General features: G+C 34.1%; 7 protein-coding genes, 1 long non-coding RNA gene and 3 pseudogenes across 17 annotated transcripts; 5 read left to right on the top strand and 6 right to left on the bottom strand.

The window, feature by feature from the left end:
* Window positions 1–621: 621 nt before the first annotated feature.
* On the bottom strand, window positions 622–5,727 carry LOC108451474 (uncharacterized). Its single transcript, XM_017749160.1, has 4 exons — window positions 5,632–5,727; window positions 4,589–4,868; window positions 871–944; window positions 622–753 (listed from the first exon to the last, which is right to left on the bottom strand). Exons 1-4 carry the CDS (start codon window positions 5,725–5,727, stop codon window positions 622–624), a joined length of 582 nt encoding a protein of 193 aa, XP_017604649.1.
* Window positions 5,728–37,427: 31,700 nt separating this feature from the next.
* On the bottom strand, window positions 37,428–38,760 carry LOC108452836 (probable glutathione S-transferase). Its single transcript, XM_017750618.2, has 2 exons — window positions 38,443–38,760; window positions 37,428–38,035 (listed from the first exon to the last, which is right to left on the bottom strand). The coding sequence occupies exons 1-2, from the start codon at window positions 38,758–38,760 to the stop codon at window positions 37,691–37,693; spliced, it is 663 nt and encodes a 220-aa protein (XP_017606107.1). The 3' UTR covers window positions 37,428–37,690.
* LOC108453280 (ubiquitin carboxyl-terminal hydrolase 25-like) lies at window positions 38,653–90,336 on the bottom strand. 3 transcript variants are annotated; one of them, XM_017751291.2, is made up of 8 exons: window positions 89,370–90,336; window positions 88,422–88,497; window positions 88,244–88,336; window positions 87,411–87,497; window positions 86,272–87,314; window positions 85,749–85,877; window positions 84,543–84,678; window positions 83,941–84,439 (listed from the first exon to the last, which is right to left on the bottom strand). In XM_017751291.2, exons 1-7 carry the CDS (start codon window positions 90,023–90,025, stop codon window positions 84,555–84,557), a joined length of 2,208 nt encoding a protein of 735 aa, XP_017606780.1. In that variant the 5' UTR covers window positions 90,026–90,336; the 3' UTR covers window positions 83,941–84,439; window positions 84,543–84,554. The 3 variants fall into 3 exon arrangements, with proteins under 3 accessions (XP_052883973.1, XP_017606780.1, XP_017606783.1); XM_017751294.2 differs by having other exon boundaries at window positions 86,272–87,254; window positions 89,370–90,335; XM_053028013.1 differs by lacking the exons at window positions 83,941–84,439; window positions 84,543–84,678; window positions 85,749–85,877 and adding an exon at window positions 38,653–38,821 and having other exon boundaries at window positions 86,419–87,314; window positions 89,370–90,325.
* LOC108452838 (uncharacterized) lies at window positions 39,442–43,094 on the top strand. 2 transcript variants are annotated; one of them, XR_001866458.2, is made up of 4 exons: window positions 39,442–39,629; window positions 39,811–40,254; window positions 40,337–40,922; window positions 42,924–43,094. It is a non-coding gene; the product is annotated as an uncharacterized LOC108452838 (long non-coding RNA). The 2 variants fall into 2 exon arrangements; XR_001866459.2 differs by having other exon boundaries at window positions 39,444–39,629; window positions 39,910–40,254.
* LOC108452837 (probable glutathione S-transferase parC) lies at window positions 45,948–47,412 on the bottom strand (annotated as a pseudogene).
* On the bottom strand, window positions 54,966–70,523 carry LOC108451475 (uncharacterized; annotated as a pseudogene).
* Window positions 68,526–68,625, top strand: LOC128293598 (small nucleolar RNA R71; annotated as a pseudogene).
* A 362-nt stretch (window positions 90,337–90,698) lies between the features above and the next one.
* LOC108453865 (probable sugar phosphate/phosphate translocator At3g14410) lies at window positions 90,699–98,922 on the bottom strand. 3 transcript variants are annotated; one of them, XR_001866652.2, is made up of 8 exons: window positions 98,612–98,919; window positions 97,509–97,616; window positions 97,367–97,401; window positions 94,770–94,882; window positions 92,876–93,137; window positions 92,495–92,763; window positions 91,118–91,320; window positions 90,699–91,018 (listed from the first exon to the last, which is right to left on the bottom strand). XR_001866652.2 is itself a non-coding variant. In XM_017752215.2 (8 exons), coding segments are annotated over exons 1-8 (1,017 nt in total). In that variant the 5' UTR covers window positions 98,717–98,922; the 3' UTR covers window positions 90,699–91,017. The 3 variants fall into 3 exon arrangements, 2 of the variants coding, with proteins under 2 accessions (XP_017607704.1, XP_017607703.1); XM_017752215.2 differs by having other exon boundaries at window positions 91,197–91,320; window positions 98,612–98,922; XM_017752214.2 differs by lacking the exon at window positions 90,699–91,018 and having other exon boundaries at window positions 91,113–91,320.
* Window positions 98,923–120,430: 21,508 nt separating this feature from the next.
* LOC108453401 (ethylene receptor-like) lies at window positions 120,431–125,995 on the top strand. Of its 4 annotated transcripts, none has more exons than XM_053028011.1 (8): window positions 120,431–120,749; window positions 121,582–121,785; window positions 121,941–122,883; window positions 123,881–124,249; window positions 124,342–124,608; window positions 124,693–124,820; window positions 124,915–125,112; window positions 125,339–125,995. In XM_053028011.1, exons 3-8 carry the CDS (start codon window positions 121,981–121,983, stop codon window positions 125,694–125,696), a joined length of 2,223 nt encoding a protein of 740 aa, XP_052883971.1. In that variant the 5' UTR covers window positions 120,431–120,749; window positions 121,582–121,785; window positions 121,941–121,980; the 3' UTR covers window positions 125,697–125,995. The 4 variants fall into 4 exon arrangements, with proteins under 4 accessions (XP_052883971.1, XP_052883972.1, XP_017606967.1 ...); XM_053028012.1 differs by having other exon boundaries at window positions 121,705–121,785; window positions 124,915–125,117; XM_017751478.2 differs by having other exon boundaries at window positions 121,705–121,785.
* Window positions 125,996–130,156: 4,161 nt separating this feature from the next.
* Window positions 130,157–134,564, top strand: LOC108450553 (polyadenylate-binding protein-interacting protein 9-like). Of its 2 annotated transcripts, XR_001866243.2 has the most exons (11): window positions 130,157–130,834; window positions 131,386–131,496; window positions 131,594–131,638; window positions 131,973–132,045; window positions 132,137–132,249; window positions 132,409–132,468; window positions 132,614–132,661; window positions 132,774–132,842; window positions 133,960–134,021; window positions 134,107–134,218; window positions 134,289–134,564. XR_001866243.2 is itself a non-coding variant. In XM_017748229.2 (10 exons), the coding sequence occupies exons 1-10, from the start codon at window positions 130,580–130,582 to the stop codon at window positions 134,162–134,164; spliced, it is 894 nt and encodes a 297-aa protein (XP_017603718.1). In that variant the 5' UTR covers window positions 130,157–130,579; the 3' UTR covers window positions 134,165–134,564. The 2 variants fall into 2 exon arrangements, 1 of the variants encoding a protein (XP_017603718.1); XM_017748229.2 differs by having other exon boundaries at window positions 134,107–134,564.
* Window positions 134,565–141,514: 6,950 nt separating this feature from the next.
* LOC108451656 (VQ motif-containing protein 10-like) lies at window positions 141,515–141,847 on the top strand. The gene has a single exon (XM_017749320.1). It carries the CDS (start codon window positions 141,515–141,517, stop codon window positions 141,845–141,847), a length of 333 nt encoding a protein of 110 aa, XP_017604809.1.
* Window positions 141,848–144,179: the final 2,332 nt, after the last annotated feature.

Raw genomic sequence — 144,179 nt, forward strand, 5'->3', positions numbered from 1 at the left:
TAAAGACACTTCCTCCTAAACAGAATCCCAACCCCAAGCAGAATGTCATGTCATAAATCATATGTGTACACAGAATGTCATACTCAGTATAGTCATATACATCCTAGACATATTAGTCATTATATCACTAGGGGTTTAACAGCCATAACAGTGTAGTTAGGCTCGAGGCCCATTATTCGGCCCCAGTGGGCCCACACGCTCAACTAGCCCTTTTAGCCCAAGTTTAGTCATGGCTATGCGAACTACACAGCCCAGCCCAGTATTTTCCACGTATCGTAGATTTTATCCGTCTGGAGCCCATGAGCCCATTGGGCCCACACAGCCCATTTTGGCTCAACATGACCCAAAACAGCCTAAGCCTATGAGAACGCCCATGGTGGGCTCTACAGTCTTATGCCCATGATTCGTGGGCTTGGTTTACCACACGAGCGATCGCATGCTCGTGTGGCCTCAAACATCGTATCTTCGGCTTTTCAACTTTTCGGCTTTTGTCATTTTACAGTTGAATGGTGGTGTGATTACACACCTGGTTGCGAATACTTGCAAAAAGCCTTCGAACACGAACCTACATTAATCAAGACATTCAATTAAATGTTTGGCATTAGGGTCAACACCCTCTTACTAATACTTAGTCCCAAAAAGAACAGCAACAACACTTTGCCTTAATCCACGAATGAAGTTTAACTCATCAATAATGTTAATCGAAGGCTGGCCACACCCTCTTTTGCTAAAAAGCTGCATTATCCAGGGAACCTATTAACAATAATTGCATAATCCAAATATTTGAATCGAAACCTATTACCTAAATAACACTCAAAACCAAAGATAGGGTATTCGGCTAACACCTCGCATGTCAGCCCACATACTTACCTTAAATCGAGTGATAAGAAAACGATTTTGACAGCTAAATATCACCAAAACTCCTTCACTTCTCGAGGAAACTTCTGAGAATCAAAAGAATAGCAGACCTAAAAGAAGATAATAAGAATCAGCTATATGAAAACGAAGAGAAGGGAGGAGCATTCAGTTTAAAGCAGAGGTAACCAGAAAAATATTAAAGAAAAACAAGCAAGAGTCGAATGTACCTACCATAGTCGTCAAACCGCAACAAGATGAAGAGATGAGGAGGAGAGAATTGGTTATGAACCAATGAAATCGAAATGGACGAAAAAGAGGAGAAAAAAGGACAGTGAGCAACCGGTTCACCAACAAAAAAAGAGCGAAGATGGAAGAAGGAAAAGAAACTTAGAGAAGATAGAAAAGAGAGGTTAGACTAGGAGAGAAAACTAAAGGACAGAAACCACATACCCGAAAGGTACAAAGAAGCCAAAGCGCAATTTACGTTTTTATGAACCAAAAATATTCGGCCAGAGAGAATAATGCAAAACAAAAGTGCCAAAATGAGAAACCAAAACTCCCTCAAAAGAGTTACAGCCAAAATTTTGAGTAGCTAGAAACCCAATTCGGCACTACCACAACTACACACTCAAACTCCTTAATTTTCTCTTAATATGTCTCCTTGATTCTCTCCACAAAATACTCCAACATCCCATTCAAACTCTCATGACCAATTCAACCTTAGAGTCTCAGTCCAACTCCAATATCTACCCAGCTCAACAGCAAAATAATTACTCTATTGCGCAACTCAGGACTCAAACTCAAGTCCCCCAGCAGAAGCAACATGCCACCTTGCCACTAGACCATATGCTCTCTTTGTGTCATAAAACAAGCACTATTATTTGTAAGGCCTATATGACAGTGTCTAGATTCATTTAAAAGCAATACTGAAAATTAACAACAGCCAAGACTTAAACCCAGGCTTCTCAAACACTCTCAAACCCACTCAAATCATTAAGCCAGTAAATCAAACATGTAATTTGTGTCAATAATACAAAATTAAAAACTTTAAATTTGTGGGGCATTACAACTCTACGCCTTAAAGAAATTTCGACCTCGAAATTTATCTGATCAAAATAGATGAGGATATAGTTGTCACATAGCCTCCTCCGGTTCCCACGTGGCTTCCTCTGAGGTGTGATTACGCCAAAGTACTTTGACTAGCGGAATAGATTTCCTCTTCAGTACTTTAACCTCACAATCCAAAATCTGCACTAGCTCCTCCTCGAACGTTAGATTTGGCCTAACCTCGATTTCCTTAACTAGAGCTATATGTATGGGATCAGAGCGATAACGTCTTAGCATGGAAATGTGGAATACATCATGAATTCGGTCCAAATCTAAAGGAAATTCAAGTTGATAGGCGACTGTTCCCACATGCTTCAGTATATGATAAGGCCCAATGAACCTTGGGCTTAGCTTGCCCTTCCGTCCAAACCTCAGATTCTTCTCCCATAGTGAGACCTTAAGGAAGACATAATCCCGTACAAAGTACTCAATCTCCTTACGTTTCAAGTCTGCATATGACTTCTATCTGTCTGACGCTGTCTTTAAACAGTCTCGAATTAGCCTTACCTTGTCTTTAGTATCAGAAGTTATTTCAGGCCCCAGAGCTCGTCGTTCACCCAACTCAGTCCAACACATAAGAGTACGACACCTACAACCATATAATGCTTCGTACGGTGCCATGTGGTTGCTGGACTGGTAGCTATTATTATATGCGAACTTTTCTATCGGCAAGTAGTCTTCTCAACTACCTCGAAAATCAATCACACAACTTTTTAGCATGTCCTCTAGTATTTGAATCACCCTCTTTGACTGACCGTCTGAATGAGGATGGAACGCAGTACTGAAGTCCAACCTTGTACCCAATACCTCGTGTAACTTCTTCCAAAATCGAGATGTGAATCGAGGATCTCTATCAGATATAATAGAAACTGGTACCCCATGCAGTCTCACAATCTCAGCCACATATAACTTAGCCAAATTCTGCAGCGAATAATCAGTACGGATTGGTATAAAATGGGCAGATTTAGTCAATCGGTCTACAATAACCCATACCGAATCCTTCTTAGTAGGTGTTAAGGGCAGCCCACTCACAAAATCCATGGTTACCCTCTCTCACTTCCAGAGTGGAATTTTAACTTGCTGCAGTAAGCCTGAAGGCAGTTAATGCTCAGCTTTAACTTGCTGGCATGTCAGACACTTACTTACAAAATTGGTAACTTCGCGCTTAAGTCCTGGCCATCAGTACAGCTCACGAAAATCTTGGTATAACTTGTTTCCGCCAGGATGCATAGCATATGGACTACTATGTGCCTCTTGTAGTATTGACTGCCTCAGATCAAAATCCCTATGTACACAGACTCTCCCACGAAAACACAGTACCCCTTCACTATTCAGTCCACAATCTGAAATCTCCTCATTCTCAACTTGTCAAAAACGAGGAACCAATGACCCATCCGTCAACTGCTTACCCCTAATCTGTTCAGTCCACGTCAGTTTAACTTGTACCTTAGCCATCAAGCTATGACAAGACGAGAAAACATCGCTCTTAAATTAGCTACAGCCCTACGGCTCAGTGCATTAACTACCACGTTAGCCTTACCAGGATGGTATTCAATTGAGCAGTCATAATCCTTGAGCAACTCTATCCACCTTCGCTGTCTAATATTCATCTCCTTCTGAGTGGGGAGGTACTTAAGGCTTTTATGATCGGTATAAATGATACACTTCTCATCGTACAAGTAATGCCTCTAGATTTTTAGGGCAAATACTACTGCGGCTAACTCCAAGTCATGTGTAGGGTAATTTGCCTCATGGGTTTTAAGCTGAAGAGACGAGTAAGCAACCACTTTACCTTTTTGTAACACATAGCCCAAACCAACGTGCGATGTATCACTAAAAATAGTGAATTTCTTCCCAGATTCTTACTGTATCAAAACAGAGGCCTTAGTCAGAACCTTCTTTAGTTTCTCGAAACTTTATTACTGCCTAACAGTCCAATCAAACAGTACTCCTTTTCCACAATAACTTAGTCAGAAGTGCAGCAATCAGTGAAAACCCCCCCACAAAACGTCTATAATATCTAGCCAGACCCAGAAAACTTCGAATCTCAGATACGGTCTTAGGTGGTTTCTAATCCAGAATAGCTTTGATTTTTCGCAGACCAACCCTAACCCTTTCGACCGATACCACGTGACCTAAAAATGTCACTTCGCTCAACCAGAACTCACATTTGCTGAATTTAGCATATAACTGCTTCACCCTCAAAATCTGTAGAACAACAAGGACATGCGCATCATGTTCTTCCTCAGTTCTCGAATACACTAAGATATCATCTATAAATACTATAATGAACTGATCCAGATAGGGCTGGAACATTCGATTCATCAGATCCATAAAGGCAGTTGGTGCATTCGTCAGCCCAAACGGCATCACTAGGAACTCATAATGACCATAACGAGTCCTAAACACTGTCTTGTACACATCAGTCTATTTAACTCTCAGCTGTAATACCCAGAACGAAGATATATTTTGGAGAAAATCGAAGCTCCACGCAGCTGATCAAATAAATCATCTATCCTCAACAAAGGGTACTTATTCTTGATAGTTAACTTGTTCAACTGTCGATAGTCGATGCACATACACATAGATCCATCCTTCTTCTTCACGAACAACATTGGTGCACCCCATGGAGACACACTGGGTCGAATGAACCCTTGGTCCAATAGTTCTTGAATTTGAGCTTTTAACTCCACCATCTCTTTCGGTGCCATCCTATAAGGGGAGATGGACACTGGAGCTATTCCTGGTAGGAGCTCAATACCAAACTCGACCTCACGGCTAGGAGGCAACCCAGGGAGTTCATCAGGAAATACATCAGGAAAATCCTTAACAGTTCTAATACCTTTGACCGAATAACCCTCAGAATCAGATACACCAATGTAAGCTAGAAACGCCTCACAACCCTTACAAACATATTTCTCAGCCCTTAGTACAGATATTACATTTGATAGATAGTCCCTCGCTCCCGAATCACAACCACCTCCTCATCTTCAGTAGTCTTCAACACAATATGCTTAGCAGTACAATCCAAACTTACACGGTATTTAACTAGCCAATCCATATCTAAGATAAGGTCGAATTCACCAAACGGTAGCTCTATCAAATCCACTAGAAAGATTACTCCTTGAACCTCTAGGGGCATATTTCTGAACAACTTATCTACCCTTACTGACTGTCCTAGTGGACTTATCAAGTCATTTCACTAGTAGTACTCACAGCCAAGACACCCAAGGTTCTAGACGCAGTGCATGCAATGTATGAGTGCATAGATCCAATATCGATCAAAGCAGTATAAGGTACATTATGGATTAGGAACGTACCAGTTATAACATCTAGGGCATCTACATCCCCTCCGTGACATGCAGCGCATGCTAGAGCTGGCTATATCGCCTCAGTATTACCAGCACCTCTGTCAGGTGCTCCATGACCTCGCCCCAAACCATTTCCACCTTTGACCTGACCACGGCCTCTCGGTGGCTACTGAACACCCCTCGCTAGCTATACATAACCCTGTCCTGTAGCTTGCATCTGAATAGGTCTCTGTGGACAATTCTTAACTTGAAGCTCCATAGACCCACATCTGAAACACGCCCCAATCTTCTTCCAGCACTCACCCAAATGATGTCTCCCACAATCTGCACAAGGCTGCTATCTCGTAACAAGAACCTTAGCTCGGACTGAACCATCAAACTTGACCTTCTTTTCAGACCCACCAAATGAACCTGAGGGACCCTGAATCCCTCTTATTTTTTCCTCTATCATTTTTCTCGATTCTCGCGCTCAGAGCGCTTCACATCCTCGACAATCTTCGACTTTTCTATAAGGACAGCAAAATCTCACTCCCTCTGCAGAGCTATCAGGACTCGTAACTCATCTCAGAGGCCATCTGTGACATCCCTAAATCGACCCTAGTCGGAAAGTGGTTTCGGGACCACCAAACCGAGTCATAATAATAATTAACCATCATAATTGATGCTCATTATATGTATATATGCATGTGTGAAAATTTCGTGTTTGGATTTTGTTAATAGTAAGTGAATTTTTATCAAATAGGACTTATGTGAGAAAATTTAGAAATGTGCTAGGCAATTGTAAGGTGGCCTATTAATACATGTGGGAAAATAGTTGTCCTTGCATGTCAAATAACCCACTTCCTAAGGTGAGTGGCCAGCCATGACAAGAATATGGGCAAGGGAACATGTTTCCAACATGTTTAGTTAGTGGATTATGTAGAAAAATAAAGAAATGAAAAAAAAATGAGCATGGATGCCCCCCTTTGTTGCCGTGAGTAGAGGAAAAGAAAGGAAAAAAATTGTTCATCCATTCTCAAAATCTTGGCTGAAAATACTAAGGGAAAAAGGAAGGATTTTTGCTTCATGCTTGGTTTAGAAGAGAACTAGAAGGAGATTTGGTCATACTTGTGTCAAGATTAAGGTATGTTTGAGGTTGTGTCATGAGATTCATGCATGTTTTAGTTGCTAACTTGATGTTCATGTTAGCCCATGGTTCAAATCCTTGTTATGCCATGGAAATGGTATTTGGCCAAGGTTGATATTGTGTTAAAGCCATTGCATGCTAAATGTGAAGCTTGTTGATGATACATGTAATGATGGATTGACTACTCTTGAAATTTCTTTTAGCATTCTTGAGTAAGACATGGAGTTTTCTTTGTTTAACCATGACCAAAAATTGAAAGGGGATGGTGTGGGATGTATTCGCCATGGCATGCTCATAAGTGCGATTTATGCTTGTTGCATGATAGGTAAAAATTTGTGTTTTGATATATGTGTATATGTGTTTGTACATGATGTTACAAATGGATGTGAAAATATGCTAGATTGGGAAAATTTGATTAAATGTTCATGAGATGAAATTAGGTGATTAAAAGATGTTAGTTGACATTGTACATATATATATATATTCGCCATTAAAGTGAGTATGTAGGTAATGTTGAATCAAGTTTTGGTGCATATTCGGTTAGGTGTATAATCGACCAAATGGACGATTAGTAAGAATGGTTGCCGAATATACAAGCATACATATGCATGTGTAGTTGAATTATGAATGTTTAGCAAGATGGTTAAACTAGTGATTTATTGATTAAGCTCAAGGAGTTAAAGAAGGAGAATCAAGCAAGGGAAAGACGAAGGTCATCGAGTAGCCGACTTGGAACTATTTTACCCAACACGAGGTAAGTCATTAAGCACGTATTTGATATTGCTTAAATGATTGTAAAATTTATGCAATTGTGTTTAATGGGATGATATATATATATAAATGAAAATGTATGTGTATGGAGTGATGACAATTGTTGAATGTAAAAGAAATAGTGAAATGTGTAGAAAGTTTGCTTTCGGCACTAAGTGTCTTGGGCAATACGTGTGTACGGTGATTTAGATTGGCACTAAGTGTGCGTGCTGGAAATATATGGCACTAAGTGTGCATGCTGGAAATATATGGCACTAAGTGTGCGAGCTCGAAGGGCATGGCACTTTGTGTGGGGCCTAAATCGCATGGCACTAAGTGTGCGAAATCGAGTATTAAGCACTTGTGTGTGCGTACATCTATATATATATAAATATCTCCAATCGAACAATTATATGGAGGGTGTGTCTCCATCGAGTGAGTATGGACAGCGGATCGGGTAAGTACCTTGAGCTCATGACGAATAGGTAATACGTTCATGCTTGGGGTTGAATTTGGTAAGCCTTAAATCTATGTGATGATTGAAATTGTATGGTTGTGCTGGAAAATGAGTTAATGTGTAAAAATGCTTGATTATCTTGTTGTGTAGAATATGAAATGTGGATGTATGAATTAGTATGAGATTGGACCAAAAGGTCCGAGGTATTATGGTATAGATTCGATATGGACGAGTACCTAGCCTCATTTGTTGTACATGTAGTAGTAACTTTATCGATGGATTGACGAATGCTTATGACTTACTGAGTTGTAAACTCACTCGGTGTTTTCTTGTCACCCATTTTAGGTCTCTTGGACTCGTATTGTTGCGTGCTCGGAACCGTCGTTGAAGTCATCACACCGCTGAAATCTTGTGGTATTGTTTTTTGTTGTTGAAGAACATTTGGCATGTATAGGCTATTATATTTTGTCGAATTGTGGGTTGTAAACTTTAAGCCATGTGAAAATGGCCTATGTGGTCGTCGAGTGGGATGCTAGAACCTATAGCCACGAGTCTTAGAAACTCAAATTTTGTTAAGGTGGCCATAATTTGTGTCATGTATGATGGATGATTAAGGCCAAGGAAAAATTCATGAAATTGGCATAGTCTACTGCAGTAACTGTTGCGGACAGCAGCAGTGAGATGAGATTGAAAAATCACTAAAAATAGTATAAGTAGAATTAAATAGTGAGTAAATTATGGAACTGATCCTTGATGAATCTATTTTATATGGACAAAACGAAACGACCATATGAGCAGTATACTGGGAGATATTAAAGTTCTCGTGAGACAGGGCCAGAACGATTTCTGGGTCCCCTGTCGTGACTTTGAAAATTTACCATAAATTATCCAGAAAGAATTAGGAGTCATGCCTTATATGTACAGATTCCATTTCGAGTCTAGTTTCATTAGAAACAAACGGCACCAGTATTAAAGCCCTGTACAGAAAGATATTCAAGTTGTAACGTGCGGAGGTCAGAGCAGTCGATCCCTGTAACATGGGTGACTTTAACTAATAAACTGTACCAATTGGCCCAACCAAAATTCTAAAAATAAATCCATGGATGGATATATGAGTCTAAATTCAGGAAAATTTACGAAACCAGTTTCCGAGTTTTGGAACTCGAGATATGATTTTTAGGCGACGGTGACGCAGTTTTCCAGCCTGTCCAGAAATGCCAAATTGGTCGGTACTTTAAGAGGATTTGTCTCGTTAACCCCTCGTGTCCGACACCGGCGTCGGTCACGAGTTAGGGGTGTTACAATTTTATTGGTATCAGAGCTATGGTTTAGTCGGTTCTAGGACTACCATAGCGCGTGTGAGTCTAGCTATACATGCCAAATTGATAGTGCTTAATAATGTGATGACTTGACGGTTGAAATTTTTGTTTTGATTAGCGATGGAACCGGGTAGAGAGACCCTTGGCGGATGACGTTGAAAGTGTAGCAGCTGCTCTGCGCAAGGGACACCGCTGTTGAGCCTCGATCATCCGCGAATAATCAAAATGAAGGGCGAAACATGCCTTCTTCACTATGATGAATGAGTGGGTCGCATAATATGCCCGAACCAACCCGGCTGTCCAACCATTCCCGAATTTAAATACTCCACCCCAAGACTCCGCAATGCCTCCAGTTCCTGATCCTGTGAGGCTGAGTAAACCACCTGTGGACTTGATTAGGAAGCGTGGGGCCGAGGAGTTCAAGGCCATAGTTACCGATGATGCCGAAAAGGCCGAAGTTCGCTCGATAACACCATTAGAGTGTTAGATGAATCGTCATGCACACCCGACGAATGTCTTAAGTGTGCTATATCCTTGTTATGAGACTCACTTACTATTGGTGGAGGACTTTAATTTCCATAGTCCCAAATGAACGAGTTACTTGGGATTTCTTCCAATCCAATTTCGAAAGAAATACATTAGTCAACTGTTCATCGATCGAAGCGTAAGGAATTCTTGGAACTCAAGCAAGGCCGGATGATCAGATCTCGAATCTGAACATGAGTTCGTAAGACTTAGTCGGTATGCTCGGGAGTGTGTGGCTGATGAGGTTGCGATGTGCAAAAGATTTGAAGAAGGATTGAATGAAGAGTTAAAGTTACTAGTGGGAATTTTGGAGATAAAGGAGTTCGTGACACTAGTCGAACGAGCTCGCAAGGCGGAAGAACTTGGGAGGAGAAGAAGAAGGCTGAATTTGAAGCAAGAGATTACCGTAAAAGATCGACGAGTAAAGCTCCGTTCTCGGCTGTAAAGAGGTTCGTGGAGGACACCATGAAGTCGAGGACGATCATGGAATTTCCATTAGAGCCCGACCATTGACGGACTCGAGCTACTTCATAGCTAGTGTGGGCAATAATCGTCAAGAGAGACTGAATGCCCCCAATGTGGAAGACGACACCTAGGTGAATGTTGGGGTAAGTCATTAATAGGGCTGTTATGGATGCGGTTCAAGGACCACTTCATTAGAGATTGCACGGAGCTAGATGAGAGGAATAAGACGCAAGGTGCAAGACCTAGTGGAACGACGGTGGAGGTAGGCCCCGAGAATCTCTGGAGGTAGGGGTGGTAATCGAGAGGAGCCTCTAATACTGGCCGTCCGATCCGAGACCCGTGCTCTGCTAGAGCATATGCCATCCGCGCACGAGAGGAGGCATCCTCCCCGACGTTATCACTTGGTACTTTTACTCTCTTTGATACTATTGTGATTGCATTGATTGACCCCGCTCTACTCACTCATATGTATGTGAAACCTTAGCATCCAAGAAGACTCTACTGTTGAGTCTCTCGAGTTCGTAATCAGTGTCAAACCCTTTGGGTCAATACGTGCTTGTTGATAAAGTGTGCAAGAGATGCCCCTAATAATTCGAGAATCTGCTTTCCGGCCGATCCGATGCTTCTACCATTTCATGAATTCGATGTTATTCTTGGTATGGATTGGTGACCGTACATGATGCAAAGGTGGATCGCAAAAGGAAAACCATTAATTTGAGGAGTGCAAATAATGAGGTAGTCCGAGTCGAGTCTCTGATTTAAAGGAGTGCCGACAATAATATCTTCTATGACCGTCAAGATATGTGAAAAGGGTGTGAAACATACCTTGCGTATGTGTTTGGGAGTAAAGAGACGGAAAGGAAACTCGAATCGGTACCAGTGGTTTGTGAGTATTCGGATGTTTTTCACGAGGAGTTACCGGATTGCCACCGGTTCGAGAAGTGGAATTCGACATCGGTTGTACCGGTACTACGCCGATTTCAATAGCCCGTGTCGTATGGCATTAACGGAATTAAAGGAATTGAAGGTTCAATTGCAAGAATTGACGGATAGAGGTTTCGCCGACCGAGTTTTTCTCCATGGGGCGCTTTTGTATTGTTTGTGAAGAAGAAGGACGGAACCATGAGGTTGTGCATCGACTATCGTCAACTCAATAAAGTGACGATAAAGAATAAATATCCATTGCCACGAATTGACGATTTGTTTGATCAATTAAAGGGAGCCTCGGTGTTTTCAAAGATAGATTTGAGGTCGGGTACTATCGGTTGAGGTCCGAGAATCGGACATACCCAAAACCGCTTTTAGAGCGAGGTACGGTCACTACTGAATTCTTGGTGATGCCGTTTGGGCTCACTAATGCCCTACGGTGTTTATGGATTTAATGAATAGAATTTTCAGGCCATACTTGGATCGGTTCGTAGTTGTATTTATCGATGACATTTTGGTCTATTCGAGAGATGAAATCAACATCTTTGAACACTGAGGCTAGTGTTGCAAATCTTACGAGATAAGCGATTATACGCAAAGTTCAAGAAATGTGAATTTTGGTTGAAAGAGGTTAGCTTTTGGGGCACGTGATGTCCGCGACGGTGTCGGTGGACCGAACAAAATTTGACCATAGTCGATTGAAACCACCAAGGAATGTTACCGTTAGGAGCTTTTGGGGCTTGCGGTTATTACCGACGATTTGTAAAAGGTTTCTCGACGATAGCCACGCCAATGACGGCTTCTCCAAAAGGATGTTAAGTTCGAATGGACGGAGAAATGTCGAAAAGTTTCGATCAACTGAAAGCTTATTTGATGAAGCCCCAATTCTAGTGCAACCCGAATCGGGCAAAGAGTTTGTCATTTATAGTGACGCATCCCTACTTGGGTTGGGTTGCGTATTGATGCAAGAAGGGCGAGTTGTGGCCTGCGTCGAGACAATTAAAGCCACATGAGAAAAATTATCCGACCCATGATCTCGAATTGGTCGCCATCGATTCGCCTTAAAGATATGGCGACATTACTTATTTGGTGAGAAGTGCCATGTGTATTCGGATCACAAAAGTCTCAAATATTTGATGACTCAAAGAGACTTAAATCTGCGACAAAGACGATGGCTCGAGTTGTTAAAAGATTATGAACTCGTTATTGATTATCACCCGAAAGGCCAATGTGGTTGCGGATGCCTTAAGTCGAAATCACTGCTTGCTTTACTGACGATGAATGTACACTTGTCTATTCTACCCGACAATGTGTTAGTAGCGAATTGAAGGCCAAACCATTGTTGGCTCATCAAATTCGGGAAGCTCGAAAGTTGATGAGGAGTTGCTTGCAAAAGCGAAATGAGTGTGTTCGAGCAAGGAATCGAGTTTCAAATTGATGATGACGATTGTTTAAGGTTTAGAAGTCGTCGTGTGTTCCAAAGAATTGAACTTATTTCGATAATTCTAAATGAAGCCCATTGTAGTCGAATGTCAATCCACCCGGTAGTACTAAAATGTACAATGACCAAACGCCAATTTTGGTGGCCCGTATGAAACGAGACATTTCAATTTGTTTCAAGGTGTCCGATATGTCAACAAGTGAAAGCGGAACATCAAGTGCCATCGGGATTACTTGATAGATCATGATACCCGAATGGAAATGGGATCGAGTCACAATGGACTTTGTATCCGGACCGCCATTGTCGGTGAGTAAGAAGGATGCGATTTGGGTCGTTGTCGATAGACTAACTAAGTCGGCTCACTTTATCCCCGACGTCTGGATTTTCAATGGACAAATTAGCGGAATTGTACGTTTCTCGATTGTGAGATTACACGGGTGCCTATTTCTATCGTGTCGGATAGAGACCCAAGATTTACGTCGCGATTTTGGAAGAAATTGCAAGATGCTTTGGGTACCAAGTGCATTTTAGCACCGCTTTTCATCCCCAAACCGATGGTCAATCCGAACGGATAATTCAAATACTCGAGGATATGTTGAGATGTTGCATCCTTGAGTTTAGTGGTTCATGGAACAGTATTTACCTTTGATTGAATTCGCCTACAACAATAGCTTTCAATCAAGTATTAAGATGGCGCCTTACGAGGCTTTATACGGTCGTAAATGCCGTACCCATTATTCGGGTGAACTTAGTGAAGGTAAATTCTTGAGGTTGATTTGGTTAAGGATGCCGAGCAAAAGTTCGAGTAATTCGTGAAAGTTTGAAAGTCGCTTCGATCGCCAAAAGTCGTATGCGGATTTGAAAAGAAAAGATATTGAATATCGGGTTGGAGACAAGGTCTTTCTCAAAGTTTCACCTTGGAAGAAGGTGCTTAGATTTGGTCGTAAGGGCAAATTGAGTCCGAGGTTTATCGGGCCATATGAAGTATCCGAACGAGTTGGGCGATCGCATATCGATTAATTTTGCCCTTGAGCTCGAAAGGATTCTAACGTTTTCATGTCTCGATGCTTGACGATATAGGTCTGATCCATCGCACGTAATTGCTCCATCCGAGATTGAGATTCACCTAATTTGAGCTATGAAGAGGAACCGGTTCGCATTATGAGGCGTGAAGTAAAAGAGTTGCGCAATAGGAAAATCCCGTTAGTGAAGGTGTTGTGGCATAAACACGGAATGGAAGAAGCCACTTGGGAACTTGAGGACTCTATGAAAGAGCGATACCGAGCCTATTTACGGTAAGATTTTCTGGGACGAAAATTTCTAAGTGGGGAGAGTTGTGACATCCCTAAATCGACCCTAGTCGGAAAGTGGTTTCGGACCACCAAACCGAGTCATAATAATAATTAACCATCATAATTGATGCTCATTATATGTATATATGCATGTGTGAAAATTTCGTGTTTGGATTTTGTTAATAGTAAGTGAATTTTTATCAAATAGGACTTATGTGAGAAAATTTAGAAATGTGCTAGGCAATTGTAAGGTGGCCTATTAATACATGTGGGAAAATAGTTGTCCTTGCATGTCAAATAACCCACTTCCTAAGGTGAGTGGCCAGCCATGACAAGAATATGGGCAAGGGAACATGTTTCCAACATGTTTAGTTAGTGGATTATGTAGAAAAATAAAGAAATGAAAAAAAATGAGCATGGATGCCCCCCTTTGTTGCCGTGAGTAGAGGAAAAGAAAGGAAAAAAATTGTTCATCCATTCTCAAAATCTTGGCTGAAAATACTAAGGGAAAAGGAAGGATTTTTGCTTCATGCTTGGTTTAGAAGAGAACTAGAAGGAGATTTGGTCATACTTGTGTCAAGATTAAGGTATGTTTGAGGTTGTGTCATGAGATTCATGCATGTTTTAGTTGCTAACTTGATGTTCATGTTAGCCCATGGTTCAAATCCTTGTTATGCCATGGAAATGGTATTTGGCCAAGGTTGATATTGTGTTAAAGCCATTGCATGCTAAATGTGAAGCTTGTTGATGATACATGTAATGATGGATTGACTACTCTTGAAATTTCTTTTAGCATTCTTGAGTAAGACATGGAGTTTTCTTTGTTTAACCATGACCAAAAATTGAAAGGGGATGGTGTGGGATGTATTCGGCCATGGCATGCTCATAAGTGCGATTTATGCTTGTTGCATGATAGGTAAAATTTGTGTTTTGATATATGTGTATATGTGTTTGTACATGATGTTACAAATGGATGTGAAAATATGCTAGATTGGGAAAATTTGATTAAATGTTCATGAGATGAAATTAGGTGATTAAAAGATGTTAGTTGACATTGTACATATATATATATATTCGCCATTAAAGTGAGTATGTAGGTAATGTTGAATCAAGTTTTTGGTGCATATTCGGTTAGGTGTATAATCGACCAAATGGACGATTAGTAAGAATGGTTGCCGAATATACAAGCATACATATGCATGTGTAGTTGAATTATGAATGTTTAGCAAGATGGTTAAACTAGTGATTTATTGATTAAGCTCAAGGAGTTAAAGAAGGAGAATCAAGCAAGGGAAAGACGAAGGTCATCGAGTAGCCGACTTGGAACTATTTTACCCAACACGAGGTAAGTCATTAAGCACGTATTTGATATTGCTTAAATGATTGTAAAATTTATGCAATTGTGTTTAATGGGATGATATATATATATAAATGAAAATGTATGTGTATGGAGTGATGACAATTGTTGAATGTAAAAGAAATAGTGAAATGTGTAGAAAGTTTGCTTTCGGCACTAAGTGTGCGGGCAATACGTGTGTGTGCGGTGACGAGATTGGCACTAAGTGTGCGTGCTGGAAATATATGGCACTAAGTGTGCATGCTGGAAATATATGGCACTAAGTGTGCGAGCTCGAAGGGCATGGCACTGTGTGCGGGCCTAAATCGCATGGCACTAAGTGTGCGAAATCAGTATTAAGCACTTGTGTGTGCGTACTCTATATATATAAATATCTCCAATCGAACAATTATATGGAGGGTGTGTCTCCATCGAGTGAGTATGGACAGCGGATCGGTAAGTACCTTGAGCTCATGACGAATAGGTAATACGTTCATGCTTGGGGTTGAATTTGGTAAGCCTTAAATCTATGTGATGATTGAAATTGTATGGTTGTGCTGGAAAATGAGTTAATGTGTAAAAATGCTTGATTATCTTGTTGTGTAGAATATGAAATGTGGATGTATGAATTGGTGCGAGATTGGACCAAAAGGTCCGAGGTATTATGGTATAGATTCGATATGGACGAGTACCTAGCCTCATTTGTTGTACATGTAGTAGTAACTTTATCGGTGGATTGACGAATGCTTATGACTTACTGAGTTGTAAACTCACTCGGTGTTTTCTTGTCACCCATTTTAGGTCTCTTGGACTCGTATTGTTATAAGTGCTCGAACCGTCGTTGAAGTCATCACACCGGCTGAAATCTTGTGGTATTGTTTTTTGTTGTTGAAGAACATTTGGCATGTATAGGCTATTATATTTTGTCGAATTGTGGGTTGTAAACTTTAAGCCATGTGAAAATGGCCTATGTGGTCGTCGAGTGGGATGCTAGAACCTATAGCCACGAGTCTTAGAAACTCAAATTTTGTTAAGGTGGCCATAATTTGTGTCATGTATGATGGATGATTAAGGCCAAGGAAAATTCATGAAATTGGCATAGTCTACTGCAGTAACTGTTGCGGACAGCAGCAGTGAGATGAGATTGAAAAATCACTAAAAATAGTATAAGTAGAATTAAATAGTGAGTAAATTATGGAACTGATCCTTGATGAATCTATTTTTATATGGACGAAACGAAACGACCATATGAGCAGTATACTGGGAGATATTAAAGTTCTCGTGAGACAGGGCCAGAACGATTTCTGGGTCCCCTGTCGTGACTTTGAAAATTTACCATAAATTATCCAGAAAGAATTAGGAGTCATGCCTTATATGTACAGATTCCATTTCGAGTCTAGTTTCATTAGAAACAAACGGCACCAGTATTAAAGCCCTGTACAGAAAGATATTCAAGTTGTAACGTGCGGAGGTCAGAGCAGTCGATCCCTGTAACATGGGTGACTTTAACTAATAAACTGTACCAATTGGCCCAACCAAAAATTCTAAAAATAAATCCATGGATGGATATATGAGTCTAAATTCAGGGAAAATTTACGAAACCAGTTTCCGAGTTTTGGAACTCGAGATATGATTTTTTAGGCGACGGTGACGCAGTTTTCCAGCCTGTCCAGAAATGCCAAATTGGTCGGTACTTTAAGAGGATTTGTCTCGTTAACCCCTCGTGTCCGACACCGGCGTCGGTCACGAGTTAGGGGTGTTACACCATCCTCGAAATGCACACAGCGTTCATATTCATCGCCAGTATCCCATGAGCATAGTGGCTAAGTCGTAAGAACTCTGCATCATATTCTGCCATAGATTTATTCCCCTGGGTTAAGCTAAAAAATTCCCTTCTTTGGGTGTCCACATAACTTACACCCACATATTTCCCTTGGAAAGCCGTCTTAAAGAAACCCCATATTAGCCGGTCAGCCTGAGTACCCTCTCTCACGGTAAGCCACCAATGATAGGCTTCGTCTCACAGTAAAGATACTGCACCCTTTAGTTTTTGCTTAGAAGTGCAGTCGAGATTGTCCATTATTCTCTTCGTGGCTTCCAACCAGTATTCAGCCACATTAAGGGCTACTCCAGAAACACCTCTAAAAATTTCCGCTCCATTAGACTGGAGTCATTCTGAAATTGACCCACGGCCCATAGCACCCGTATTAGTTCCAGCAACTCTCTCCAGAATTCAGTGCATAGCCTGGGATAGTGCATCATCCCCAGATGTTCGATCGTATGATCCCATCTCAGTTATCGGAGAAGCTGGTGCCTCCCTAGCCTCAACATTAGGCATGTGGCCCGATGCTGAAGACCCAGCCTTAGCACTTCTACAGCCCCTACCGCGGCCTCTTGTACCCCTTCCGTGAGTACCCCTTGTACTCATATTTATTCGCGTATTATCCGGTTTAGAAGTTTTATGTATCAGTTAGTAATTTCAGTAATTATTAATAGTTGTCTTATGAACAACAATAATTAGAGTTGGTTTTCACAGATCGAGGTCTCACTACAGATTTCAATTTCCTACAATTTTAGTTTACTCTAACTAGAGTATCACAGTACAGTCTCATTTCTAAAGCAATCTCAATATTGTATTTAAGCCTGATCAATCATCAATTATCAAGAAACTTACGGATTTGGCACTGAACACTTAGTATGCCACACCTGGGAATCCTCCAAAATATTTCAAGAACAGTTTTCTAAAAATTTCAAACATTTTCAAAATCCATTACACAGCCGAGTTTTGTAACCTGGCTCTGATACCACTAAATATAACACCCCAAACCCAGCCCAGACGTTATGCCTGAATCCGATGTGTCACACCGTAGTGTCTTTGCGATAACTTTAGTTAGTCAAGTTCTTTGCTATTACCAAATCATCTTGTCAAAACATTTTACCAGATTAATTGCTTTTGATATGCTAGTTTGTTTAAGATTTGTGGAAGCTTTTAAAACCTTGAAGTTGAAACATGTATTTTTGAAAACAGTTATTATTTTGGAAACACGACTTCTTAAAACCAGCAATATTAAGTAAATAAATAAAAGCCCAATTAAAAATTATATCCCATAAATGGCCTTATTACAAAAACATAAACCCAAAATGAAACTTTAAGTATAAATAAAACCAAATGTAAATTAGTTGCAGTCATGTGGCCACATCCGGGTCCCTTGTAACACCAAATTGCTATAGCTGAGGATTACCTGTACAGTCGAAAAGAAAGAGTGAGCTTACGAAAACTCAGTATGTAACCCCCTATCAGTCAATCAGTATACAACATATAGTAACAGACTGGGCCTGAGCCCTATTCAGAAGTAGTATAGAGTGGGCCTTAGTCCAATACAGTAACAAAATAGTACAGTAATCCAACCTAACCCAATCTAGCCAACGCACCATTCTATACCACCAACACACTATGTGGGGACAAAGTCGACCCACCCAGCCAACACACTAATATCGCAGACAAAGTCGCCATAATAATATCACAAAGAAAGTCGCCAAGATGTGATACGCAGCAGAGCTGCCAATATCAGTATATGTGGCAAAGCCACCAGCAACAGTACACTTCTTCCTTAACAGAATCCCAACCCCATACAGAATGTCATGTCATAAATCATACGTGTACGTAGAATGTCATACTCAGTACAGTCATATACATCCTAGACACATTAGTCATTATATCACTAGGGGTTTAGCGGCCATAACAGTGTAGATGGGCCCGAGGCCCATTATTCGGCCTAAGTGGGCCCATACGCTCAAGTGGCCATTTTAGCCCAGGTTTAGCCATGGCTATACGAACTACACAGCCCAGCTCAGTATTTGCCACATATCGTGGATTTTATCTGTATGGAGCCCACGAGCTCATTGGGCCCACACGGCCCATTTCGGCCCAACATGGCCAAAAATAGCTTAAGCCCACGAGAATGCCCATGGTGGCCTCTACAGTCTTATACCCATGATTTGTAGGCTTGGTTTTACCACACGAGCAATCACACGCTCGTGTGGCATCAAACGTCGTATCTTTGGCTTTTTGGCTTTTGCCGTTTTATAGTTGAAAGGGGGTGTGATTACACACCTGGTTGCGAATACTTGTAAAAAGCCTTCGAACACGAACCTACATTAATCAAGACATTCGGTTTAAACATTTGGCATTAGGGTCAACACACTCTTACTAATACTTAGTCCCAAAAAGAACAGCAACAACACTTGCCATAATCCACGAATGAAGTTTAACCCGTCAATAATGTTAATCGAAGGTTGGCCACACCCTCTTTTGTTGAAAAGTTGTATTATCCAAGGAACCCATTAACAACAATTGCATAATCCAGAGATTTGAATTGAAACCTATTGCCTAAATAACACTTAAAACCAAAGATAGGACATTCGGCCAACACTCCACATGTTAGCCCACATACTTACTTAAATCGGGTGATAAGAAAATGGTTTCAACGGCTAAATATCACTAAAACTCCTTCACTTCTTGAAGAAACTTTTGAGAATTAAAATAATAACACACCTAAAAGAATAGAACAAGAATCGGCTATAAGAGAATAAGAGAATGGAAGAGCATTCTGCTTAAAGCAGAGGTAACCAGAAAAAAATTAAAAAAAAAATAAGCAAGAGTCGAATGTACCTACCACAGTCATCAATCCACAACAAGATGAAGAAATAAGGATGAGAGAATCGGTCATGAACCAGTGAAACCAACCAAAATAGACGAAAAAGAGGAGAAGAAAGGACAGTGAGCAACCAGTTCACTAACAAAAAAAGAGCAAAAAGGGAAGAAGGAAAAAAAACTTAGAGAAGAGAGAAAAGAGATGTTTGGCTAGGAGAGAAAATCGAAGAACAGAAACCACAAACCCTAAAGGTACAAAGAAGCACTCAACTTACTACCAATTGACCAAAGTGAGATTTACGTTTTTACGAACCAAAAATATTCAGCTAGAGAGAATAATACAAAAGAAAAGTGCCAAAATGAGAAACCGAAACGAGGAATACTCCCCCAAAGGAATTACAGCAGAAATTCTGAGTAGCTAGAAACCCAATTCGGTACTACCACAACCACACCCTCAAAATCCTTGATTTTCTCCTAATATCTCTACCTGATTCTTTCCAAAAAACACTCCAACATCCCATTGAAACTCTATTCAAACTCTCATGACCAATTCAACCTAAAAGTCTTAGTCCAACTCCACTACCTACCTAGCTCAACAGCAATATAATTACTCCATTGCGCGACCCAAGACTCGAACTCAAGTACCCCAGCAGAAGCAACACGCCACCTTGCTACTAGACCACACGCTCTCTTTGTGTCATAAAACAAGCACTATTATTTGTAAGGCCTATATGACAGTGTCCAGATTCATTTAAGAGCAATACTGAAAATTAACAACAGCCAAGACTTAAACCTAGGCTTCTCAAACACTCTCAAACCCACTCAAATCATTAAGCCAGTAAAGCAAACATGTAATTTGTGTCAAATAATACAAAATTAAGAACTCTAAACTTTTGGGGCGTTACATCTGATCTGTTTGAAAATACTGCATCTGCATAAACATACATGCTCTATTCTACTCTGTTTTGTTCTGTTTTGTTCTGTTCTGTTTTGTTCAATTTTGCTCTTCTTTGTACCATTCAATTTTGTTCTACTTTATTTGATTTTGTACTGTATGATTTATTTTTTTCTACTCTATTTTGTTTTTTATTTGTATTGTTGTACCACCTTTGATCAAATCTTTGTGATACTTTAGATTTGTCCGTATTGGTTATACAGCTACTCTTAAGTTCTTTGCATTACTACGAATTATAAGTATGCTCTACTTACTTGTATTGAGTTTGGTTATACGCGGTGATTGGTAACTCACCCTTTGTCTTACCTTCTTCTTTTTAGAAAAACATCGGATTTAGGATTGGACAGCATACGAGAGCTTAAATTGTCTTGCACTTTAATAATTGTGAAATGATCTTTTGGGTTTGTAAATTGTCTTTGGATTTGCCTTGCTTTCCTTTTGATAATCTTGTCCGTATCAGTCAATTTCTAACACAAAACTATAAAATCACCTAAACCAACAAAAATGAATTTTTGGTCATTAAAGTTAAAATTCTGAAAAGGAATCGATTTTTAATGCGTTGGTTTAACTCGTCTAAGTTCAACTTAAACTTCTAGGTCGGGTTTGGGGTGTTACACATTTTGTTTATTTAGCCCATTTTTCAAAACCTTTTTTCAAAACATCCAACTTACTAAGCAATCCAATCGAAGAGACCTTCAAAATACTCTCCACTTCCTCAATAAAAGAACTTTCCAAAACCCTCCATGCCTTAAATCAGAATTTCTATCTTTTACGAAGTAGAGGAACTCTTCCTGTTGGACGAAATGATAAAAGAATACCCGGAAACACATCTACAAAAGCTTCATATAGGAATCCAAAAAGAAACGATCCAATTTATCAAGCTGCACAATGAGGATCATATCCATACGATTTTGTACTTCTCGACCAATCTAATCTGTTTCGTTATTCTAAGTGGTTATTCTATTTTGGGGAATGAAGAACTTCTTATTCTTAACTCTTGGGTTCAAGAATTCCTATATAATTTAAGCGACACAATAAAAGCTTTTTCTATTCTTTTATTAACCGATTTATGTATAGGATTTCATTCGCCCCACGGTTGGGAACTAATGATTGGCTCTATATACAAAGATTTTGGATTTGCTCATAATGATCAAATTATATTACAAATAGTTTATCTTTATACCACTTTTGATCGAAAGAGTTTTACCAATTCCAACAACTTTTCTTTTTGATTTGAAAATAGTTTGAATCGAATCCTTTCGATTTCTATATCACAAATAGACTTACGAAGTTGTTCCAACTTATTGATTTCCATTAACTAACCCTAGATCCTTGCCCCTGAAAAATGGATGTTTCTCTTCGAGCTCCATCATGTACTATTTACATTACAACCCAACAAAAAGATGGATTATAATAGAACAAAGGATGTCGAGCAAAAGCACCTTCATTTCTACATAACGGAAAGTGGTGGGTTTTGACATCCACAATGATCATGTCCTTCAAGTCGCACGTTGCTTTCTACCACATCGTTTCAAACGAAGTTTTACCATAACATTCCTCTAGTTTGGAGCATTGATTCAATTATGGAATCATGAATAGTCATTGGTTCAATCGATACATAGTAATCTATCTATACTTTCTATATGAAATCAATTTCCTTCTCTATGCTATATGAAATAAATAAATAATTTAGGAAGAAAAAGCCTCAATAAGAATTCAAACTACCCCATATTGTATGATTCTCTGAATGCAATATTTTTTATTTTTAAACTTTTATTATACTTTTCTATTCTAATTAAACTTTTCGATTCTAATAAAAAAATAAAAATAAAGAATATCATTAATAATAATATTACGAAAATACTAATAATATCACGAATATTCTAAATAACACAAATAAACTAATCTTTTTGAATCTACTGCATCTTCAAATAACCCGATAGATCAAATAACTCGGTAGAATAGATCCAAAGAATCTCACGAGTTGTTCGAGTGCCAATCTTAAGAAATCATTAAAAATCAAAAGCAAGAATCACATTTTCTCCAATACTTGATGTTAGAAAGAAGGTTATTAAAAACAAAAAAGAGCAATTTAGATTCGGATATGGTTATTCTGATATATAAATAGAGTATGCTCTGGGACGGAAGGACTCGAACCTCCGCATAGCGGGACCAAAACCCGTTGCCTTACCACTTGGCCACGCCCCATTTAGATTTCTATTTGGAACTACTAAACACAAATATGGGTATTCCTTGTTCGTTAATTCCAGTTCCAAATAGCTATGGAATAGATTCATTCCCAACGATATCTTTAGCTTTTTTTTTTTTTCATTTCTCTCTTTTGTTGGGGTTTATTTGGAAACTATTTGTAAACGGTGAAAGTGGAAAAGCAGTCATTTGTATCCCCTTTGACAGAAAACGGAGGGATTAATTGATGTATTTTAAAAATTATATCCGTCGAGACTGACGGGGCTCGAACCCGCAACTTCCGCCTTGACAGTATGCGGTGCTCGACCAATTGAACTACAATCCCAGGGAAATAAAGAAAAGTGTACAACAGAGATAGTCTTATGATTTCATTCAAGCCATTTTCTATTTAGATTTTAGATTCGAAGTCGAGTTGTAACAAACAAAGGCGCGAGTGATATATTGATATCCATACGGATATGCACTTTGAGTGAGAGCGACGCGGATTACTAGTTACTAGGAATCCTTTCGTTATTGCCAAATAAATCGATCAATAATCAATTTGAAAATGAAAACAAAAAAGAGTCTTCTTTTTTGTTTACTTTACTCTTTTTCTTTTCATTAAACTTTCTATTTAATGATCCTGATATGAATCTAGAGCGTTATCAAGGTCATAATTTATGGGAACAACTAAATAAATAGAACAAAATAAAAAACAAGGTATTTATTGATATCATCTTTCAATTTCTTATTTTACTATGTTCAACTCTATGTATTCCTCTATCCGTAGAGTACATTGAATGTACTGAAATGGCTATAACAGAGTTTACATTATTCAGATATGACTACTCTAGGAGGAATATTTTTATCCGGTGCTAACGATTTAATAACTATCTTTGTAGCTCCGAATGTTTCAGTTTATGCTCCTACCTATTATCTGGATACACCAAGAAAGATGTACGGTCTAATGAGGCTACTACGAAATATTTACTCATGGGTGGGGCAAGCTCTTCTATTCGGTTCATGGTTTCTCTTGGCTATATGGTTCATCCGGAGAGAGATCGAGCTTTAAGAAATAGTGAATAGTCTTATCAATACACAAATGTATAACTCCCGTGAATTTCAATTGCGCTTATATTCATCATTTGTTGGAATTGGGTTCAAGCTTTCCCACCCTTCTCATCAATGGACTCTTGGCGTATCTGAAGGAGTGCGGTTCGTTCGATAAATTCCTACATCTCTATCTATCTCTCGAGATGTTTGGATTTTCAAAACTCCATGGACATGCGAAGAGAAATGCTATCCCCACTCAGACCAAGACATAACTTTGACTTTGACTTGTTCAAATAACAATTAAGGTGAAGCAGGGTCAGGAACAACGATTCTCTTTATGATAAACAGATCCATTTTGTAAGTTCGTTATTACGGGTAGTTCCTATAAAGGATCGGACTAATGACGTATACAATACTTGAATTCTTGATGTAGATGCTACATTGACAAAAGGATCACCCTAAGATGATCATCTCATGGCTATTGAGAATGAATCAAGCACACTTGGAGAGCAAGTACAACGGAGAGTTGTATGCTGCGTTCGGGAAGGATTAATCGCTCCCGAAAAAGAATCTATTGATTCTCTTCCAATTGGTTGGACCGTAGGTGTGATGATTTACTTCACGGGCGAGGTCTCTGGTTCAAGTCCAAGATGGCCCAATTGCGCCAAGGAAAAGAATAAAAGAAGCATCGACTCCTTCATGCATGCTCCACTTGGCTCGGGGATATAGCTCGGTTGGTAGAGCTCCGCTCTTGCAATTGGGTCGTTGTGATTACTGGGTTGGGTGTCTAATTGTCCAAAGTGGTAATGATAGTATCTTGTACCGAATCGGTGGCCCACTTTTTCTAAGTAATGGGGAAGAGGACCAAACATGCCACCGAAAGACTCTCTTGAGACAAAGATGGGTCATCAAGAACGTAGAAGAGGTAGGATGGGCGGTTGGTCGGATCTAGTATGGATCGTACATGGACGGTAGTTGAGTCGGTGGCTCCCTAGGTTCCCCATCTGGGATCCACGGGAAGAGGATCAAGTTGGCCCTTGCGAACGACTTGATGCACTATCTCCCTTCAACCCTTTAAACGAAATGCGGCAAAAGGAAGGAAAATCCATGGACCAACCCTATCGTCTCCACCCCGTAGGAACTACGAGATCACCCTAAGGACGCCTTCGGTATCCAGGGGTCACGGACCGAGTCAATTCTGTTCCACTTAATCCCTATTTCATGACCACATATCTTTCTGGCTAAGTAATGGGAAACCTTTCTCCTCTTACATGAATCCAATTTTCATTTCATCCGGGAAAAGCCATCTTTTTCTCAACAATGTCTTTGTCATTTGATCCAATAGTCTTCCGTTAGATAGGAACAGATTTGATAAATACTGATAACTCTCGGATGGAGTATTAGAACAGAAAAATCCATTAGATAATGAACTATTGGTTCTAAGCATCTCTGGCGATGAATCAATAATTCGAAGTGATTTTCTTGCATATTCTTGATAAACCAGCGTTTATATATAGATGTAGGAGGATCTGTTTGGGAAGTAAGAAGCCCCTTTGACATCTCTTCATCTGCAAAGAATTCTCGGTGTGAAAACACGAGACAAAGGGCTGATCTTTGAATAGGAAAAGAGTGGATCCGAGGATCAAAAAAAAATGATAAATCTAGATCGACCCTAGATGTATATTTTCTATTTTCTATTTGATATTGGTTGACACGGGTATATAAGTCATGTTATCTTGTTGAATAACAAGCCTTCAATTATCTAGTTCTAGATAATTTGTTAAACTTAGGAGTCATGATTAAATAAACCAAGATTTTACCATGACGCAATTTTAGAGAGCATAAGCGAAAGCCTATGGGGTCGCTTCTGTAACTGGATAACTAGCACTAAAAACCGTCTTTACATCGGATGGTTTGGTAAAATCTTGGTTTATTTAATCATCAGGGACTCCCAAGCGCACAAATTATCTAGAACTAGATAATTGAAGGCTTGTTATTCAACAGTATAACATGACTTATATACCCATGTCAACCAATATCAAATAGAAAATAGAAAATATACATCTAGGGTCGTATCTAGATTTATCATTTTTTTTTCTTAAGTTAAAAATAGAAGATAGCACTGAAAACCAGTAATGAGGATTCGGAATATCACACATTGATCAATCAAAGAGAGATTCAACAACTAAAAGAAAGATCGATTCTTTGGGATCCTTCCTTTCTTCAAACGGAACGAACGGAGATAGAATCAGACCGATTCCCTAAGTGCCTTTTTGGATATTCCTCAATGTCCTGGCTATTCACGGAACATGAGAAGCGGATGAATAATCATCTACTTCTGGAAGAAATCGAAGAATTTCTTGGGAATCCTACAAGATCCATTCGTTCTTCGCCCCGAAATGCCTATGCTTTATTTTTCTGAAGGTGGGAGAAAAGATAAAACTTATTATTAATTTAATCCAAATTAGAGTTTGAAACTCATGTAATTAACCCCTTTTGGTTAACCCGAGACAAATCGATATTAAATCATTGACAGATCACCCAGGTTCGGGTCCATAAGCAGTGACAATTGCCCTATGAAGACTCACTTTCGCTACGGCTCCGGTGGGTTCCCTTAACCAAGCCACTGCCTATGAGTCGCCGGCTCATTCTTCAACAGGTACACTAATCAGTAAGATTGACGAAGTAGCAATTAATGCAAAAACAGCCAATTGGAAAGCAATAGTCATGTTTCTAATCCTCCAAGCTACCAACAAAAGAACTATACCATTTGATCCTCTATGATATTGACCAAAAAAATTAATAAAATGCAAGGTAGAGGATTTTACCATGAATCGATTGATTCTATATGACTTATTTCCAACCCTTTAACCGCTTTTATTCGGACATGGGGTCGAGGGTGATTTTTTTATTTCACGTTCACAAATAGGCATGCTAGATTATGCATTTCATCTATCTATATATACAGATAAATAGATTGACCTATAGGTTCACACACGATATCTTTCTATACATAGTGATGGTATCAACTCATATGGCCATGTTCGATTCGGTGGAATAAAAATAAAATAGAAATTAGCTTTGGAGAGATGGTGAGTGGTTGATAGCTCCGGTCTTGAAAACCGGTATAGTTCGAAACAAAGAACTATCGAGGTTCGAATCCTCTCTCTCCTTTTGCTCGATGAATAGATTTCTTTCTTTATTTCTTTTCCCGCTTCTTAATTAAGAATCTTAATATTAATAAAAAGGAATGGCTCGGCTGGGTGGAATAGCCAAGCCAGATAATGAACTATTGGTTCTAAGCCATCTCTGGTGATGAATCAATAATTCGAAATGCTTTTCTTGCGTATTCTTGATAAACCAGCGTTTATATATAGATGTAGGAGGATCTGTTTGGGAAGTAAGAAGCCCCTTTGACATCTCTTCATCTGCAAAGAATTCTCGGTGTGAAAACACAGAGACAAAAGGCTGATCTTTGAATAGGAAAAAGAGTGGATCCGCAGGATCCCAAATGAATTGGCTTATTAGAAAAAAGCCTTGTTCTTTGGAAGATCTATCTCGTGCCTGGTACTGCATGGTTCCACTCTGTCTTCCTTTACTTAACCTTAACTCAGGTGAAAAGGGGGGCAGAACCCTTGTTTTGTTATTTTAGTTAGGTTTAAGTCTGACGAGAATAATATTCTACGACAAGCAATTCATTTATTTTCAAACCAACCCATTTCCTATCTATTATTTGATTGACTAATCCTTTATATTGTAATGTGTGAAAGGTCAAATGTTGTGGTAATTCCTCATTGGTGGATGAATCAAGATAATTTTGAATCGAGTTCTAGATTTTTGTTCATCCTCATTGAAATAATATCTCGGGGTTTGTAGAGATAACTTGGTATATCTACTGTGACGCCCATTAACTAAAATATGTCTATGGTTAACAAATTGGCGGGCTTGAGGAATAGTCAAGCCATACCCAATTGAAAAGGATGTTATCCAACCGCATTTCAAGTAATTGTAGTAAACGACTGTTGACCCTTTGGCTTTTACGGCAATACTGAACGTATTTAAGTAATTGTCATTCTGTAAGGCCATAATGAAAATGCAATTTTATTTTTCTTCTAAACGAATACGGTATTGAGATTTTTTACCGGGGCGCGATTGGTTTCTAAGATCGCTTCCGGCTCTAGGCCTTTTACTAGTTAGTCCTAAATTGTGCTTTTATAATAACCCATAAGAAGTGATCCCATTTTTTTCATCAGGTCCGGGTAGAGACCAAAGGTCTTGAGCGACCGATCCGGCAGAACAACTCAAAAGATAAAGAAGTATCGTTAATTTCTTCATGCTCGTTCCAAGCTCGAAGTACCATTTGTACAAATAAGAATCCCCTTTGTTACATGATTTCTTCTTCATATAGATAGATATAGGATCTAAGAGGCAATTACTTAGAAGTACATTTTGTACAATGACCCTTCCTATCGATAGAAAAGGATCCCATGATCCTGAACCGATCTTACAGGATCGCAAATCCCAAGTTTGTCTATGAAGAGCGAGATCTAATTGTATTAGTGTCTATAATTGATTTCTTCTGTGTAATACTAATCGATAGGGCCTCATTGGTAAGTGCTACAAGATCTCGTGTATTGGAACCCACGGTTATGGACCCGAATCCATTAGTATGGAACATTTTCTTTTCCAAGTGAAATCCCCTAGTATATGAAAGAGTGAAAAAGTGCTTTCGTTGTTGTGCAATAAGAAGCCTTCGTATCTTAATACATGTATTTAATTTATTTGAGGCTATTAGAGTGGGATCCACTTTTTGGGGAATATGAGTCGAAGCAATAACAAGAATATTTCTAGTGGAACATCTTTCACAATCCTTGGAGAGATAGTTCACTAATAGACCGAGGGATAAGTAATTCACCTCATTCACATCCAGATCATGAATGTTTGGAATCCATATTATGCAAGGAGACATTGCTTTTGCTAGTTCGAATTGAAGGGTGATATAAAATCGGTCTATTTCCGACATCATATCCATAGTTAACGCATTCATCATAGTTAGAAGCTCCAGCTCCGTATCAAGGTCACGATCAATAGCGTCACTATCATCAATAGCGTCACTAGCATCAATATCATCACTAGCATCAATATCGTCACTATCATCAATATCGATATCATCAATAAGAAAACCTTTAAGCTTGTTATCCAGAACTTGTTCGAAATACGTAATGAAAGGAACATAGGAGTTTGTCGCTAGGTATTTGAACAAATAGGATCGTCCGGTTCTTATAGAACCTATCACTAAAATACCCTAGAGGAGATAGGGCTAAGCGGAGCGAAAAGGGTTTTCCACGAGACGGAAATGAAAACTATTAGCCCCACACAAAGTTTGTGAATAAGTGATTGTCGATAATAAGCAAGGAATATCCGCCTTTCTCGCTAAACAGATGTATTGAACTCATAATTCATTAGATACTTTTTATGAATGTCAACTAAGTATCGTTATTTATCTCCTTGCATAATATGGATTCCAAACATTCATGATCTGGATGTGAATGAGGCGAATTACTTATCCCTCGGTCTATTAGTGAACTATCTCTCCAAGGATTGTGAAAGATGTTCCACTAGAAATATTCTTGTTATTGCTTCAACTCATATTCCCCAAAAAGTGGATCTCACTCTAATAGCCCCGAATAAATTAAATACATGTATTAAGATACGAAGGCTTCTTATTCCACAACAACGAAAGCACTTTTTCACTCTTTCATATACTAGGGGATTTCACTTGGAAAAGAAAATGTTCCATACTAATGGATTCGGGTCCATAACCGTGGGTTCCAATGTACGAGATCTTGTAGCACTTACCAATGAGGCCGTTTACCAATGTCAGTAATTGACGATTATACAGTTCGAACAATTTTGAATTCAATTCAAAGAAAAACTCAGTAAGTAAACCTCCTGTTCTATTAAAGTAAAGAGAAATTTCCCATTCATTCTTTTAAGGTTCCGTTTTGGTTTAAGTTAAAAGACTGTTTGGTTTGAATTAAAAAAAGAATGAGGCCTTTGGTCAATAAATAAAAATTCAATTACAAATTAACAGGTTGATAAGAATTTCAGATTCCTTTTTATTGAAAATTAAAATATATTAATATGTTCGTAATTATTTCGAAATATATAGTTTCAAAAAACAAAATACCCTTTTCTAGGTATCCGTTTGTATCCATTTGATTCGATTGACTTTTGCTTGAGCCGGATGATGAAAAATTATCATGTCCGGTTCCTTTGGGGGATGGATCTAGAAAAATTCACCTATCCTAATAACAAAAAAACCTGACTTGAACAATCCTGTATTAAAAGCTAAGTTAGCTAAAGGTATGGGTCATAATTATTATGGGGAACCCGCATGGCCCAATGATCTTTTATATATTTTTCCAGTAGTAATTCTCGGTACTATTGCTTGTAATGTGGGTTTAGCGGTTCTAGAACCTTCAATGATTGGTGAACCCGCGGATCCATTTGCAACTCCTTTGGAAATATTACCTGAATGGTATTTCTTTCCTGTATTTCAAATACTTTATATGGATTATTTATACCAAAATTAGTTTATCGATTCAGCATTGGAAAAAGGGGCTCAAATCGTTTTATCGACATGAGTGTTTTATATCGAAAAACATTTTGTTTTGAAAATATTTACGTATTTAGTAACATAGTAGTAGAAAGAGTACCTCACTGAATCGAACTTCAAACGGGTTTGGCCTTAACCATGTTAATGGTCCCAGATTATTGGTTAATAGAGAATCAAAGTCGATGTACCAATGAATCATGAAATGCTATGGTTCTATAATATGATTTTAAAATTGATTCGAAGTAATTCATGGGATCATGCACTCTTTTCTTTCCTAGTTATAATGAAAAAAGTACAACTGGGTGAATCCACCTATTCTTCAAATAAACAACTCGCATACACTCCTTTCCAAAAAGATCAATACACCAAGGACTACACTTAGATTTATTGGATTTGTTGCTAAAATATCGGTATTAACCCAAACTCCTCAAGGATGGCCAAGGACCCAAGGAAGCGAAAGAATCGGTTATATTTTCATATGATCTCCTATTTTATTTTAGATAGACTAAAAAAAGAACTCGGTTCTTTTTTTTGTATTATATCGCTTTAACTCCTTTTCAATTTATTCTATTCTATCATATTTATATTATTCTAATTATTCTAATTCTATGTATTTCTTTTTTGTTTTAATAAATTATTAAATTTTTATAAAATTATTCATAATCATAATAATGAATTTTCATTTACCTATGTCTAAACGGAGTCAAAAATATATTCTATTTATCTAGTTAGCTAGAAATGTATTTTTTTTTCAATTGAAAATTCCCAATTAATTCTTATTAGAATTAGGGGGCAGGTTTCATGTCAATGGCAAAATACCTCATTCGTTGCAACACTCCTTTAAACAATAAATGAGAAATGAAATAAGGGGTTCTCTTGAACTAAGAAGGGGAAGGAAGAAAGCGAGTCGGTGTGATAATTCCTCATCCTCAAATTAATCCTTCCCATGGATTATTGTCCCAACGAATAATTAATTGTAGGGGTGAAATCTTGATAGAATTCGAAAAGCGAGGAGTAAGTCCCAAGCCATAAAATAAGAAAAAAAAATACAAAATTCTCATGTTTATAGGATTAAACAAAGGGATTCGCAAATAAGAGTGCCAATGCTACAACCAGCCCATAAATTGTTAAAGCTTCCATAAAAGCCAAACTAAGCAATAAAGTACCTTGTATTATCTATTTTTTTTCAAGACTTAGATGTCATGGATACCTATTTAGTAGAATATTGTATAACATCCGGCTTACCCGAACCGAACATAAATGAAAAAGCCCCTCTTATGCATACGTAAACATGGTATAGGGTTAAATGAATTATAGCAAGTGGATCGGCACCGAACGGATGTATGAAATTAAAGTCTATATATCTAGTAGATCCGTATAGGCAATCATATAAAGGGATGATTTTAGATCGAAGCAATTTGATGAATTCCTTCTAAAAGTTCATATCAAAATAGTACTAGTTGATGAGAGTTACTTGAAACAAAAAAAGTAAAGTCGAATTTTTTGGTTATTCTCTCAATTCAATAAAATGCAACTGGATTTAGTATGTATGAGTTGGCGATCGAATCTATATGGATAGAATTTATAGTGGGATCTCGAAAAACAAGTAATTTTTTTTGGGCCTTTATCCTTTTTTGGTTCATTAGGGTTTTATTAGTTGGAACTTCTAGTTATCTTGGTAGGAATTTGATATCTTTATTTCGTCTCAAAGAAATAGTTTTTTTCCACAAGGAATCGTGATGTCTTTCTATGGGATTGCGTGCCTCTTTATTAATTCCTATTTGTGGTGCACAATTTTTTGGAATGTAGCGGTGGTTATGATCGACTCGATAGAAAGGAGGAATAGTCCAGTATTTTTCGTTGGGGTTTTCTGGAAAAATCGTCGCATCTTTCTCGATTCCTTATGAAAGATATTCATCCATCGAATAGAAGTTAAAGAGGGTATTTATGCTCGTCGTGTCCTTTACTTCCACACCGAGATATCGTATAACCCGTTGAGTGCGTTTGATATACCATTCATATTGCCCTCCCATGTAAATAGAACTTTACTTAAAAAAGGAATTATTTTGATTCAATCTTCTCTTGCCTACTCAAATTCTATATTTTTGACACCGATTTAAACTAATCACACAATATTCATAGTTTTTTTATCTCTTTTGTGCGATTCAGGATATAGTAACCGATTCCATAGATCTATGTAGTTCCAAAAAAGAATTTATTTATCTTATTATTAATCAAGGATTTCGTATATAGCTAGAACGACCCTCACAAATTGCGACTACTAATTTGTTAAGAATTAATCGAATTGAAGCTATAGCTTCATCATTTGTCGGAATCGAAATATCTGCGAGATCGGGATCGCTATTTGTATCGATTAAACAAATTGTTGGAATTCCCAAAGTGATACATTCTCGCAGAGTCAGATATTCTTCTTGCTGATCAACGATGATTACAATATAAGGCAATCTCGTCATATATTTAATCCCGCCAGATATGTTTGCAAGCGAGATAATTGTCTCTTCAACATAATCGCATCTCTTTTCTAAGACGGTTGAGTCCCCCGCCTTTTGTTCTGTTCTCAAGTCCCCGAACTTATGAAGCCTCGTTTACAGAGTGGGCCAATTTGTTAACATACCACCGAGCCATTTTTATTAACATAATGACACCGAGCCCTTATTGCAGCCAGCGCCACCGAATCAATGGCTTTATTTTTGGTACCAACAATTAAGAATTGTTTTCCTTACTTGTCGCATCAAAACTAAATCACAAGCTTCGATAAAAACGAGCGCTTCTAGTCGATTTGTAATATGAATACCCTTACGCTTTTGCGAGAGATATATGCGCCATTCTAGGATTCCATTTCCTAGTACCATGACCAAAATGAACTCCTGCTTCCAACATCTCTTCCAAATTTATGTTCTAATATCTTCTTGCCATTTCTGTTTGCACTTCCTCTCTCTCTCTCTCTCTCTCTTTTTTAAGTAAAAAAAAAGAGGACAAGACACCCTGAAATAAATAATAGTTTCAATGGAACCTTCTCTTCTACCGGGGATTGGTCGTTTATCCACGAGCATTGGAAAAAGGGGCTCAAATCGTTTTATCGACATGAGTGTTTTATATCGAAAAAACATTTTGTTTTGAAAATATTTCGTATTTAGTAACATAGTAGTAGAAAGAGTACCTCACGATCTCGAACTTCAAACGGGTTTGGCCTTAACCATGTTAATGGTCCCAGATTATTGGTTAATAGAGAATCAAAGTCGATGTACCAATGAATCACGAAATGCTATGGTTCTATAATATGATTTTAAAATTGATTCGAAGTAATTCATGGATCATGCACTCTTTTCTTTCCTAGTTATAATGAAAAAAGTACAACCGGGTGAATCCAACCTATTCTTGAAATAAACAACTCGCATACACTCCCTTTCCAAAAAGCATTTCAAATTGATTTATCAAAATTTTGAATCCAATGGATTTTGAACCTTCAAACAATCCATAGATTCGGACCGAATTGAAGAAATGTATCTAGGGAGAATTCACTTTGCCTTTGAAGTGACTACTCCCTAGATACGCACATCATGATATTTTTTTTTAATTGATTCAATTTAAAAAAGACCTAAAGTTAGGGATTTATCAATCGGTAATGTTGCTCCAATACCCAACAAAAGCCGTTTTCAAGTAATGTTCGATCGATTACGTATTAATCAATATTCGATTGATTGGTCTGAGGTTATCGACAAAAAAGATTTGTCTAAGTCACTTCGTTTCTTTTTGTCCAAGTTACTTCTCTTTTTGTCCAAGTTGCTTCTCTTTTTGTCTAACTCACTTCCTTTTTTCTTTGTGAGTTTCGGGAATATCCCCATTCATAGGTCTGAGATTTATGGGTAACGTAGGAGACATATCTATTTTTCCTCCGGGGAATCTTTAGAATTACCACTGCTTAGCTTTCAATTCGCCTCTGACCATCAAATGAAATATGAATAACCCGTCCTCCTCTCTTTGAAACAAGGGGCGCTTCTGGTTCTGTCGGTGCTTGAAACAATTTTGTCTTCTCCATTTGAAAAAGAATGTGGAAGGTGCTGAATTGACATGTTAGGAAATAGGTTCATCCATTCAACGTTCGCCACCCCTATATCCAATAGATTCCCTCTCTCCCATGTAAACCAAGAGCCATAATACCCAACATCCAACAACTGACACTCCTCCAGAACCCCTCTAAAAGCCTTCATTCTCCTCTCATCTCTAGGCAAACCACCCATTTTTTCATTAGCAAACATTATTTTGTTAAATTTTCCACAAACAAACCAAGAACTTTCCGAATCACCTTTAAGATTTCTCAATAACTCCAAAAAAATCCTCATTGTTCCGTGCATAAGGAGATCCATAAGACCCTGTAAACCTCTACTAACATTCCACATAAGAATAAGAAATTTCAACGTCAATATGCCAATTTCAATAAGTTCTAAGATTTATCGAAACATCATCCTCCCATACCAAGCAGAGACCACCCTTCGAACCTTCAATCGCCACTTCAATGCCATTTAAAAAACCATAAATTCTTCTCACTCGTTCTATTCATACCTTACACAAATTAGTCTACATAAAGAAGAACGCATGGAGACTATACATCTTCAGCCCATGTCGAAGTCTTCTTACCGCCCATAAACTCCCCAATCCACGGACGTTCTAGCTAAGATTTTCATTGCGACTGGTCAACTTGCCCCTTGTAGCTGCAGATCTAAAAAGATTGCTTCCCAAATATCTCCTACTTCTAACTATCAGAGAACCCAAATCTTCTCAATCAGTAGATTTATCTCCCTCCCTTCTTGGTCTTTTTTTCCTATCACTCCTTCAATCGTACGCTCTTTAGAATCATGATCCATGGCCTCTTGTCCCTAAACTAAAGGTGAATCCCCACCCAAACGAGAAGCTAGATTGAATTCCCTTTCTAAATTAACTCCCAGTATAGAATCAATATTAGAACCACCCTCCCTACTCTTTACATCATTCCAATTACGCCATGCCCCATTGCCCCTTAGTATCTCTATCAGTTGTCACCCCTTCCCCTTCTTCACGAAGCCATACACTACTCATTGCAAGAGCTCTTCTAGATTAGGCTCTTAAAGACAGATCCCACCCGATCTCGGCCACTTCAAATCCTAGCGCCATCTTTGCTTTTCAAAAAGAATCATTATGTCCTAATCGTCTACAGAAGAAACAAAGTAGGGTCAACTGTTCATACTTCAAACTAACATATGAACAAATCCTGAAAATAAACAACACATTTTTCTTCCTTTTCAATAGACGTTGCATAACTGCTCACTAATAAGTCCGCAACCCCTTCCCTAAATTTGTCCCATCATACTCTAAAAATTTCCCAAGAAAATCACCTAACTACCTCCCCAAAGACTCAGTAAAGAAACCAGTCGGTATCTCATGAATTTATACCAAAAAATTTGCATTAATCAGTGGTACTTTCAACGAATCTTCACCCTTCGTTAAGTAGTGCAACATTAAGAGGTGATTATTAAAAGTTCACGGAGACCCCTTAGCCACTCTATCCATATCTATTTTGTGAAAAAACTTAAACGAAAAGTCGTTTTTCCCTAATATCCGATATATGAATCCCTTTAACCAGATGCCAAAGATTAGTCTTCATATTTCATCGTTGAAAAATATATAATGCTTGTCGTCAAAAAATAGCCTACTACACAAAATTCCAACCTCTCAGGCACAAAGTCAAGATCTCTCTCTATCTGCAATATTTTGTCTTCCTAATCATCCAACGACAAGCTTGCCATATCTTTCTCCATAAATCCAACCTCCCCAAACCAATTCGCAAAAAAAAAAAAAAGAAAAATGAGAGAATAAAAAAACCAATTGTATCAACAAAAAAAACCAAGAAACCATTCAAAACACCCACAACCTTAAAATTTTATAGAATAATTTCGTGTGGTCCCCGCTATTATATGAAAAATAATATTAAATTACTTGAGTGGGACATCTATTATAAATATAATCTTTTCAATAATTTAGTTAAAGGATAAAACTATAATGATAATAATTTTGAATATAATAAAATTCAAAATAAAGTGAGATAAAAATTGAGAAGTTATTCCTTATTATGTTTTGAAAACTGTTAAAAGTTGATTTTATTTTTATATCATCGTAACATACTATTGATATTATTTAAACTTATTTACTTCAAATAAAGGAAAAAATTAAATTACTATTTTTATGTAAGAAAAATTAATTTATTTTGCAATTGAGTAGTTTAACCATAATTCATGTTTTTTTAAGGTAAAACGAAAACTCTCTCTTTTAATAGAAATCAATAAAGTTGTTATTCTGTAAAAATATATTTAAAATCTGATAATAATTTCTCTCTATTTTTCGTTAGAATAATAATATCTTAAAAGATATGTAAATAATTCTACTGGTACTATTTATTTATAAGAAGAGAAGTTAGAACCATTTTAGAGTTGTAAAAGTTTATTTTAAATAGAAAAATAACATCCTACCTTAGAGTAGGAGAGGAGTGAATATCCCACCCTTGGAATTCTACTAGGGTTGTCGCTCCATTCAGGTTATATGAGGAATTTTGAGCCTCTTTCACATCAGGTTCAATTACAAATACTTCTTAAATTATTTTTAACCTATTACTCTGTAATGCGATCCAACCTAATTTAATTTTACTATTTCCTAAAATAGAATTTAATATTTATATATAAAAATAATTTTTTATCCCTCTTTTATCCTCAGCAAAAAATAAGAGGGAGTGACATGGATAAAACTTAAGAAACTAAGGAATAATGAAATGATGCTTACCGACTGGGTTGTTGCCCATACTTAGTTATTTTCTACGACATTTAATATATATTTTAGGTGGCCTTAGTTCTTTGGTTGCTGAAATAAAACAGAAAAGAAATGAAAAAGGTGGGGCCTGAACATAACATCTTTTACAAATTACTCTAGTTAAGTAATCTTCAAGTCTAAGTCATTAAAATTAAATTTCTAATCCTATGAATTTTGGGGGCTACACTTTCTTAAAAAAAAGGAAAAAAAAATCTCCATTGAGTGCAGTATTAGCCACAACTTTTTGGTAATCCAAAATTGGACAACCAAGTTTGACAATGACATTAGAGGAAAAAAACAACACAAAAAAAAAACATAAAAATTATAATTAATTCCACTCCTTAAAACAAAACAAAATTCAAATCAACATTCAAGGCACAACGAAGTGCCCATTTATTTAAGAAACATAGATATTAGGCGAGTCTTGAAATGTATTGTAAGCACAATATTTTACTCAATTCCGAACACTTTCTTCAAATGCAAAACAAAGTCATAGATTTTGTCTTGATCAGGCAGGGACTTGGAAACAGTGTCTTTCTCCATGCACCTTTTAGCCCATGCAATCAACTTGGGGCACTCTGTTTCAATGCTAAAATTCCCACACTTTTCATAGGCATAAAACCAACTGTAAAATGGAACCAACACAACATCAACGTAACCAAGATTCTCCCCACCAAAATAAGCCTTATTTCCAAGCTCTCCTTCCAACAATTTCAGGCACTCAATGAACTCTTTCTTTGCTGCTTCTTGTTCTTCTCCCTTTGTGGTCCATAATTTCCTTCCTAGATCATATATCTGCATTTCATTGACCATTAATTTATCCATACAAGATAAATTTAAATGATTTCAATCATATAATACTAAATTATGAAAAATAAGAATTTAAAAAAAAAAACTAATTCGCAAAAGATATTGAAGCTAAACCTAGATTAGTAGCCTAGGTAAACCATTTAGTTTAGTCTCTTAAGAGACACCTACTAGAGTTCAAAAGCTTGGTCTCCAAGCCTACTTGGGGTTCGAATATAAAATATCAGAACAACATATCTTCTTATTATCAAAATTACCCAAAAAGGAAAGCAAGTAAAACACAAGAAAATTCTAACCGAACCAAATCAACCTATGCAAGCAGTGCTTAAGCTCAAAAGTTCAAAGGCAGTAAGGCAAACCAAAAACTCATAAAAATGAAATGGATAAGAGAGAACCTTGTTGTCAACAAAATCACCCCAAAACCTAGCGATGGCTCTTTGGTAAGGATCAGTAGGGAGTAGGGGAGATTTATGCGGCCAAATCTCATCAATGTATTGAACCTGAATGAGGGACTCACAAACAGGTTTTCCATTATAGATTAGAACAGGGATTTTCTTATGAACAGGGTTCATCTTCAGAAGCAAATCACTCTTGTTCCTCAAATCTTCTTCCTTGTACTCGTATTTTATCTCTTTCTCCGCCAGAGCAATCCTCACTCTCATCCCAAAAGGACTTGGCCAGAAATCCAACAATACTACATCTTCATCACCCATTTTTTCAATCTCAAAACAAATTCAAAATGATTTGAACTCTTTTTTCTTAGGTTCTAATGTCAGAAACTGAAGGGTTTTGCCATAGTATTTATAGATGAAAAGTTTAATGTTAGTGGGGTCGTCTCCTGTGACTTTCCTCACTACAAATAAATTATTCTTAAAAATAAAAGATATATATCTCAAAAAGTCTGAAGCATTTTTAAATACACAATAATTTACACAATAAAATCCATGCGGTCCCTGTTATTATATGAAAAATAATATTAAATTACTTGAGAGGGACATCTATTATAAATATAATTTTGCAATAATTTAGTGAAAGGATAAAATTATAAATGAGAATAATGTTAAATATAAGAAAATTCAAAATAAAGTGAGATAAAATTTGAGAGATTATTTCTTTAAAATTTTATTTTATTTTTATATCATTGTAACATACTATTTATATTATTTAATTTTTTTATAAATAGACTGGATTTATAAAAATTTGAACTAAAAAAAGCCTGCCTCTCACTTGGACTTGGGTTCAAGGAACAGGCCTCAAAAAACATAGAAAGTAATAGAAGTAAAACAGGCATAGAAAACCATACTCCTAACTAGCCTCCAACAAAGATGACCCAAAAATAAAATTGAAAAAGGAAACCTACCTTAGATATTTCTAATCGATAAGAAAACAGCTGGATCCCATTAATGGCTTGTCTTTTCATTGAAACGTCATAGTTCTTGAACGTAGAACCCTTCAAATCTCATAAAATCTTCTAGGCTTTTGCTACACGTTTCCAAATGACCATTTTTTTTCATCAGTCTGGAGCCCCTGGCTGTATCCTTTCCATCGCTCGTCGAACATGCTCTAGAACACCTCCCTCCAGGTAATGACCTTCATTTACTTTCAGCGCTTCCTTTGCAATCACATGAGCAAAGATGTTTCCTGTCTTTGGGATGTGGTGAAAGTTTAGTTTTTGAAAGAAATGCTTCATATCTTGAATATCTCTTATTATTGCTCCAATAATCGATTTATCTTTGTCTGTACTCTGAATTTTTTTATAACAGTTCTTGAATCTCCAGTTATTTCGCATACACTAAGACCCATTAATATCCCTAACCTTATTGCTTGTACTCCCGCATGCGCTTCCACTGCAAACGATGAAGCAACATTAGAGTAGATGACCGATTTCGATGCCAAAATATCCCCTCGCATGTCTCGAACTATCAGCCCCGAGGCAGATCAGGAAAATTGTTGGTCAAAAGCCACATTGAAAGAAATGACTACGCTCGTCCTTCGATCTTCATGACTAAAAACCATTTCTGTATCAGAGATAAGTAGTTTCTCTTCTAATCCTTGCAACTTTGATATATAACTGATTATTGTCTTGAGATCTCTCACTTGTTCTGTTTTTACTTTCATATAACAACTGGTTCCTGTTTGACCAGATAGGCCAAAGCCTACGGCAAAATAATCTACACTGTTCATTTGTTCCCCGATTGAAAACCCAGGTAAACCATTCCCAAACACTCTGAATATTATTATTAAGCACCCAGGAGAAATTTAAATATCTCCAAACTTCTTCCATTGTAGGACACATTTGGAAAAAATGATTACTATCCTCCTCAAGCTGCCGACATCTGGTACACCAACTTCATTCATAACTCTCTTCAGTTTAAGATTAGCAAACGTAAGATTATAATTCCAGGAAATTTTCCAGATTGTAACTTTAATTTTCAAAAGGATGTGTAAATTTCATAATTTTCTGTAGAAAGCTTCATTTTCAGCCTGTATAATATTATTATTAGGAATCAGAGTAGTCTTTGTAATAGTTTATAGGCGCTTCTAACAGAAAAATTCCCTGATGGTTCTCCACCCCAAACTTGGAAATCATCATGTACAGACTTCACCAATTGGATCAGTAGAATTTTTTTTGCAATATCCGCATTAAATGAATTAAAAATTAGATCTACTTTCCATGTTCTACTTTCTTCTTCAATCAAATCTGAAACTAACTCAATATCTGCGTTTCCTCTGTGATGCTGCAACTTTTCCTCTTCGTAACCCAGTATCCAAAAATCGGCCCAGATGGAAATACGATCCCCCTTGCCAATATTCCAACACAAGCATTTTTCTAGAACTCATCTAGCTGACTAGATACTCTTCCAAGTAAATGAAGGTAGGTTCCCTAATCGCACATTTAAGAAATCTTCAATAGATAATACTTAGCTTTCAAAACTCTTGCTAACAACGAATTTTCATAAGTAATTAAACGCTAACCCTGTTTAGCTGGTAATGAGATATTAAATTTGTCAAGTTTTTGGAATCCAATACCACCTTCCTCTTTGAAAGAACACATATCATTTCAGGCACACCAATGAATACCCTTCTTACCCCTATTTTTTTGCCACCAGAACTTTGCTATTAATCTCTCCAATTCTGTACAAAGGGACTTAGGAAGTAGAAAACACGTTATAGAATAAGTTGGAATGGATTGAAGAATCGTCTTAATGAAAACCTCTTTACCTCCTTGAGAAAGATGTTTAATACTCCAATTATCAATTTGCTGTTACAATCTATCTTTCAAATTTTCAAAAGACGTTTTCTTCCTCCTCCCCACTAAATTAGGCAAACCCAAGTACTGTTCTGGATCAGTTGAACAACGTACTCCAAGCATTCTAGTTATTATTCTTTTATCACTTTCTTGTATATTAGAGCTGAAGAAAATAGTAGATTTGGAGTAATTAACCTTCTGCCCCGAGCAACCTTCGTATTCGTGCAAAATTTACTTCAATAAAGTCGCTCCTCATTCTGTAGCCTCTCCAAACAAAATGCAATCGTCTGCAAATAATAAATGTGAAACCTGATGGCCACTTCTGCTTGCCTTAACTCCATGAAGTATTTTTTTCTTTCATTACTGATCTCATAAGACTGGATAGGCCTTCTCTACAAAATAGAAATAAAAATAGACTCAAAGGATCTCCTTGTCTAAAGCCTCTAGAAGGATTGAAAGTATATCTGGTATACCGAATAACATATTGTAGTTACACATTCATTAGCGAATCTACCCAATCTGAATCAAATCCCATTTTCTTCATTATCCCTTCCACGAAACTTCATTCAAGCTTGTCATATGCCTTACTCGTATCCAACTTCACCGCCATAAACCCTTTCTTCCCTACTCTTTTGTGCTTTAGAGTACGAAGAAGTTCACAGGCCAGTATCACATTATCAAAAATCAATCTCCCTGGCACAAAAGCACTTTGTGCTGAATCAATACATTTATCCATCACAATTCAGAGACGATTAGCAAAAACTTTATCTATCAATTTGTATAACATATTACACAAACTAATAGGTCGAAATTGAGTTATATTCAAGGGATTCGCAATTTTCAGGATTAACACAATATTTGTCTTATTGATTAAACTTAGATCTATACCTTCATTCAGTAAGTTTATGTAATAAGACGTGACATATTCTCCAATAATTGACCTACACTTCTGATAGAATAATGTTGGAAAACCATCCTCTCCTGGTGCTTTTGTAGGGCCCATTTCTTTCAATGCCTCGTGGATCTCCTCCTTCGTATATCTAGCCTTAAGTTTTGAATTGTCTTCCTCAAAAATGCAACGATCAATACTCGCTAAAATATGGTTATAGTTCCCTCTCCTTTTGGCTAGGAACAAGTGCTGAAAATACGATCTTGATATCTCCTCCATTTCTTCAATAACTTCAGTTTCCCTTCCATCGTCATATTGTAACTTGCGGATACAATTCTTCCCTTTTGAAAAAAGGCAGTATTTTTGTCTTCTAATTTCATCCAATTAGTTCTCGCCCTTTGTTCCCAATACCGCTCATCTTTTTCATTCTCAAAATTAAGTTCCACTTTTGTATCAATAAGTTCTACCAGATTTTCATCACTTCTTTCTTCTTCTAGCAATTTTGTCAGCTTTAAATTTAACATCTCCTTCTTCACTTTTCTACTATATCGAATTCCAACGGCCCATTTATGCAACCCTCTTTTAACACACTCTAGTTTGTTTAATAAGTCACCTGAAGAATTTTCCCAAATACTCTTGACTTGACCAATAAATGAATCCTCTATCACCCACCATGCTTCAAATTTGAACCTCCTCTCCATTCGCCTCTTACCTTCGCATTTTGTATTGATGAACAGTGGACAGTGGTCAGAGAAGGAATGGGACAGATGCCGAATTTGATAATTTGGGAATAAAGATAACCAGTCATCAGTAGCTACACCTCTATCTAAACGTTCTTGGATATTAGTCTCTGGCTCGTGTGTATGTACTATTTTTTTTATGAAAGAAGAATTAATTTATTTTTGCAATTCATAATACATACACACGATGAGTAGTTTAACCATAATTCATGTCTTAATAAAAGTAGTATATGTGAAACATAAATTGAGATCATATATTTTAATAAATGCAATTTTTCTGAGTGTTTTTATAAAATATTATATATAATATAGTTTTTCATTTTTAATGGAAAGAATTACATAATTAAGTTATCAATTTTGTTTTTTATAGGGTTTTTGTGAACTTTATGCGTTTCAGAGTGGGACCATTTCTCAAACTGTATGCAATTGCTTAGGTCAATTTGTCAAAAAATTGAATTATCTTCTATAAATTTCTTTTTTTTAAGAATTGAATTAATTTTTTGATTTAATATATAATTAAGTTATTTGGTATGATATAAAAATATATTTTATATTTAAAATAGTGAAAATAATTTAAAAGTTATTAAAATATTATTTTTAGAAATATTTATGGAAAAAACTTACAAATTTTATCAAATAATATTTAATAGTCATAAAATAACTTACTTTATCAAAATAAATTTAAATATTCAAAACCAAAATTTAATATAAAAAGTTAAAACCTAACTAAGTCAAACCGAATTATAATAAATGACTCAAGTAATCCAAAATTCGACCAAATTATACTGATATCACCAAGAATATATGGAATAATTATTGGGCATTAAGATTTATTTAAAATATTTAAAATTTAAAATTGTATATGTATTTTGTAATGGATATGGATAATATTAAAATTAAAAAAGAAAAGAGTAGATCATAATTGTAATTGGTCTTTTAAAAGGCCGAGATATTGAAAATTAAGTGAATGTATTTTTAAAGCTGATTATGTGGATAATGAAGGATTCGTTTATTATCGTATGAGATATAAAGAGGAGATTGTATGTATTAGTCAACTGAATTAGGGAAAAGGGTCCACAAAGAGTTGGAGAAAATGGACGCGGCTTTCATGGTCTTCACCACCGATGGGAAAATGAAAAATTAATGTGGATGGTGGTCAGAATTTGGAATATGTAATAGGTATGGCTTGTGGTGTGATCCAAAACGCATATGATTTGTGGTGTTTGGGATTTACAAGTAACATAGGGATGTGTAGCACATATGAGGTAGAACTCTAGAGCATACTTGATGGTTTTGAACAGGCTTGGAAGCTAGGTTGTCGAGATGTATTGTTAGAATCAGATTGTTTGGAAGTGCTGCACCATATTAAGGGGAACCTGATAATTAATCAATCGAAATCGCATGTCATAAATGCAGTTCAAGATTTGTTGAGGCGTGATTGGAATGACAGTTTAACTCATGAACATCGTGAATGCAATTAGTTGGTTGATGTTTTAACAAAGGCCGTAGAAGAAATAAACACAAGCTTTCACCTTTAGACTAAACCCCCTAAAATTACTCTGAATATGTTACATGAAGGCCTTACCGATTTATCTATTATTAGATTAATTAATATGTAATAATATGTAATGCTCATTAAAAAAAAAACCCAAAACATTCATTTGCATCTTATACTATATTACATGCGTAACAAATTTTAAATTTAAGTTTCAATGCATATTTTAATGGATGTCCCCTTATTGAAATCAGAAAAAGGATATATCATTCGGAACATACCAAAAATGGAGTATTCTTTACTCATTCAATAGATATTATATGTCATATGTCATTGCTTACATCACTTTCTCCATAATTGTTTTTTTTAATTTGAGATAATATATAATTTAGCCCCTAAATTTGTTTATTTGTACTTAATTGATCCTTAAAAAAAATTTGACCTGGTAAGTCCCGGAACTTGTATTTCGTTAACCAAGTTGATTCCTCTACACTAATACCATTAGTTTGTGACATGACACTACTAGCTAATTCGATGATATCACATGGCGACCTTTCAAAATACTAATATGAGGGAATACCAAAAAATATAAGAAATACCAAAAATGATGAGGAATATTAAAAAATTATGAAGAAATACTAAAATTACGAGGAAATACCAAAAAAAAATGTGGGGATGTCAAAACTGTGAGGAATACCAATTTTAGTTTGCCTTTGAAATTATTTTCATCAATTTATTTTTCACATTTTTAAAAATTATCATGAAATATAAATTTTCAGAACCAAATTTTAGCATTAAAATAATAATTTAAGAGTTACAATTTTTTGGTTACAGAATCCTATAGAAATTTCTTAATATTTAAAATTAACATTTTCTATTTACTCCAAAAATATGAAGAAATATCAAAAAAATGAGGAAAGACCAATTTTAATTTGTCTTAGAATTTTATTTATTTATTTCATTTTCATATTTTTTAAATTATCATCAAACATAATTTTTCTATATCAAATTTAAGCAATAAAAATAATAATTTATCAACTACAAATTTTGACGTTACACAATCCAACAATGTCAAGAAAATAATTACAAAGGGGAAGATGTAGAAGAATAGGGGAAGCAATTCTTTTTTATGTTGGAAAAGAAAACCAAAATTCTAATATGATTAGGAAGGGGATTAAATGATTAGGTTAAACAAATTTTAGAAGGCTATTTTGGTAAATTACCTATATTGTCGAAAATGAGAAAAAATAAGAGAGAGTGACGTGGATAAAACTTAGGAAACTAAAGAGAATGAAGTGATACTTAACCATTGGGTTGCTGCCCATACTTGGTTAATTTCTACTACATTTAATATATATTCTAAGTGGCCTTGGTTCTTTCGTTGTTGAAATAAAATAGAAGAGAAATGGAAGTGGGACTTAAACATAAGATTTTTTAGGAATTACTCTAGCTACATAATCATAAAATTTAAGCAATTTTTAACTAATTAATTAACTTTCTAACCCTATGAATTTTGGGTGTTACACTTTCCTAACAAAAAAAAAATGTCCATTGAGTGCAATATTAGCCACAACTTTTTTGTAATCCAAAATTGGACAACCAAGTTGATAATGACATTAGAGAAGAAAAACAACACAAAACAACAATAATAATACACAAAAAAAAAATATAAAAATTACAATTAATTTCACTCCTTAAAACAAAACAAAAATCAAATCACCATCCAAGGCACAACGAAGTGCCCATTTATTTAAGAAACATAGTTATTAGCACAATCTTGAAATGTGTTGTAAGCACAATATTTTACTCAATTCCGATCACTTCCTTCAAATGCAAAACAAAGCCATAGATTTTGTCTTGATCAGGGAAGGACTTGGAAACACTGTCTTTCTCCATGCACCTTTTAGCCCATGCAATTAACTTGGGGCACTCTGTTCAATGCTAAAATTCCCACACTTTTCATAGGCACCAGCTCTAAAATGGAACCAACACAACATCAACGTAACCAAGATTCTCCCAAACAAAATAAGCCTTGTTTCCGAGCTCTCCTTCCAACAATTTCAGGCACTCAATGAACTCTTTCTTTGCTGCTTCTTGTTCTTCTCCCTTTGTGGCCCATACTTTCCTTCCTAGGTCATATATCTGCATTTCATTGACCATTAATTTATCCATACAAAATAAAATTTTAAATGATTTCAATCATATAATAATAAATTATGAAAAATAAGATTTTTTTTAAAAAATTAATTCGTAAAAGATATTAAGCTAAACCTAGATTAGCAGCCTGGGCAAACCATTTAGTTTAGTCTCTTAAGAGACACCTACTAGAGTTCAAAGCTCGGTCTCTAGGCTACTTGGATTCGAATATAAAATATCAAAACAATGTTATCAAAATTACCCAAAAAGGAAAGCAAGTAAAACACATAGAAATTCAAACCCAACCAAATCAACCTATGCAAGCAATGCTTAAGCTCAAAAGTTCAAAGGCAGTAAGGCAAAAAAAAAAAAAAAAAAGAACCCATAAAAATGAAAAGAAAGAGGAGAGAACCTTCTTGTCAACAAAATCACCCCAGAACTTAGCAATGGCTCTTTGGTAAGGATCAGTAGGGCGCAAGGGAGATTTATGCGGCCAAATCTCATCAATTTACTAAACCTTAATGAGGGACTCACAAACAAGTTTACCATTATGGATAAGAATAGGGATTTTCTTATGAACAGGATTTATTTTCAAAAGCAAATCACTCTTGTTACTCAAATCTTCTTCCTTGTACTCGTATTTTATCCCCTTTTCTGCCAAAGCAATCCTGAGGGACTTGGCCAGGAGTCTAACAATACTACCTCTTCGTCTCCCATTTTTTCAAACTCAAAACAAGTTCAAAACGATTTGAACTCTTCATCTTTAGGTTCTAATGTCTGAAACTGAAGGGTTTTGCCATTATATTTATAGACAAAGAGTTTAGAGATAGTGGGGTCGTCTCCTGTGACTTTCCTCACTACAAAGAAATTATTCTGAAAAGTAAATTTAGCTACTTTTGTTTCTCTCATATATTTTAAATTTTTTTACGTGTAAAATTATTCATATTTATTTTTCAAATCATAAATAAGAGGATAATATATTTTAGTGCACTCAAATCCGCGTCTCCCTACATTGACAATAATATCCATGCCAATCGAGTTAAGATTCAATCTACAATTTGAATCATTTTTAAATAAACAAAAATTTACAAAATAATTCCATGTGGTCCCGATTATTGGCCTTTTTACCAAACTAACGTAAAATAATATAATATTTATAAGAATGACTTAGGTTTAAAAACAATTACGAGAATGACCTGAAAGGAATAATGCATGGAGTGTCGTGAGCCATGTCATAAATCTGGCAATCATTATCTCATGATCAGAGCAAAGATTAAAAACATATTTTTTTTGTGCCGTGTACCAAGCGGTCGACTCCCATTTTAAATTTTTATTTATTTTTTTGGTGTCGACATTGTGGTGTTCGACACTCGTAACCTGTAAAAAAAATAGTACTTTTTGGTGCCGGCAACGTGGTAGCTAGCACCCGTATCTGTAACAAAAAATTTTTGGGTGCCATGTTTCTAGTGGTCGGCACCTTAGTAAAAAATTAAATATTTTTTTGGTGCCGATTTTTTTATTGTCAACACCAATAGGCTATATATACTAGTCATGGATGCACTTTGGGTTCTGGTAAAATGGGGATTGAGAAAAAATTTTGTTGAGAGTGACAGTGACTTTCGAGGTTTACAACCCAAGTGCAAGTTATATTCAAGTAATAAAATCTCAGGAGTCCGAAGTCGATCCACAGAGAAGTTGATTAGATTTTACAAGATTACAAGTATTATGCTAGAATAGAAATTTAACACTTGACTTTGGAATAAGTATTTTTGGAATAAGTATTGATAATGAAATGAGTGGCTAGAAACACTAAAAATAAAAAGTCAATGCAAGAAAATAAAAAAAAAATCTGGAAAAAATATACTGAGTTTAGAGGATCAACTCTTGATGTCAAATTAAGATTAAATTTTAATACTCAATGTTATTACTCAATTAGAAGCCACACATAAATGGAGGTCCCAATTGGATGATCTAGCAATGTATGTCCACTAATTAAGCATATGAATCCATGAACAAAGGTATATTCATCAATGGAGTGTCCAAAATGATTGTCCACTAAGTCCAAGAGTTTAGCAAAGAATCCATAAGCAAAGGATGGTGCAATATGATAGTTTAACTATTTAAGTTTAGTCCAACCATATTGTATTATATTCACCTGATAGCTTCAAGACTTATAAAAATATTTCAAATATTTATTATGCCCATTTTTATGTCTACAACAAATCAAGGTTAATTTATCCAAGCATTCATTGTATCGTAAATTGTGTATAACAAATAAAATATCTTACTACAAGTATGATTATAAGTGATTAATAATTAATTTTAGATCAAATGATGAGTATAGAATTTACCTTAATATTTCCCAAGAGATTCACCCTTTCACCTCAACATTGAAAACTTAAAATAACATAGCAAAACTAAACAACTCAAACTTAGATGAAATAGACATATTAGATATAAGAAACTTGAAATTTTACTCGAATAATGAAACAAACAAAAACTTAATAAGCAAATGATCTTGAACTCAACTTAAAGATGCCTCTTATACTGAAACCACAGGTTATTTATAGATATTTGTGAAGATGAAAATGACAATACAAAAGACTTGCTAATAATAAATTTCTAGGCCTACATCTTTGTCATCTTTTAAGTCATTTTTCACATGTTAAAAGATTACTTCTTTTATCCAAGTTAACTTCTCTCAATGGGAAAAGTCCAAGAGAATTGATTGAAGGTCTGCATCTTTTCTATATTCTGTAAAACTTTCAATTCCAAACTTGTAACACCCCAAACCCGGCCCAGACATTATGGCTGAATCTGGTGATGTCACATGAAAGTGCTTTCGAAAACTAAGTCATTGATAAACCATTTCCCCATCTAAACTATTTTTGTTATCTTATATTATCTTTAAAATCAAGTTATTTGTTTCCAAAAAATTTACCATTTATTTACAAGTCGTTATAATTTGCGGAAGCTTTTAAAACGGCTTACGTAGTGGTGAGTGCTTTGAAAGAAAACATTTGTAACTTTTGAAGACCCATGTTTTCCCTACCACTAGTGATTACGAATAATAAGCAACAATAAACAAATCCCAAATTAAGGTAAAAATCCATAGAGGTCTTATACAGTAAAAAACCCCAAATAATAATACTTATAATCATAATCAAATACGAAAAAATATGCGGTTGTGTGGCCACCTTTGAGTCCCTCACTGCATCGATCCACCTATGTCTGGGGATTACCTCCACAGTAAAACAAAAGGGGTGAGTTTATGAAACTGTGTAATCCCCATGCACAAAAATAGATAGCATACAAATAATCACAGTCTAGGCATAAGTCATTTTCAGTAGCAGTGTCAGTTCGATTTGGGCCTTAGCCCATCTCAGTACAGTAACAGTCACATATATGTAGTCAAAAGAATCCTACCCAACTAGCCTCTACACACCATCTCCGTCCAACCCTACACTCCATGTGGGGATATAATCAACCCACCCAACCCTACACTCCAAATAGTTCCGAATGCGGCACTTTACAGTAATATGCAGCTAAGTTGCCAGTAAATCAAGCTTGAGGCCTTTCAGTGCACTTCCTCCGAATAATAAAACCTCCAACCCAACGCAATGCAATATACAAACATGTCATGCCAAATCATGGTATTATACATGCATTCAGTACAGTTTTAACAGCACGCATCATATACAGTCATACAGATGTTTATATCATATAAGGGTATAACAGTCATTTTAGTCAATCAGGGGTTTAAGTACACTTACCGACCCTACAGTAGGTTCACAGTCGTATCAGGCGACCCGTGCAACCTTAGCAGTTTAACAGTGAAAATGAGCCTACAAGCCCATGTTGTTTGCCCGTGTGGGCCCACACGCCTGTGTGGCCCACATGACCCTATATGGTCTTGGCCGTGTGGATCTCACGGCCTAGCCTCAACATTCCACAAACCCGTGTGGGCCCATACGCCCTTGTGGCCCACACGGCCCAAATCGGTCCAGCCCGTGTTTCGCACACGGCCAGCCTCGTTGATCACACGCCCATGTTCGATCACACGGCCTACTACATAAACGGCCACATACCCGTGTGGTGTCGACAGCCTCACTTTTTGGCTTTTTGCCGATTTCAATTTTCAGCGTAGTGGTTACACACCTGACACGAATTCAATGTCGAACACTCCCTAAGCTCGAGTACCTAACAAAAGTCATTCTAAACCGATTAGTACATATCAAAGGTCATTTAGAACCAAATAGTAATTTAATTTGCAGGTCTCAACAATCGTTAAAAGTATTAGCTTAACCTACAGCTGAAGAAGACCCTTCGCTAACGCCGTTAAACCGAGAATCATGAGCACCTTAGAACCTTTCTTTAGTCAAAATAACGTCACTTAGTCACTTAAAGCTGCACTAAATCAAAACGAACTAGCAAACCCAAATACTAAACTCATAATCGTTACCTTTACACGCACCAACAGGGTTTCGCACACTTCACATACCAATCAAAGATCACCACTCTGCTGAGTAATTCCTACCAACAATAAAACTCCTCTTAAACAATATTCTAAAAAGAGAAAATCGAGTTAGCACTTACCGAAACTTACAGAACCAACAAAAATTAGGAGTTGAGCGCAAGAGAAAGAAAGAATCGGCCAAAAGTGATAAAAAGGAAAAATGGAAAGAGGAAGAAGGTTCGGCCAAAGAAAGAATGAAGAGGACATTTTCTAGAGAGGTAGGAGAATAAGAGAAAATCGGTAAGCAAAGGGGGAGGAATGATTTCCTAGGGAAGAACAAAGTCAAAAAAGATGAAAAGAAAGAAACTCGTAGGAACCCTTTGCAATATTCGGATTTCAAGAATGGAAAACAATCGACAAAAGTCAAAATGAGGAGAAAACCAAACCCCAGCCGAAAATTCTGAGAGAGCAAAAAGAAATTCAATTTGGCACTAACTCCCTCTTCACATCCCTAAAATCTCTCCTTAACATCCTCCCTATTATCTCACCATAATCCTCTCAACAACCGAACCCACCCCTCAGTCAAACTCTTCAGTATTTTGGCTGGACTAAAATACCAACACAGCACAAGCAACAAAATAAGTTCCCCTTTGTTTACGCAAAGACTTGAACCCCAGACCTCCTGCCCATAAGCTCTCCACTTAACCGCCAGACCAGCAGGCCTAATCTGCCACATTTTACCCATATTTATTTATAAGGCTACTAACTAGAAACAAGGGTTTAATCATTTAAAAAAAATTTTTGCACAAGCCAAGGCTTGAACCCAAGACTTCTCAGACACTCCCAGAATACATAACCACTGAAGCAAATACACAGTTGTATGTCACAAACATAAATAAATAATTAAATATTTTTAGGGTGTTACAACTCAACCCTCTTAAAAGAAATTTTCGGCCTCGAAATTTTACCTAATCAGAACAGATGAGGATACTATTGTCGCATCGCATCCTCAAGCTCCCACGTGGCCTCCTTAGAGCTGTGATTACGCCAAAGAACCTTAACCAGTGGGGTAGACTTCTTCCTCAAAATCTTTACATCATGATCTAATATCTAAACTGGTTCCTCCTCGAAAGTCAGATCTAGCCTAACCTCAATCTTCTCAACCGAAATAATATGTGTGGGACTACAGCGGTAGTGCCTCAACATAAAAATGTGGAACACGTCATGAATCCATCTAATTCTGGAGGTAACTCCAACTGATAGGGAACCGGTCCCACTCGTTTCAGTATGCGATAAAGCCCGATAAACCTAAGGTTCAACTTACCCTTACGTCCAAACCTCAATACCTTCTTCTATGGTGAGACCTTGAGAAAAAACAAAGTCCCCTACAGAATACTCTATCTCTCGATGTTTCAGATCTGCATACGACTTTTGCCTATCTGATGTTGCTTTCAGTCGGTCTCGTATCAATTTAACTTTATCCTCAGTATCAGAGACTAGATCAGAGCCCAAAACACATTACTCACCCAACTCAGTCCAACATGAAGGTATGCGACACCTACGACCATATAATGCCTCGTAAGGTGCCATCTGAATGCTAGACAGATAGCTATTGTTATAAGCAAACTCTACGAGCGGCAGGTAATCCTTCCAACTGCCTCGAAAGTCAATCACGCAACTCCTTAACATGTCCTCTAGTATCTGAATCACCTTCTCAGTTTGACCATCAGTCTGAGGATGGAACACAGTACTGAAGTCCAACATTGTACCCAGAACTTCATGCAACTTCTTCCAGAACTGAAATGTAAAATGAGGATCCCTATTAGATATTATCAAAACCGATACCCCATGCAGTCCCACTATCTCAGACGCATATAGTTTAGCCAGCTTCTGTAGAGAGTAGTTAGTACGAATTGGTATCAAATGGGCGGACTTGTTCAATCGATCCACGATGACCCACACTGAATCCTTTTTAATAGACATTAGGGGCAACCCACTAACGAAGTCCATAGTCACTCTCTCCAACTTCCAAAGTGGAATTTTAACTGGCGAAAGCAACCCTGAAGGTATCTGATGTTCAACCTTAACCTGCTGGCAAGTCAGACATTTACCCACGAAGTCGGTAACCTCTCACTGAAGTCCTGGCCACCAATATAACTCACGAAGGTCTCAGTACATCTTATTCTCACTAAGATGCATAGCATAAGGGCTACTATGCGCTCTCGTAGTATAGACTGACTCAACTCGTATCCTTCAGTACACAGACTCTCCTACAGAAACAGAGTACCCCTTTGTTATTTAGTTCAAAATCTAAAGTATTACCACTCTCAATCTGTCAGAATCGAAGATCCAGTGACTCGTCCTTCAACTGTTTGCTCTTAATCTACTCAATCCACATCGGTTTAACCTGAAGTTCAGCCAACAGACTACCATCATCAAATAAACTGATGCGAGCAAACATCACCCTCAGATCAGTCATAACTCTACGACTCAATGTATCGGCCACCACATTGGCCTTACAGGATGACATTCAATCGTACAGTCATAGTCTTTAAGTAGCTCAATCCATCTACGCTGCTTAAGATTTAGCTCCTTCTGAGTGAGGAGATACTTGAGGCTCTTGTGATTAGTGTAGATGATACACTTCTCACTATACAAATAATGCCTCTAAATTTTCAGTGCGAATACCACCGCAGCCAACTCCAAGTAATGCGTCGAATAATTCACTTCATGAATCTTAAGTTGACGAGACACATACGCTACTACCTTAGCCTCTTGCATCAACACACATCCCAAACCAACATGTGATGCATCACTGTAGACAGTGAACTCTTTCCCTGACTCTGGTTGTATCAAGATAGAGGCCTCATTCAGTACCTTCTTAAGCTTCTCGAAGCTCTCTTGCTACGCATCAGTCCAGTTAAACGGTACTCCCTTACATAGCAGCTTAGTCAAAGGTGCTGCAATCAGTGAAAACCCCTCTACAAAACATCGATAATACCCTGCCAGTCTCAAAAAACTGCGGATCTTAAATACAATCTTAAGCTGCTTCCAATCCAAAACAGCCTCAATCTTTCAAGGATCAACCCTAATCCCTTCAATAGATACCACATGGCCCAGAAATGTTATCTCTTGTAACCATAATTCACATTTACTGAACTTAACATACAGTTATTTCTCCCTCAGAATCTGTGAACTACTCAGAGATGTTCATCATGTTCATCCTCAGTTCTCGAATACACCAGAATGTCGTCAATAAAAACCACCATAAACTGATCCAAATAGGGCTAGAACACTCGGTTTATCAGATCCATAAAAGCTGCTGGTGTATTCGTCAGTCCAAATGGAATCACTTGGAACTCGTAATGACAATAGCGAGTCCTAAACGTTATCTTGTATACATCAGCCTCTTTGACCCTCAGTTGATGATATCCTCAGTAGGGGGTACTTATTCTTAATGGTTAGTTTATTCCAACGTTCGCATGGATCCATCCCTTTTTTTGACAAACAAAACTAGTGCTCCCTATGGAGACACACTAGGGCGGATGAACCCACGATCTGATAATTCTTGAATCTGAGCCTTAAGCTGTACAAGCTCCTTTGGTGTCATTCTATAAGGGGCGATGGACACTGGAGCTATACCAGGCAGTAGCTCAATCCCAAACTCAATTTCACAGTTTGGAGGTAACCAAGGTAGCTCTTCAAGAAAGACATCCAGAAAATCTTTAACCGTTCTGATATTTTTAACAAAAGAGTCCCCAGAATCTAAAACACTGATGTATGCCAAATACGCTTCACATCCTTTACAAACCAACCTTTCCGCCCTCAGTGTAGAAATCACATTCGACAAGTAGTTTCGATATTCCCCAATTACAACTACCTCATCGTCCTCCACAGTTCTCAGTACAATCCATTTAGTGGCACAATTCAAACTCATTCAGTGTTTAACCAGTCAGTCCATTCCTAACATTAAATCGAACTCTCCAAAAGGAAGTTCCATCAAATCTGCAAAAAAGATAACCCCTTGAACCTTCAAAGGAACATCTCTAAATAGTTTATTTACCCTCACTGACTGCCCCGATGGACTCAGTATAGTAACCTCACTCGTAGTGCTCTCAACCAAGATACCCAGAGTCTCAGACACAGTACAAGCTATATAGGAGTGAGTAGATCCTATATCTATCAGTGCAGTATAACGTATATCATAGATAAAGAGTGTACCCGTGATAACATCTGAGGCATCTCCGTCCTCTCAGTGACATGCAGCATAAACTAGAGTCGGCTCCATCGCCTCAATATGCCAAGCATCTCTGCCTGGTGCTCTCTGACCACGGCCCAAACCATTACCACCTCTGGCTTGACCACAGCCTCTCAGTGGCTGCTAAACACCCCTCGGCGACTGTACAGTACCCAAACCAGGTGCTTGCATCTGATCAGGCCTCCGTGGACACTCTCTAATACGATGCTTCAATGAACCGCACCTCGAACATGCCCCAATCCTTTTTCAGCACTCACCCTGATGGCGTCTTCCATAATCGTTACAAGGCTGCTGTCTAGTAGCTGCAACAGGTGCCCCAACTCTGACTGGCCCATCAACTTGGCCTTTTTCGTAGGCCTCAGAAAGGAACTCGATGGCTCCAAATCCCCTCTCTTTCTCATGATTCTGGCGCTCAGCATGCTTCACTTCCTTGATGATCTTCGCCTTATCAACCAGAGTAGCAAAATCTTGCTTCCTCTGTGGAGCTATCAGAACTCGTAAACTATCCCTGAGGCCATCCTCGAAACAAACACATTGCTCGTACTCAGTCACCACCATCCCTCACGCATAGCGACTTAGTCGCAAGAATTCAGCCTCATACTCAGCCACTGATCTATCCCCCTGGGTCAGATTTAGAAACTCTCTCCTCCGAGCATCCACATAGCTAACACCCACATACTTTCCCTAGAAAGTAGTCTTGAAGAACTCCCAAGATAGCCGATCAGGCTGAGTGCCTTCTTTAACAATAAGCCACCACTGTAAGCCTCATCTCTTAGTCTCTACTCGGAAGTGCAGTCTAGATTGTCCATGATCCTCTCTGTGGCCTCAATCCAATACTCAGCCATATTAGGGGCAACTCCAGCAACACTTCTGAAAATCTCAACTCCACTAGACCGGAGTCGTTCCGTAATCGACCCTTAGCCTACAACACCAGTATTTAGCCCAGCGACCCTCTCTAGAATTCGTAACATGGCTTGGGACAGCGCGTCATCCCCAACTGCACGACCATGAGACCCAATCTCAGTCACAAGTGAAGCTAGCATCTCCCTAGTTTCCAAATTAGGTATGTGACCAGATGACGAAGACCCAGCTCGAGCATCTACACTACCTCTACCACGGCCTCTTGTACCCCATCGGCGAGTACCTCTAGTGCTCATTGTCAAATTGCGTTTTATCTGTATTAACAATTTTATGCATCAATTTACAGTTCCAATGTTTATTAACAGATGTTTTATAGAAAACAGTATTGTTAATTCAAAGTTCATTTTCTTAGATCGCAGTCCACTACAATTTTACTATTGTCTCAGAGTACACTACTAAAGTATTTTAAGTACAATATGCTATCTATAATAGTCTTAGTGTTTACTAATAGTCTCAGTATTTACTATCTATAGCATTTTAATCAAAACGCATAATAGTTACAAAAAACTTAAGGAATTGGCGCTGGAGACTCAGTGTACCACACATTCAGTAAAACATTTCAAAACATTTCAAATCATTTGAAAGTAATCCTTTAGAAATTCAAGTTTTAAAACCCAAATCCACAGTAGAGTTTTGTAACCTGGCTCTGATGCCACTAAATATAACATCCCAAACCCGACCCAAACATTATGGCCGAATCTGATGATGTCACATGAAAGTGCTTTCGAAAACTAAGTCATTGATAAATCATTTCCTCATCTAAACCATTTTTGTTATCTTATATTATCTCTAAAATCAAGTTACTTATTTCCAAAACGTTTACCATTTATTTACAAGTCGTTATAATTTACGGAAGCTTTTAAAACGGTTTACGTAATGGTGAGTGTTTTGAAAGAAAACGTTTGTAACTTTTTAAGACCTATGTTTTCCCTACCACTAGTGCTTATGAATCATAAACAATGATAAACAAATCCCAAATTAAGGTAGAAATCCATAGAGGACTTATACAGTAAAAATACCCAATATACTAATACTTATAATCATAATCAAATACGAAAATATATGCGGTTGTGTGGATACCTCTAAGCTCCTCACTGCACCGATCCACTTATATCTAGGGATTACCTGCACAGTAAAACAAATGGGGTGAGTTTATGAAACTCAGTGTGTAATCTCCATGCACAAAAATAGATAGCATACAGATAATCATAGTCTGGGCATAATCCCTTTTTCAGTAACAGTTTCAGTCCAGTTTGGGCCTTAGCCCATCCCAGTATAGTAACAATCACATATATGTAGTCATAAGAATCCTACCAAACACACAATCTTCGTCCAACCCTACACTCTATGTGGGGATATAATCAACCCACCCAACCCTACACTCCATGTAGTACCGAATGCGGCACTTTACAGTAATATGTAGCTGAGCTGCCAATAAATCAGGCTCAAGGCCTTTCAGTGCACTTCCTCCAAATAATAAAACCCCCAACCCAATACAATGCAATATACAAACATGTCATGCCAAATCATGGTATTATACATGCATTCAGTGCAGTTTTAGCAGCATGCCTCATATACAGTCATACAGATATTTATATCATATAAGGGTATAACAATCATTTTAGTCAATCAAGGGTTTAAGTACACTTACCGACCCTACAGTAGATTCACAGTCGTCTCTGGCGACTTGTGCAACCTTAGCAGTTTAATAGTGAAAATGAGCCCACAAGCCCACGTTGTTTGCCCGTGTGGGCCCACACGCCCGTGTGGCCTACACGACCCTATATGGCCTTAGCTGTTTAGATCTCATGGCCTAGCCCCAACATTCCACATGCCCGTGTGGTTCACCCGTGTGGGCTCACACGATCGTGTGGCCCACACGACCCAAATCAGTCCAGCCCGTGTTTCGCACATAGCCAGCCTCGTCGATCACACGCCCGTGTTCAATCACATGGCCTACCACACGAGCGACCACACGCTCGTGTGGTGTCGACAGCCTCACTTTTCAGCTTTTTTTCGATTTCAGTTTTTAGCGTTGTGGTTACACACCTGGCACTAATTCAATGTCGAACACTCCCTAAGCCCGAATACCTAACAAAAGTCATTCAAAACTGATTAGTATCTATCAAAGGTCACTCAAAATTGATTAGTAGTTTAATTCGCAGGTCTCAACAATCGTTAAAAGTATTAGCTTAACCTACCGCCGAAGAAGACCCTTCGCTAACGCTGTTAAACCGAGAATCACGAGCACCTTAGAACCTTCCTTTAGCCAAAATAACATCACTTAGTCACTTAAAGCTGTGCTAAATCAAAACGCATGAACAAACCCAAATACTAAACTTACAACTGTTACCTTCACATGCACCAACAGGGTTTCACACACTTCACACGCCAATCAAAGATCACCAGTCCGCTGAGCAATTCCTACCAACAACAAAACTCCTCTTAAACGATATTCCAAAAAGAGAAAACTGAGTTAGCACTTATCGAAACTTGCTGAACCAATGGAAATTAGGAGTTGAGCGTAAGAGAAAGAAAGAATCGGCCAAAAGTGATGAAAAGGAAAAATAGAGAAAGGAAAAAGGTTCGGCCAAAGAAAGAAGGAAGAGGATGTTTGCTAAAGGGGTAGGAGAATAAGAGAAAACCGACATGCAATGGGGAAGGAACGATTGCCATAGGGAAGAACAAAGTTGGAAAAGATAAAAAGAAAGAAACTCGTAGGAACCCTTTGCAATATTCGGCCTTCAAGAATGGAAAACAATCGACAAAAGTCAAAATGAGGAGAAAACCAAACCCCAGCCAAAAATTTTGAGAGAGCAAAAAGAAATTCAATTCGTCATTAACTCTCTCTTCACATCCCTAAAATCTCTCCTTAACATCCTCTCCATTATCTTACCATAATCCTCTCAACAACTGAAACCAACCCTCAGTCAAACTCTTCAGTATTTTGGCTGGACTAAAATATCAACACGGCACAAGCAACAAAATAAGTTCCCCCTTGTTTACACAAAGACTCGAACCTCAGACCTCCTGCCCATAAGCTCTCCACTTAACTGCCAGACCAGCAGACCTAATTTGCCATATTTTACCCATATTTATTTATAAGCCTACTGACAAAAGACAAGGGTTTAATCATTTAAAACAAAAATTTTACACAAGTCAAGGCTTGAATCCAAGACTTCTTAGACACTCCCAAAACATATAACCACTGAAGCAGATACACAGTTGTGTGTGACAAACATAAATAAATAAATATTAAAGATTTTGGGGCTTTACAAAACTCCAATTGTGTTAGGAGATATGAGCCAAACACGAAAATTTTTCAAAATTGTCTATCAATGTAAAACTTGTAACTTTATCTTTACTTTTGGATCTCTTCTTGATGTATTTAGTGTTGGTGCTTCAATATTTGAATATATCTTCAAGTCCCCTTTCCAATGATATAAGGTACACCCAAAATAGAGTCCAGAAGCTCGAGACATGATCGAAACACTAAGAAGTGTTCTGACTGAAAGTTCTGATTGTTTTCAAATTACAAATTTTTAATCTTTTGAGCTTTGAACTTTCACTAATAATCTTGGATCAACTTTAGGCTTTGTGCATTTAATCTCATGGTTCCATGAATTGACATCTTCTTCCCAAACCTATTTTACTTGCAAATTCCACGTGGAATATTTTATTAAAACTAAATGCATGAAAAACACTAAAAATACACAATATTTACAATACAAAAAAAAAAAGTCAAATCACTAAAATTAATTTAAAACATATAAAAATGCTTAGGAAACCAAGAAAATGTAAGTAAGATATAGTCTAAAATAATCATATGATGATGACTTATTATAACTCCACACTTACATTTTTGCTTGTCCTCAAGCAACAAAACAAAAAAGAAAATTACTACTACCCAAAAATAGTACAAAAATTAAAATAACATGTGAATAAAGTACAAAAGTATTATAAAACAAGAAGTCATGATGAAAATAGATATCACAGATGCTAGTCAAAATATAAATAGTCACATGAATATTTATATAAGTAGGCAAAATTAGAAACCTTGGATATTCGTGCTTGTATGCAATTACCTGTATGCATTCTTATCAACACATTAAACAATAATAGGTTGAAAGTTAAGCATAATAATCATGATTTCATAAGTCCATTAACAGTTCATTCTCCTTTAATCTAATTCCAATATGCATAACAAGTTCATAAGGTCTTTTGGCTTGTAACATTAGGCTAGAGTTAAGGTAGAATGAAAAGGCAATTAATGCTTAAATCTTAAGCATTAGTTACTTATGGATCACTAAAAGGTTAAAGTATCATTCCTCTAAATCAGTTTAAACGGTGCTTGTTGTGGCGAATTCCTTATTATCTCCTCCTTCTACTAATGCGAATATCCTTCCCCAATATAAGCACTAATATTATCTTCAACTCTATCTATTTTTTTTTTGTTCTCCTTATTTCTCCATCCTTCAAATAAAGCATGGATAAAAAAGGTAGACAAAAAAAATCATTTTATTTTTATTTTTTTTAATTTTCCGTGACGTAAATATGAAGTATAGAGAAGCCACGTTTTATTCATCTTCTCACCCTAAAATGTCTACCTTAATATTTCTACTTATTCTATTCAATACTTAAGCTAAAAGAATATGTATAGTAAGCACTAAATACTTAGGGTAAACAAAAGGATTGAGATTTAACAATTAAGGCTTTATAGGCTAAGATAACAACATTAAACGAAAACAAAAATCATAAAAGACTCAAAATTAACGTACTTAGAAAAATTATGCAAAGGTTGGCTCAAAAGGCTTAAATGATCCAAAGAAATTTCCTAGGTCTTCCCTTATCAAGCAGTTGGAACTACTCATTATATTTAAGGGTAATAAGCCAATAGATTCTAAGATCATAATTAAAATATTACTTACAACCCATTACAAGTAATGCATATCACCTAAGACAGGCAATGTATCAAAGAAAATTCAAAAGATAATATTGTCAAAGAAAGCTCAGAGAGAAAAAACCCAAAGTCCTAACAAAACTTAATTACACGAAACCCATGAAACACATTCTATAATAGGTTAGCAACTAATCTTTTGATAATCATTAATTATTGAAGCTTACATACTTTAGGACTTCGCAAGCATGTTAAAATCTCAAAAGTAATAGTATCTTAAATGATCATGCAAAACATTTACTAACATCACATATAAAAAAAAACTAGCAAAGATTTAAAAAAAAAAAGAGAGAGAGAGAGAAAAAAAGAAAAATGGGTGTCAAGATTACTCCTTATCCTTCATTTCAACATCAAATGATGCAATTCAAGAATTCTTGACTCCGTACTTGTATTTTACAAATAGATATATTTAAAAATAATAATAAGGATAGGCATTCTAATAAGGTGCAGTATCAATATTATTGTCCATGCTCTGTCACCTTGATTACAATCACAACCCCCAGTGAGTGTGTATGTATGTGTGTGTGTGTGTTTGTAAGAAATTTAGGATTTTCACAAAAGTATCCCCTACCCCCTGCCAAATTAGGATATTGTCCTCAATGTCAAAATTATGAGTGAAGTTTAGAGGATATTACCTGTGATAGTTGGTCAAGATTGCTACAACTGAAACATGACAATGTAGATATATATATATATATCAATATCAATATAAGTTAAACCCAAAAGTTGGATAATGTCACAAAGACAAAGTTAAATCTATTTCTTGCTTATCAGAATCTCTTTTCCTTTTTCTTAACTCAACAATCTGTTAAGTGATTAGATCTGGATGGTACTCAAAAGTTTAAAGCTTAACAAATAGTTCATCAACAGTTGTAGCTGCAATCAAGACATTTCTTCCTTCTAAAAACATAAATCCACTTTCCACAACATTATCTAAAAATGATAGCAAATTTTTATAATAACAATTAACACTAAGCAAACCAATGGGTTTTTTATGTTTGAAGAAAGATGACCAAGAGGTTATGCAAAATATTTCCTCTAATGTACCAAAACCTCCAAGTAAGGCAATGAATGCATCAGCAGTGTCAAACATAATCACTAACCATTCAAGAATACTCCAAATTGGTAATTCTCTACCGATGGTTGGTCCATATAGTACATTTTCCTTTAACGCTCTTGGGATTATTCCCAAAATTGAACTCCCTTTAACATATGCTGATGTAGCCATCGGTCCTATTAAACCCATACATCCCCCTCCATAGATTAGCTTCATTTTTTCATTGGCTAGCACTTTGCCCAATTTTATAGCCATATCTGTAAAAGTTTAATCTTTTCTTGGATAAGATCCACAAAGAAACACAAATCCTTTCATACTTTTGCATTGAAGTACTTGCCATGTTTTTTTAGTGTCTAGATGTAAATGAGGGAGTAGTGAATTATATAAGATTCGGACCCCACATAGAGTAATAATAAAAAAAACAAAGAGAAAATAAGATGCCAGGAAAAAAATCAAACAAGTCAGAGGCAAATATTTCTCGAGAAGAAAAATTCAAAAAGGAACAAAAAGGAGCATGTCACAATTAATTATCAGGTAAAAAAGATGAATCTTGAGACAATAATACGGAAGAGGAAAAAATCATCACACGCGACAGAAAATCTAAAAATAGATAGTAATAAAATATCAATATTAACAATCATTTTTTCCTATTTTTTAATTTCTATTTTTTTTTCAAATAGTTGAAATCAAGATAAATAAAATTGATACAACATGTAAAATGCACGAAACATATGATTATTGCAAATGAAGATTAGAGGTTGAGAATTATTTACAATAGTTGTGATTGTGGCTCACATCTTCCTCCTGTTTTATGTCCAGTAACAGCTTAAACACCTTCTATGAGTCAAGGATCAGCTTCCTATCCAGTTTTCTTTTAAACTAGCAAACAGGGTCTTTTATCGTTAGATCCATTAATACTGGAACTGAGACCATAAATTGAGAATTTTATTTTTGCACAGCTCTACTAGGATGGGTCTCAATAGAAATTCAGATATCTCTAAAATTCTCCTTACACAATCCATCCTTAATGAATATTATTTTATCTTTTCAATTTACAGTGCCATCCCAATAGATCGACACTAACTATTACAAGTCCTAGCACACTTGTGACAAATCATTCCAAGGCACTTTGCTCTTTGCTTTCTTGTATAATTGCTCCTACCTGTGCTAGGTAAATGCAAAAAAGGAAGATATTCCTCAAATTGTACATTTCCTTTAATGATAACTCGAATGTCTGTAGGCATGCCCTTATGCATGAGCATCCTTAATCTCTCACATCTAACCTTGTAATATCATATTTCTAAGCAGACAAGAAAATTGTTTGTGCAACTTTGAAACAATGTATCCATTTTGAAAACAAAAAAGTTCGAGAAAACGATTAGAGTACTTTTGAAAGCAAAGAAAACAAGATGAGAGAGAAGAGTAAAAGGTTTTGAATTGGAGAAAGTTTAAAACTAAGAATATACAATATCAGTTTTATAGGTAGTTGATGGGACTGACTATAAATCCACGGAGTACAGTTATCTGCCATTTAACCGAGGTAAAAAAAGAGAATTGAAATAAATAGTAACAATAAAAATGATAATAATATTTATAATAATGTAAACTCTTAATTAGTAAAATATATATTTACACCTGAACATTCTTGTAATAAGGATCAGAGAGACAAACAATTTCATCTTGAGCAAATTGATTTTCTAGGAATAATTTTAGTCTTTGTACATTTACCTTGAATACATTACCATTCTTTGGATTCTCAATGTCGACTTCCCCATGAGGTACACATGCATTATAACAAATGGATCACTCCACCTTTATCTTAGTTTTCCAGGAAATATGAGAAGTCAGGAGTTATAGAGCAAAACCTTTTTGTCTAACCTCAAATGTCTTTCTTAACACCATCTTATCATGAAAAGCTTTGGTTATTTCTTTATTTATTTTTGAATTCTCATAAGCATCATTTCTAAGTTCTTCAACTTCATTAATTTGCAACTTTCGCAACTTAAAAGCACCATTAAGATTGGGATTAAGTATTTTAATTGCCCAATATGCCTTATGTTCAATTTCCATAGGTAAATGACAAGGTTTTCCATAAACTAATCAATAGGGAGGCATGACTAATGATGTTCTGAAAGCAGTTTGGTAAGCCCATAATGCATCATTAAGTCTCAAAGGCCAATCTTTGCAAGTTGGGTTAATCGTTTTTTTCCAAAATGTTCTTAATCTCTTTAGTTGCAAGTTCTACTTGTCCATTTGTCTGAGATTGATAAGGGGTTTGCAACTTTGTGTGTAATGGTATCTTTCTTCATTAATGATTTAAAAATTTTGTTGCAAAAATGTGTGCCCCCATCACATATAATAGATCGTGGAATCCCAAATCAACTTAAAATATTTTCTTAAAAACTTAATCATTGTTTTGTGATCATTATTTCGACATGGAATTGCCTCTATCCATTTTGAAACACAATCTATTAAAACCAAAATGTATAAGAAACCAAACGATGATGGAAACGGTCCTATGTGGATACCGCAACAGTAAAAAATTTCAATCACCAAAATGAATTTCAAAGGCATCATGTTTCATTTTGAAATGGATCCATATTTTTGGCAATTTTTACATGATTTGCAAAAATTATAAGTGTCCTTAAATAAGGTTGGCCAATAAAATCCACATTGTAAAATTTTTGTAGCAGTTTTCTTAGATGAAAAATGACAACCACTTGCCTTAGAATGCCAAAAATTAATGACACTATATACCTTATTGTTAGGTATGTATCTTCGAAAAATTTGATTAGGGCAGTATTTGAACAAATATGGATCATCCTAATAAAATTTTTTTACTTCAGAAAAAAACTCCCCTTTATCTTGTAAACTCCATTGGGAAGGAATTTTTCCTCCCGCAAGAAAATTAGTAATGTCAGCAAACCATGGTATAAAAGAGATATTTAAAAGTTGTTCATTAGGAAAATAAGTCTTGACAAATGGTCAACCACAACATTTTCTACTCATTTCTTATCTCGAATGGTGATGTTGAATTCTTAAAGAAGAAGAATCCACCTAATCAACATGGGTTTGGCATCCTTTTTCGAGAGAAGATATTTTAAAGCTACATGACCACTAAAGACATTAATAAATGATCCAACAAGGTAATATCTGAATTTTTCCATTGCAAAAACTACTGCAAGTAATTCTTTTTCAGTAGTAGAGTAATTCATTTGAGCACTATTTAAATTTTTACTTGCATAATAAATGACATATGGTTTCTTATCTTTCTTTTTTCCTAACACAACACCAACAACGTAATCACTAGCATCACACATTACTTCAAATGGTAAAGATCAATCAGGGGTTTCATAATAGGTGCAGAAGTGAGAATACTTTTAAGTTTTCCAAAAGCCTTTTCACACTTTTTAGTCCATTCAAACACACTATCCTTTAGTAAGAGATTACACAAAGGCCTAGATATATCAATAATTTTTTTTATGAATTTCCTATAAAATCTTGCATGTCCTAAAAATAACCTAATGTCCTTTATAATTCTTTTTGTTGGAAAATTGGAGATTAACTCAATTTTTTACTTGTCTACCTCAGTCCATTTTGAAGAAACTATGTGTCCCAAAACAATTCCTCTAGTGACCATGAAATGACATTTTTCCTAATTAAGAACAAGATTTTTTTTTCTTTACATCTGATTAAAACCGTTTCTAAATTGGATAAGCAATCACCAAATGAATCACCAAAAATAGAAAAATCATCCATGAAGACTTCTAAAATGTGTTCAACCATATCATTAAACATACTAAGCGTGCATCTCTGAAACCTAGCTGGTGCATTACATAATCTAAAAGGCATCATTCGATATGCAAAAGTGCCAAAAGGACGTGTGAAAGTGGTTTTCTCTTGATCCTCAAGTGAAATTGCAATTTGGTTATACCCATAATATCCATTTAGAAAACAATAAAATTCATGCTCCGCTACTCTTTCTAAGATTTGATCCATGAAGGGTAAAGGAGAATGATCTTTTCTAGTCACTAAATTAAGTTTCATGTGCATTGAGCACATCTGCCAACCAGTAATAGTCCTAGTTGGGATCAATTCATTATTTTCATTTTTTGACTACAGTAACCCCAGATTTCTTCGGTACAACTTTGGTAGGACTTACCCATTTGCTATCAGAAATAGGATAAATGATTCAATTACCCAAGAGTTCAATGACTTTATTTCTCACAACTCCTTTCATATTAGGATTAAAACTTCATTGCATTTGTCTAGAGGGTTTAGCATTTTCCTCTAAATAAATGTTAGGTGTGCAAATCAATAGGTTAATTACTTTTATGTCAGCTATGGTCCATCCTAATGCATTTTTATGCATATTTATAATTTTCAGTAGCTTACCTTTTTGGTGTGCATCAAGTTCTGAGGAAATTATGACTAGAAAGGTGTCATTCTTACCCAAAAATGAATATTTCAGATCACATGGTAATTGTTTCAAATCAAGCTTGGGTGGTTGATCAACTAATGGTGTTAAAACATCTATAGTTGTTAGAAGTTCCTCAAACTTTTATTTCCAATAAAAGTTCTTATATTGTCCCTGAAAATAATTTAACATAGAATCAATGCATGAATTTTTGTTTCGTCATCAATTTCAAAGTCAGTTAAATAATTTTCCAAAGAATTGAATAATTTGGAATTGATGAATTGTTCATGGACAAGTTGTTCAACGAAGTCCACTTTATGCACATCAAAATATTTAGGAGTTTACTTACAAACATTAAACATATTTAATTCTAATGTCATGTTTCCAAAATCCAAATTTAGAACACCGTTCCTGCAATTACCAAAGCATTAGAAGTTGCAAGGAATGGATGACCTAAAATAACAGGGATTTGTACAATAGAATTTGAGACAGGATGTGTGTCCAAAACAATAAAGTCAACTAGAAAATAAAATTTGTCAATTTGAACCAACACACATTTTACTATCCCTCAAGGAATTTTGACAGATTGATCAAACTAAGGTGTAACGGATGTTGGCTTAAGTTCACCTCAACCTAACTATTGATAAATAAAGAAAGGTAAAAGATTAACACTAGCACCAAGGTCAAGCACAACACGCTCTATTATAGAGTTCCCAGTTATGCATGAAATTGTAGGGCAACTAGGATCTTTATATTTAGGTGGAGTGACATGCTGAATGATTGAACTCGCATGTTTAGTTAAAAAGGTTTTATTTTGCACATTATGTTTCCTTTTAACTATGCACATATCTTTCAAAAACTTAGCATATGACGAAACTTGTTTAATCACATTCAATAAAGAAATATTAATCTTAACTTGTTTGAAAATTTCTAAAATTTCAGCATTTTGATTCTAATTCCTTTTTGGTTGCAATCATTTAGGGAAAGGAGCAGAACTCCCACATTTTTCATTGCCTAAGTAGTCAAAACTTTTAGGCTTACCATCATCCTTACCTCTACTTTACGAAGCAAGAGAGGGCTCTTGGCTTTGGAAGGAATAGTCTTGTTGATGGCCTTCCCACTTAGAAGAGTTGTGATAGTATTCACATAGACATAGAAAGAGTAGGTTAAGGTTGAGCAGGAAACGTACCTTTTTCTGAATGCACAATAAGGCTATCAACATAGAAAGTGTGCTCTTGATTTCATTGATATCTTGTGAAGTCTGATTGTTGACATTTCTTTGTGTAAACATGAATTCTTGCAATGTCTCCTCTAAACTTTTAACATGCAAAGACAATTAAGCCAAAGTGTTGGGAGGTTTTGGAGGTTAGGGGAAACAAGCAAGATTATTATCATGTCAGCTGAAGTTAGGATGGTTTCTCTATTAAGGGTTGTAAGTTCTTGAGTTTTGAGAATGAAAGGGTTTTTTTTAATGTTTCCACAACATTTTCTTGACCATGCAACATTTCTTTGAAAAGTGAAATGTTTGGGCATTCTATAGTAGAATGTCCTATGATTTCACAAATACCACAACATTCTTCAGTTTTTCCTGGTGTAATTTCTTGTACTATTCTAAGCACCATGGCTTCAACCTTTCTAGTTAAACTAGCCATATTAGGACTTAGATTATCTTCTTAACTAAGGTCATATTTTCCTTTATTATTAGCAAGATTCGATCTAATGGAACCTTCAGAAGGGTTAACTATGTGTCAAGATTGTGAATTTTCTACTAAACGATCTAGGTAGTCGAAGGCCTCTTCAGGTTCTTTATCAAGGAACTCTCCGTTACACATTGTCTCAACAAATTAGTTAGTTTCAAGAGTTAAACCTTCATAAAAGAAACTTAAAGTCCGTCAATTATCAAAACCATGAGGTGGGCAAGAACTTAACAAATCTTTGAAACGTTTCCAACAATGAAAAAATGGTTCATTTGAATTTTGCAAGAAATTTTGAATCTGTCTTTTAAAAGCATTAGTCTTTTGTGTAGGAAAAATTTCTTTAAAAATTCAGTTTGCATTTCTTGCCAAGTACCAACTAGTCTTGGTTTTAAATTGTTAAACCAAATTTACATAAAAGATGAAGACTTGATTTTGTTTTATTTATTTTATCTTTAATTACTAATTTCCAAAATTAACCTTAATAATTAAACCAAATTTCAAAACTGTCAAGCCAACATCTTCCACTAACTCATAAATGGTCTAATTACCATATAAGGACTTCCACTTTAAAGCCCTATAGCTATTTAATACTTTTAGCTATTAGAATTCAACATTTGCACTTTACGAGATTTAGTCCTTTTATCAAATTAAGCATGTAAACGGTAAAATTTCTTTACGAAATTTTTATACGATATTTATATCATATTGTAGGCAATAAAATAATAATAAAATAAATTTTTTAACTTCAAATTTGTGGCCCCAAAACCACTGTTCTGATTTCACTAAAAATGGGCTATTACATTAAAAGTTATTATTGTAAGTGAATTAAGTTAGTGGCAGGAACTCCTCCCAATTACTTCGAAAATCAATCACACAACACTGAAACATATCCTCCAAAATTTGAATTACTCTCTCAGACTGACCATCAGGCTATGGATGGAATGTTGCACTGAAATCCAATCAAGTACCCAAAGCCTCGTGTAACTTCTACCAGAAGTGAGAAGTAAATCGAGGATCACAGTCTAAGATAATTGATACTGGAACCCCATAAGCCTAACAATCTTAGAAACGTAAAGCTTTGCTAAATTCTGTAAGGAGTAATAGGTCTTAATCGGAATGAAGTGAGTAGACTTAGTAAAATGGTCCACAATTACCCATACTAAGTCCTTCTTAGTAGGTGTCAAGGGCGACCTACTAACAAAGTCCATAGTTACCCATTCCTATTTCCGCAGTGGATTTTTAACGGGTTGAAGTAATCCAGAAGGAAGTTGGAGCTCAGCCTTAACTTGCTGGCATGTCAAATAATGTGACACAAAATCGGGTACCTCACTTTTCACCCTAGGCCACCAATACAACTCTCAAAGGTCACGATACATCTTATTGCCACCGGGATGCATAGCATAAAAGCTACTATGCGCTTCTCGCATAACAAATTAGCTCAGATCCATATCCTTCGGACACAAATATGACCCTGAAAACATAGAATACCATCATTATTAAACCCGAAGTCCAAAGTTTTACCTCATATATCTGTTGAACCAAGCTGATCAAAGACTTATCAAATAGTTGTTTACTCTTAGCCTTCTCTAACCAATATGGTTTAACTTGCAACTCAGCTAGAATCCCACCATCATTTAACAAACTTAGGCGAGCAAACATCGCCCTCAACTCAGACATAAGTCTACGACTTTAAGCATTGGCCACCATGTTGACCTTACTAGAATGATACTATATTGAACAATCATATTCCTTAAGCAACTCAATCCAATGATGCTATCTAAGATTTAATCGCATGCCCCAAAAACATAACCTCACTCAACCGAAACTCACATTTACTCAACTTGGCATATAGTTCCTTTTCACGAAGAATCTAAAGAACTATCCGAAGTTGTTTATCATGCTCATCATTGGTCTTAGAGTATACTAAGATCTCGTCGATAAATAATATGATGAACTTATCTAATTATGGATGAAAAACTCGATTCATGAGATCCATAAACGTTGCCGAAGGATTAGTCAAGCCGAATGGCATAACAAGGAACTCATAATGCCTACAGCAAGTCTTAAAAGTAGTTTTATGCACACCAGCCTCTTTAAACTTTAACTAATGATACCCAGAACGAAGATCAATTTTCAAAAACATAGGTGCCCCACGGAATTGATCAAACAGGTCATCAATCCTCGAAAGTGGGTACTTCTTCATTACCGTCAATTTGTTCAACTGACGACAATCCACACACATCCTCATAGAACCATCCTTTTTCTTGACAAAGAGAAGGTGCTCTCCACGGGGACACACTAGGCCGAATGAACCCCCTATCCAAGAGTTCCTGAAATTGCAACTTTAACTCCTTTAGCTCCTTCATTGCTATTCAATATAAGGCGATAAACACCTAAGCAGTCCCTGGCATAACCTCAATTCTGAACTCAACCTCCTTATCTGGAGGCAATCCCAAAAACTCCTCTGAAAAAACATTCAAAAAATCCTTAGTATGAATCCCTTCTACCGCCAAACCCACGATACTCCTATCATGCACATATACCAAATATGCATCACATCCCTTATGAACCAACTGTCTAACTACTAGAGCAGAGATCACTTTAAAGAGGTAATCTTGATCCTCACCTATCATCACAACTTCCACATCATCTCCAACCTTAAAGGTCACTCTCTTTGATTCACAATCTAATCCAACTCGATGCTCCACGAGCCAATCCATACCTAAAATCAAATTGAACTCTGTAGACAGCAACTCCATCAAATCAACCAGGAACCCTTGAACATCAAGCGGACACCTCCTATACATTTTACTAACTCGGACAAACTGACCAAAACGACTAATCATAGAAAGTTCACAACTAGTATCCTCAGCCAGAATTCCCAAATTACCCGATATGCTACTAGATGTGTAAAAATGTGTAGAACCACAATCAATTAACGCAAAAGAAGATAAAAAAAAAATGCAAAACAAACGTACCAGCAATCACATCAACTGCATCCATGTCCTCTCGACACCTCGTGCATAAACTAAGGTTGATTGCCTAGCCTCAGTTGAACTGCATCTCTGCTTGGTACCCTCTGACCCCAACCACCACCGTTACCTCCTCTCATCTAACCACGACCTCTAGCAGGCTACTAAAAAACCCTTTGAAGTTAAATCTAACCTTGAACAAAAGCCCACATCGGCTCAACCATATAAGGCCACTTGCAAATCTTATGCTCAATGGACCCATATCTATAACACGCCCCAATCATCCTCCAACACTCACCTAGATGGTGTCTATTACAGAATCCACAAATCGGTACCTACTCAATTCTAGTAATAGGTAAGGGTGAGCAAAATCTTATTCGATTCGAAAAACTTGATAAAAATTTTAAATTTTTTCATTAAATTGTTTGAGTTATTTGAGTTAATTAAGTTATTCGAATCAACTAGAATAAAAAATTAAGTTTTTCGGTTTAACTCAAATATGAATTACGCAATTCGAGTTATTCAAATATCTGAATAAGAAAAGCCAAAACTACGTCATTTTGATAAATGTTTACCTTTCTAAAGTTAAAAGTCAAAACCATTAAGTTAAAAGGCAAAATTACTAAATTTTGATAAATGTTTACTCATTAAGTTAAAAGGTAAAACCACTATATTGTTTATATAGTTAAATAATATTGTACTTCATCTACTAGTTAAATAATCGATCCATGTAAATGCAATATTGAGTATAAATAATAGGATTCGTTAACTCGACTCGACTTGACTTGACTTCAAATTTTTTGACTCGATTCAATTCGAAAAATTTAAATTGAATTCAGTTGTTAAAATAAGATTCGTCAATAACTCAAAATTTTTTGACTCGACTCAACTCAACCGAATACTCACCCCTAGCAACAGGCTCAACTCTGGTGACTTGCTATGCCTACGGAGGTCTCTCACACCTGGCCAGTTTCATAGGCCACTAAGAAGAACTAGAAGGACTCAAATCTCTATTATTCTTGTTCGAACTCTTCTCTCTCTCCCTCTTCTCACGCTTAGTGCGCTTAACCTCTTCTGCAATCATTGCCTTGTCAATCAAGGCTTCAAAAACTCGGTCTCTCTAGAGAGCTATCAAAACCTTATAGTCGTCCCTTAGAACTTCCTCAAAATGGATGCTCTTATCGCAATTAGTCTCAACCGGCCCACAATCATATCTACTCAGTTTAAAAAATTTGGCCTCATACAAGGCCACTAATCCATCCCTCTAAGTCAATCCTATAAACTCAAGTCCATGGACCTCAACATAGTTTGCCCCAACATACTTATTCTAGAAGGTAGTCCAAAAACAAGCCCAAATCAACCGCTCAGGGTGTATGCCATCCTCCACTATAACACCTTTAACCCGTCTTCGTTGTCGGATTAGGGTTATGGAGTATTCTAAGCAAAACAAAACATTTAATTTAACAACAAGAACAATTATACAAAATTAATGTTAACATATCAAAATTAATTCTAATAATGGAAAATATACACTTATAAGCCTTAAATCGAGTCTATGGAGCCCTAAAAATAGTTTGGGAACAATCTGACATCAAATCAAAACAAAACAGAAAATTTTGGAAAAACAATAAAATTTGATAAACAAGGGTCACACGACTATGTGGCCAGGCAATGTAACATAGTCCAAACCGTGTGAGCATTCGAAGTTTGGACACACAGCCATGTCTTAGCCCGTGTGTCCACTCCTGTGGCTATTTGAAATAAAGCCACACGGTCATGTCACAATCGTGTGTCAAACAGTGTGTGTATTTGATGTTGGGTCACACGGTCGTGTCGCAGGCCGTGTGAATTTTGCACCTAAAACAATATAGACACACGACCGTGCGGGGTGGCCATTTGTGGCACATGGCTGTGTGATAGCCCATGCTCAGGTCGTGTGCTCCACTTTCACCCCTATATCAACCCAACTCAAGCACCATTTCTTGTACAAAAAGTCATACCATAATTAGCCTATTTCATATGGTTAAAAGTACATTAAAAACACCAAATACATACTAAATATTAAACCATCCTATGTCTAACCAATACACCATCAGAAGGCAACTCAATTCACACACCAATTCAATTGAAGAACAAAGTTACAATTCTACACCTTAAACACATAACATTAAAACCAAAAAGACCATTTCAATATCATACTACACCAGCATAGCTTACCACTTTAAAAGCATAACCAAAATGACCATAACCATATAACTTTAAACATTTACAAGCCAAACCCAACCACATATATATACAAGTAGATACAAGCAAGACCAAAACACACCATATTTACAAGCTAATATAAAGTATCTATTACATCAAAGTCCTATACAAGCCATTCATAGCCATTTTTCAAAATAGCCAAAAACTACAAAAATGGTCGACAGATAGTGTGATAAAGCTTCGAAAATATTCCAACCGACCGAGCTTTTCGAAGATCTACAAAACAGAGAAAAACAACTACGTAAGCAATCGGTGCTTCATAAGCTCGTATAAGAAAAACTCAAACTTACCAAATAAATAAGTACATGATTAAAACATTCAAGCATTGTTTATTCCCTACATGTACATTTCTTCCTAATCACAACAATTCACAAGTTAGTAACTATACACATATACAAGAACATATTAATCATGGCAGTAACATAACATGCATAATATTTCAATATATAAATCATTAATCACACATTCAAACATCTTCCTTTTCAATTCAAATGTACATAACTATTCCATATCACATAACAAACTTATACTTAATAGTTCATTCCATGATATCCTTTTCAAACACATCTATAACACCCCAAACCCAGCCTAGACATTATGGCCAAATCTGGAATGTTATAAAGAAGAATTATAAATCCGACCTTATCATATTGAGAACATCATACATTTTGGTTACTAAAAAAGAGTCTATTTATTTTTAAAAAAAAACATGTTGTTATGCTTATCAGTTAAAACTGTCAATTGCTTATATTTTCAAGTAAATTAAATATTTTGCAGCGAAAGTGCTTAAATCGTTGTATTTTGAAAAACTGAGTTATTTCCTCTAAAATAGTTTTTTATAGAAAAATGGTTGTTTTCGATAATCATTTTATCAAACATCATTGCAAGATATCCCAAATTAAAATCCAAATCAAAGTAAAAAACCCAAATGTCCAGAAAGTTCCAAAATTACAAAACTCTCATATCCAAAATATTAATTAAGCAAATTATGTAAATAATGTTTTACGCAATCATGGCATATCCGAGCACTCATCGCACCAACCCGCCTAAGTCTGAGAATCACCTGAAAGTAACAGACAAACAGATGGTGAGTTTTAAAACTCAATGTGTAACTCAATAAAAACACAAATTCAGATTCAATCATATGACAGAATAGATACAAACATAAATCTTTTACAGAATCATACAGAGACAAATATGCATAGTCCTACCCCCATCCTCTACACACCAACTCTGACCATCCCAATACACCATATGGGGTATAAAACACCGACCCAGCCCTACACACCACATAGTGTCTATATGACACTTTTCAGAATAATCGCAGTAGTGCTGCTAGTATATTGGCGAGATATCGCCTCATACAGAATACTTCCTCCATATAAAAGATATCCAGCCCCATAACAAATTATAGACAATAATAATAGTAATCAGAATTAATATTTCACGCATGCTCATATGACAGATATTACACATGCTTATAAATAACATAACAGATCATACATACTATATTTCATAATACTCATATAAATGTTATTTATGTCAATTTTAATATAATAGAGTAGCAGATTTCATGCTTTAAATCTTATACCACACAAACCAACCCTATGAAATGCCCACAGTCAATCAAAACAACGTTTACGACCCTAGGAAAAAATTCTAAAATTTGGGCCTACAGGCCTGTGTGGCTTACCCGTGTGGGCCCACACAACCCAAAATGGCCTAGGTCATGTGTCACACACCGCCGTGTATAGCACAACGGCCAGGCACACGGCCATGTGTCATCGACAGGCACAATTTTTTACCATTACTGATTGTCATTTTCTCGCATTTTCGTTACACACCTAGTTCGTTTTCGACACAAATACCTCCACTAGACCTCCAGAACCTAGAAACATCATTCAAATGATCAATTCTAAGTATCGGAACACCAAATGACTAAAACCCCAATTGACATACTCGAAAGTATTAACCAATCAAAAGTTCAATCACTTATCGAGACAGATACGACAGTCCAAACACACTACAAGACAGAAAACGAGTTTTGGGCCCCTTGATTAACACCTACACGAGAGTTTACCTGAATCACACCCAAAGAACAAATTCATATTACAAAAATCTAAAGAACTCTTACCAATGATTACCCGGATGACAGACTTCCAAGATAGAAGAAAACGTTTAAGAGCAAAACAAAGCAAAAACCACAATGCAGAAAGGGTAAGGCACCAAAAGAAAAACAAAGGAAAAGGAAAAAGAGCAGGAGCAAACGTGAAACAAAAGCATTGGGATTTTTTTCTAGGAAAAATAATAAAATTAAAATTAAAATAATTACATTAATAATATCCCAACTCCCACTATCCCATTAAATAAAAAATCCTACCAAAACTGACCCACTGTCACTTATACACTACCACAGAGTTTTAATTCCACCCAACTTCTACTACATAACTGGCACACACTCACAAAAGCAAAAATTAACATTCTTCACTCACACGAGGGTTCGAACATAAGACCCTAATGCAAGCTAACACCTTACCACTTGAATCAGCAGGTTCATTCTGATATGAGTTGACCAAAAATATAATATAAGCCCAACCATTAGGGATAAGGCTAGGAACAAAAATAGAAAAATTTCCAAAAGTGGGACCTAAACCTAAGACCTCAAATACACACCCACATCACTTAACCACTAAAGCAAATACTCGTTTATAACAAATTTCATAAAAATAAAATATATCAAGGCGTTACAACTCTACCCCCTAAAAGAAACTTCGACCTCAAAATTTACCTGATTCAAATAGATGTGGATACTATTGACGAATCGAGTCCTCAGGTTCCCACGTGGCTTCCTCAGTGCCATGATTCTGTCACAGAACCTTCACTAATCGAATAGTTTTTTCCTTAAAACTTCACATCTCGATCCAGAATCAAAATCAACTCCTCTTCAAAAGTCAAATCTTATCTAACCTCAATCTCCTCAACTGGAACAATATGAGATGGGTCCAACAGATATCGCCTCAATATAGAGATGTGAAACACACCATTGATACGGTCTAACTCTAGAGGTAGCTCTAACTCATAAGTGATCGGTCATACACGCTTCAATATCTGATACAGCCCAATGAACCTAGGGCTTAACTTGCCCTTATGTCCAAACCGTAGAACCTTCTTCCATGGAGATACCTTAATGAACATGAAATCACCCACAGAGTACTCAATATCCCTCCTTTTCAGATCTGCATAGAACTTCTATCTATCAGAAGCTACCTTAAGACTATCCTGAATCAGTCTAACTTTGTCTTCAATCTCATAAACCAACTCAAGACCCAAAACTCGTCGTTCACACAACTCAGTCCAACTCAGTGCCATCTGAATGCTAGACTGAAAGCTATTATTGTAGGCGAACTCAGTTAAAGGTAGAAATTCCTCCTAACTACCTTATAAATCAATTACGCAACTCTGAAGCATATCCTCTAGCATCTGAATCACCCTCTCAGATTGACCATCTATCTGAGGATAGAACGCTGTACTGATATCCAACCTCAAACCCAAAGCCTCATGAAGCTTCCTCCAAAATCGAGAAGTGAAGTAAGGATCCCTATCTAAAATTAATGAAACTGGAACCCCATGAAGTCTTATGATCTCAGAAATGTATAGCTTGGCCAACTTCTGAAGAGAATAATCTGTCTGAATAGGAATGAAATTAGCAGACTTGGACAACCGATCCACAATGACCCATACAGAATCCTTCTTAGTAGGTGTTAAGGGCAAGCTACTAATGAAGTCCATATTTATGTGTTCCTATTTCCATAAGGGAATCTTAACAAGTTGGAGCAAACCTGAAAGCAAATGACGCTCAGGCTTAACTTGCTGGTACATCAGCCAACAAGAAACAAAATTTGTTACCTCTAATTTCAAACCTAGCCACCAATACAGTTCACGAAGACACATTTTATTTCCACCGAGATGCATAGCATATGGGTTACTATACGCTTCCCTCAGAATCAACTGTCTCAAATCAGAGTCATTTAGTACACAAACCCGTCCTCGAAAACACAGAACCCCATCACCATTCAGCCCAAAATCAGACATACTACCATCATCTACTTGATGGAAATGCAGAACCAAAGATTCATCCCTTAACTATTTATCCCAAATCTGATCAATCCAAGTCAGCTTAACTTGCAACTCAGCTAGCAGACTCCCATCATCAAATAGACTTAGGCGAGAAAACATCGCCCTCAAATCAGACATTGCTCTACAACTAAAAGCATTGGCCACCATATTTGTCTTACAAGATGATACTCTATAGTGCAATCGTAATCCTTGAGCAGTTCAATCCATCTACGCTGCTTAAGGTTCAACTCCTTTTGAGTAATAAGGTACTTAAAGCTCTTGTGATCGGTGTAGATGATACACCTTTCACCATACAGATAATGTCTCCAAATCTTTAAGGAAAAAACCACGGCAGCTAACTTGAGATCATGCGACAGATAATTCCCCTCATGTGACTTAAGTTGTTGGGACACATAAGCTACAACCTTACCATCTTGCATTAGAACACATCCCAAACCGACATGTGACACATCACTATAAACCATGAACTCCTTACCAAATTCAGGTTGTATTAGAACAGAAGCTTGAGTCAAAACAATTTTGAGCTTCTTAAAGCTCGATTGTTGTTCATCAGTCCAAACAAAAGGAGCGTTCTTATGCAAAAGCTTAGTCAGAGGAGCTGCAATTAATGAGAACCCCTTGAAAAACCTACAGTAGCAGCCCACAAGACCGAGAAAACTGTGGATCTCAGAAATATTCTTAGGCTATTTCCAATCAAGTACAGCCTCAATATTTCTAGGATCAACTCGAATCCCCTCAATAGAAACCACATTCCTCAGAAACGCTACTTCTCTCAACCAGAATTCACACTTGCTCAACCTAGAATAAAGTTGTTTCTCCCGAAGTATCTAAATAACTACGCTAAGATTCTCATCATGGTCATATTCGGTCTTAGAGTATACTAGGATGTCATCGATGAAAACTACGAAGAACTAATCCAAATATGGTTGGAAAACCTAGTTTATCAGATCACGAATGTCGCCGGAACATTTGTCAAACCAAAGGGCATGACTAAGAACTCATAATGCACATAACGAGTCCTAAAAGTTGTCTTATAAACATCAACTTCTTTAACCTAAAGTTGATGATACCCAGAACGGGGATCTATCTTGGAAAATACTAAAGCCCCACGAAACTGATCGAATAGGTCATCGATCCTCGGAAGTGGGTACTTATTCTTCACGTTAACTTATTCAATTATCGGTAGTCAATGCACATTCTCATGGTACCATCCTTTTTCCTTACAAACAAAATTGGTGCCCCTCACGGAGACACACTAGGACGGATGAATCCACGATCCAAGAGCTCCTGAAGCTGAGCCTTTAGCTTCATAAGCTCCTTCGGTCCTATACGGTAAGGAGCGATGGACATCGAAGTTGTACACTGTAAAAGCTCTAATACCACTAAATATAACACCCCAAACCCGGCCTAAACATTATGGCCAAATCTGGAAAGTTACAAAGAAGAATTATAAATCCAACCTTATCATATTGAAAACATCATACATTTTTTCTACTAAAAGAGAGTCCACTTATTTTTAAAAAAACATGTTATGCTTATCGGTTAAAACCATCAATTGTTTACATTTTCAAGTAAATCAAATATTTTGCAGCAGAAGTACTTAAATTGTTGTATTTTGAAAAACTGAGTTATTTCCTCTAAAATAGTTTATTGCAAAAAAACAGTTGTTTTCGAAAATCATTTTATCAAACGTAATCGCAAGATATCCCAAATTAAAATCCAACTCAAAGTAAAAACCCAAATGTCCAGAAAGTCCCAAAATTACAAAACTCTCATATCCAAAATCTTAATTAAGCAAATTATGTAAAAAATGTTTTACGCAATTGTGGCATACCCGAGCTCCCGACACACCGACCTGCCTAAGTCTGAGGATCACCTGAAAGTAACAGACAAACAGATGGTGAGTTTTAAAACTCAGTGTGTAACTCAATAGAAACACAAATTCAGATTCAATCGCATGACAGAACAGATACAAACATAAATCTTTTACAGAATCATATTTATAACAGAAGCATACAAATACAGATATGCATAGTCCCACCCCCATCCTCTAAACACCAGCTCCTACTATCCCAACACACCACGTGGGGTATAAAACACCCACTCGGCCCTACACACCACATAGTGTCCATACAACACTTTTCAGAATAATCGCAGCAGTGCTGCCAGTATATTGGTTAGATATGGCCTCATACAGAATACTTCCTCCATATAAAATATATCTTGTTCCATAACCAATTACAAATAGTAATAACAAATATCAGAATTAATATTTCACGCATGCTCATATGACAGATATTACACATGCTTATACATAATAGAACAGATCATGAATATTGTATTTCATAATACTCATATAAATGTTATTTTTGTCAATTTTAATATAACAGAGTAGCAAATTTCATACTTTAAGGCTTATACCACACATACCAACCCTATGGAAAGCCCACGGTCAATCAGAACGATGTGTACAACTCTAGGAAAAAAATTATGAAATTTAAGCCCACATGCCCGTGTGGGCCCACACATCCAAAATGGCCTTGCCCGTGTGGCCCACACGACCCACACGCCCGTGTGTAGCATAGGGCCTACCACAAGACCAGGCACACGATCGTGTGGCGTCGACAAGCCTAATTTCCAAGTTTCACTGATTGTCATTTTCTCGCGTTTTCATTACACACCTGATTCGTTTTCGACACGAATACACCCACGAGACCTCTGAAACCTAGAAACACCATTCAAACAATCAATTCTAGTATCAGAACACCAAATTACCAAAACCGCAATTGACATACTCGAAAGTATTAACCAATCATAAGCTCAATCACTTACCGAGACAAATACCACAATCCAAACACACTATACGACAAAAAATGAGTTCTGGCCCTCTTGATTAACACCTACACGAGAGTTCACCTGAATCACACCCAAAGAACAAATTCATATTACAAAAATCTAAAGAAATCTTACCACTGGTTACTCAGATAGACAGACCGCCAAGAGAGAAGAAAACGTTTGAGAGCAAAACAAAGCAAAAACCAAAACGATTGCAGGAATGGTAAGGCACCAAAAGAAAAATAAGGAAAAGGGAAAAAGAGAAGGAATGAAACGTGAAACAAAAGAATTGGGATTTTTTCTGGGAAAAATAATAAAATTAAAATTAAAATAATTAAATCAATAATATCCCAACTTCCACTATCCCATTAACTAACAAATCCCACCAAAACCGACCCACTATCACTCATCCACTACCATAGAGTTCTAATTCCACCAAACTTTTATTACATAACCGGAACACACTCACCGAAGCAAAAATTAACATTCTTTGCTCACACGAGGATTTAAACACAAGATCTTAAGGAAAGCTAACACCTTACCACTTAAACCAGCAGATTCATTCTAACATAAGTTGACCGAAAATATAATATCAGCCCAACCATTAGAGACAAGGCTAACAACAAAAATAACAAAATTTCCAAATGTGAGACTTGAACCCTAAACCTCAAACACACACCTACATCACTTAACCACTAAAACAGATACTTATTTATGACAGAATTCATAAAAACAAAGTTAAATAAATCAGGGTGTTACAACATCCTTTTCATTTGTTATCCTTTTTGGATAGCATCCTTTTCAATATTTTCATTTTATATCATTTTTGGATAACATCCTTTTCAACCTTTTCATTGATTCGGTAATATCGAATGTAATGCCATGGTATCTTTCAACCATGGTCTTTTTCCTTATCGAGTATAATACCATGATGTATTTCAATCATGGTCTTTTCCTTTTCTCAGTCAAGACTATTCCACATACCAATTCATTGATACATATGTAAAGATATCAATTTACATTATAAATTTAAATGTAATACTTTAAAATGATATACGAACTTACGTCGATAAAAACGATTTGTAAAACGAAGCCAACAACTAATTCGACACTTTAGCTTTTCCTCAATTTAAGTCTGGTTGATTCGTTTCTTGATTTAAATAGTAATTTAACTCAATTAAATAATTCAAATAGCTTAACTTCATAGATTCTAACTTATAACCCATTTTAATATAAAATTATGAATTTACCCCTAACATTTTAACTTTTCTGCAAATTATTTCCTAAATTCGAAACTTACAATATAGCCACAATTAATAAAATTTCATGCTAGTCGATTTTCATAGGGTTTCCTAACAACCTATATTTATCAAAATTTCACATTATTACCTATGAATTTGTCTTTTAACAAATTAATCCCTAATACTCAAAATCACTAAAAATATCTTAACAAAATAAGCTTATTCCTCAATCAAACTTAATATTATATCAACCAAATTCACAAAAACATGTAACTCATTCATGGAAAGTCCCTAAAAATTTAACAGTTTTACAAATTGGCCTTTGGGCTAGCTAGATTAAGCTAATACGAACTCAAAAACATAAAAATTACTAAAAATGAAACTCAAAAACATACCATGCATGAATATATGCCTTCACTAAAGCTTCCCCCTTCCATTTCAATGGTGTTACGGTTTTCACTTAACTAAAATGGTGTTGGATGATCGAATGGTTTATTTTCATTTTTGGGATTTAAAATAGCTCAAAAATATAAACTCATTATCCCAATCATTTTTAACTAATTCATCTACATTTGTAACTGAATTCTTTCTCATTTTCATGTTCATTTTCATTTCCATTTCCATTCCCATTTTGAGAAAACCACATTTATTTCTAAATGATTCCATTTCTCCATTTTGAATAAAATCAAAATCATTTTAAATGTTTTCCATTTCTCTATTTCATTTCATTTTTATTCAAACACGGAATTCATTTCTAGTTTCAACGAGCTAACTGAGGGACCGATTGAACATATTCAATTAAGGCTGAAATGATTTATAATTAAGTTTTGGTTTTCGCCTATTAATTATAAAATCATTTAGTCACAAAGTCATTCTACTATAGTATCATGACTGAGCTCTCCCTAACAGTATACCATTATAAAAGCATCTACTCAATGCTTATCCAATAACTTTTTCATAAGTGTGTTACCCTCTCAGGATGTCCTTAATCTCTTTGAGATAATATCCGCTCTCCTAATGGTAATCATTACATCTTCCTTCATGTAACCAAGTCATTCATCACAAAGACGAAGGACCCATGGCCATATTTACTTTTCATCAATCATGTAATGCTAATGAGAGGATATCATTTACCCATGTATCGAGCTATGAATTCCACTGTTGTGAATGACGCTACATACTGCAAAAGTTGCCCACCCAACGCACCAGCTTTCGGTTCCTTATCTATTCGAACTCAGGTTTTTACTTACATCAAAGTGTACGAGTCATGCATACATAGTCCATCATCCGCTCAGGGTTTAAGTATGTCACATTATGAACATCACAAGTGAATAAATCCATAAATGAAATTAGGATCTATTCTTCTTAGGTCCAGTTCGATATACTGTCCATCCAGTCAGTCACATCTGTGTCTCTATCTTCTAAGAATCATCTTGAGAAACGGTATATTAGTCTTTCAATCGGTTTGCTCATTTTCGATTAGACTAAAGACATGTTTAGGTTTATCTACAAATGCAAGTTGTATTTCTGTATTACGACTCGACCACGTAATATCGCTTAGTATTAGTTTAAACATTGGACAATTTGTGAGCAACATTTGCTTCTATTTTGTTTTGCATGCAAAATACGAGGAAGATATACAAAATATTAATATAATTCATGAATAATTATATTAACCAATATGTTCGAAAAAATTACAAGTGTACTTAGACGAAAATAATTAGAATGTGAATAATTATATTAACCAATATGTTTGAAAAATTACAAGTGTACTTAGACGAAAATAATTAGAATGTGACATTTGATTGTAAAAATAATTCTAGTAAAAGAATAACCTTACATTGATAATTTAAGAATATGGTGCAATTAACTTTCCTTTTAAGCAATCAAAATTATTAATGGTGGACAACATTAAGCTAAACATAATATAAATCGAGGAAGTATAGATTTGATAAAATAAAATAAAAAAAGATATTATAAGATTTATAACATTCTATTTTTGTTTCTGACTCAAAGCACACTTTGTTAAATATTTATTGTGTTTATTACTATTTAAAATAATTTGAATTAATTTAATCCACTGTATTCGATTTAATTCTTGAAATAATATATTTTAATCTATTTTGATTAATTATTGTAATTTTTAATATTTAAAATTAATAATAAATAATTGAATTCAGAAAATATCATTTTATTAATAAAATAAAATTCAAAACCATGCATCCGGCTTGAACAGGTAAAAAAGCAGGTCATGTGAAAGAAGGAAACATCAATAATCAGAGGATTTTAACTCATTACACCGGGTTTTTTATGGGAGAAACAGCATTGTTATGCATCCATAATAAGAAACAAAAAATGAGGATTTTTATGCTAAATCACTTCATCCAAAAATGCATATCTTACAAAATGAATTAAGATCCTTACTTCTTTGCCGGAAAATTTAAAAAAAAAAAATTACTTCGAACCCTCAAAGATCGAATCTCTCAACAATATCTGAACTCCGCGCTTCATTGCAAAATCATTCATAGGGCATCGAGAAACACGACAGGCAAATTTCCGGTAATATTGCTGGAAGTTGCTAGAGAGGACTGACATTCGCCTGATAATGGTCTTTCGCTACAATACTGATTACTAGTACAGATTATACACCAGGTTTTCGCGCAACAGGACTGTGAAAAGCATCGGCAAGAACGGAAGTCGTTAGGCAAGAAGTTTGTCTCCATAATTACCAAAATTCGGAACGGCAAATTGAGAAGTTAATTGTTTCAATACCAGCGATGCCGATCAAGGATCCGGAGATTCTTGTTTCGTTTGGCTGAAAGACTGGAGACGTTTAATTAATTCCTCTTTCAGTGACTCAGGAATTTGTGGAATAAAGGTTGGCTTCGCATCTGCAATCAGCTTCTTCCTGCATAAAAGTGGTTTAGGTATGATGAACCGATGTCCTATTTATGAAACAAAATAATAGCAATAGAGCTATGTTACTCAGACTTATGTATTTGCTGGATACAAGTATGTGTTCATTCTTTTGTATTTGGAAGGATCTTAGAGAGTCTTTTCCATCCATGTTGGGATATGCATCGGACATGGGCGTTGAACATGGAGGATATTTAATAGGAAAATAGATGAAGATGCACTTCGAAGCTATGTTACTCAACTCAGGTGTGAGTGTCAGATATACAGGTATATGTCTAACAAGACTACAGCCAGATGTGTATTTTCATGTATTTGGAGGATTCTTGGGGGTTATATATTTTCATGGATCAGATGCATTGGATGAGTACTACAAAAAGAAAAAAAAGGGAGAGAACAGCACCCAAAGGAAAAGGCAAATAAAAGGGACGTACAAATGGAAACCCTCATTTAAGAGAACAGGATATAAATGTACAAACCCATACTATCAGATCTAGTAAAATAGTACCTCTCACAAAAAGAAAAAAAAAGAGTAACGCACGTCATCAGCGATCTGATTGGGTTCCTTACCCCCTCTCCTGGCTAGTAGTTAATAAAAAGTAATCAATGTGTAATAAAAAAACTTGGTACAGACCTAACTATAGTCAGTGTGCAATTGTTAATTTGAAAAAGGTCCAGGTAGGCGTTGTGATGAAAAAGAAATATTGTAGCTTGTAAGACAGGTAGAAATCAATTTCTTGAGTCAAAAGTTTGTTTGTGCAGAATCCAATCAAATCAAGCATTATATTTGGATTCCAAAACGGGAATTTACAACCCAATTTAAAGCCAAATTGGCCCTAGGTTGTTTAAAAAAAAGTCTTTGTAGGTATGATCATCCTGCAAATGTTTGTGAAACCTACAAAAAATTTAGACAATTGATGGAAATCTATAGCAACTCAAATGCATCAAAAACTAGCTATATCAAAGCGCATAAATTCCTAAAGAAAGTCATGCATGCTTGAAGTGTACATAGAATTAAATTGCAGACATATAGACACGCTACTTAATGGTATAAGAAAGGCTTACTCCAAATCATTGTCACTCAGAGTGCTTCCAGTCTCCAGTGCATATGACTGCTTCCTCGAATACATGAAATTGTAAACATCAACGTACCAGCCAGATGATCGCAAAACTGAAGAAGCTTTGTTTTTCAGCCTGGTAAATTTTGCACCAGATTGAAACATATGAAAATAATAAATTTAATTAAAATGACTAAAAAAGCAACTTGTGACAAGTTAAATGCAGCCCACGAATAGGTGAACAGTAAAAAACTCATACACAACTAGATGTATTGAGCCAAGGACAGAACCAATTTTCTAAACCTGGATAACTATTGCCAAATGTCGTAAAGCAGAACACCCTAGTTCAAAATAATTGAACTCACAATTCTAAGAAATTTCAGGCATGAAAATTCACAAGAAAAACAAAGATATTAAAAGAAAGAGAACCTCTTAAGTCACAAACAACTAATGTGTAGCATCTAGAGAAATCAGAATTTATTATAACATAGAAGGCATCCCTAAAGCAGTTGAGACAAAATGTAACTTACATTTCCTTCATATTTTCAACTTTTGCACGAGATTGATCATCCTGGGAAAGCAATATACAGGATTTTCCCACTGGCATGGAGAAATCACCAGAGTTTTCTGTTTTCTTTAGCCCTGAGACATCACAGGAGTCTCTAAATTTTCCATTGCCCCCTGAGTTAAAAGAGTCTTTTAATTTTGTTGTTGGAACTGAGTTATCGGAAGAGTCCTCTGATTTTCTCTTTGGCCCTGATAAATTACAGGAATCTTCAGATTTTCTCTTTGGTCCTGAGGAATTAGAGGAATCTCCATATTTTCTCTTTGCCCCTGAGACATCACAAGAATCTTCTGGTTTTCGCTTTGCCCCTGAAAAATCATAGGAATCTTCTATTTTCCTCTTTGGCCCTGAAATAGCAAAAGAACATTCTGAATTTTTCTTTTGCCCTGAGTTATCACAGGCATCATTAAGAGCAGTATCAATCTGCTCTCCGACTGCCATGCTCCTGGTACCATTAACTACAAAAGAATCTAATTTATTTCCATTTGACAACGCAACTTGTGGGCCATTTCCACTAACAACAGCATCAACTTTTCTAGTTTTGTCTGTACCATTCCTGTTCATCAATGATGAAGTGTCTCTCTCATTCTTCTTCGTTTGAATTGAATCCATTGAAACTCCATTCACGGCAATGTTCTGAGTCTTATGTAAGCCAACTTTTCCGTTACTCGTAACAGAAAGCTTTCTGAGACCAGACTTTTCAGAAATACTGAATTTCACACGTGAGTTAGAAGATGGTTTTCCAACCTTATCCTTCTGTGAAGATTGTTCAACACAAAGTTTTGTTTGGACTGGTTTCAATTGAACCGCTTTCAATATTTTGGGAGCCTCACTTCCATTAGAATCACGTGGTTTAGCTCCATTGGAAGAAACTGTGGTACCGAAAGACCCTGGCCTCTGGTTAGTACGAGAGAAGAAAAGAATATAAACCTTCTCAGACAAGACCTCCTGCAGGTTTGAAAGTGAGACAAAGGAGTCATTGCAGCAATACCACCTGCCCATTGCATCCTTTAAAATACCGAACTAATGTCAGCAACTAATCAACATTGCTGTGTTGAAGCATACATATAAAAAAAAAAGGAAGAAACAGGGGAACGTAAGCACCTTAATATATGCATAGTAATGCCCAGATTCTGGTGAGTACCCTGAGTGCACAATAGTACCAAATAGGTTATACACTGGCTGTGGATCCTGAATAGAAAAATACCAACAGAATTACAAAATAAAAATAAAAATATTATATAGAATATATGGCATATAACCAGTAGAAGAGATTACTTTGTACAGGATAACCAAGAAAATACTTTAGAGTGTACTATATTCTATTGGCAGGGCCATGCAGAAATCACTTCAAACCCTTGTCATTCGCTAGCATTCACTCTCCTTCCTCTAATGTAATGGTGCCAGACTAGCTCAACATTGCTAACCAACCAATGACATGACTGAAGCATATGTATTATTTATTTAATAGACCAAAAAGAAGTACTAACCCAAAAACATACCCAGTTATCTACAACAGGTAATTCGGATACTCAAGCACATTATAATCCTAAAAGTGCCAAAATATAAGCTTTGCTAGTAAACACATTAAGATACTACAATTTTCCCATATCATTTAGTAAAACAAATACAAGGCTTATAGCTAGTCTACACAAGCAAAATAAAAGCTCAAAAAATTAATGCTAATATCACATCTACAGAACTCTCACAGCAGCAAGCTATAAATTTGTCCATTGATGTACATTATTTCCTAGGAATTCATTTATATCACCTTACTGAATTCATTTATATCATCTAATTGAGAATATTTTTATTTAACTTGTAACTCTTAAATTAAACTTAGAATCTAGAATTCATAGAATGCCGTAACTGTAACTGTAACTGTAACTCCTACCAATCACACAAACTTATATGCTAAATTAACAAACTTAACAAACCTGGCTTGCTTTGGACATAAAGCTTGAAAGAACCAAAACTTCTTCAAACGTAATGAGCCTATCAATCTTCGCACCAAGTATTCCCTCAAATCTCTGCCAACACAATCTAACAGTCATTTGTTTACTCCAAAACCGATAAAAGTAAAGATAAAAACTCTAAAGAAATTCCATAACCTACCTTCAGTTGAATAACAAGGATATTTGGCGCTTGACGTATGGACAGCTGCTTCCTTGCTGCCACCAATTTCTTACAACTAAACAACCATAAGTTTCTCATTCAAAAACAAAATAAATTAACAAAACAAAAGCCAAAGTGCTTTATTAGGCTCAATTCAGTATTTTTTTTCTCTTGCATTTTGCTATTTGTTTTTTCTTCCTAAAGAGTCGATATAAAGTTTAAAAAAAAGACCAATTCTAACACACTGTTACCTAGAACACGGATCAGTCCGGTGTGAGGAAGAGGAACAGGAACAGGAACAGGAACAGGAACACAAATCGTTACTTACATGGAAAGTAATTCAATAGGGGTAGTCTTTCTTCGGTTCACTTAATAAGTACAAAATATGATTAATTGGAACGTAAAACGTTTTTGGATCATATATATAGTTCACCTTAATTAAACTAATATAAACTACTAATATATAAAATTAATTTCCATATATCAAACAAATCAGATAACCTTTAAAAAAATATAAACTATATAAAATTTTAAAGATCAGAAATAATAATAATAATTAAAACTAAATACAGTAAACTTTTTATATGACAAAAAAAGCTCAAAAGATTTTTCTATATACAAAATCCCCAAAAAATATAGTATTGAAAGTTAAAACCACAGGTACTGTCACGTGGTTCTTCTCTCGTTGACTGTTCTTTCATCTTGAAAGTTAATACCACAGTTAGGTTCTTTTATAGATTGGGAACGCCAATGTTCACATTTTTTATCACATACGAATGGAGATTCAGATCGTCTGATCCAATTCGCAATTCATGGTAAAACAACCCCATAGGATGAATTGGGGTAACACTATATTACTCATGTTTAAGTTTTTCTTTGTTTACTATCACCAAAGTAAAAGCTGAAACAAAAGCTACCAACAAACGACATTAAAAGATATGAACTTACTTGTCACACTTGTACTTATTATTTCCATCCAAAACCTCAGGCTGAAAAAACTTATGCATAGCTTCTTTAAGTGAACCACTATTCAAAATATCAAGACTAATATCCATAATCTCATCAACTTTATTTGACTCCGCACCACACCCCAAACACTTAACCTGACTTTGCAAAGCACCCCCAAAGATCTCCTTAACTACGGTATTGCCGTTCACTGCTTCTCCTCCTCCTTCACTTCCCTGTCGCCGCAATTTCTTCAAACGAAGACAGGTATTATGGCAAGCATCGATGACGTACCTCAAGAACTCGTGGGCATCCTCTTGTCGGCCGAAGCGGAAGTGCTCGGCGAATATTTTGATACAGCTTTGGATCTTGGAAGGCGCGTCAAGGGTGAGATCGAGGGTTAAGGAGCGTGTAATCCAGGCTTCAAGGATACAGAAAGGGCAGTCGCGGGGCTTTTTGGAGGCGGAGGCGTCGCAGGAGGAGGAGTGTTGGGAGCGGAGGCAGAAATTGGCGAGCGGTGGAGTGTAGGTGAGACACTGAAGAACGCTGTTGAGGTAACACGAGTTGCCGAGGTTTCTTAAGCCTAAAGGAGGGCCTTTCTTTCGTTTTTCACTGAGTAGACTCGGCTGCCAAGTCATTTGTAACTCGACAAATCCCATCAACAGTGATGATCCTCCTTCGCCGATCTCTCATCGGACGGCCATCCACACCGCCAGAATCGCATCTCCTTCAATTTTTCCGGGAAAATTTGCTCTCAAAATCAAAATTTCCCCTTTTCCCCGTTTAGGAACCTCTGAAAGAATGAAGAAATTTCTCGCGAGGGTTCGTTGCTTCAATTTCTATTTTATTTTTATTTCTCCTTTTTCAGTTTCCCCTTGTGAAGTCTTGAATCTCTTGATCTGCGATTTTGGGTAAGGGTCCATTCTTCTGTTTCTCTTGGGCTTTTAATCTGTAGGGCTTGCACCTATATTTGATTAAGGAACAAAATTTTATTTATGAAGTAAAACAAAGTTGTAGTTTGTAGGTTTCTGTAATCAGCCTTCACAATTTTATTATAAAATTATAAACAAAACAACTATTATATAATCTAATTCTACAAATACAAGTTCATTTTAATTCAATATAATTAGAAAGATTTATTTGCCTCCTTTATTTTATTCTTTTTCAAAAAAATGAAATTCACGTATCAATGCATTAAAAATGGGAAAACATGTAATTATATTGTAATTGGATAATTTTTTCATCTAAAATATATGATTATGATGATCTCTATGTAGATTATATTTTAATCGAGTATGCTAATGGAAGATTTGGTAACTTTCCGAATCACTATTTAAATAAAATAATAATAATAATAATATTATTATTAAAATGACCTTTTCATATATTTAAAACAATAAAACGAGCTTTAAAATCTAATCAAGTTTGGGCAAACAAAGCCAACCTGAGAATGGACACCTCTAATCCCACCCAGCAATGTACAGTTAAGACATAACAAAACCAAAAACTCATAACGCTACAGTTTAAAACAGTCCAAGTATTTCTTTGCAGATTTTCTACTTCACCTTATCTCAGAAGGTCACTTTCTCCAAATATAACAACCGGCGCAGCAGCTCGATAGTGGCACAACAATGTACCCCCCCCCGAATAATCTGTGCAGAATCAATGGAAAAACAAGTTAAGACGTTTTTTTTTTTTTTCCTGCAGTGTGTGATGGACATGCCGAAATAAATAGGAGCAACGAGATTAACTGGCGGTTCCAAGTAGCTGTGATTTGTGCAATTATTTATACTTTCAACATCATCTTTACAGATTAGAGTTGTACATAACTATCTGTTCAGATTCGATGATGTAGCCGTCGGTATGGTCAGGGCAGCTTGGGAGTCATCAGAGATATTGCGAATTGCTTCCCTCTTCAACTTGTGATTATTGTATGCCGCCACACCAGCAATGGCTACACAAAAGAGAGTAAAAAAAGAAAAGATAAAGTTCACTGAAGAAACAAGAAAGACCAAAACATTTTATGTCTGAAATAGATGGCTTCTCCAAAAATGCCGAAACAAAAGCTAGAAACTACTCGAAATTTATAACAATATCGAAGCATGAGAACTAGCACAAGATGCAAAGATAATGAAGCCTAGGACTGCATCTAAACTTCATGCAATTTTCATATTCAAATGAATGTATCATGTTACTTCCTTGAAACAACCATGCATAAACATTAGTTTAGGCAAATAAGTGATTAGCTATGTGAGAAATATCTTACATCTAATTATTAATGATTTTTATCCTAAGCAAGGTAAGCTCTAAGATTATAAATTAGCCTTAAAAGAAAGTATATGGAGAACCTAGTGAGTTAAAACCAACAGATATATATATATATATAGTGTGTGTGTGTGCGCAAGCGCAAGCTGGGGGGGAGGGGAGAATGAGAAGAGTATCATCTAGTAAGAATTCTAATAGCCAACCTGAATCTCAAGGTAAGCCTTAATCTCGAATTAGTTAGTTCAGTAGTGACTTATGTGCATCCTTGTTGCAACCAACACAAGGCCACTTAGATTACTTGAGGGTCTAGGGTTAGGTTTAGGGTTTCATTCCAACAGATAAAATAAATTTGAAGAAAGAACTGACACCAAAATGCCCTCCCCCAATATGTGTGTATATATGTATGCATATATGCATGTATAAACCATGACACTAAAACACTAATAGAATACTCCTTAACAGTACACCTACTAACAGGTTAAACCACGATGCAGAACTTTGCTATAAGCGAGGTATAAATACTCCTTAACAAAGTCCAGCAATACCAAGGCATATGCTGAAGAGCAAGATAAGCGATGCAGTGTTTAGCATATCTAATGCATAAATATTCATGGCCAATCCGCAAAACCATGGATATCCTCCACCAAGCCTGAAGGAGCCATTGCTCCTATCAACCAATTCAGATATCTATAATTCATTTATCCGCTGCTATGGTACTTTTAAGGGAATGACTGAGCTACATCCTTGTCATCCACAATGAGAATGGATTGTCCGCCCATGGTTATGTCCTCGAAATGATGTAATAGATAAATGCTCGTACAAGAGATGAAGATATAAAAGAGAATTTACTTTAAGATACTTACCTATGCCATAGCCAAATAAATTTATGACTGTCAACTTTGTATCTGCAAAGAGAAGGGCCGATACTAAAACAACCACCCAATCCTTGACGACTCCAGCAACGCGAATGGTTAGAGCACTAGTGTGTGAGATCACTAGGAAAACTGACAAGTTGAGTGCAAAGGTGCAGAGAGAGTTCAGCGTTAACACAACAGGGTGAAGGTTCCACATCCCATGGGCATCCATTTTCGGTTTCTCCAGAAAGATCCAAGGAATAAACAGACAAAGAGCACTGCAAATGAAACACAAACCTTTAATTCTAACTGATATCAAATTTATACAGAGAAGAAAGGAAATATTTCAGTAGAATACAAGGTAAATTAGAAAACTGATGTAATACATACCTGCAAGGACTAACATAATACATGATAGATATAGGGTTTAACTTGAGACCCTTTCGCTTAACCAGAATCTCCATGAATATAAGTCTTAAAGATTCTCCGACAACACCACCCATTTGGTAAACAACTCCAATCCAGCTAATATTTATTTCTCCATAAGAAGCCACCAGAACACCAAAGCTTATCACTGACATTATTAAAAGCATCCTGCAGCTCATTACCTCCAGTCCTGCTGCTACTCCAAGGATGAAAACAGCTACTGGCACTGGAAACTCATTCAGAAAAGAACTGATGTCACAATCTGTCATATCTACCATCTAAATAATAGTAACATACATAATGTACTTATTAATATATTCTTAACCCTAATTCATGGTATTTGAATACCGAAGATTTTAATAACCAGCCTAACATCTTTCACAAAATCAAAAAATATTTTACAACATTGGAAGCCAACTAAGTTTATACAGGCATTACTTACCCATCTGAAACTCATTAAAGAGACAATTACAGTTGATTCCTTGTGATTACCCCAGAATTAACGTCCATTTAACATGCTATAAAGGTTTCTCTGAACCTAGTGCAGTTCTCACTGTTTGATTTATCAACAAGTCCCACTCAAGCTGTGTTTGTTTCACTAAAACTTAAAAAAGCTTGGATTGATTTTTTAAAAAAGTAGATATTTTTGGGTGTTTGGATGATTCTGCATAAAATATTTTCCATTGTTTGGCAAATTTTCCTAAAATATTTTTTGAAACTTGTTTTTGGTAAACGAGCATAGCATAAATTGTATTTGTTACAAAATATTATAATAGCATTTTTCTTTGACAATTGAAATTTATTTTATAATAAAATAACGTATTATATAAACTTAATAATAATCAATATCTAATTAAAACTTAATTTGAAGTTACATATTATATATATATATATACATGTATGAGAGCAGATAGTGGCACATTAGACCTGGAAGAGATAATGAAATTAAGCAAAATTTAAACAAATACACATTTATATTATTAAAATATTCATATTTTATACTATAAAACATTTATTACTAAATATTTATAAATTGTAATATATATTTATTATTGAAATATTAATATAATTTTTTCAATAAAATATTAAGAATATTACTTAAAATTTAAAATTATTATTAATGTTAAAATCTATTATTAAAATAAAATTGTAATATTAAATAATTTTATTAAAATAATAAATTAAATTAATAATTTACTATATGATTAAATATAAATATGTATATTTAATAATTTTGAAAATTATAATATTTTAGATTAATGTTCTTTAATTATTTTTAAAATTTTAATTTAATTTAATTTTTATTCTTAATATAATAATATTTGACTTTATTCGAGTTAATTTTATATAAAAATCAAGTTACTCATAAATAACTGCTTTCCAAAAAAATGACTTAAATGGGAAGTCATTTTCTAGAAAAATGAGCTTATTTTCTGTTGACCAGTATCCATTGACCAAACTATTTTCCACAAAACAAATATAAAGAAAATGAAAAAGATATTTTTCATAGACACACCTTCACACCATTCCCAACTCGAATAGAATAGCAAAAGCAACCTTATTAGTAGTATTATCAAAACAGAACACCTTATCGATATGTCCTTTGTGATTTTGCTTCACCGCAGAAATCAAGGAAAAGGCCAACAAAACTGAAGCAAGGGTTGCTCTTTTGTTTGAAAAGTGTATTCAGATGAAAACGTCAAAATGCATGCCATCTTTTAACAGCATAATCCCATTAGTCAAAATGCTACAACAGACAGTGTTAAGTACAAATTTTTATGGCCCATGCGATGAAAACAAATTCAATAAAAAGTACATGGGTTTCAAGTGTAATTTGCTCAAAATTTTGATAACTTACTAATTGCCTTCAGCATTTGTGCAAATGCCACTGATATATGCAAGTAGGCAGTGTTTCCCAGCCAAAGAGTCATTGCAAACATGGCACCAATTGGGATCACAGATGTCGTGTATCTGAGCATGTTTAACTCCATCAAATTTAAGGGTACATTATATAAAAGAAGAATATACACAGAATGATGAAGTAGCAACAAGAACGAAATACTATTCTTCACATTATCTCAATTGAAGACAAGATGTATGATAATGGATTTATATCAGACAGCTTATAAAGATATGTTATGACCAAAGAGATACATCAGCTGCATTGTAAGGGGACTTCAATTATCATCACACAATTTTTAACTTTTAGTACTTCACAACTCTGCTTCCATCTTGCTAACTTTCAGATAAGAGTTGCTCTAAATTAATCCTAATTGAATTGGACTCTTGGCTTGTATTTGAACCTTAAGTTTCTAATTTATTCTTTACTAGAATACGCTACTAACATTTTGGTGCCCCAATTACCAGCACCAACCGGAACATCAACTGCACCAGGTGTCTTTCATTACTAGTCTTTTGCAGAAAAATAGAGATACTGGCATAAGGTGAATAGCATGAGTTCTAAATATTTAGATTGAGGCAAGTACCAGAGCAGGAAACAAGATGCATCAGAAACGATAAAATCAATTAACTAAACCATTTATTCTATCTCCTCTCTCTGTAAATTTTAAAACTTACTGGAAACATTTGTCTATTTTCTAGAGTACATGATACCGGAACAACAAGGGGCAACCAAACTAGGTTAAAAGCAACTTTCTTTTCTAGTAAGAGTACCATTAAGCAAGGCAGTTAAAGAGTCACCTTTAACCAGTATGGAGGAAATAAGACCAACTACACCATGCAGTTATTGTAGAGAGTGGGAGAATGAGAACAAATTTCAGGAAGGAGGAAGGTATGGCAGGTCGAAGGGCATCTAATCACCAACAAAAAAGAACTATCCCTTTCCAAGTTCAAATTTGAGGACCATAATATTGATATCTTCACTACTCCAAAAGGAAAGGGCTAGTAAGACCATAATCAACTTGTTAAGAATCTGGCAAGAGAGGATGAACATAAAGGGTAGGAGTTTATCAAGTTAACATAAAACAATAACAACCAAGGTAGTTAGTACTGTAACTATTGGTGTACCATTTTTGTCTTGCTACAGGTACATATTGGTATTGGCATATTTCGGTGTACCGTTTTGAGTTTATCAATGTTTTTAAATATTTCTCATATATATTTATAGTCTAATTTTTAGTTTCTTGATAAATTATATACACATTTAAATATTTTTCACATATATATTTATTGTCTAATTTTTAATTTCTTAATAAATTATATAAACATGCAAATATATTTCAATTACATTCATATAAATATATTTATATACAACCATAAGTTTCAAATTTATAAATTAGGTTCAATTACTTAATTCAACAACTATTAATTTTAAATGTAATCATAGAAAATTAAAATGGTTAAGATAAAAAAATTTAAAAGTTGGTTTAAAGTATCAAAATTTTGCATCAACCAGTACAGGCCAAAACAGGCCTAAACAGGCAAAACATACCAAAATTTTTACCAGAACTGAACATAGACTACACGGTACCAGTTTAAGACCGAAATGGTATGTACTGGCTGATATGGTACCGGTACAATACTGACTACCATGATTGCAACTCTTATTTCCAGTTTCAAGTATTTTAGGTCATCTAAGTTACTGAATAATCTAGCAAAAGCAAAAACTATTATTTATTATCAATTACTTTTAGGCAGTCATCAATAACTGCTTACATCATTCCACTTTACGACTTGCCTAAGTACAAAAAGAAAAAGCAACCAGCACATTTCTTTCTATTATTCTTCTCCAGTATTAACTCTTTTTTTCCCTCTCTATTTAATATTTTCTTCTCTTTCCCTCTAAGTTCTTTCATTCTCCATGATTTTTTTCCTTCTATATGTCTTTTTCCTTTTCTCTAGTAAAAGTGTTCTTCCCCACTACTCTCTTTCCTGTTCCCTAGTTGCCCTTTTTTCCCCATGCCACAAGAATCTTATGCATTATGCATTTATACTCAAAAATGCAATTTTAAATCGAAAACTAAGAAATCTTATAACATTGTGCTCCAGGAAAATGTGTTCATCTCTGATGTAAAAGCAACAACTTGAGAGGGTTCAGATAATTGAATGCAACTACTGAAAAGTCTGTTCAGCTTAGAATTTCTAACCCAAAAAAAATCTGAACCATAACATTCACTATGGTCTTTTATCAATCAAAATCAAATTGGAAAAAGTTCACAATAAAGCACTCAGAAGCTTCTCGACCTGACACAGCATGAAGTTTCATACATGCATATCATTAGAGAAACCTTTTCTTTTTGTCCATTTATCAATAAAACCTACAGGGGTCACATCTGTGACCTTTCAACTTCCAATGAAGAGCACCAAGGTTATTCATATTAAGTCACCATTAAAATCACTAGTGAATCACCCAGCATAAAAATCAGCTGCTAACTGTACAGAAAACAGAACTTATAAATTCAAGCATCATGTATAAGGTTGTCTGCTATTACTTACATTTCTAACGTCATTCCTTCTTCAACTTTCAAAATCTGACATGGGAAAAATCGAAAAAGGATGATCAAGGCTTCCAAACAAAAGAAATTTAAAAAATCATCACTCGGAACCAGTTTACATAAACATATAGGGTTGAGGCTACCTTGAAGACTTTAGTGAGTAAGAAACATAAAACAGAAGAGAAGACCATGTGAAGCAGAGTCAACCCAAGGGGATACGGAAAATTGATTTCCTTTGATGACAAAACCCACTGCAGTTTTTACAGAAAAGGAAGAAAATAAAAAGCTAATATTAGTAATATGAATCAGAGTCACAAGAGTTTCTCATTCTTCACTATATCAAACAATCATTCTAAAGAAGAAAAATAACAACCGGCACTGAAAATTAATGGACAACATGGTCAATTACAGAGAAAACATTGTATCTGACATTAACAACACAGATACTGAACTCTCAAGTGCACAATCAATAGCAATTTTAGCCCATTCACCTGAATGGACAAGTTTGCAGACAAATGTAACAAGGGTAACATCATTCTTTCCACATGAGATTCTAAAAACCTTGTTAGCATATTGCCAATGTAGTATATGGAAATTCAAGCAAGCAAGAAGACTACTGAAAAAGTTAAAAGAGTTTCTTGTTCTTTACATATCCAACCATTTTATGGCAGAAAAATAACAAGCAACACTAAAATTTCATGAACAATACAGTCAAACTAACAATACCCGAAATATTAGAACTTACACAAAAAGCATTCCATTTGACATGAACAACATAGACTCTGAACTCCGAAACTGAAAAACAAGTACGCATAAGAAGTTAACAGTTCACAAAGTTATTGACCACTATCAAAACCAATCACCCAGATAGACCCTGAACTAATTATAAGCTGCCTTAACACTTCAATTTGGGGAATCCATGTGAATCATTAAATAGAATTAAAACACTCCATTTGAAGCATCTTTTATAAAAACTCTCTAACAAGTTCAATATCAACGTCTTTAACAAATTACATGCGAAGCATTACCTCAAGAAAACGCTAATTTTTACATCAAAACTATTCCAAAACTGCAAAAGATAAATTCCCTATAGAATAATTTTTTTAAAAAAAAATTAGATGTAGCCGATTGAAAATCCTAACATTTGACCAATGTTAAGTCTAAAACCTAAACTATCTCAAACTCATATTTAAGTTAATTAAAAAAAAAAAAAGGAGAGATCCAAAAGAGAGAAAAAAAAATCCACCTTGTTGAAGAAGATTTGACCGCTGGAAAGAGCGATGTAGAGAATGAGGTAAGCGTAAGTAATGATTTCTTCTTTCAACATGTTCTTCTTAACTGGATCTGCCATTGCTGTGCCTTTTTTTTTCTTTGCTTTACTGTTCGTTTATATCAAAATAAAAGAAGATATTTGATGTAAGTTGAACTTCTTTAAAAACTTCTTTAAAAAAAAAAACCTTCTTTAAAGAAAAAGAAAAAACTACGAAACATTTTCAGATTTGGATAAACTATCAAAATAGTCACTTATGTTTGAAATAGTTGTAACATTTTAGCCATTAAGCAGCTGATTGTCATTAAGGTATAATTGGAAGCTGATATAGCACGTTAAATCATCATTTTAAACAAAAGTTTTAGGTTAAATTTTACAATTGCTCCTCATATTTTTTCGTTGCCTTTTTGAACATAAAAGAAAAAATTTAAATTGCTCAAAACAAAAAAAATATAGGGACCAATTATGTAATTTAATCTAAAATTCTTGTTTGAAATGATGATTTAACGTGTTATGTCAGCTTACCGTTACACCGTTATTGGCAATTAATGCTCAGTGACTAAAATGTTACAACACAATAACATAAGTGACTAAAATATAAGATTTCAAACATAAGTGACTAAAATGTAACCCGAGGGAAACAAAAGTAACTATTTTAGTAGTTTACCCTTTTCAGATTTTCTTTTTCTTTTAATTTAGGGTAAACTACTAAAATGGTCACTTTTTGTTTACTTCAGGTACATTTTAGTCACTTATATTTGAAATATTACACTTTAATCACTTACGTTATTGCGTTATAACATGTTAGTTACTGAGCCATTAACTTTCATTGATAGTGTAACGGTAAGCTACGTGGCACTTTAAATCACCATTTCAAATAAAAATTTTAGGTTTATTTATATAGTCGGTCCTCTTATTTTTTTCGTTTTAAGCAATGTAATTTTTTTTTATATTCTTTTAACTTTCCTTTTTTTCTTTATTTTCATTTCTCTTTTGTTTATCCCTCTATTTTCCTCCGTTCTTCATTTCTTTTAACGTAGTTTGTATTTCTATGCTTGTCGTTTGTTAAAACTAGTCCCTATACTTTTATTTTTTTGAACAATTTAATTTTTTCAAGTGGGGCAAACTAGTCCAACAAATGGAAAGTATAGAAAAACTACGTTAAAAGAAATAGAAAAGGGAGTAAAACAAAGGGAGAAGGAGAAGAGAAAGAAAAAGAAAGAAATTTAAAAAACATAAATGAAAAAATTAAACTGTTCAAAATGAAAAAAATATAGGGACCAATTGTAGGATTTAACCTAAAAATTTTGTTTGAAATGATGATTTAACGTACCACGTCAGCTTAACATTACACCGATAGTTAATGGTAATTATCGGTTTTGTGACTAAAATGTTACAACATGATAATATAAATGATTGAAACGTAACATTTCAAATATGAGTGACTAAAATGTAACCTAAAATAAATAAAAGTGACTATTTTAATAGTTTATCCTTTAATTTAACTTCAAGTTTTCCCATTGTTGACGTTATTGGTTTGGGCCGTCAAAGTCCGTTTTTCTTTTTATGGGTTAAAATATTGTTATTTGTATTTCAACATCCATATGTATTGAGTTACTTATGAGTGTTGAATAATATATATATAATCCATTGTATTTCATTCGCTCATAATAAAATGACATTAGTGTAACTTTAACATTTGTATGTGTTGAGATTTTAATAATAATTTTCTAGAATTCTCTTCAAGAATCTTATACCATATTGATACAGATATGGACTTTAACTTGTTATAAATAAATCTTGACTCCAATGGGAGTCAAGTTCGAGCCATTTTTTGGCACACTAAACTCGACACATTTCTTGCATCTAATTAAAAGTTGACCTAAAAGACAACCAAGTGTAACAAGAAAATAAAAAATTTTTATTTTTATTTTCCAACTATCCATTGAATACAAGAAAAAGAAAAGGAAAATGCCTTTTATATCTTGAAAATGCAATGGGTTATTTGCAACATAAATCACTCAGTGTTTTTAATTTATTTTATAAGAGACTTTCGCTTTTCTAGTTTCATCATTTAGTCCTCAAAGGAATTCATCTTATTTACTTTCCATTTTGAACAATTAATTTCCTCTTTCAATTTCTAATATCATTCTTTTATGAAATTACATAATTGTTTTAGTTTTATAATTTAAAAAATTACATATAAATTAATACCAATATTTTTATAAATATAATAAATTATATTTATTTAAATATTAATAAATTAATATTTTTCACGTACATTATTTTAAAAAACTTATTAAATAACGACAATGATTGTTGAATTATTTTAATTGTGTTGTTTAAATTTTATATTTTATATAATATTTTAATGTATGAATTTGTTTTTTAATAGTGTCGGAAATAGTAGTTTAAGGACTACAAATCTAACGAGTAAGTTCGTATAATTAGTATTTAAATTATACAAGTTAATAATCATTTTATATTGAATTTGATTTGATGATTTTAAGCAATTGAATTAAAAGTTAGTATAAGTGGTTTGATTCAAAAATCAAGTGGTTATTGAAAACAAGGTATTAGGACCTCATTTCTGTAATTTAAAGTCGTAAATATTTTTATTAAATATTTATAGAGTCTTATTATATGTGAATTGAAGTTGGGCCCGATAATTTTGATGATTTATTGCTTAATTAAGGTAAAATGATTAAATTGTAAAAGAGGTAATTAACAAATTAGTAAAGGGACCAAAATGGTAATTAAACCATGGTCAAAAGCCCAAGTGGTGGTGGACATGATTAATCCACTAACTTTTGGGCTATTTACTCTTTTAGTCCTAATTAGTTTAGGATTAAATTGTAATTAAGTTTATTTAGTTGGAATTTAATTTAATTGAAGGACCAATTGTGCAATTAAACTTCCTTGGATGGTAATTATACCATATTCTCAATTTATGGGCAAATATGGACATATTTTATCTATTTTATAAGTATATGGAAAAGGTTAAAATTGTAAATTAAGAAAATAAAAGGTTAAAATTAAAATAATGTTAAATTAAAACTTATCTTCTTCTTCTTCATAATCGAATGGCCATTGTTGAGGGGAGAAAAAGCTTGGTTATCCAGGTTTCATCAAATAGGTAAGTAAACATTGCCCATTTTTAGTAATTTTTATGTTTTTGTGCTCGTTTTAGCTCGATTTAGCTAATCGGATTACTAATTTGTAAAACTATCAAATGTTATGGATTGTGTCATTGATGAATTTGATATGTTTTTGAAGTTTTATGGTAGAATATTAAGCTTGGTTGCTAGATAAGACTATTTTGTAAAGTAAGTTTTGGTAATTTTAATGTTTAAGGACTAAAATGTAAAATTGGTAAAAGTACAAGGACTTGATGTGAAATAACAGAAAATATGGGTTGTAATGGGTTCCAAACTATTCGGTTAAACTTGAAATTGAATAAAAATGACTAAACTTGAAATTGAATAAAAATGGTTAAATTGCATGTTTGGGGCTTAAGGACTAAATTGTATAAAACTAAAATGTTGGGGGAAATTTTGTAAAAATGTCAAAAAGGACTTAATTGCATAAAATGAATTAATATTTCTGTTAAAATTAGTGAATTGAATGGAATTATTACTTTAGATCCTAAACGAGTGGAAAATCAAGGAAAAGAAAAAAATTATCAAATAGCTCATGTATTTCGTCGTTACTGTAATTTAGTTTGGTAAGTTCGTATGGTTTAAATATAGTACATTTTTAAATGTATTATATGCCTTAATTGTATAATGTTTGGATTATATTGATGTGTGTAATTGAAAATGAAAATAATGAATTAACATAACGTCGATCATTGATTGAGCTATTCTGAATTATTACTGCAAATCAGTTTTGTTTGTATAATGTTTGGATTATATTGATGTGTGTAATTGAAAATGAAAATAATAAATTGACATAACATCGATCATTGATTGAGCTATTCTGGGCCGTTACTGCAAATCAGTCCTATAAGTTTGTTCAATTTAATTCTAATGCATTTAAATGTATATTGAATGAATTAAATTGCTTTGGATTGAACATTATAATGATGTTATGTATATGAGTAATGAAGTAATGGATCGTTATAACACTGAGCATTAATGAGATATTCTGAGCCGATGAATGTTCGGTTGATGAACTAATGCTCATATATGGAATATGAGATAGTGAATTGTTCATATATTGATTTGTGTTGGAATACTTTTAAACGATGAACATAGGATAGAGTACGATTGGCATGCCAATAAGTTATTTTGTGCGCGATACGGGATTGATCAAAGTAGCATAAATGATCTCTTTCTATCCTTTATTCACTGAATATATCGAGGTCTTGCATTTGTTGTGGACTTTCGTGTTATATTACAATATTCGTTGGTGTATTACAGAGGCAGATGTTAGCTTATGATCTAGGCGTGTGAAGACGTGTTATCAGTAGGTCTGACTCTTATGAGCACTTGGTGTGCTGGATGGTACAGGCTCTTATGAGCATCTGGTGTGTTGGATGGTTAACCGTGTACTCTTATCTGTATAATGTTCATCGGGTATTATCTTTAATGATCACTAAATTTTATTGAAATGCGAAAATTAATTGGTACTATTGAGTTGAGCATTACTCACCTGTTGTGAGTTGTGATTGTATAACACCCCTGACCCCTCTTGTAACAGTCCGGTTTTGACCCTAGTCAGAATAGTGGTTTCGAGACCACATATCCAAGTTGGAAAAATATTTTAATATTATTTTTCGTTTCTATTGTATGTGAATGAGCATGCGTGAAAGTCTCGTATGAAAATTTAACTGTTTGTGTGCTTAATTTGCAAAAAAGACCTAATCGCGTAAAAGGTAAAAGCTATGTGCTAAATGTTAAAAGTGCTTATTTGACTTGGCTTATTACATGAGATGTCCTTATGTTGTTATTTGACCATTGGAAGTTTTAATGGATATTAATAACCATCCATTATGTGATTTTATAATGGTTTAATAAATGTTATAATAGTAAAATGTTTAATAAGTTAATATATGTTAAAATAAAACATGCAAATAGGCATTATATGTTGTTTTTGTGCCAAAAATTGAAGAACAAAAGAAAAGAAAAAGAGTTTTAGGGTTCGGCAAGTTTAAAGCTTAATTGAGGTATGTTTTTGTTTCGGTTTTTGATAATTTCTACGTTTCTGTAGTCGTTGTTTCATATACTATCGAACTCATGCTTCAATTTCTAATTTTGGTGATGATTTTGAAATGTGCCATTGATGAAACTATAAATTTTGTGATGTTAGTTGATAAATTACGGAAGCTTGATGTTGGGTTTAAATGTTTTGTTTTTGGATTTTTGATGAAATTGAGTAATTTGGGCTAAATTGTGAAAATATTATTTTGAGGGACTAAAATGAGAAATAAATGAAAAGTGTGGACTGTTATGAGTACTAGAAGAATTCGGCTAAGCTTGTGTATATGCAAATTATGTGTATTTTTTCATTTTATGAATTAGGGACTAAAGTGTCGAAATGTGAAAATGTGAGCGGTAATTTGCAAAATGCCCTAATTGTGTGTATATGGATTGTTTTGAATGATTTGGTGAATAAAAGGGTTAATTTTAAATACATATAGATCAAGAAAAGAGGAATTCAGATTTAGATCGAGGGAAGTCGAAGATTGTAGAATAAATGTTCAAGTCGACAACTTCGAGTACGAGGTAAGTTCGTACGTAGAACATGATATTATAAGTACATGTTGCTATTTTGATTATGCATAGATGTGTAAATAATTGAGCTGGATGTATATGATGATGAATCGAAAGTGTTTGGCACTAAGTGTGCGATTTAATAAAGCTTCGGCTACAAATGGCACTAAGTGTGCGAATTGGCATAGCTTCAGCTATATAAGGCACCAAGTGTACGATATCGACTTAGTTTTGGTTAATTGAGTTAGCACTAAGTGTGCAGAAATCGTTCTAGCATTGGCTAACCTTTAAGCACTAAGTGTGCGAATGTTTAAAGCAGTGGCGATACTTGGAAAGTGATAAAGTATTCGAACAAAAGGTGAGATTGAAAATGAATGAATATGAAAATGTTCCAGTAAGTATCATACCTATGTGGTAGATGACATTATGTCTATAAAGCTCATTGAATTGGTAAGAACTCATGGATTGAGTTGGTATAGATTGGATAGATGAATGAATTGAGAAATCATAAATTCTTAAATGTTGATGATTTATCTTTTATAAATTGTTGATGATTTTAGTACGAGCTTACAAAGCTTTTGAAAGCTTACTTTGTGTGTATGTTTGAATTGTTTTATAGATATCGAAGCTACCATAAGCTCGGGGACTGTTAAAGATCATCACCATACTATCGAACTCATTTTGGTACATTTGAAAATGTAAATATTTTTAAGTATGGCATGTATAGGCTAGAATGTTTATGTATTTAAACTTTGATATGCATATATATTATGCCATGAGAGTTGGCTAACAAATGGTATGTTTGTGTTTAGTTTTGTGATGGTTTGGGATGTTAAATTGTGTATGTTTGTAATGATTATATGGCCTTGTATGTGGTGGTTATTTTTAAATATGCCAAGTGGAGAAAATGGTAAGATTAAGCATGAGTTAGAAGGTGCCATGTAATATCCCGAATTAGGGCCTAATCGGAATAGTGGTTTTGTGACCACAAATTCGAGATAGAAATAATTATTTTATAATTATTTTGAGGTTTATGATATGATTGCATGATTGTGTGAAAATTTCGTGACAAAATTCTATGCATAAAGTGCTTAAGTTGAAATTAGGGACTAAATCGAATAATTTGCAAAACTTGTATTCGAGAAGTTTTTAGTATGAAATTGCTTTAGAATATTAATGAGGAGGTCTTAAATATAAATTTGACCAATTTCTAAAATTTCAGACAAAAATGGGCTTGTACATGAAAATTTTCAAAGAAAGGTATTAAGGGTATTTTGGTCATTTGGTCATTTGGTAATTAAAATTAATTAAAAGGGAAATTAAGGCCAAAATGTGTTCATCTTCTTCTTACCTTGGCCGAACCTTACCTCTCTCCATAGCTAGGGTTTCTTCAACTTCCAAGCTTCATAGTAAGTGATTTCAAGCCCCGTTTTTAATGATTTCTATGTTTTTGGAATCCCGGTAGCTGGATTTAGCTTATGCTAGCAATAATTCAACCTAGGGTTCATATTTGGAAAAATAACCATAGGTGAAATTTGTGTATTTTGGTGTTTTATGATAGAATATGAGGTTTTAAATTATGTTAGACAACTTGTGCTACTCGGTTTTAAGTGAAAACGAGAAAAATGGCTTAATCGGTAAAAATACCTAATATTCATAAGTACATGTTAGAGTGTGAATTTGATGTTGCTATAGAAGGGAAAAATGATCAGCATGTCATAAAACATAAGAAAATAGGATGAGGTTTAATTTACGAGCCTTGGGGCTAAATTGTAAATATGTAAAAGTTTAGGAACAAAATGGTAATTTTGCCAAAGGTCGTACTAGGGGCTGTTTTGATGAATGTATGTATTAAATAAATTAATTTGGTATTATAGACCAAGAGAAACAAGATTCAAGTCGTGATCAAGGGAAAAATAAAGTTTACGAGGAATACGCTCGATTGCTAAAATTTTGTATTGAGGTAAGTTCATGTGTAAATAAAGTAACATAATTTTTATTTTAAGTGATTTAATGTCATTTATATGATATGATATTTATTACCATGAAATATTATGCTTTGTGAATTATTGTTTGATAATATGCAAATTATATGAACAACTTGATAAGTATGAGATGCTAGCAAATATCGGTTTCTATATTTCGAAGAAGGCGATCAAAATGTGTAATTGAGAAGAATCCCGTTTGAACCTTGGGAATAGATTATGGTACAAGTGACATGTCACTAGGATGGTTGAGTTCCGAACTCGTTGAGTTGAGTCTGAGTTCGTAAGATGTAACTAGGCATCCGAGCTCGTTGAGTTGAGTCCGAGTTCACTTATGGATGTGAACGCCCGAGCTCGTTGAGTTGAGTCCGAGTTCGTTTATGGGCGGGTTACATGGTAGCTTGATTACATAGATTTCAGAAGCTATTGAGCTTGTTTAGCTATGAGTATAGCACTTACGTGCACACTATCCGCGTATTCGAAATTATATTCCAATGTGTTCAACGGGAGAATCATAAAAGAATAGAGAGAGTACTTAAAACAAAAGTGATTCGATGAGGAAGGTGTTGAAGAAGTGAAAATGAACAGGTATGAGTTTAATCCTTGGTTGAGAATTTGGTAAGACAAAATTGTGGTAAGATAGTAAGTATTCTTTTGACATGAGTGTCTTAATGATGTTTATGTTGGATTGCATGATCATGTTACTTGTTATTTGCATGTGAACTTACTAAGAATTTATGCTTACTCCCTCCTTTTCATTCATTGTAGTTTTGACAAGCCGGCTTGAGAATCGGGATAGGGCGAAGGCTCGTTCACACTCTCCGAAGCCCTAAATTGGTAAAATGGCTTGTATATTTTGAGTGTGGCATGTATAACACTATACTCACTTTGTGTAAATGATCTTATGATATGGTTATGGTTTGGTAAGAAAAGGTTTTGTAAATAATTAGCCATTGGAATGGCCAATCTAAATCATATTTGATGTCATGTATATTTAAAATGCTATTTAGTCCATGAAAATCTATAGTAAAGTAAAATTTGCTATAAAACAGAATATTGCCGCAGCAATGACGTGAATTTGAAAAATAACTAAAAATAGTAGAAACTGAATTAAATGATGAATAAGTTATGGAATCGAATCTTGATGAGTATATTTTTATATGAAGGAAACGAAATAGGTAAATGAGTTATATTTTATAAGATATTTAAATTTTTGTGAAACAGGGCCAAGACAATTTCTGAATTCCCTGTTCTGAATTTATAAATTCACTAAAAATTGTACAAAAATAATTAGAATTTATGCTTCATATGTACATATTCCTTATTGAGTCTAGTTTTAAGAGAAACAAACGGCATAGTCTTTTGAGTTCTATACAAAGAGAAAAGTGGTTCATAGTGAATAGAGGTCAAAGCAGTCGAATGCTGAAACAGGGTAAACTTTAACTAATAAAATGTACTAATTGGCCCAACCAAAAATTATAGAAACAAATTAGTAGATAGATATATGAGTCTAGTTTAAGGGAAAATTTACGGATCTTAATTTCTAGTTTCAGAACTCGAGATATGAATTTTTAAGTTACTGTGTCGCAGATTGACAGTTTATTGCGAAAGTTGGAATAATTGATTTAAAATTCTTTAAATGACAAATTAAGTTTAGTAACACTTCAAGCTCGACTCTGGTGACGGTCTTATGCGTGAGGGCGTTACATAAGTGAGTTTTGAAATAAGCATTTTGGCATGTTATTGTAATAAGATTTTTAATATGTTTTGGTTTGGATTTGAATAGGTTATTGAATGATGATGATTTAGTTATAGTGAAGCATGTTTTGAGCATAGAATTGGTTGAAAATTGTGGCATGAATGTTGTTTAATATTGCTTGTAGGTATGACCCAAAAAGGGGTGGCAAATTGGCTTAAACCAAGCCTACATTGTGCCACACGGCCAAGGAACACGGGTTTGCCTTGTAGCCGTGTATGTAAAGCAGTAACTCTTAAGATCACACGGTTAAGACACATGGGCATGTCATATGGCTGTGGGTTTAAGTCAGTAGCTAGCTAAGTATCACACGGCCATAGCACATGGGCGTGTCTGTTGGCCGTGGGTGAAAGTCAATATGTATGCTCTGTTATGGCACGGCTAAACTAGATGGGTGTGTCTGGTGCCCGTATGAGGCACACGGCCTATTCACACGGGCGTGTGACCTTTTAAAAGCTGAAAATTCTTTTATAAGTTCTGAAACTTTTATATGATATCAATTTGGTTCGAATGTATGTTTAAGCATTGTACACTAAATTTCATGTGAATATTGATTGTGATTGAATGACGTTTACTGTATTGAGATTATATTTGATGTTTGGTTGTTTTGAACTGTGTTATGAGTATAGTAATGCCTCTTAACCTATTCCAGCGACGGATACGGGTTATGGGTGTTACATCTCTTTATCGTCGGGTTAGGGTTACAGAGTATTATCGATCAATCATAAATCATACAACATCATAACATTTAAATAACTAAACATTTTATAAAAGATTCATCATATACCTTCTGTCCCTAAATCGAGCCCTCGAGGCCCTAAAAAATAGTTTAGAAGCAATTCAGGACCAATTTGAAACAATTTGGTAAGTTTAGGAAAAAAGATGTAAAATTTTCAAAATAGGGTCCCACGCTGTAACAGTCTAATTTTCAATGGTGTCGGAAACAGTGATTCGAGGCCATCAAATCTAATGAGTAAGCTCGTAAATTTTATTATTTAGTATTTATGAGTCAAATGTGGTTTTAGAAATATTTTTGAATTCGTAATTTGTGTTTTATAAGGATTTATTAGGTCAAGTGGTTTAGAAAATAAGGTATCGAGACCTCGATTCTACAAACCGAGCTATAAATATTTTTATAAATATTTACGTAGTGTCATTAAAGTAGTATTAAAATTTTTTTAGAAAATTTTAACGTTTTGATAGTTAATTAATTAAAAAGGACTAAATTGAAAAAGGTGCAAGACTTGCTAATTAAAAGAAATAGTGATTAAATGGCTTAAATGGTAAATAAGGGAGGACTTAAAGAGCAATTGAGCCTAAATAAAATGGCTGAGGAGGCATAAGCACAAAAAAAATGATAAAATGATGTGATTAAAGGGCAAAATTGGAAATAAATGAAATTAAAATATCAAATTGAAAAACCTAAAAGTTTCTAGACATTTTCTTCCTAAACTTTCTGTCCAAAAACACCATTGAAGAGCTCTTAAAGCTGGTTTTATATTTTTACTTCAAGTGATTTTAATTCTTGCCCTTTTCTTGTAATTTTTATGTTTTTGAGACTTTTACAATTAGGTCCAACTAACTATTACCTTAGTTTTTGATTTTTTTGAAAATTTTGGAAATTACCATTGAAAAATATAGGATGTATTAGATGAATAAACATGGATTTAGAGTTTTAATTTTGTTGTTTGATGATTTTATAAAGTGATTATGTTAAATATTGATTTTAGGATCAAATTGTGAAAAGATTAAGAATTAGGGTTTGGCATCAAAATTTATGTTTATTAAGGGCTGTAAGATAGCCTAGAATATTTATATAAATTATGAATTGAGAAAAATTAGTTCATTTGATAGAATAATTAGTTAAGGGACTAAATTACAAATGTTGTAAAAGTTAGGGTAATTGTGTAAATTTGAAAATTTGAAGGGTATTAGTTGTGAAGTGAATTGGAACTGAAATATATGCTAATGAATGAGTAATTTTATATTCTAGATCAAGATCCCGTAGATACTCATGAAAAAGAAAAATTAGTAGAATAATCCCTGAACTTCTACAAATATTACAATTCAATTCAAGTAAGTTCGTATGGCTAAATTTAAATATTTTTATTGATTTGATAAATGGTATAATGTATTTATTCTATGGTTGGAAATGAAATATTGTTAAAATTATCAATTGAATTGAATATTCGAAACAAATGGAACGCGAGATTTGAATACATTCAGTATTCGACGAATTGACGGCATTGGAGGAAAATGTGGGAAATTACCCAAGTAAACTGAGGTTCAACATTTGTTGCGAACTTTCGTGTTTACTTTCCATTTAGCTCTCACGAGCTTCTATTTAACTCATATGAGTTTTCATTTAGCTCTATTGAGCTTCTGTTTAACCTTATTGGTTTCCGTTCAACTCTTATGGGTTTTCATTCAGCTCTTACGAGCTTCTGTTCAACCTTCAGGCTTCTAAAAATGATGTACTCTTATTTGTAAGCTGTTCTCCGATTTGGGAAGATTTGGTAAGTAAATATGTAATTGAAATTTGAAAGGCATATTATTTGTTATTGATATTGATTTGAAATAAATGTATTCATCGATTGAAATTGTGATTGGCAGGAAGTTTGCATTGAATGAATTTATTTAATTGATCTGTTATAGTAGGTTTGGTGAGATTTATGTTTAACCCATCGAACTTACTCAGCTTCATTAAGCTTACCTGTGTTGTTTAATGTCCTTGTAGACTTTCGTGAGGTTAGAAAATCGGATCAGTACATCAAGTCACACTATCTAGCTTATTCCGATAGTTTTTGTACGTTTAATATGGTTTATATGGCATGTATAGGGATGACATGGTTTTGATCAAAATTTGGCTTGTGTAACGTTAGGGATGATGTTTTGTTTATATACTCATCTTAAATATATACATATATATTATTTTGGATATGAAGTAAATTTGTGATGTTGGTTTAAAAAATGTATTTTTTTATGTATTTAATTGGTAGAGAACTTTAGTAGTTTAGTTAGATGGACTAAATAGGTAAGTTGGGCATTTGAGTATATGTGATGATATGTTTTGTTGAAAACATGATTTTTCCTTATTTTGAACGCTTGGTTGGGGGCTAATTGATGTGTGAAAATGTTTTGTTTAGAGTGCTACCTAAAAGGGTGAGAAAAGTGGTCATGAAATGGCCTATTTTCGTCCACATGGGTAGAGGCACGGGCGTGTGTCTCAGTTGTGTGTGACACACAGCCTAGCACATGGGCATGTGGTCTGGCTGTGCGTCCCCTGCATCCTTAAAATTGAGAAACAAAATGCCCAGTTATTTTCACACGGCCTAGCATACGAGCGTGTGGCTTGGCCGTGTGACCCCTGCACCTTAATTTCACAAGTTAGTATGCTCGCACGGCCTAGCACATGGGTGCGTGGCTTGGCCGTGTGACCCAAGTCAGTAAGCACCCTAATTTGGACACAGGCTGGGACATGGTCGTGTGCCCCTATTTCGAATGCCCACACGGCCTGAGACACGAGCATATCTCTTGACATTGTGAGCCACACAGTCTGGCCACAGGGACGTGTGTCCCTTGCATCTAAAAAAAAAATTTAAAGTTTTGTGAAAAATTCTCTGAGTTTCCAGTATAGTCCTAATTTGTTTCTAATATGTATTTTAGGCCTCGAGGGATCATACAAGGGACAATATGAGTGATTTATGATTAGTTTATGATATGAATGTTAAATGATATGAAATGTTTGTATTTGATTTGAAAAGTCTGGTAATTCCCTGTAACCCTGTTTTAGGGACGGATAAGGGTTAGGGGTGTTACACAAGCTCATGTGGCCGGTCCGTGTGCCTTACACAGTTGAGAAACACACCTGTGTCTCAGGCCATGTAACTTTCAAATAAGGGATACACGACCGTGTCTCAGCCCGTGTCCTCACCTATGTAACTCACTGAGTAGGGTCACACGACCATGTCACACGCCTGTGTGCCAGGCTATGTAACTCACTGACTTGAAACATCAAGAAACCTACAAATGACACATTGCCGTGTGATAGCCCGTGACTCAGGCCATGTGAACCCAAAAATGTACCTAAACTCATGCCAATTAAAGTCTGATTCATATTTAACCAATCAAACCATTTAGGCACACATTCAAGGGTTCAAACACCATTCAAACATACATAAACATGCCATTTCAATCATCTAAAATCACCTAACCAAAATGTTATTCTAGAGCACCACAATAGCATCAATATATCATTTACCTATACATGCATAAAGGCCTAGTTCAAATATGTGCCAAAACATGTCTCAAATTGACCATTTGTAAGCCATCATCAACATACCAAAAGAACCTTAAATACAAGCATAATAAGGTAACCAAAGTAACCAAAATGACATAACTTGGTAAGCCATTAAAATGTAACAAACCAACATACCAAATAGACATTCAACCCTGTACATGCCACTTATAACCATAATCAAAGTAATAAAAAACTACCAATATAATAAATGAATAATGTGATGATGCTCTGACGAAATTTCAACCAATCGAGCCTTCCGATGATCTACAGGAAAATAAAACAACTAACGTAAGAAATAATGTTTAGTAAGTTTGCATAAGGACAACTTAACTACTGAACATATCAGAACAAACAACTAAACATAATTGAAAATTATATCTTAAGCTAACTTTCGTTTTCTATTCACTACACCTCTCATGGATTATTGGTGTAGCCTTGCATATACATATATATATTTCCATCTAAGCATTTCATATAACTATTTCAAGTAAACATTTCTTCTTACCATAACACTTACACACTTAACATGTAATTATTCTGTAATTCACCTTTCATTTCAAACTTTCATATAAACATATCATCCCGAGATCGCTTACTTTCACTAAACAATGTGAAAAACTAAATAAATAGATTAATCATACCTGTTAATCATTTACGAAGCACTTATGGGATTTGTACTAAAAATGGTTCAACGTGCGCTTCCTGGACTATAATAATTCAATCCAAACTCATTCATCTATGTATATAAATATCTATCTTTAATCGTATAATCATCGATATAATTATACTCACACATGACCAAGTAGTTCATTGAACATTTAACATTTACTAATATCTTGATTATACATTAGCCTTTAAGCACATAAATAAATTTGTAAATTCATTAACATTTAGCCCGATGAACTAGTAACTTGACCCGAATACTCGAGTAACTACATCACACCATAGGCATCGTAGATGCATAACAGGAGCACCGAAGTACTGACAAAGCACAAATGTAAAAACAAGGACATTGAAGTGTATACAGAGGCAACAAAGTGCAAATAGAGGCATCGAAGTACAAATCTTGTACAATTGCGCATACTGACCCTATTGGCATGCCAATCGTATCCTAGTGATTACTACGTTCAAACGGGCATTTTATGTAATCCATTACCTTTATACAAATTTATCAATCAATGGCACTTCATCGTTTCCGTACACATAATAGGATATCAATATATATTCATACTGTCAATGTGTCATCATGAGGATTGTCACCATTTATTAATCACTTTCATATAAATTTAATTTCAATATTTAAAATACTATAATAATATATAAAATTTCACATGTATTTATACAATTTACTAGCAACAATAACTTATTTTCAAGAAACTTACAATTTACACATCAAACGTTATGAACTTACCTCAATCCAAGTAACATTTAAATAGACAATCAATAATTCATAATCACCAAATACATTAACAATAGTTCACATATCCTTTAATTTGATTAATTCTTTTAATTAATCCATAATAATAATTAATCACAACTTTATTAATTAATTTAACCAAAACATAAATAACCATTTACATTCATCCAAAATGAAAAATAATAATTTCTATCCATATACTAAATTTACCTCGACAAATACAGTTGTAACAATGAAGTTTACAATTAATCCAATCACAACTTTTCCTTTATTTTGATCCATTTGATTTGTTTTGTGATCTAAATAGTAATGTTTCACTCAATTAAAAACATTCAATAATTTTAAATAATTAATTTAACTTATAACTCTTATTGTTGGGAAATTTACAAAATAATCCATAATATTTTAGCTTTTATGCATTTAGTCTCTAAATCCAAAACTTGAAATTTCACCACATTTAATACAGTTTCATGTTAACTAATTTTCTTAAGGTATCATATTAGCCCACTTTTCTCCTCATTTCAGACAATTTACTCTGAACTTTACTTTTTCAACAATTTAATCCCTAAACATTAAAATCATCAAAAATTACTTAATAAAATACTCATAATCAACAACTAACAACTCAAATTTATTATTTAACATCATGAACATTAAGAACTCCTCAATGGTATCATCTAAAATTTTTGACAGTTTCAAACACAAAGCTATGGGTTAGCTGGACCTAATTGCAACGATATCAAAAAACATAAAAATTATAGGAAATAAGCTTAAATTGAACTTACATGCAAAGAAAATGTGATGGCCGAACCTTTGACCTTCAATGGTGATTTTCTCCTTTCTCAAATTTAGTCAAAAACAATTATGAAGATGACAATTCACTTTTGTTTTATTTACTAATTATTTCTTTATTAAATTATCAATTTACCCTTCGATTATACATACATTTTCAATCTATTTCATGCTTTAACCGTCCATGCAATTTAGAAGTGACATAATTACAAAATAAAACCTCCGACCTTTACTAATTATTTCCTTTAATCACATAATTCAATAATAAATGAGTTTTAACATCTATTACAATTTAGTCCTTTTATTCAATTAATGGACTAAACATTAAAATTTCTTAACCAAATTTTTAATACGATCTTAATAACACTCCATAAATATTTAATAAAATATTTATGGCTCCGTTTATAGAAACAAGGTCCCGATACATCATTTTCTAAAACTACTTGACTTTAGGGTTACACCACTTAAACTTAATTATTCATTCAAATAGTATAAATTGCCAATTCAAATTTTATTTTAATACTATATTTGACTCGTAAATTTTAAATAATATTTACAAACTTACTTGTCGGATTTGTGGCCCAAAACCACTGTTTCTGACACCATTGATAAACGGGCTATTATAGATTGATAGGAACTTTGTTAAGAACCTTATCACTAGGAACCCTATTAAGGACTTTATTATCGGAAACATTGTTTATAAATTTTATTAATTGAATTATTATGTGTAATTTAGTAAGCTTTACCGTTTAATCAACGAACTTACTAAGCTTTATAAAAGCTTACTCGTGTTTGTTTTGTTTCTTGTAGATAACATTTTGTGGATAATCGGGCAATCAGATCAACTCGAAGAATCACACTATCTGAGGTTCTTTGGTATATTACAAATTCGATTTGGCTTATATGGCATGTAATAGGCTAACAACTATGATGTTTTTATCTCAACTATGTTTCATGTGTGGTATTGAACATTAAAGGTAGTTAAATGGAAATATCGTGTGCATATTGTAATTTACTGAATATGTATGAAATGGTAAGAAAAATGTTAGATATTCATGAAATAGTTAAAGTTAGTTAAGATGTATGTGGTGAAATGGTGAAAATGGATGGTATGATGGTACAAGAAAGTATGCTTTATGTTGTGTTGGGTAGGAAATATTTGAGCATGGCTTAGGTGTTTGGATATTGCACGAATTGGTTACCTTAATTTGTATTTAGGTTTTTGCTTACGCATGTTAAGTCATGGTGTAGGTACTTGTGAAATTGGTTGAGAAACAAGCTTGAATTTAGTCAATTTTGGGCACACACGGCCTGGGACACGGGTTGCCACACGACCGTGTGATGCACAAAAACGAGTGCCTAAGACGTGTTGAAAAACAATATAGGTGTAGTTTTCACACAAGCTGACACACGGTCTGCGACACGGCTGTGTAACCCTATATCAAATGTTACACGGGTTGGCACACGACCTACAATACGGCTGTGTGATCTAAATTAGAGAGTTACATGGTCCATGCACACAAGCGTTTGAGGTCGTACATAGGTATGTAGGATAACCAGACGACCATGTTTGGAGCCACATAGGCTGGGCTCTATCACACGGTCTGGACACACGGCCGTGTGACTCCTAACTTGAAATTTTTTAATTTTTTCCTAAATGTTTTGATTTATTCCGAATTGGTCCCTGAATATTTGTAATTTATTTTTAGAATTTGGAAAGCTCGATTTAAGGCCCAAAATTGAATGACATCTTTCATATTGAATATTTCTTATAATTATGGAATTGAATTGATTATTGAACGTAAATCGTTATGTTAGCTTGGATTGATCAACTCGAGATCGATGATAGGGAGGTTGAATCAGCCTTTGAGAAGTTTTGGTGGAAGCAACAAAATTGTGCAGCAAAAAACACAAGGATTTATAGTGGTTCGGCCCCAATTACCTACTCCACTACCTTAGCTTTCCACAACTAAGAATTTTCCCAAATTCATTAATTTGGCAACCTTTAAGGACAATGTTTAACCTTACAATCTCTCTTAAGACTTATACCACAAAATCTTAAGATATAACTCTCTTAAGGTTTCTACCCAAACCTTAAGAATAAACCCTCTCTCAAAAGAGATACAAATAAGCAAATCAAGAAAACAATCTTCACAAGATTAGAATGTTTGTCAATTAAGCACAAATACAAAGAAGAACACTTGAGCTAAATGAATACAATGAAAGTTCACAAGTATCTATAAGAAAAGGTATGAAATAATTAAGTTCTAGGTTGTTTTGATTTATCTTTAAGCTTTGCACATTGCTCTTTTTGTTTCTAGACCGTTGAAAGATAGTATTTATACCCTCTAATTAATTTCCAATCATTGTGGTTGTTGTAGAAGTGAATGTAAACGTTGGGGATGAAATATCAGGTCATTAACTGCACCTATAGCAACGAGTATCGATACATATTAAAAGGCCGTATCGATATTTTTTGTAATTAATGTAGATTTTAGTGACTGTTGGTGTAGGAATATCGATACCTTAGGAAATATATCGATACCTTGAGAAAAGTATCGATATCGGATCGATACCTACTAGGGTTTGAAAGAAGCAAAATGTCAATTTAGTATTGATTATCAGAGGAGTATCATATTTGAAAATGGTTAAAACATATTTGAAAATGTTTGACTCAATTGAAACCATTTCAACTAGATTTTATCAAATTGCTCAACTTTACTTTTATTCAAAAACACTTTAATTTGTTACGTCAAAACATATTATCCAATAAAGTTTAGTTTAACACGTTATTAATAGTTCCAACTTGACTAGTAATATCTCGTATCCTATTCTAGTAATGTAAACAGGATATGAGTGTTACATTTAATTTATTTAAGTATTGTTTAGTTGAAATTAAATAATTTTATAATATAGAACTTACTTTAAATTTTTGCTTAAAATTTATATAAACCTATCTATTTTATAATTTATACTTGTTTTTAGTACAAACAAGCATTTAATATTATTTAAATCTTAGTGTTTCCGAAATTTTACATGAGCATTAACGAATATTATGTTTTCTTTTACAATACTTTCCTAACTTTTATCGTAAATAAAACTACGATAATAGTTTTGTTTCACATTAAATCATTTTATTAAATATATGTTTATATTTTTATTAAAATATTAATAACAATGAAATATATTTTAATTAACATTAGGGTAAAATAGTTTTAATACTACTTGGATTTCAATATTTTTCTACAGGTTAATATATTTAAAATATTACAAATATATTATATTTCAAATAATTTATATAAATATTAAAATAGTAAAGAAAGTTAATTTTAAATATAAAATATTCATCAATTATATAAAATATTTATTAATAAACTCCAAACATAAAATTTTATTATTCAATAAATTCAAAATTAACAAGAAAAAAACGAAGGGATGGGGATTTGATCTTTGATAATAGAGTGAGTGAGGTTTTTATTATTATTATATTTTAGTTTTATATTTTAAATATTAATATTCACTTTTTTGTGTAGTCTTTTAGTACATTTCAATCAAATCTTTAGCATAAAAGTATATAGTTAAAATTTTCATATTTTTCAATATTATTCTTGCATAGGTTAGTACATCATGTTTCAATTGATATGATTAAAATTGGTTGAAATCAATTAATGTTATCGATACAAATTAAAATTTTAACCGATACGATAAATGATATTATTTATTTTATTTTAACACTAAAATGATATACATCGACCAATATAATTGAAACTAGTATATTGGGAAAGAAATGAATGTTAATTTTGAAGAGCAAGCTTTGTTTCAAGGTTTTTTGATTAATGATAAATTTGGTCACTAATATTTACATATTTTATCAAAATGGTCCTAATTTTAATTTTGAGTATTTTTGACCATTAACCTTTAAGTTTTTTTCAATTTCCTTTTTAAACATAATTGATAAAAGTACCGTTAAAAAGTTAACGATATGATGTGAAATTTTATATGTGAATTTTTTTAATGAGATGTAATCTATTACTTAGTAACCAAATAAAATAATTACATGTGAAAAATAATAATAAATAAATCATACATGAAATTAAAAATAATTCTTAATTTGAAGAAAATAAATATAATTATCTAAAAAATGTTTCAAAATCAATGCATACGTGAAATGTTTCAAAAGATAATTAAGAAATCAAACCGAAAATATTGATGTGTGAATTTATTTTGAAACATTTTTTAGATAATTACGCCTATTTTCTTTAAATTAAAAGTTTTTTAACTTCATGAATTATTTATTTATTTTATTATTTTTCACATGTAATTATTTTATTAGGTTATCTAAATAATATATTATATCTCATTAAAAATATTTCAGATATGAAATTTCACATAATCCCATTAACTTTTTAACCATACTACCATCAAATATGTTTAAAAAAAATAAAAAAAAAGAGGCAATGGTAAAAATATGCTCAAAAATATAATTAAAATTATTTTAACAAACCATATAAATCTTAGTGGTCAAATTTATCATCATATATATTTTATATATATAGAAAGTCAGAAGTGTTAATAAACAAGTATTCATTACCAGAAAAAAGATTTTTTTACTTGGAATGAGGAAAAAAGTTATCTTTCAATCATTAATATATGATTTTCACGTACGCCATGTAATAGAATTATTAGTTTAAATATATTTTTATATTATTAAAACAATAAACTAAATACAATTTAAATTTATTTTAGATTTTTATTCTTAAAGGCTTAAATGTGTAAAAAATGGTTAAATTTTTTTGAAAATGTAATTAAGTTTTTTACTCAATTAAGCACTTGATATTTCAAAATGCATAAAAAAATCTTCAAATTTCTTCAAAAAAGTAATTAAGCCTTCTTTTTATTTAATTGAGTATTTGAATTTTTAAAATGTATAAAAACCTCAAAATTTTTTTTTCAAAAAGCAATTAAACCCATACTCTTATTAAAAATTAGAAAATAATTTATAAATAATAATAAATAATAAAATTTAGAAAATTTATTAAATTTTAATAAAACTATAAAAAATTTAAAATTTATTAAAAATAGAAAAAATTATAAAATTTTAAAAATTAAAATTGTAAAATATTATAAAAATCATAAAAAGTATAAAATATATAAAAAAATCCGTTAACAATTAACTTTAATTGTTGATCGTTAAAGTTAACGACCCTAGTTTTTTAAGTTAAAGTCATCACGTATTGCAACACAAAGGTAATATGTGGCTAAAAATGATAAAAAATTAAAAGTCAATAAAAGTTATAGAAAAATTATAAAATGTTTCCTTTGGTATGATAATTTATATAATTTTATTTCGACTTTATAAAATTTTATATTTCTATACATTTTATAAATTTTATGATTTTTATAAAATTTTATAATTTTTTTTATTTTTACGATTTTTATATTTTTCTAATTTTTAATAAAATTTTAATATATTAATTTTATTAAAATTTAATAATATTTATAACTTTTAATTTTTATATTTTTTTCTAATTTTTAATAAAAATAGGGCTTAATTATTTTTTTGAAAAAATTTGTGGGTCTTTTTGATGTATTTTGAAAGTTCAAGTACTCAATTGGGTAAAAAATAGGGACTCAATTGCTTTTTTGAAAAGATTTGAGAGCCTTTTTGATGCATTTTAAAAGTTTAAGTACTCAAATGAGTGAGAAAAGAAAAAGGGACTTAATTACTTTTTCTGAAAAACTTTGAGGACTTTTTGCACAATTAAATCCTTTTCTAAAATCATCTGATTATCCATGGTCCTGTGATATTTACACGTAGAAGTAAAGAAATACAAGCTGTCATCCCTGTTGGATTCCTGTAACTAAGATTGATAAAGCTACGCGTCTGTGACGATCAACTTACTCTCCACCATAGATTGAGTAATGGTAATCCGAAACCGCCTTGATTAGGCCGTCAGTCACGAAAACAAGCCTAACAGTGTGGTAATATCATCGTTATGACGCATGTTAGGTTCTGGTGTCTACTTTCCACTCCCTAAATTGAAGGGAAAACAAAGACAAAGGAACCCCCACCAAATAACACAGATCGTCAAAGCTTGTCTGAATGGAAAGTATTTGCCATTGAACTGCCCAAAAACGAAAATCAACAAGGTTATTTGCTCTTAAATTTTCCTTTCCAATTTATTTGTTTTCATGTTTCTTAACTTTTCTACCTTCTTTTTTCTTTTGGATTAATTTGGGAATCTGATTGTTGGTGAATTTTTTTTATGTTCATTCTAGAAGTTTTACTAGCTTGATTGATTTTTTTGGGTAAGTTTTCTTTTTGGAAATTAGATTTATTTTAAAAAAATCCTTTAAATTTATTCTTTTTTCCAGCATTTTCCCTGTCTCTGCATTTCTCAGGTCAATGCTTTTTCTTCTCAAATTAAATAAAAGAATTTTTTTAAAAAAAAGTTAAAAGGGATTGGATAATATGTGTACAGCTAGCTTTGATTTACTATAAATATGATTTTTTTTTTTGTTTAAATCTTATATTAAAGTTGAGCCTTTCCTTTTATTGCCAATTGGTTTTAGGTTGAATGCTTAATTATATATATTGCTTTATCATTTCAAGATATAGCTTCATTTTATATTGTTTCAACTGGTTGTGGCACTTAGTTATGGCATTTTAGTATATTAATTGTTGTTAGTGATTTATGTAGAATGCATGATTTTAGTGGGTTCTACTTATTTTTTTTCCCTCTTTTTTTACCTCTCTTTGTTTGTTGGATGGAACCTTTTATTTTAAATTCTTTTAGTATTTGTTATTGTAAAATTAACATTATGAGAAATGGTTTCCCTTTGTGCGAATTCATCTTGTCTTTCATTGTTTAATCGATAATTTAGTGCATGTTAGTGAAGTGTCTTTGTTGTGCTTTTATTTCTCCGCTTAAACTTAACTATTTTGCTTAATTTCGAATTTCTTTATTGTTTATGCTTAAAGACCATGTTTGGTAAACAAGACAGTGGGAGGAAAGTTGGTAGCATTATATGGATCTTATTGATGCGACTGATACTAACAATAGTATATAGTCGTAAATTTTATCGCGTTGCATTTGGTGTACAGATGATTAAATGCAACTTTTTAGGGTAGAATGCATGGAACTAAGGGGTATCAAATACACCATCCTATCTCATGAGATAAAAGGTACTTCTTTAGTTTCAATATGATCGTGTCATCCGGTTTTACATATTGCATTTTCCTCTTGGAGAATGCCAATGTTGTATGTTCTTATTCTCTCTGTTTTTATGTTGTAAACCAAGTGGGTTTTTGAAATGTTAATGATATACATGTCCCATCAGGTATGTGAAGAAGCAGCAAGAACTTTGGTGATTCAATTGGATGGAGTCTTGCAACTGTATCGAGCCACAATGGCCTCCGGATGACCTGTTGATGAAATATCAATATATTTCTGATTTCTTCATTGCACTTGCTTATTTCTCGATCCCCTTAGAGCTTATATACTTCGTCAAAAAATCTGCTGTCTTTCCATATAGATGGGTCCTTGTGCAGTTCGGTGCTTTTATAGTACTTTGTGGTGCAACTCATCTTATTAACCTGTGGACTTTTACGGTGCATTCAAGAACCGTGGCGTCAGTAATGACTACTGCAAAAGTTTTGACTGCTGCTGTATCGTGCATAACTGCCTTGATGCTTGTGCATATCATTCCTGATCTGTTGAGTGTAAAAACTCGGGAGTTGTTTTTGAAGAATAAGGCTGCCGAGCTTGATAGAGAAATGGGTTTGATTCGTACCCAAGAAGAAACAGGTCGACATGTTCGGATGCTTACGCATGAGATCCGAAGCACTTTGGATAGACATACAATACTAAAAACTACTCTTGTTGAATTGGGTCGGACTTTGGCATTAGAAGAATGTGCCTTGTGGATGCCAACACGTACTGGGTTGGAACTGCAACTTTCCTACACCCTTCGTCAACAGAATCCAGTTGGGTATACTGTACCGATCCATCATCCTGTGATCAATCAAGTTTTTAGTAGCAATCGTGCTGTAAAAATATCCCCGAATTGTCCCGTGGCAAGACTACGGCCTGCAGGGAAGTACATGCCTGGAGAGGTTGTTGCTGTTCGTGTTCCACTCCTGCATCTCTCGAATTTCCATATTAATGATTGGCCTGAACTTTCAACAAAAAGATACGCTTTGATGGTTTTGATGCTCCCTTCAGATAGTGCAAGGCAGTGGCATGTCCATGAGTTGGAGCTCGTGGAAGTGGTTGCTGATCAGGTAAAAGTCACCATGTTTGCTTCTCAACCCTTCACAAAATTTTATGCTTTTAGATTCCTTTTTATCAGGTAAACGTTAAATCAACTTACGTTGTTTGTGCATATCCATTAATATTCCGAGGTCATTTTTAATTTTTCTGATGACCTTTTGTAATTGGCTAGACTTAATGATAAGTACCTACACTGAGTAGTTTCGAGAATTTTTTGTAGTTAACGAAGGTTGCTCTTTTCTTAAGTGTATATTGATAATTGGGGATAAATTCTGCAATCCTTTGGCACTGTTGTTGGACAGATCATATGTGGAATTTTAAAAGCTGGGTTGATTGGGTTTACTTCCAAAATCCCGACCAGAAAATGAAATATGTTAGAATTATTTTTAGGATATTAATTGTTTTCACGGCGACCCAAAATGACATCAAATTTATTGGTTTCCTATATAGGGAAGAAAGGCAATATCACATAAGAATATGCAGCTATGAAGAGCCTCTGTTAAATGATTTTGCATGCAATTATTTTAGGAGAGATATTTTGAGGTTATGTTACGGGTTGCTTCTTTTGTTTACCATTTTGTTGGTCTGACTATTTACTTTTTTTTTTTTGAAGTATTTGTGTCCGACCCATATTCAGACATAGGTATAGGGATATGACAGTCCAAGACCCTCCAAAGACATGGAAAAACTTAAGAAACAATTGAGCATATTCGTGTTGGGTACATTCCCATATCTGACACTTACATTTGAGTTTAACATAGGTTGCAACAAAAAATACTTATGTCATTGTAATTATCTGCTTTTAGATCTGATTTTGTAATTCAAAACTGCAGATATTCTTTCTACGTATTTTCTCCTTCTGCTCATCCAGCTCTTTCCATTCACTCCTATCTCTTGTTGTTGCATTCTATTGTTTTCTCTTATAGCTACTTCCCAGGTTCCTGCTTAATGTTCAGGATATCTATGTTGCTAAAAGGAATTATTTGTAAACTCATGTAATGAACCCAGGTGGCTGTTGCTCTTTCGCACGCTGCAATTTTAGAAGAGTCGATGAGGGCTAGGGATCTTCTTATGGAGCAGAACGTTGCCCTTGATCTGGCCAGAAGAGAAGCTGAGACAGCAATCCGTGCACGAAACGATTTCTTGGCTGTTATGAATCATGAAATGAGAACCCCAATGCATGCGATTATTGCTCTATCTTCGTTGCTGCAGGAAACTGAGTTGACACCTGAACAGCGTCTGATGGTTGAAACGATTCTTAAGAGTAGTAACCTTCTTGCAACTCTAATCAATGATGTTTTGGATCTTTCAAGGCTTGAAGATGGCAGCCTTCAACTAGACCTCGGAACTTTTAACCTTTATGCTGTATTCAGAGAGGTAGAATTTTAAATTTTTTCATGGCTTTCATAAATTTGTGAAGTGTTGCTCTGTGGTTTTCATTACAACAATGCACATTTATTTCATTGTAGGTCCTCAACTTGATCAAGCCGATTGCATCAGTTAAAAAGCTTCATGTTTCCTTAAATTTGGCTCCGGATTTGCCGGAATATGCTATTGGTGATGAGAAGCGCCTGATGCAAACAATTTTAAACATTGTTGGTAATGCAGTTAAATTTTCCAAGGAGGGCAGCATATCAATCACTGCTTTTGTTGCAAAACTGGACACATTGAGAGATTCTAAAGCCCCGGAATTTCTCCCGGTGCTAAGTGATAATCACTTTTATTTGCGTGTACAGGTTGGTCTCTCTGCTGGTTGTAATATTCTGCCTTAGGCTGTAGTCACTGACGATAATGTGTTTCTGTCTTTGCTTTTTGTATAGGTGAAAGATTCAGGTTCTGGGATTAACCCCCTAGATATTCCCAAGTTATTTACCAAGTTTGCACAAAATCAGTCAACAGGAACACGAAATTCTGGTGGTAGCGGGCTAGGCCTTGCAATTTGTAAGAGGTAGGTTTTTTTTCCTACCTCTATACCTATACAAGTGTTATAAACTTTTAGCTGCCTTTCTAATTTTCTGCCTTCTCTTTAACGATACAATCAGGTTTGTAAATCTAATGGAGGGACATATTTGGATTGAGAGCGAAGGTCTCGGTAAGGGATGTACTGCTATCTTAATTGTAAAACTTGGGATGGCGGAACGTGTGAACGAATCAAAACTTCCATACATGCCTAAAATGCCAACTAATCACGGGCAGACAGCATTTCCGGGGCTTAAAGTTCTGGTTATGGATGAGAATGGGTCAGGTCTTTGATGTTCATTTTAGTTCTTATTTGTTTAATTAATATGTTCCCAAACGATATTTCTAGTTACAGATTTCTTTCTGATTGTCTCGTTTCATACTTAGCTTACAAGCACTTTATGACTACTTGCACAATGTAGTTTTGCCATTCGGCAAGTAGATTCTTTTTCAGGATTTTCTTTTAATGTGAATTGTGTATTGAAATATTTTATGGGGGTAATGCAGGGTTAGCAGGATGGTGACTAAGGGGCTTCTTTTGCATCTAGGGTGTGATGTGACGATGGTCGGCTCGAGCGATGAGTGTTTGCGGTTGGTTTCTCACGAGCACAAGGTTGTTTTCATGGACATTTGCGTTCCAGGTATAGATAGTTACGGAATCACTATCCGGATACATGAGAAATTTACAAAACGCCATGAAAGGCCGTTATTAGTGGCACTCACCGGAAATACAGACAAGGTAAAGAAGGAGAACTGCATGAGGGCAGGTATGGATGGTCTTATATTGAAACCCGTTTCACTAGATAAAATGAGAAGTGTGTTAACAGATCTTTTGGAGCACCGAGTCTTTTTCGAGGCAATATAAATCCCAAAGAGTATCCGGTGACCGACTATGTGTGATCGGATAACAGATAAAACAATGAAGCCAATGAAAGAAATTCTGTGGATGGTGTAATCTGTGTAAATAGCATAAAATTGAGAGCACTACAATGAAAGTATAGAAGTTTTTGCAAAGAATTAGTGAAGGAAAGAAACAATAGATCTATTGAAAAAAAGGGTTGCGCAAATAGGTTGTGGGGGAACTAAGCTTGTTGTAGTTCAGTAAACACTAAAACCATGATTGGTACGGTTGTACCGGCTAATTTGCATTAGTTTGACCTTAAATTGGTTTAGTGATTGGATCTTATTGTTTAATTTTTTTTTTTCTTTTCTGGTGGGCTTGAAGCTTGAACGAAACTCGTTTGGGCCTGCCAAGCAAAAGGTTCATGCACCAAACACTAGTCTATAAGCAAGCCACCTTAGCACACTCTCACCACCAGCCACCCTTGCACCTCCTAGGCACACCTCACTTTGTCAACTTGACCAGGTACCACACTTTCTCTACTGTTTTAGCAGAATCCCAACCACCCTAAGCATGCACAAGTTGAAAGCTAGCCAACCTGCACTTGGCTACTACAACTTGCCCTATGTTATGAGCTTGGATTTTAATTGAATAAATTGAACGACCTTGGGTAAAGTATTCACTTTCAAGTTGAAGACTTAGGTGAAAGGTAAGAAAATTCAAATGCACAGAAAAAAAAAAAAAAGCGAAAGAAAATGCTCACAGTCTATTAAATAACTCGATGACTGATGATATAAATGAGGGTAGGAAGGTTTCTCTTTATAGCCAAATCCCCCTTAAATTGACACAACTGAAGTTAGTAGTAGTAGAGTGTTTATCGGGTCACTTAGCTCTCTGTATATAGACCTTCCAAAATCTGGAAATTTTAAAAGTTTAAGATTTAAATGTTGAAAACTGTAAATCTGGAATTTTATTGTTTTAACTATATGTATGGTGAAAAATTAGAAAAGTGAGATTATGTGATAAGATTTTGAGTCTATAAGGATCAATATTGTGAAGATTTCAAAATTTGGAAATTTGGGAGAAATGGTCTGTTATAAAAATATGGAAATTTTGGGCTGTTTTCAGAAGAAGTAGATTCTGTTTCAGGAACTAAAATCGAAAAAAAAGGAAGAAGTGAATTTTAAGAATTAAATCATAAAAACTACAAAATTAAAAAATTAAAATTTTAATGACTATTTTGTAAAGGATTAAGTATAAAATCAGTGTTTGAACTTGTCTACTGATATTTAAATTTTTTTCGGTCAATTAAATCATTATTCGAGTTTAATAGCATTAAATGCAAGACATGTGGCAGTTTAAAATAAAGGCACAAGGCAATAATGATGTCATAATAACATAAATCATTTGAAATTTTAAAACAACATTTTTTTTTTCTTTTTAACTTTTCTCTCCATCTCTACTTTCGATTCTTCTTCTGCAGTTGTCCTCCTTTCTTTCATTTTTTCTTCTTCCTTCAATGAACCTGCCGCCGCCGTCGCCGCCTGAGCTCTGATCGAACACCATCAGAACACTCCTCTCCACAACTTTCTTCAAATCGTCGATTAGTTTTCCAAGAATCCAACCATAATTTGATGAAACAAAGGCCAAAGCTTTGATCTCTTTCTTTCTCCGATCTCTCTTTGCACCGTCAGATCACAATCGATCTCGGTATGTGGTACGTCGTGTTGTGTTTCGCCTTACCACTGTTGGGATCGCCGAACGGAGATCCAGAGTTCTGAACCCGAACTCAAACAGATAAGTCTTGCTATGTTTCGTCTAGTGTCCAATGTCGAACCGAGCCACCACCGTCAACAGCCTCGCCTCCGGTCAATGTGCATCGCTGCTTAGCCTCTTGTTTCTTTTCCTTTTTTATTGCCGCCTCTACTGTCTAACCTCGATGAAAAACATGTTTGCAAATCTAAGATTTTCCTAGATTTGTTTTCCCCACCCCCCCAATGGGTGAATTTGATTTTGGTTTTCTTTTTTTATTGGAATTCCATGTTTATTATCTGGTTGTCTCTGCTTTGATTTTGTATTGAGATTCAAGTACTACCGAGACAAGCCATGGCTGGAAGGTTTCGATTTTGATTTGCAATGTATTAACGACGATCCCATTACAAATAAGCTCTGGTTTTCGAATCATTTGAAATTGGATTCAAATATTTCGGTTCATGGAGTAAACTAGGAATTTTAAAATATTCAAACTCAGAATACCATTTCATGAACCTTAATGTGAAAAAAACGATAACTAGAAATCCTAAATCAGCTTATCAGCTTAAGTACTGATTTAGTTGAGGGAAAATACTGAGGAGAAAGAATTTAAGATTTTATCTGTTTTCTTATTGCAGTCGACATTATTATTTTTTCTTTAAGAAAATTTTGTATCGGCTGCATTTGCCACAAATCTCTAGTAATTCAGATTATATGATTTTTCTTTTTAGCTCAATTTGACTTAAGCAATACTATTTTCGTAATTCATTAACTTTTTTCTTTAAAATAAAAGAAAATGATAGATTAAAATTTGTTATATATCACTTATAATTCCATTAAAAATATTAAAAAGTTAATAATAATAATAATAATTTTCGTCAAAGTACAACATATATCTTCTCAACCATTAAAATTTGAATTTATTTTCTATATACAATTTAGATTCAAAAATTGAAAATACAAAAATAAAAATTGTGAAATGAAAAGGAATAATTTCTGGCTGAAATTTGATGAAAATTAAGTAATAAAACTTTGAGGAAGACTTGTCAACCAATTAAAATAATATGAAATGATTACTCATAACTTAAATAAGTTATTTCAGTTGAAAAAAGACGATTATATCTAATTTTATTCAATCATTTTAATAAGATAATTTTCTATCTTTTTTGGTTTCACTTGATGAGCCCAATCATTTCCATCTGGACCTCTCAGTATCAATCAAATCTTCATCTCAACGACATACTTTTTCAGTGGCTCACCTTAAGCCTAAATTTGAGATCACGGGCAAAGAAGTTCCATTGAAACTCATCGATTTTTTTTTCCCTCATTATTGAATACATTTTATTATTTAATATTATAATTAAGGGTTTTTAAATAATAGTTTAATTTATTATATTCCTAGTGCTCAATTATTTTTCTATATATATATATATATATATATCTAATATTCCAATAAGATAAATGCATAAACCTTTTGGGTATTTAAATATTTTAATTATTCTTCTTTTAATAAACTTTATTGTTCCAAGAATCAAAGATAGAACAATATTCTCAGTACGTTATATTATGACAGACAAATTAATTTTTGTTTAACACTGAAAAACATTTTACAACATCTTAAAATAATAAATTTGGTTTGGGAGATTGATGTTAATAGGATGACAAAGTTGTTATTCACTAATCAACTTTTAAAACGTAATTGAAGTGTGTGAGTTCGATATATTCTTAAAGGCTACAATAAAATTACTGACTACGTGACCAAACTAGTTGGTCATAATCTTAATTTTCTATAGAGGTTTGAAGAACTCCCAAATTTAACTCTAGTGTTACCGCACTAAAATTTAAATGTATCGTCCCTTACTACAACTTAAAAATTTCACTGATTTGTAATCCTCAATGATTCACAAGCCTTTTGTAAAAGAAAAAAAAAAACATTAAAATAAACAAATTGTCAAACACACCAAAATATGGTTGACTTCTTCAGACAAAACACCAAACACTAAAATACAAGAATAAATAATGAAAATAAATTTTAAAATATTATATTCATTAAAATGAAAAAATAATTATAAAGTATGATATGATTTAGATTGATATACTATTTTTTAAAACAAAATATTATTGAAGAAGACTGATATAGTATTATTTTGGTACAAAACAACTTCTTTTATTTTAATTAAAAGATTCATCAATTGATTATGGATTTCATCATTAAAAAGAAAAAAGAAAAAAAAGGAAAACTGTGGCAAACTAAAAAAACAAACATAAAGATTTGTAATCTCAACCAACTCATAAATAATAGTCATTTTAATAATATAAAATTTTAAAAATCATTAAAATTATAAATATTAATCATATCTTTTTTTTGACATAATATTTAAAATTATCCATATTTTCTCTAATCTATAAATAAAAAGATAATAAGTAAACCTATATTTTTATGTATTGATAATAATTTTACAATTAAAAGAGATAAAAATTATACATTTTGGGTGAATAAAAGTAGCTGGTTTCTTTTGTCAAGGAAAAGGACAAGAAAAGGAATCAACGAATAACTGCTAAAGAAAAAAAAGTTAGGGATAAACGGTTCCATAATTAAATACTTGAATTTATATTTATCAAATACTTTGATATTTTCATTCAAAAAAAAAAAGAAGATTACTTTGATATTTAGATTAATATTATTAAATAATTGTTTATTCCCACAATTAAATTCCATATTTAAAAAAAAAAGGAATAAAAATCAATTGAGAAAAGCAAAAAAAGGCTGTTATTCTTCCCCATTGTTCTCTCTTTATTTGATATTCTTTTCGGTTCTTTCAAACCCCTGCAAATTTTTTTTTAATTTGAGATATTTATCTATTTAATTTAAATTCATCCAAAAAGAAAGAAAAAAAGGAAACCAATCTGCATTTTAGCTTTTATTGCCATTTCTAGAAATTTGTTTTTTCTTAAATGGATATCTATTATTAGGCATCAATAATCATAAAAAGTTTGTTTTTATTTATTTTTTCTCTGTAAAGCTCTGAACTTTGTTCCTCTGTAGTAAGAAAGAAATGAAGCGTATAAATTCACAAAAGCAAAATTCCCATTTCTTCTGATTATTGTTATTTTCTTTAAAAACAATTTCTTGGTGGGTTTTGGGTTTTGCTTCTATGGCTGCAGTTGTTGACAATTCAGGTGAAGCAGTGGAAGCTGCTAAAAACAACGATTTGGAAGTGGAAACAACCAAATCAGAATCAAAGGAATTCAATGTGCAAAACCTGGTTGATATGTTCACAAAGTTGAACCCTTTGGCCAAAGAATTTTTCCCATCATATTTTCATCATAATCAGACCAAAAAATCAGATAATTTTAATCAGGTTCCTGTTAAGCAATCAGCTGGCAATGAGAATTTTTCCAACAAAAGGGTATTTTTCTTTCACTGATCACTTACATTTTCTAATTGCATTTTTTTTTTTGAATGATGGGTGCTTGCTAATTTTTAGTTTTATGTGACTGGTTTGTTTTGTCTTTTGGGAAAGTTGTCTCTCTCTCCTTTTTTGAGGCTTTTGAAGGGTTATTGATGGATATGATTTTGATTGCATAGCGAAAATTGGGGTTTTGGCATTTGCTTTGTTCTGTAAATCCTAATGTTTAAATTGTCAGGTTGATTCCTCTTTCTATGCTTATTCAATTCTGCATTTTGAAATGGTTTTTCCGAATTTCCCCCCTTTTGATTGATAAACTGTTATGTTTTGCTGGCGTTTATGATTGTAAGGGCTTTAGTCAGCCTAATTATTGTCTAATCGGATTGACTAGTTGGAACTTTGAATCATTTAGAGTTGGCTTTCTCCCTCTACTTGTCATCATATGTGGTATTATTATGCTGAATATCGAGTAACCGACACGTGATCGTTGTAGATTTGTTTATAATTTTACATCGGTTACATTTGGTAGATGATTATTGTTGTGTTTTCAGGGTAGAAATAACGTCAACCAGGGTAGAAGGAGGCTTAATGGTAGAGCTTTTCGAGCTCAAAGAGATGATAGTATCAGGCGTACAGTCTATGTTTCCGATATTGATCAGACTGTAAGTTTAAACAACCACACCATTAGTGGTCTTCTTTTGTTGTTTCATGCTGATTTGGAGAACTCACTTGTGAAAGTCATTTCCTTCTTTGTATTAGATCACCGAAGAGCAACTTGCCGGCTTATTTAGTAATTGCGGACAAGTAAGTTATAGTGATCGCTTTAAAGCTTTCCTTGTAATTTCAATAATGTCTAGAGCAGAACTCCATTCCTTTTCTCATAAGAAGAAGAATAATTTCCAATGTCTAGCTTTATCATTTCCATCTGTAGAGCTCTCTCTCTTCCTCCAATACGTGCAAAAGACTCAAGTTTTATCTTTTTAAATCATGGTTCTTTATTTCATATTTTGGTTGGTATCTCCTTTCGTCTTGACTGGGGAAAAAACCACAGATGTTATTACTGTATATATGATAACCGATGTGACAGATTACAGTATATATGACATTTCTCAAGTGGTTTGGGAATTTATTGTTGAAGGTTGTTGATTGCCGAGTTTGTGGTGATCCGCATTCAGTTCTTCGCTTTGCTTTTGTAGAATTTGCAGATGAACGTAAGCTGCTTCTGTGGACTGAAACTTGATTTTTTTTTTAATAAGTCAGATGTTCGTTTATTCACATTTTATACTAACTTTGTTTTTACAGAAGGTGCAAGAGCTGCTTTGAGCCTTGATGGGACAATGCTCGGGTTTTATCCTGTTAGGGTCTTGCCTTCAAAAACTGCCATCCTTCCTGTGAACCCTACATTTCTTCCTAGGGTATGGATGAAAAACTTTCCGGCTCTTAGCTATTTCGACTTTGCATAAGTCTTCACTTTATGTGATACTGTTTCACCATTGCTAAGTAGCTCTTGGAATTTTTCTCTATAATGTTCTTTTTGAGTTCACTATTGATACTTATAATAACTACAATTGCAGTCAGAAAATGAAAGGGAAATGTGTACCAGGACGGTCTATTGTACAAATATTGACAAGAAGGTAACCCCCATGTTTATCAGATGAATGTTTGAGTTCCAGACTTTTGTCACTGAAGGAATTGTTTATCTTCTCTTCCACTAGCATGTATATTATTAATTTATCTTTGTTGATCTAATCTGATCGAGTATTTTCACTTTGACTGAAGGTTTCTCAAACTGAAATGAAGAGTTTCTTTGAATCAACCTGTGGTGAGGTTAGTACGCTATCAAAACTTCACGCCCCTTTTTTTAAGAATTGTTTTCAGAAAGAAGATTAAAGGTAAATGGCTCATCTTGAAGGTTGACATCATTATATTTAATTCTCAGGTCACTCGCTTGAGGCTTTTAGGGGATCAAGTCCATTCAACTCGTATTGCTTTTGTTGAATTTGCCATGGTAAGTTCATGTTTACAGGATTGACATTGAAATAGATTTGGGTTCAAAACTATTTTGCGATTATGTTTACGATGATTTGGAAACTATGTTTCTACCTCCCATTCCAATTAGTATATTTTCATATTTCTGAAATAATTTATAATATGTTATCGGCATCTCTTTGCAAACTGTTAGTGCAAATGCAGTCACCCTCGTTATTCCTCTGTATGCTTTAAATCACATGATAGATTAAGGGAAGTCTATATCAAAACAGGAGCTCTTCTTTGAACAATTTTTTCTATATATATCCCGATTTTTTACAACCATTGACCATATATAAGCTTAACTTTTTTTTTTTCCGAATAATGTTGGCAAAATACCGAAATTTTGCCAATAAAACGTGTTGAGGCTTTTTTTGACACCATGACATTACCTGGTCTCTCATAGGACCTTTTTTGACCCTTAAGTAACTTCTTTTATGGTCTTTATATTTGACATTGAAGGCTTTTCTTAACTGTATGACCGAATTCACATTCTTTATCGTTTATCTTCTCCATGTGTAATCTTGAATCCCTTTTGAACTAAGTAATTGTGAGTCACTTGATTGTAGGTTTGTTTGGGTAATGTTTTCTTTTTACCATTTCAACTTTTATCATAACAGCTGAAGTGAGGAAAGGGTTTTTATCTTCATTGATTTTATATTCCTTTGTCAATTTTTGGAATCTTAGATATGGTCGATAATAGATCCAAATAGTAAATTCGTTCTTTTTGCTTGCAAAGGATGTATGATCATGTGAATCAATCGACCTATTCCATAGTTCATTCAAATCTTGCACTTTGTTTCCGTAGATATCTGTTTGTTTGATTGTTTACCACAAAACATTTTTGCCGTATTACAGCTTGTTTTTAACTACGATAAGTAACAATTCTTCTACTTTTGCATTAAATCTGTTTTAATTCATGAATCACCACCGGCATAAAGCATGAGACCTTTGTATGTGCATTTTACATGTACGATATGAACTAAGATTCGGTGACAATTAAAATAATTTTACTTGTTTCCAAAGTAATAATATTCCCCTACACAATGTTTTGCGCCTTTATTCAAGCTGATGATTTTCTTCTCCTTTATGTACAGGCGGAAAGTGCCATAATTGCACTGAATTGTAGTGGCTTGGTGCTAGGAACTCAGGCAATCAGGTGTGTCCCTGAATTCTTGCTCCAAATCCTGTACTTGTTAACAATTAAAAGCTTAATCACTATTGTTTCAATTCCGGACTTTCAGGGTAAGTCCTTCAAAGACACCAGTGAGGCCTCGAGTTACCCGTCCGACATTGCGTTAACTGATCAACCAATCATTTTAAGATCGATGGATGAAACTGGGTGACTTCCAAATGGTGAGAAACATTGTTGTGTTGAAGGGATGGTGAAACTTTCCTTTAATTATTTCCATCCTTTTCATTGCAGCTGTTAATTTCATTTTCAACTGAAGATTTTCGTTAATGCTTCGGATTGAAGGTTGATCTTGAGGGTTTTTTTTGTTTCTTTTTTCCTTTTACATCATTACATCTTTTGTTTTGACAATGCTTCCTTGAGTTTTATTGCATTAACTGATCATCGAAGCATTTTAAGGTCCAACCACAGCAGCAATCACTGAAGTTTTAGTAGTGATGGTTGAACCTTTTTGCGAGTTGTCATTTACAATCAACATATATCTATCGTTATTTAGTCATATTTATCCAACCTCTCAGCTCATTAAATTGTTTACCTAATCCTAATAAAATAAAACTTGGAGTTGAAGTGTTTCTTGCAATATAAGTTTCTTTTTTCTCTCTCTCTAGAAATTGGAACGAAGGAAACTCATCTTTGCGATATGGTTGATAACCCAAATTCAACATTTTGAGCAAAAACTTTAATCCTCTCTTTGATCAAATCGTAATTCTTGTTTCCAAGAATTTGTTAATGGCAATGTTGGCGGTGGCGTATTACAAGGGCTCTAAAGATTTCCATGGATGGGTGTTTCATTTTAGTTTATGCACAGAAAGATGAAATCTTGGCTTTACGACAATGGCAATGATTTCGATTAACTGAATAGGGATGCTAAAATCAATCAACAATTCGCCTATGACTCCTCTTAAATCCTGCAAAACTCTTTGCTTGTGATTTGTTTGTTCTTAGAATGCCTCCATTATCAGTGGAGGTAACAACTCATTTATCTCTAGTGACAAATGAATTTCCGTGATCTTGATATTAATTTTATTTCCAACCAAGAAATATCTATGGATGATGGGTTGGTTGGTTGAGTATTAGCTTAACATTGCTGTTATAAAATCAAAAAACATTATAGTCACCATTGTTGTACTAATGATGACTCTATAATCTGAATCTGAGATGAAAATGCTTAGTAAAATCAATATTATTTATAGATAAAATAATATGTAAATTTAGCTAAAAACAAAATAGAATTTTAGCCTCTTAACTTTTGACATTTTATGCTCTTAACATCTTAATTTAGAGTGGAAATCCTCAGCCCCTCCTCTTTGCTCCTATCCCTGGCCCCATCACATCTCTTTTTAAAGTTGTTTCTAAATCTTGCCCTTTAACCCCCCTCTCTCTTTTTTTTTAATATATTATCTATTTTAGTTTAATAGTACATGAATTGGACTTCTAATTATAAAATATGTGCAAAAGTGATTGGAGCAACTTAGTTCTCTGTACCAAAATGCTTTTGTGGGGAGAAGGCAGATTTCAGATAATGTTTTGATTGGAGCTGAAAGGAAAAGGAATGCTTGGGGCAGTTAAATCGGACTTAAATAAAGCCTATAATCGGCTCGACAGTATTGGAAACAGTTTGATTTACACAAAAATGGAGTAACATATTTATGGAATGCATTGGCACTGTGAATTATCAAATTCTTCTCAATGGGGAGCCTTCTAAACCCATTAAATCAAGTAATGGATTAAGACAAGGTGACCCATTGTCACCTTATATTTTCATCCCCTGCCAAAATATTTTATCAGCAATGTTAATGAAAGCTGAAGCTGATGGGGTGATTAAAGGGATTAAGCTTGGAAGGAGAAGTGTGGCAATCAATCATTTACTCTTTGCGGATGATAGCCTTATCTTCTTGAAGCTCAATAGAGACACTTGCTATGGTTTGAAAACACTAGTCCAAACTTTTTGTGATCTTTCAGGTCTTAAAATGAATTTTCCAAAGTCTGAAATGGTGGTTAGCAAGAATTAATCATCCCAAATTTAAAAGAATGTTATAAAGCATTTTGGGGCTTAAGATTGTTCCGAAACCTGGAAGGTCCTTACGTTTCGGTCCTGGGAACATACATGACAAATCTAAGTTTTTCCAGTCGGTTGTGGATAAAAGACATAACAAACTTGCATACTGGGAGGCTAAGGTCCTATCTTCTGGAGGAAGATACACATCTGTTCTTAATAGTAACTATCCTGCTTCAAAGCACCCAAAAGAGTTTGCCATAAAGTGGAAAACATATAATAAGGTTGATTATGTAATTCCTAAAATTATTCATTTTCTTCCCGGTTAAATATAAGTATAAATGCACTGTAATGCATTTGAATTAATGTCTTGAATATAAATACACTAACCGAGCTAAAACTCAATCTATGATTATGAAATATTTTTAAGTGAGAGTAGCATTTAGCAAAAGTGGGATCAAACATCAACATATGTACATACATGTTTTGAGGATTGAGTTGACCAATATTGTTGACTATCAGTAACAAAATTTTGATAAAAATGTCACTTTAATTTCTCTCACACTTTAATTTTTCTCAATTTCGAAATTGAGTAAATTGGTCTCTCTCTCTCTCAAAAAAAAAAAGAAATTTAATCCCTATCATTTTCGAAAGTGAGCAATTAAGGACAATTAATCACGAAGTTAATGTATTCCATCAATTTACATGATTTTGATTGATCTAATAATAATTTAGCCCCCAAAGTTTACACTTTTTTCAATTTGATCCTAATTTAATAAATTTACCCCGCACTATTTGTGTAAATGTGTAAATATTGAGGTTTAATTATTTAGAATTAAAGCCAAAAAGACAATATATATAAACATTGAATGCTAAATTTGTTATTATACCAATCAATTATATGCCATTGATAAAAGACATAAATATCATAGTTAATTGTCTTTAATAGCTCACTTTTGAAATTAACATAAATTTATTTACTCGACTCTGAAATTGAAAAACATCTATTAATACTTTTTACCAAAAAATTATTGTTGATGAATAAATTCTCTAAACTATATAACCTCTTTTATATAATAACAAATAAATATATTTTGTTTTCAACAATAATTAGATTGTTGTTGAAAGGCCGGCTTATAGGACCTTGACTTTGATACATTTAGGGTTGGGAGACGAACCAACTTTTTGGTGAAAAAATAATAATAACTAATTAATTACAGTCTAAATGATCTGAAAAGTTAAAACAGCTCCTAGACTTGTCTATTTCTAAGAAATTTCGGGCCATAATTGGGGAAAATTAAAAAATGGAGTTGGTTAAAAAACACTCCCAACCTTAATAAATAACACACCTTTACTATAATTAATAATTAGTTATTAATTAATGTTCTTTACTTTATTCATTGGTTAGTAATTAACATCTTTCTACTGTAATGATTAAAATTAATTATCACCTCTCCACTCACTTTTTTATCTTATTTAATTGTTAAACATATTTTTTTATTGTATTGTTATTAAATAGTATAAGTATTATTATTGTATGATTATTAAATATTATTATTATTATTATTATTAAAGATATAAGTATTATTATTATTATTCAACATATTTTTTTATTATAGGATTATTGTTAAACATATATATGAATACATAAATACAAAAATATGAGCAAAATGCTAAAATATAATAAGTTAATATTATTCAACAATAATCCTCTATAGTTATAACAGGTGTTTTGAGATTACAAGATTTCAGTTGTCTATAAAATTCCAGACATGACATATACATGGTTTGCCATCCAGCTGTAGACGGGGCTTTATGGCGGATCCAATAAGCCGAAATGGTAGGCATTGGGTAATCTCCTTCTAATTGTACCATCACATTATGATTATCATATACATGTATAATTGTAATAGCATGATGGCATTGAAAATGTTCCGGACCTCTCCAAAGAGGAAAAAAAAGTTATGTCACCTCGCTTGGTTAAATAATTGAGGATCACCTTAAACCTATTGGCAATCAGGACACTTGTCATAGGCATAACCATCTAGTGTTCTGCTGGTGCAGACGATTGTGAGAATCATAGTGAATTATGTAATTCATCGATTCCATCAGTGAAAACTCTAGCATAGACATCATATGAACTCAATAACTCGTCTAGCAGTTGATGTCGAACATAGAGCCACTGATCTTCGCCATAACCAAGACAAACAGATATTGCTCGGAATCCGCAATTTCCATCATTCCTGACATCTTGTACATGTGTGATGTAAGGGTGGAACATATCTGGAATTTTTTTCATTAGTGGATGAGTGTCACATGATTCAGGCATCTGGTTTAAGTCTGTGAAGTCTGAAACTTGCTCTGATGGCTCCTGGTTTAAGTCTGGAATTTCGGTTACGTATGAACTATGTCTTGCAGGTTCTTTGTTCAACTTTACTAGATCCAACCCAACAAATTTTCACGTGGTTGAATGGCTACGTCTTCTGGGAGCTTGACTTATAAAATCGACTCGTTTTTGTTATTGTTTCTTCGAGGTTGGTCGTCCACGCGTATTTTTTTGAATTGTAGGTTCTTTAATGAGTGTTTTACTTGGCTGAAATATATCTCTTAGCTTTCTTAACAGACTTTTTTTCCCGGCTTTTGACTACTTAGTGAAGTTTTCTTTGAACATTTCTAACTCACCGTCACAAAAAATATCCTTATTTTCCACAAAAGTTGACGGTGATAAGTCAAGCTTCCTCCAGAATACATCTATTGAATCCAACGGAATACGCTCACCTGCATTGAAATGCTATTAGTTTATAAAAATTTAATATATAAATAAAATTTAGAAAATAATTGTTAAATATACCACCTGAATTCAAGTAGACTGATAGCATGCAAGTGCATGGTAACCCACAACTATGATGTAGTTTACAACCACAGTTTGAAGAGTTAAGTTGATGTCTACTTGATTGAAGTTCCCCTTCTAGGATATCTAGAGCTTCAAGTGCCACAAAACCCTGCAATAATCTGAAACATGGTACATTGTGTCTGTGTTTGAGGACAATTCTACTCTTTTCAAAACTTTCATATATCGATGTAAGTTGAAACTTCATAATCTGATCGATACAACCAACAAATTTATCTAGAGAATAATTTTTTGCACAAAGGTATTTCTTTACCTTTGCATGCTGGCTCTCAACTCTATTCGTAGTTAGTTCTTCAAAGTTGAGATGCCGATCAATCCAGACCGACACAAACATTTCCTTATATTTGCTTAACCACACTTGATCTAGATATTTTAAAACATTTGAATTTATATAAATGTTAGTTATGTATAAAAAGTCTTCTAAAACTATAAACAATTATTTATATAATAACGAGGCTTGTACCTGGATATTCGCTCAACATTGATTGGAGTTTTCTGTAGTTTTCGTTGTACAATATCCACGTTGGAGATTCAACGAGTATAGTCCACATAGCATGAAAGGAGTCCCACTCATGTTGTGACTTGATAGACTACCTACAATGCTTTTTAATATTTTCAGTAATGTGCCACCTGCATAGTAACCGAGTGGCATCGGGGAAAACTTGCTGGCATGCATTCATCAGAGCCAACTCTATGTCCTTCACAATAACAAGTGGGTACATGCACTCCTCTAGTGTCAACTTTAGACATGTTAATGCCCAATTATAGTTCTCCTCCTTTTCGTTAATGATAAAGGCAAAAGCTATACTTAATGTTTTGTTGGTTGAAGCCATGCCAACAATCTGAACAAAAGGCAGATTATATTTGTTCATTTTGTACGTTGCGTCTACAATCAAAACGTGCAGAAATGCACGCCATATATCCAATGATCATGGATGAATGAAGAATAGATTTTCCAGTTCATTTGAAATATTATTTACTGAAAACTCAGTAAAAAATTGTTTATCATTCAAAAGCAACATAAGAACCTGTATCGGAGTTTTACCGACATTCTGGGATGAGCGAAGCTTTTTCTGTGCATTGTATATGGTTTTTAGTGTAGAAACATTATTCTCGTCCTGCTCCTTCAGTGTCGATAATATGTCACGTGGTGTAACATTCTTACTCGTCAAATTAACCAACAAATTTTTTTCGTTTTCTTTCAACCGCCTTGCATAAGCATGCCCCTCCATATGTTGTGTAGGTGGGTGGTTATGTTGATCACATATCACCCTCAACATCCACCCATCATATTATTTTAAATATGAACCTACCAATCAGAATTTACAGTTGGTCTTTTTGGTGCCAGACTTTTTACTTGATTCTTTAAATTTGTATTCATCGCCACAGTCACAAATAAGTGTGACGTAAGACACTACACCATTTTCCTTTGCTTTTGATCTTCTTGTGACGATGATATAACCAAGAGAGAATGCCGTGTTTTGCACCTATTGCATCAGCTCTTCACGAGACTCGAACACCTAAAATTTAAATAATTTCGTTAACAAATATTAAATGTTATGAAGATAAAAAAAATATTAACATCATGATAAATATTATACCCGATCGGTAAAAAATGGTGATGTTTCCATAGAGATCTCATTGCCTTCATTTAAGTTATTTCTGTAAAAAAATCGACATCTTTTGTTGAACACTACAAATTATGAAGAAAAATCAAGAGTTATAAAAATTTAAAATGATTTTAATTTATACAATAATTAATAAATAAAAAATTAGAAAAACATATTTTTATAAAAATAGTTTAGAACAAATTTATAAAAATAAAATTACAAATAATAGAGTGTGGAATGAATAATAAATCTTTTAAAATTTTAACAAAATAAAAATCTAATGAAGTGTTGACCAAAGTTTTTTCCTATATTTTAGGTGACGTGATAATCATAGCCACGTTACTCCAAATACTGGAGCCTCATTGAGCCACACATGTGAGTTTGACTTTGACTTATTTATTTATATATACTTTTCACCTTTGATCCAATCAATCAGTTTCTTATATATTAAGGTTATTTATTATTATTTTTTACCCTAAACAACGGTCAAATGTTCTCATCTTTCACAAACTCTTTTAAATAACATATTTAATAAATATTAAAATACTCAATACATAAATTTTATATACAATCCTAAATAATAGCATAATATCTCATTATTAAATAAAGTAAAAATAATGAATTTGTAAAATATATAGGAAGATAAACGTATTTTAATGTATTTGAATCTATGTTTATTTACATTAAAAATAATATCGATATCAATTAAATTAAAACATAAATAAATTGATTATTTCTAAATATATAAAATTAGACCCTCAAACAGACCTCTAAATTTCAACCAATCCCTACATTACAAGTTTTCATTATTTGGCTGCTTTTCTTTCCTCGTAGGGTTATCTTCTACTTCTATATAAGTTCATCAACATACACTACCAAAATCAACCAAAAGAAAAAAAGAAAACCCATTTCAAGAAAATTACAAATCTTTTTTCTCTCAGTTATGGCAATTAATGGTGGGCAGCCAATGAAGGTGGTGATCATCAACACTAAGTACGTAGAGACGGATGTTAGGAGCTTTAAGTCCATCGTACAAGAGCTGACCGGTAAAGAGTCACTCACAATCGACAATTCGTCGAAGCCAACAACCCGGTTTTACGACAAGAGAATGAATAAGAAACCAAGGACGTCACCTGCAGAGGTCAACCGTTTGGTTCTGATGAAAAACTTGTCGTTCAAAGAATTGGAAAAGTTGCTTAAGGAAATACCGTCAGTTGATGATTTTTTGTGGAATATCGACGGAAATAAAGTTCAACAACATTTCCAGCTACAATAGTTTTTTTTTTTTTTTAATTCAAATTTAGTTGCTTTCCTTGTATATTCATTCATTAATTTTGTTCCTATTTCCCGTCACGGAGTCGGGCATGAACAGGGTGCGAAAACTTTTTTATTAAGTGTTTTTATAATTTATAAAATTTTAAATTAATAATAATAAACTTACATTTTGATCTCAAAATGATAATCAATTTATAAATTTTAATTGGTTTAAAATTACATATAATCTCTTATCAACTTTTAATAAGAGGATAAATAGGTTTTAATATGCTCAAATTCACGCCTTAAACACAATACTAATGCCAACCAGACTAAGACTTAGTCTACAATTTTAATGAATTTTGATATTAATATTATTAATGTATTTTTATTATGTGACAATAAAAACTTTACAATAAAATTTGATTTTATATAATCAATCCAAGTATATGGGATTTTATATTGTCAACATTTAAAAAAAACAATACAACATTAAATAAATTTTGTATTATACAATCCATAATTAAATTTCTACAATAATAATCAAAATTAAAATAAAATTAATTAAATTTTTACAATATATAATTATAAAACAGTAATTATTAATTTTTAAATTAAAATTAAAAATTTTAAAATATAAAAATATAGGTTTATAATTTTTTGTTTAAATATTCAATATAATTCTAAAATTTAATTTAAATACTAAAATAATAATGGTTACTTTTAGAAATTCATTGTAATTATTACTTTTATGTCAATATAAAAATTCAATGTAAATATTCAAATAAATATATTAATATTTAATAAAAATACTGAAATTAGAAAACAAATATAAAATTAATAGAGTTGAAATAAAGATAAAAATAGAAAAGATAGAAAATATAATGAAAACAGAAAACAAATCCAAAGTCAATATAATTGAAATAAATTAATTAAATAAAATTATGAAAATAAGTATTTTTCATAAGAAAAACTATAAAATAAGAAGTTAATATAATTTAAAGGAAATTCACTTACACAGGTAGTGTATTTTATATGATTAATATTTTAACAATTTAACTGTTATATTTCATATAAAAATACTAATGAAATTTTATATAGGAAAAATATAAGATAAAACCATGAACTAGTATCAACTTTGATAGGGGCGAAGCTAGAAAATTTTGTTAGGAGAACCGAAATTAAATTATAATTTTACGATAGTAAAATGTAATTTCACCATTTTAATAACCTATATTTTTATAATTTTAAAGGATTAATTTAAAATTTAAAATTTAAAAATCTAAACAAAAATCTTCCATTTTAAAGGGCTGAGGCTCCTACCAACCTTAGTTACGCCCATGAATGATAATCACATTTGAAAATAATAATTGGCATAAATGTATTATCAAAAGTAAATATGTATGCTGAAATTAAGAAATTTTGTATTTAATAGTGAAAAATTTACGCATTCTTTGCTAATTATAACAGTGTAAAAGTCAAAATTTAAATATTTTCTTTTTAAAAATATATTAAGTATTATTATGAAAGGTTTTAGCTTAATTATTATGAATTTAATTAAATTTAAAAACATGCAGTTTAATTTAAAGGAATAAGAGTTTTACAATTTTTTTATAAAATGATCCAAAAGTTTTAATTATTTATACAAATAATTCACTTTGAAAATCATGTATGTAAATGACCCGTTTGGAACAGTAAACGTTAGTGTCGTTGTTGTTATTGACGACACCACCTATCATAATCATCTAAATTTAATTTTTTTATTACCTTAAATTTCCATTTTTATCCTCAAGTTATAATATGTAACTTAAAACTTGTTTAATTTTGGGATGTCCAGTGAAATATTTTATTACACTCATCGGTTGTAACAATTTTTTTTATATTTGTATATATATTTTTACAAGTGATACATAAATTTTTTTTTTCAAGTTGATACATCCGTTAATCAAATCGTTAAGTCTATTTTTATTAAAAAATAACTTAACTTATAAATTAGACCCTAAACTATACCATTTTCTCCAAGTTGATACTGTTAAATTTTTTTGCATATAATAGATTGGGTCATCATATAAACCTTATTTTTTTAAAATTATTTTATTTTATTTTTTTCTTTATGGTATTTCTCTCTTTATTTTTATTCTTCATTTATAATGTTTGACAATGTAAAAATGCTCAAAATTCATCCTCCTAAGGTCAAGACATTGGTGATTGATTTTATTTTCAAATTCACGCCTACTTTGCTTTGACACAATTACAAAAAACACTTTAAATAGAAATAAAGCTGAATATTATTATTACTCAATCAAAATAAAAAAAAAAAAAACATAATTTGAAGTGCTACACTTTTAGCCCAG

The sequence above is a fragment of the Gossypium arboreum genome, chromosome 5 (genome assembly GCF_025698485.1).
Source record: "Gossypium arboreum isolate Shixiya-1 chromosome 5, ASM2569848v2, whole genome shotgun sequence".
Classification (NCBI taxonomy): domain Eukaryota; kingdom Viridiplantae; phylum Streptophyta; class Magnoliopsida; order Malvales; family Malvaceae; genus Gossypium; species Gossypium arboreum.

Excerpts from the sequence above, each read along its gene's own strand:
- LOC108451474 (XM_017749160.1), bottom strand. The coding sequence starts at position 5,727 with ATGATAGAGGAAAAAATAAGAGGGATTCAGGGTCCCTCAGGTTCATTT. Across the intron at positions 945-4,588 it reads ACCCAGTGTGTCTCCATGGG|AAGTTTCCTCGAGAAGTGAA; the intron begins GTGCACCAATGT and ends TTTGATTCTCAG. Across the intron at positions 754-870 it reads TTCTTATCACTCGATTTAAG|GTTCCCTGGATAATGCAGCT; the intron begins GTAAGTATGTGG and ends TATTGTTAATAG.
- LOC108452836 (XM_017750618.2), bottom strand. The coding sequence starts at position 38,760 with ATGGGTGATGAAGATGTAGTATTGTTGGATTTCTGGCCAAGTCCTTTT. Across the intron at positions 38,036-38,442 it reads GTGATTTTGTTGACAACAAG|ATATATGATCTAGGAAGGAA; the intron begins GTTCTCTCTTAT and ends AATGAAATGCAG.
- LOC108453280 (XM_017751291.2), bottom strand. The coding sequence starts at position 90,025 with ATGGGATTTGTCGAGTTACAAATGACTTGGCAGCCGAGTCTACTCAGT. Across the intron at positions 88,498-89,369 it reads AATAAGTACAAGTGTGACAA|TTGTAAGAAATTGGTGGCAG; the intron begins GTAAGTTCATAT and ends ATGGTTGTTTAG. Across the intron at positions 85,878-86,271 it reads GTTGAAAATATGAAGGAAAT|GCTGAAAAACAAAGCTTCTT; the intron begins GTAAGTTACATT and ends AAAATTTACCAG.
- LOC108453865 (XM_017752215.2), bottom strand. The coding sequence starts at position 98,716 with ATGGCAGATCCAGTTAAGAAGAACATGTTGAAAGAAGAAATCATTACT. Across the intron at positions 97,617-98,611 it reads GTCAAATCTTCTTCAACAAG|TGGGTTTTGTCATCAAAGGA; the intron begins GTGGATTTTTTT and ends TAAAAACTGCAG. Across the intron at positions 94,883-97,366 it reads GAAGGAATGACGTTAGAAAT|ATACACGACATCTGTGATCC; the intron begins GTAAGTAATAGC and ends AAACATGCTCAG.
- LOC108453401 (XM_053028011.1), top strand. The coding sequence starts at position 121,981 with ATGGAGTCTTGCAACTGTATCGAGCCACAATGGCCTCCGGATGACCTG. Across the intron at positions 124,821-124,914 it reads GGCCTTGCAATTTGTAAGAG|GTTTGTAAATCTAATGGAGG; the intron begins GTAGGTTTTTTT and ends CGATACAATCAG. Across the intron at positions 125,113-125,338 it reads CTGGTTATGGATGAGAATGG|GGTTAGCAGGATGGTGACTA; the intron begins GTCAGGTCTTTG and ends GGGGTAATGCAG.
- LOC108450553 (XM_017748229.2), top strand. The coding sequence starts at position 130,580 with ATGGCTGCAGTTGTTGACAATTCAGGTGAAGCAGTGGAAGCTGCTAAA. Across the intron at positions 131,639-131,972 it reads TATTTAGTAATTGCGGACAA|GTTGTTGATTGCCGAGTTTG; the intron begins GTAAGTTATAGT and ends TTATTGTTGAAG. Across the intron at positions 132,250-132,408 it reads ACCCTACATTTCTTCCTAGG|TCAGAAAATGAAAGGGAAAT; the intron begins GTATGGATGAAA and ends CTACAATTGCAG.
- LOC108451656 (XM_017749320.1), top strand. The coding sequence starts at position 141,515 with ATGGCAATTAATGGTGGGCAGCCAATGAAGGTGGTGATCATCAACACT.